The 144,179-nt window shown below is 35.6% G+C and overlaps 1 protein-coding gene and 1 pseudogene across 2 annotated transcripts; both read right to left on the reverse strand.

Moving 5' to 3' along the window:
- Positions 1-21,877: 21,877 nt before the first annotated feature.
- On the reverse strand, positions 21,878-79,337 carry SCN7A (sodium voltage-gated channel alpha subunit 7; the record flags this gene model as incomplete). Its single annotated transcript, XM_082629814.1, has 24 exons — positions 21,878-23,093; positions 25,769-26,039; positions 26,360-26,457; positions 27,995-28,136; positions 28,895-28,948; positions 30,649-30,927; positions 32,994-33,101; positions 36,349-36,522; positions 38,875-39,044; positions 40,577-40,682; positions 43,202-43,639; positions 46,969-47,325; positions 49,105-49,278; positions 50,310-50,548; positions 51,660-51,756; positions 57,720-57,926; positions 61,492-61,633; positions 64,500-64,569; positions 67,002-67,208; positions 73,378-73,469; positions 74,879-75,007; positions 75,392-75,481; positions 75,978-76,090; positions 79,113-79,337. The coding sequence occupies 24 exons, from the start codon at positions 79,335-79,337 to the stop codon at positions 22,039-22,041; spliced, it is 5,037 nt and encodes a 1,678-aa protein (XP_082485940.1). The 3' UTR covers positions 21,878-22,038.
- A 45,414-nt stretch (positions 79,338-124,751) lies between these two features.
- LOC309809371 (DNA primase small subunit-like) lies at positions 124,752-125,722 on the reverse strand (annotated as a pseudogene). The gene has a single exon. The product of its transcript is annotated as a DNA primase small subunit-like (transcript).
- Positions 125,723-144,179: the final 18,457 nt, after the last annotated feature.

A 144,179-nucleotide genomic window follows, 5' to 3' on the forward strand; every position in this document is an offset into this window, starting at 1 on the left:
TACTTTATTTTTTTAGGGAAGTTCTGGGTTTACAACAAATCTGAAAGGGAGGTACAGAGCTTTCTCATATACCCCCTGCCACCATGCATGCCCAGCCTCCCCCATTATTAACATCACTCACCCGAATGGTTTATTTTTTACCAAGGATGAACCTACATTAATGCATCATAATCGCTCAAAGTCCATAGTTTACCTTAGAGTTCACTCTTGGTGTTGTACATTCTATGGGATATTGGACAATTGTATAATTACATATGTCCATCATTAAACTATCTTACAGAGTATTTTCACTGCCCTAAAATTTTTCTATGCTCTGCTTTTCTTCTCTTCCCTCTCCCCCTCCGCCCTTGGCAACCATTGATCTTTTTATTGTCTCCATAGTTTTGCCTTTTCCAGAATGTCATATAGTTTGAATCATACAGTATTATGTACCTTTTCAGATTGATTCTTTCACTTAATGATATGAATTTAAATTTTCTCCATGTCTTTTCATGGCTTGATAGCTCATTTCTTTTCAGCACTGAGTAATATTCCATTGTGTGGATGTACCTTGGTTTATTTATTCATCTGCTGAAAGATATCTTGGTTGCTTCCAAGTTTTGGCAATTATTAGTAAAGCTGCTATAATATCTGTGTGCAGGTTTTTGTGTGAACATAAATTTTCAGCTCTTTTGGGTAATATCAAGGAGGGCAATTGCTCAATCATATGCTAAGAGTAAGTGTTGTTTTGTAAGAAACTGCCAAACTGTCTTCCAAAGTGGCTGTACCATTTTGCATTTCCACCAGCAATGAATGAGAGTTCCTGTTGTTCCACATCCTCATTAGCATTTGGTGTGGTCAGTATTACAGATTTTGGCCTTAATAAGTGTGTAGTGATATCTCATTGTTATTTTAATTTACATTTTCCTGGTGCCATATTATGTAGAGCATCTTTTCATATTCTTATTAGACATCTGTATATTTTCTTCAGTGAGGTAGCTGTTAAGGTCTTTGGCTCATTTTTAAATAGGGTTGTTTGTTTTCTAACTGTTGCATTTTAAAAGTTCTTTGTATATTTTGGATAACAGTCCTTTATCAGGTATGTCTTTTGCAAATATTTTCTCCCACTCTGTACTTATCTTCTAATTCTCTTGATATTATCTTTGGCAGAGTAGAAGTTTTTACTTTTAATGAAGTCCAGCTTATCAATTCTTCTTTTTCATGGGCTGTGTCTTTGATGTTGTATCCAAAAAGGCATCACCATACCCAAGGTCATCTGGGTTTTCTCCTATGTTATCTTCTAAAAGTTTTATAATTTTGCATTTTACATTTAAGTCTGTACACAACTTTGAGTTAATTTTTGTGAAGGGTGTAAGGTCTGTGTCTAGATTCATTTTTTTGCCTGTGAATGATCTGTTATTCCAGTATTGTTTGTTGAAGTGATTACCTTTTTTTTTTTAAACATCTTTATTGGAGTATAGTAGTTTTACAATGGTGTGTTAGTTTCTGCTTTATAACAAAGTGAATCAGCTATACATATACATATATCCCCATATCTCCTCCCTCTTGTGTCTCCTTCCCACCCTCCCTATCCCACCCCTCTAGGTGGTCACAAAGCACCGAGCTGATCTCCCTGTGCTATGTGGCTGCTTCCCACTAGCTATCCATTTTACATTTGGTAGTGTATATATGTCCATGTCACTCTCTCACTTCGTCCCTGCTTACCCTCACCCCTCCTTGCGTCCTCAACTCCATTCTCTATGTCTGCATTTTTATTCCTGTCCTGCCTTAGGTTTTTCAGAACCCTTTTTTTTTATTCCATGTATATGTGTTAGCATATGGTATTTGTTTTTCTCTTTCTGACTTACTTCACTCTGTATAACAGACTCTAGATCCATCCACCTCACTACAATTAACTCAATTTCGTTTCTTTTTATGGCTGAGTAATATTCTATTGTATATTTAAAACAAAACAGAGGGATAGTAGAAATAGGTATATAAATGAAGATATTTAAGAAAATTTTCTTTCTGAAAATGTAAATGTAATTAAAATTTTTATGAAGCAAAATTTAATTTAAAAATATACCTCAAATAAAAATTATTTGAATTTATGAACAACCTATTTTTACTTCTTTCATCATAATAAAATAGGTTGGAGGAAATTCAAGGTATGGTGGTTAGAGTTACCAGGTAAAATCACTGGCTGGACAGGAAACCAAGGAGTAGAGCAGGGAAAGGCCTCTTAGCACTGCTTGTGTAGTGGTGAGGGAAGAAGGAAAGGTTATAGTATCAGTGGGGGACACATACTCTTCAGAGGAGATGTGCCTACGTCTCTTCAGGAAAGTCTGTTTAATTCCAGGGCCTCGGTTGTCTTCTAAGCCCTGAAACTATCTTAAACTGGATTACTCCCAAGTGTGGCAAGGCTTTGAATAATCCCTAATAGACTTCTAAATAGATCTCAAACTTGGATATTACTCCTAATATCTCCTCTCATTTTTCCTACTTTCACTAGTATATGCTCTTGAAGGAAAGGAGAAAAGAAAGAGAAAGGTAATGCTAAGTAAAGGCAGATGGTGGGAGGCATCTGGCAATGATCTTTGCCTTTTTCGATGAAATGCAAAAACATTAATAACAAGAGTACTATTCCAGAATGTCGTATCTTTGCTTCTGGGTTGGCTTTAAATGCCTTTTGTTCACAAAGAAATAATCAAAGAAATTCTAATACATGCTGACAGAAGAAGCAGTCAATGGAAAATATTGGAGATTTGGTGGCCTCTTGTAAAGTAGGAGCTGTTTGTTCTATCTAAGCAAAGGAGAAAGGAAAGAAGCATAGAGCAAACATTTTTATCCTGATATTCCTTCCTTCTTTCCTTCCTTCTTTCCTTCTTTCCTTCCTTCCTTCTTTCCTTCCTTCATTCTTTCCTTCCTTCCTTCTTTCCTTCCTTCCTTCTTTCCTTCCTTCCTTCCTTCCTTTCCTTTCCTTTCCTTTCTTTTTCTTTCTCTTCCTTCCTTCCTTCATTTCTTTTATTGAGGAAAATTTATGCCAAATCCTCTAAAATTTATTTACTTCCATTACTATTCCCAGTCTCTTAACTTGAGTGGCATGAACTTTCATCTGGGTTATAAAAACAGTGTCCACATTGCTTTGTCAGCTTCAGCATCACCAATTCTAACCAATTCTCTACACTCCCTATTTAATGAGTGGCCTTCAGGATGGAGGTCAAATTCCTTAAATTAGGCTTTACCTCTAGCAGGAAGGCTTTTGCTCTTGTGCTTCCCTCTGATGGAGCACCCTGCCCCAGCACCTGTGCTTAACTCGCTCCTATCATTCTGCAGATCTTAGAAGTCACATTCTCTAAGCCCTGCTTGCCAGCTAAGTATGGGTTAAATTCCCCTCCTCCCTACTTCCATTACACATTGAACTTCCCTTATCAAAACATTTATCACATTTTATTGTAATTGTTTGTTTGGATGCCAGCAAATGCTTCCCAACAAAGTGATGCTTTAGCTGGACCTGGGAGACTGTTCATGAACTAGTCAGGTGGATGGGGTTGAGAATAAAGACCTTCCAGGAAGAGGGAATATCCCTGCGCAACTGTAGATGACTTCAGTCTCAGTTTGAATGAAGTTTAGGAAGCACTTGGGAAAATAAGAGAACATAAGCCAAGAGAGAAGGAGGCATGTGGTCACAAAAGGTCTTGAATATACAGAGATAAATTGTCTGGACTTAATCCAGAAGGGTGACATTTTAAATGTTTTGAAAATATGAATTACCACCATCATATTTGCTTTTCACCAGCATCATTTCTATTGAAAAATAAAAATACACATTACTCTGGCAACACGGGGAAGGGTGGCTTGAACAATAATAGAGGAGAGAAAAAATAAAGACCTAAAGAAATGAATGAAGTAAAAATGGAGCAGTATAGTCAGAACTGATAGGGTTTTGTTTTGTTTTTTTCTTTAAGTAGAGTTTTATTATTTTTTAATGTATTTATTGAATTCAGGTAGGAGAATGGATAGCGGTATTTAGGATAAATGAAAAGTTTTTGACTTGGGTGACCACAAATGACAATGACAATTTTATTAACAAACCTCCACTGCTTCCAAAAGAGTTAATATTATAAGAGAAATAGACTAATATGGGAAGCTTATGAGTAAGGATTTATACACATTGAGTTTGAGATGCTGGGGGACATCCAAGTGGAAGTGTTTTGGAAGAAATCTGGATGTGTGGACTCAGTGTCATTTTTTTAAATTCCAAATATGATATTTAAAACCTGTATTTTAACACCAAAGGAGTACACAGAACATAATCTCAGAATAAAGTTATGTTCTTGACAGGAAAAAATCTTTTGTGTTTACATATATACATATATATATTTGTGTGTGTGTATGTATATAAATTCCTAAATTGGAAAGTGACAATTTAATTTTATTTGGAAGTATCACATGGCTCGTAATTATTTTCTTGACTTAGGCTTGTCACTTTAGGGATCCACATTTGGTAGCAAATGCAGAGAAGAGAACAAATATCTGGTATACCCTGGCTCTAGTGTCTCACTGTTAGTAACATGTAGTGGATGCTTTGGCATGTTTCCCATCCCCTTCAGCAAAAATGAACTCATTCCCAAAATTAGAGGGTGTATGGCTCCTGATGGCTTATAGCTGTGATCCTATATGGGAGTTATCCTTGAATGAAGTGAGAAGCCTAACTCAAGGTGTGGCCCTCCCCAGAGGCAGCCCACATCCAATGACTGGCTAATGGAAGGGTACCAAGACCCTTTGCCTGGATATAGGTTAGTACTTCCCCTAAGTTGACTGAGGCTGCTGTAGCAACTGCACTGCAGTTCAATTTCTTTTGTCCAACCCTCTTCCTTTGTTTCTGCTCAGCTATAATTCCTGAGATGACTTCCCAACGAACTTCCATACAACTCTTTATGTCTGATTCCTCTGTCTCAAGAGTCGGTATTGCATAGAAATGTTGAGGAAAGTGGAGTCAATTGCCCTGTTATATTGTTCTGGGGAAACTGTGAGAGTCTGAAGAAAATATTTTCCAGTCTCTATTATCTGGCAATATTTCTGACTTTTCCTTGGAAGTCTGAGAATAAAAACGTTGGAGGCCAGGGACTGAATTGGCTAATTGTTAGAGTCATAAGAGCTATGGAGACAGTAGATCCCTCCAAGCCAGATAGACGTCTGTTTATGATGAGAATGTAGACTGGAAGTACTGATCCCCATTATAGAGAAGTCAGAAGTTGATGACAGGTGAAAACTCCTCATGAATTGGTACCAATCATGGGCCAACAGTGACAACCTCTTGTTTGGAGAGTCTATTGCTATTTATATTACTCCTTACCATAGCCTTTGTAGTGTGATTGAAAATATGGAGTGTACCCCAAATAAATGATGCACAAAAGATCTGGACTTAATAAGTACAGATAATTTTCACTTCAGGTTCTTATCAGAGAATGTATTACGTTCTGTGCTTCAATAGCATTGTTGAAAGAAAGGGGATACTGTCTGAAAATTCAGCCATCCATATGTGCTTGTGATTTATGAACACCCCCAAAATATATATCTGAAACAGACCATCAGAGAACTGTAAACTGAGACCCAGTTGACACTTTTCCAGATCTCTTAGCCCACTGGCCCACTCTGAGGGATGTTATCATAAGCCTCAGCCTCATGAGAATTGGGGAAGGAAGAAGATGGCGACAGAAGGCTGAAATGATGTCCACTGGCTAATTGTAGCTTTTAATGATCTACCCTATAGTTTTTTGGAAGCCTCCCATATTATACATATTTGGAAAATGATCTGTATCATTAAGCTGGGTTGGGAAGGGCATTATAGTTCTCAGGAATTAAAAACATAATGACTCCATTTTGATTGACTTATTTCCTTTTACATTCTTCTAACAATCTCTTTGCTTTCTATTCTTTTATTCCAGTGATTTAACTTTGCAGTAACTAGTTATGAGCTGAAGAATCATGCTATCTTATCTTGTTTCTATCCTACATTTGAGTTCAAAATTTCTATGTCTAAACAAAGCTAAACAGTGTCAGTATTAAAGAATATATTTTCTTTTTTTAAAAAAAGGGTGATACTGTTGTGTTTAAATCATGAAACTCATGAAAGGACAAAGCATACTGTAGTGTTTAAAAGCCTAGGCTTTAGGGGCAGGTGAAGCTTGTCAATTGTGTTATTATGAGAAAGTCATTTAAACACTCTATGCCCTAGTTCTCTCATTGTGTAAATAGTAACACCTGTCTTGTATGAGTGTGAGGATTTCATACAACCATGTCTATATAAAGACCTTAACACTAGGCTTGCCACATGAAACAAATAGTTAATGCTCAATGAAAAATAGATGAATAAATAGAATAATAGCTAAGTTTTTTGTGAGGCACTGGCACACAATCACACTAAATCCTCATTACAATCCAAGGGTTAAGGATTTTTATTATTCCTATTTAACAGATAAGGATACTGGAGGCATATCATAAGTAACTTTCTTCATAAATAATAAATGATGTTATACCACCTCTTTTGAGTGGAAACAAAATTCGACAACCAAAGGGGTAGAGAGGAGAAAAAGGGAGAAAAAGAGGGAGAGAGGAAGGGAGGGAGGGAGGAAGAAACAGGGGTGGGGAGGGACAGAGAAACAGAAACAGAGAAAGAAAGAGATAGAAAGGAGAAGCAGTTTCTTTCAGATTGTTGGAACGTGAAATACTCCTTTTCATTTCAAGGGCCTTTGACCATGCAGCTTTCTCTGATTGGAAAGTCACCCCCATTCTTTGTATAGATATTTTTTTTCATCCATTATTTCTCAGTTTGAAGCCAATTCTCAACTTCCAAGACTGGCTCAGTTTCTCCCTGCCTTATGCTTTGAACTTTCCTTTCAGTACATTGACAAAATTGTAATTAATTGTCTAATTATTTTTCAGCCTAGTCTGCTAAACCAAAGCTCTGTTAAAAAAAGGGAATATATATACTCTATTTATTATTACACCTTAATGTTAAAGGATGCCTGGTACAGAGAAGAAGCTCAATTATTAAATGAATGAATGGAATAACAAAGAAGAAGAAGAAGAAATTGACAAGTGAATATGGGGCTGATGGTGGTAAAATATTTCATCAAATAACATGTGCAAACATGGAAAACAAAAATAAAATGGTGCCTTGAAATTATTACAATCTCTTGGATGACTTTTATGTATGAGGCAGGGAGTGAATGAAAATGAAGTTGAAAAGATAAGCAGAAATAAATCATGGAGTGAGTTATATGACATGCCAAGGAACTTAGACTTTATCTTGTCTGTGATGGGCAACTAGATTGCTGTTATCTTATGAGCACTTTGACTCATGAGTTTCTCTCTGCACAGGACAATAGAAAATTTAGGGCAATATTCACCGTCCACTTCTAACAACTACAAGGGCATCCATGAAATGGATATTTGACTACTTAAATTTATTCCTGGTTTCATTATATCTTTCCTTCCCTTCTTTTCTTTTAGTTTCATTTCCTTCTTTCCTTACTTTAAAAACTAAACCATAACTTATTTCCCTAAATATTGGGGCCCCTGGGTCTCTTCCAATTCAACTTCCACACTCCCCGGCCCCCAACTCACCACATTGTAGCTCACGAGTCTTCTTTCAGGTCTTATAATCCACCAAAATTATTCTGAGCTATATTCCTTTCCTAGGGCTGCCATGATAAAGTATCGCAAACAGATAGCCTTAAAATAACAGAAATTTGTTCTTTTACAGTTCTGGAGACCAGAAGTCTAAAATCAAGGTGTGGGCAGGGTTTATTGCTTCTGGAGGCTCTTGAGGAAGAAACTAGTTGTTCCATGCCTTTCTCTTGGTTTCTGGTGGTTGTTGACAGTTCTTGGAGGTTTTTTTTTGGGGGGGGGGTCTCTAAATGCTTCAGTTGGTCTCTGTTTTTACATGGCATTTTCCTTGTGTGTCTATGTCTTTGTCCAAATTTCCAAATTTCCCTCTTCTTTATAAGGGCACCAGTCATTGGACTAGAGCCCACCCTAATCCATTATGATCTCATCTCAACTTTATGGCATCTGCAAAGACCCTTTTTCTATGTATGGTCACATTCACAGGTACTGGGTGTTAGGAGTCAGAACGTATCTTTCTGCAGGACAAAATTCAACTCACAACACCAGCCTGGAGTTTTACTTAGCACTGGTATTTCCTCTGCTTAGAATGATTGCCTTCAGATCTTAGCATGGCTAACTCCTTCTTGTTAGTCTAGTACCAGCCCAAATATCCCTTTCTGAAATCAGTGGTGATACCACATCAAAATGTTCCCTTCCCTGACCGCATACTTCATGTCTCACATCTTCTGTTTCCCAATCAGTCTCTATTAAACTATCTGGCTTGATTTTCTTCATGTAGTTTTCACTCTCTGAAAGTAGCTTGTACACATTAAAAAAAAAATCTGTGTCCGTCTATAGAATGTAATCTCTGAAAAGAGCAAGGACCTTGTCTGTTTTGATTACCACTGTAGCTCTAGCATCTAGAATAGAGTGAGCACTCAAAGTCTCAGCTCATTGAAACTTGTATTCTTTCAGTTATTTATGGCCATGACAATAATGCATAACCTGAAGTCACAAAAAATTCACTGGCATACAATAATTGGCATTTATTGCCACAGTCAATAGTTTACTGGGGATAGAATGGGTAGTCCTGAAGACCTGGGCTGGGCTTACTCGCACATCTGGAGGTTGGCTGGATGTAACTAAACTAGACTGATCTAGACGTCCTCAGCTGGGACGTTTTGGACAGCTCAGTTCAACAGGATAGATCTCTCATCAACCAGCAGGCTTGCTGAGCCATGTTTCCATGTTTTCAGGCACAAGACAGTAAGTGGAAACATGTAAGATCTCTTGAAGCCTATGCTCAGAACTAGTGTGCAGAGGACAAAGCAAGTCACCTGGCCAAGCTCAGATTCAAGGGTGGAAAAATGAACTTATCTCACTCTTTAGTGAGATAAACTGTTAACACCACATAGAAAATGGCACAGATATAGGGAAGAGTGAAAAATTGGGACCATAAATATAATCTACCACATAAGTAATCTTGAAAGTTACCTTACTTGCATTCTAGAACAAGATGGGCTACAAATCAATATCTATACAAATATAAGTTTTTCCTGATTTAAGAAAACCAAATAGACATTTCACTGTTTTTACTTAGAAGTGCTAAAGTGTAGTAGAGTCTGATACATAGATTTGAATCTTATCTCTACCATATATTTACTAGCCTAAGAGTCATCTGTAAAATGGGGACGATAATAATTCCCATCCAATGGATCTTTGTAAGAAGGTAATACATATAAAATGCTTAGCATGGTACTTGACTTATCGTCGGCATTCAATAAATGATTGCCACTATTATTAGCTATTGTTATTCATCACCTTTGAGGGAAGGAGTGGAACTTATAGCATAATGCATAAAATGGCTTTTACAAATGCTACATTACTGTAAGCACTAAGTGTTCAGTATGAATTAGTTGAAACATTTTTTCTTACAATTTGTCTGTGGCTAATTTGGTTGGTAAAAGTTACCCTCAAGAATCAGCTGTCTCTAGCATATCTCTCTTTTAAATATAGTATATATCTACAGACTGAATAAAAGAAAGTCATAATCAGAATTAAAAGTAAGACTAGTATTTGCTCTAATAAAGTGAGATATCCTGTGATTTATTAAAATTATATCAAAATTTTAATTAATTTATAATGTTAACTTCTCTCAGAAATAGGTCTTGCATATATTTTATTAAATTTATCCCTAAGTACTTCAGATTTTCATGCTTTTGCATATGGTATTGTTTACTTAAAAGCAATATATGAAAAATTAATTAATATTACAGAGAAACCCTATTTGACTTTGTTTATTGATGTTGTGCATCTTTCTAAATTCTACTGGTGTAATAGCTTCCTAAAAATTATTTTTTTAAAAATCCATGGGATTTTTTAATGTACACATGTTTTTGTCTCCAAATAGAGGCAGATTTACTTCATCCTCCTCTTTTGATTTTTTCTTTGATCCATGGATTATTTAGGTGTGGCTTTCAATTTTCAAAAATTTGGAGGATTTTCCATATATTCATTTATGATTTCCATTTAATTGTGATGGGGTCAGAGAACATATTTATATAATTTCAGTCCTTTTTCATTCGTTGAGGTGTGTTTTACGTCTCAGACTATATTGTCTGAGTGGATAATTCATTTGTACTTCAAAAGAATCTGTTTTCTGCTCTTGTTGGCAGAGGGTTCTAAAATGTCAATAAAGTCAAGTTGGTTGTTCACATCTTCTACATTATTTCTGATTATCTGTCTGCATGTTCTATCAAATACTGAAAAAGGAGTGTTACAATCTGAGTATACTTGTGGATTGCCGATTTTCTTTTTAGTTTCATTAGTTTTGCTTCATGTATTTTGAAGATTTGCTATTATGTGCATATACATTTAAGATTGATATTTACTTTTGATGTTCTTACTCTTCTACTGCAAGAAAAAATATGACTTTACCTCTAGTAATAGCTCTCTTAAATATATTGTACTTATGTTTTTATATCAATAACCAGTCCAGCTTTCTTTGGGTTAGCATTGCATGGTGTATTTTATCCCATCTTTGTACTTTAATCTATTTGTATCTCCATATTTAAATTGGGTTTGGTAATTTTTAAATTGTATTTGACATGTTTGTCTTTTAAGTGGAGTGTTTAGATCATTTACACTTTATGTAATTATTGATATGGTTGAATTTATATCAATGATATTGCTATCTTACTATACTTTCTATTTGTTCCATCTTTTGTTTGTGTTTGTTTTTCAAGTTTTCATTCTTTTAAAAAATTATTTTAGCACTTTGAAAGTTTCCATTTGTCCCCTCTTTTGGCTTATTAACCTTCTCTTTGTTTTATATTTTTAAATGGTTATTCTATAATTTAGAATGTGCTTCTTTAACTTATCGCAGTCTAACTTCAAATAATATACCACTTCATGTATACAGTATAACACCTATTCCAAAATACTTCTATTTCTTCAATCTTGTCCTTTTTGCCTTGTTGTTAGGCATTTTTTATACATGTTTACAAACAAATTATAAAAAACATACATTATCTTACTTTATACAGTCAACTTAAAAATATTAATGATGAGAAAATATGTCTTTCATATTTATTCATATGTTTACAATTTCTAGTGCTTTTCACTCTATTGTTTAAATCCACATTTCAATCTGATATCATTTGCTTTCTACCTGAAGAACTTCCTTTGACCTTGTAGTGCAGCAACACTGCTGATAAATTTTCTTATCTTTTGTTTGTGTTAAAAAGTATTTATCTTTGTTTTGGCAAGATTACACATATATAAGATTGTTAGATATTGGCCCATAGGTTACTGAGACTCTGTAATATTTTTTCTCTCTAAATTTACATAGTTTTTATTCCACATTTTCAAGTTCACTGATCTTTTCTACTGCAGTTTCTAATCTGCAGTTAAACCCATCTTGTTTATTTTTCATTCCAGATGATTTTTGTTCATCCCTAGGACTTCTATTAGGATAATTGTTTATAATTTTAATTTCTCTCCTTATTACTTCATGTGTTCCTTTATAACCTTGTCCATGGTTATAATATTCAGAATAGCTATTTTAATATCCTGTTCTGCTTATTTCATAATTAATATCATAACTGAATCTGTTTCTTTTTACTTCTGCTTAAGAGCCACATTTCCTGCTTATTCCATTTTCTGAAAGTTTTGATTGGTTACTGGACATTGTGAATTTTATAGTACTGAGTGCTGCATTTTACTGTATTCCTTAAGTATGGCATGCACTTAAATTCCTTTCAGATTTGTTTAGCCTTTTTGAGGCTTGTGTTAAAGTGTATTTAAGTCAGGTCTGGAGCAGCCTTTGATAAAGGGCAGAGATCCTGAAACTTAGTTGTCTCAGGACCCATTCTGTCAGATTTCATAATCTTGTGCTGACTATTGTTCAATGTCTAAAAATATTTGTTTCATACATTTTGTCAAGTTTTCTAGTTATTTACAGTGAGATGGCAATCCCCACATCAATCTTTTGTAAATGTAGGCAGAAGGTCCTGACTTTAATTTTAAGTAACCTTAAATAAAGCCCTCTTCCCCAGTGGTTGCACCTCATATTAATGACAGCTTAGAATTTGATTTTTTCTCTCCCATATTAGCATATTTAATTTTCATGCATTAAATCAACACAGATATCTTGAGGTAACTAAGATATGGAGAACATAACCATAACAGAGTAATGATATAAACAAAACTTACTACCACAGTCAGCAACATAGAATCTCCGGACCGCCTAGATGAATTACCCTACTTTACAATTTCAAAGAGAAAAAGTTAATCATATACAGTTAACCTTATATAGGACTCAACTGATAATATAAGAACCACTGAGATAAAACAATATAAAGCAAAACAAAACATACAGAAATTATTTGAGTGCTGTCTTACAAATACCTATAAATGCTTACTATAATAATAATAATTTATAGTATAGTTAGGATAGTATAACACATTTCCATCTTGTTAAAGAAGATTTGTGTAAAAGAGTAGAGAGGCTTATATTTGTAGTGTATGACTTGGTCATGGCGGCCATCCTCCCTCCCTCCACCAAGAGCAGCAATCAACTTCAGCCAATTGTGTTGATAATTCTGGCAAATTGAGGTGAATGCACAAAGGCTGTTATATTGTAGGTGTAACACATAGTCTCTGGGTAACAACAACAACAAAAAAGTGCCCACTATTTTTTGCATCTAAAATAATAAAAAAGTAATGTGATCATATTAGAGATTAATGATGGCTGTTCCAGGAAGGTGTTTAGAGCCTCCTGACATTTCTTGTCATTGGTGTTAAGAAAATGGACTAGAGTGGATTCATATCTTACAAGCTGTTCCATTGGTAGCACATCAGCACTTCATGCTGCCTCACAAGCACTTACCCAGTTATAATGTGACCTCATGACAAGCTGCTTTTGCTTCTTACATACTCTGCAGTGGATGAACTGTTCTGGATTTTCATACTTGTGGTTTTAAAATATTTTATATTTCTGTTTAGCACTACAATTCTGATTATTGCTACAATTTGCTTGGGTTTTCAGTAGAAAACAATGCAGGTCAGGGCAAGCTAATGCACATGCAATCGATGTCTTGAAAGCTTTTAATCATACTTTCTTCCTGTACAGATCAATCGTTAATGAAGGTATCCAATTACTTTCCTTGGAGTGTGTTTGGGAATAGAATTAAGTGAAGAGATTTTGATATGGCTACCTGTTTATAACTGTGCATTATTCATGAGACTTTTCCTGTGTGTATCAAATGCTGCAGCAGCAGAGATCCTCAGCAGACCTTGGCTGGTTTTTCTTGGGTTGCACTGCAGTAGAATCTTTGTGTGCACTGGAAGGATGCAGTGCTTTCTTCTGCAGAAAGCAAGGTGAGGACAGGGAAATACGTTTAATAATTTAACGTTCAGGAGAAAAACAGACATCTTAGAGATTATTCTTAGTCACTCTTTGGGATGTAAAAGAAAATAAATCAACACATCTCCTTTAATCAAACTGATGCTACTACTGCAGAGTCTTGCTTTTCCTAAATATGTCAGTGCTTCTCCTTGAGCTAAAAGCTTCTCTCAGTTGAGAGAACGAATACTTTCCTTCACCATAACTGTCAAGCATGGTTGATAGAACAATTTGAAAGAAATAATTATTCAGCAAAAAATAAAAGATAGCTCTTTCATGTACTGAAACAGTATGATGTACCCAATGATCGAAAAGCACTATTTTATGAGTTTATGATAGTTTCCTTCCAATTCACTTGTTTAGGATTATTGGAGAGAATCCTAAGCAAAAAAAGTGAAAGTCAGTGTAGGGTTGGAAAGTACTGCCCGTAATACCCATATGGTTTACAAAGAGACAATTATAATGGGATATTATATTAGAGTGCTATGCTCTCTACTGCACTGCTGTATAACAATTTTTCAGTTTTAAGCTCTAGAGAATATGATTCTGCTATAATGGGGTGATTTTTTTTTCAAAGATTTGGACCTTTGCCCAGAAATTTTGGAAAGCGGTTTGGGTCATCCCTCAGGGTTCATATTTTTCTTCATAGCTTAGGTAAAGGAGACACAATGTGATCTGACTGTTCCCTACTTTAATCATAAAATATGATTATACTTTAATCATAAAGTATGATTATCTGAACCAGACCTTTCTAACTTATTGCTTAGCATTCACTGATTGTTGGCCTCCCTTGTTTCATAACAGATGCCCTGCCTCTCCATCTATGTTCTGGTCAGTGGAAAGAAAGTTAAAAAGGCTAGAATTTAGTTACATGGACAGCCTTAATTGAAAAAAAAAGGTTATAAAGTATAGTATTTATTCCAGAAGGCCATGTTATCTAGCTACGAATCAGGAATGTTATTACCACGTAAGGATGGGAGAACAAATTTGGGGGAACAAAGAGTCTTTGTAACATACTAAGAGTCTGCTTAACGATGAGATCTAGTTAGAAAACTAGCCTTTATCTAAATCTTACACTTATTAAAAGGAACTTATTGAACAGTTTTCACTGTCGTGCCTTGAATTTTCTGTAGTTTTCTCATCAGGATGAGAGTATGGTGCCCATTTGGAAAGGAGGCTGCTTCTCAGATAGAAGCAAAACATCTTGAAAAATCACAGGGGAAAGGTGAATTTCCTTTCTTCAGACTAGAAAAAATGATTCTCCCAGACTGAAAACAGGAGTGCTTCTTTCAAAGCGGGGCCACCAGGGAGGTGAAAAGATCTAAACAATTCACTCTACAAGCTTCACCACACAGGTCACTTCTTCCCAAACGTTGCTTGCCCAGCTCTTCTATATCCAAGTTTCCTTTCCTACCTCCCATGTTCTCAGAGCCATATAGTTTCTCTATTGTTCTGAGCAATCAGTTCAGCTGTGGTTTCAAGCTTGTTAACACTCAGCAAAATACAAGTATCATAGGATGTACTCTTCCTTCCTTCCTTTTTTCCTTCCTCTCTCTCTCCCTCCCTCCCTCCTTTCCTTCTTTTCTTACTTCCATTTTTCCTTCCTTTACTTTTTCAAAAAAGTAAAGTTAAATTTAAAAAATTTTTAAAAAGAGAGAGAATAAGATTTAAGCTTACTTTGAGGTCAATTATTACAGGAGGTAGAATTTGAGTTCTTTCAGTTTTTCAAGAACTATAAAAGGCCAAAAGTTTAGCTGGTGTATGGATCAGGGATACTTTGTGGAGAGTTGAGTTTATAAAATGTATGGGCAGAGTTTAAAGGGAAGTCAAGGGATTTTGCTTCTAGGCCTGAAGGCGGGGTGGGGGCTGGGGATCAGGGTGCAGGAGGCATGGTTACAAAAAGTTCCCTAGAGACTAGATGTAGCTATAACAAAGTGTCAGTTACAGAAGTTGCAGCCATAAAGAGTGGAAATTAAACCCAGTAATCTGGGAGATGCAGAGACTTTCCTTCTCTGCCCAGAGACACCTGAATGGATGGGAGGAGCCAGCAAGGAGGATTCAGGCACGAGTAGCCTGGTCCAGAAAGTCTCCTTGTCCTCATGAGCTGTTAGTAGAGGTATCCTTCCTCATTCTCTGACCTCCCTCTGAGAAAAGCCAGGTTGCTTGGCCTGTGGAAACCTCTTTCAGTCCAGCAGGGACCAGTGGCAGCCCAAGCCACATCAGATAAACAAGGAAAACCAAAATAACACCTCCAAGGCTCTGAAGATTAAACTACTATGAGAACCACAGCCTGCAAAAATAGACCAAGACCTATATGCTAAACCTAAACAGTGTGATTAACTGTTAAAATAAAAGATTTAAGTAGGGTCCAGTATCTCCTAATATAGACAAAATATCCAGAGCATGATTTTAAAAGAACAGCCAACATACCAAGAACTAAGAAAAATCACAAGTTGAAGGACAAAAGACAATTAGTTGACACTAATCCTGAGATGAGTCAGATACTGGAATTATCTGAGAAATATTTTTAAAACATCCACTATAACAATGCTTCAACAATGAATTGCAAATTCTCTTGAAACAAATTAAAAACCAGAAAATCACTGCAAAGAAATAGTTTCTATAAGAAAAAAATCAGTGGAATTATAGAACTGAAAAATACAATAACAGAAATAAAAAATTCAATGGATGGGTTCAACAGTAGAGTGAAGATGATGAAGGAAAAAATCAGTGAACTTAAGCAGAGAACAATACAATTCACCCAATCTGAACAACAGACAGAAAAAAGATTGTTAACAACAACAACAACAAAAATGAACAGAGCCTCAGGTACCTGTGAGACAATAACAAAAGAGTCATCCATCATGTCATTACTATCTCAGAAGGAAAGGAGAAAAAAGTGAGGCTGAAAAATTGTTTGAAGAAGTATTGGCTGAAGATATCATAAATTTGGTTAAAGACACAAATCTACAGTTCCAAGAAGCTGAGTAGATACCAAACAGGATAAACACAAAGAAATCCATGCCAAAGCTGCACCCAATTAAAAAATTTGAAAACTAAAAATTAAAAATTATTGAGGGCTTCCCTGGTGGCGCAGTGGTTGAGAGTCCGCCTGCCGATGCAGGGGACACGGGTTCGTGCCCCGATCCCGGAAGATCCCACATGCCGCGGAGCGGCTGGGCCCGCGAGCCATGGCCGCGGAGCCTGTGTGTCCGGAGCCTGTGCTCCGCAACGGGAGAGGCCACAGCAGTGAGAGGCCCGCGTACAGCAAAAAAAAAAATAAATAAAAAAAAAATAAAAAAAAATAAAAAATAAAAATTATTGAAAGCAGCTGTAAGGAGATGACATTTTACCTACAGTGGAATGAATACCCATGCAAATGACAATGGATTTCTTATGTGAGGTTATGGAAGCCAGAAATGGCACAATATCCTTCAGGCAAAAAACTGTCAACCACAAATTCTATATCCTATGAATTTATCCTTCAGGAATGAAAGAAATAAAAACATTCTCAGAGGAAGAAAAGATAGAAGAATTTGTTACTAGCAGACAGTCTTTCTAAAAATTTAGTAATATATTCTGTTTAACCAAATATATCAAAACGCTATCATTTCAACTTGCAATAAATATATATTAAATATAAAAATATTAAAGAGAAATAAACTCTTACTTTTAAAGATTGGCTAAGCAAAATTCTTCAAACAGAAAATAATTGATAAAAGAAGGAATGATGGAGCATCAGGAAGAAAGAAGAAGTAATGTAAAGAGCAGAAATATGGACTCATACAAGGGACTGTTCTTTTCCTTATGTGTTTTTAAACCATATTTGATGACTGGAGCAAAAATTGTAGTGCCTTCTGATTCCCAAGACAATAATATTTTCAAATAGGGAAGAAAAAGAGACAAATGAGAGTGAGGTTTCCATACTTCACTAAAAGTGGTAAAATGCTTTATATTAGACTGTATACTGTGTAGACTGATAGATATATAGATAAGTAGATATAGTAATACTCAGAACAAGCACTGCCAAAAATATACAAAGAGATACACTTAAAAGCACTATGAATAAATCCAGATGGAATCCTAATATATGTTCAGAATTGTGCAGGAATATAAGAAAAGAGAACCAGAGAAATGATACTGGAGGAAACAAATAGAAAACAAATACTAAATGACAACCTTAAATGTTAACATATCAATAATTACCTTAAATGTAATTGATCTAAATATACCAGTAAAAACTAGATTAAAAAATGTGACCCAGCCATATAGTGATTATAAGAAACCCACTTCAAATTCAGTGACATATGTCTATTGGAAGTAAAAGAATGAAAACAAGGAAGATTTCCCTCACCAATGGGCAGGCATCATCCAGTTCATTTAAGGTCCAAATAGAACAAAAATGTGGAGGAAGGATGAATTCTCTCTCTCTGTTCTTGAGCTGGGACATCTATATTCTCCTGCTCTTGGACATTGGAGTTCCTGGTTCCAGGGCCTTTAGATTCAGATTTTGGGACTTACACCAGTGTCCCTCCCCAGTTCTTAGGCCTTTGGCCTTGGACTGGGAGCTACCCCATGGCTCTCCTCGTTCTCAGGCCTTTGGATGTGGACAGAACTGTACTGCCATCTTTCCTGGTTCTCAAGCTTGCACATGGCATATCTCAGATTCTATAATTGTGTGAGGCAATTCCCCTCATAATAAATCTCCTCTTATATATCTCTATGTATCCTACTAGTTCTGTTTCTCTGGAGAACCTTGACTAATACCTTTTTAAGGATAAAGACAACTTTATCTCTAAATTACTGTGCCTAGGAGATGCTCAACAGTTTTTTATGAAAGATAGTAAGAAGAAAAGAAGGGAAGAATGGTGATGAAATTTTATATGAATGGGGACCCTGAACTTATGGGTCATTTGAAGATGTTACCTTCATGTGGTTTAGACTAGAATCCAGGAGTAGGAGTGTTGTGCCACCTGGATGGTTTAATAGAGTAGATAGCTGGAGTTGAGAGAAAATCCTGTGAGCTAATTTGTAATTTTGGAGTCAGTGAAGATAAGAGGTTCACTTAAAGATGAGGAGAAGAGTAAGTGTCTGACCCTGACAGTTTTAGGTTACCTAACATAAAAAGGAATATCTCCACCGGTAGAGTGAAGCCTCAGTCATTCACTGGGGCATGTTATTGAGTGTTAGAGTTGAGTTGAGCATGTGGAACTGGAATTTATTGAAAGGAACAGTTAAAGTAGTAGAGGGTTCAAGAGCCAAAGGGCAAAATAAAGCATGTCTGGGAAGGGATTCAGAGTGCCCAGAGTAATTCTGCTCCAGTTTCTATTCCATCTCTGCTGTGAAAATTTTATCCTATTGTTGATTCCTCTCTCTCTATATTGTCTAGCTTGAAGAACTAGTAGCTGGAACCTTAGGTCTCATCTCCATGACGAACTCCTCTCCTTAAAATTGTCTCTGTGTTGAATACAGTTACTTTTTTCTCTAATTGATAAAATCTTTCTTTTTCTTCAGGGGCTCATTTTATTAACATCACCTATAATTTTTAATGTAGAATCCATCATTCCGTCCTGTATATATATATTACATGTTATATGAAATAGTATAAAAATTACCATATATTATATATCCAGCTGAATAGTTATGTTTCCTCTGGTAGCCAATAAACTCTTTAGTTTCATATTTATCTTTGTATGTATCTATGTGTATATGTATGTATATCTATCCAGGCTCTGGGATTATCTCTAGTATCTAGCATTCAATAAATGTTGAATGAAAAAAACTTCTATAGTTTTATCCCTTGTGCCTCTCCTTTTTCCAGAAGTGGTCATGACTTTTAAAATTCCTTCCACGGGGGTGGGTTGTGGGCAGTGGGGGGGGGTGCTGGATGTTGGGAAGAGAAGGAGAGAGGGAGAAAGGGAGAGAGAAAGGGAGAGAGAGGGGTGGGGGAGAGGGCGAGAGGAGAGGGAAGGAAGAAGATTCCTTATCTCTGCACAAAAATATAATTTATCTTAAACTTTCTTTGTCTTTACCCAGGTTATTTATTACTAGACAATTGTCAAACAGAGTGGTTAACTATTCAGGCTCTTAAACTAGCCCTGGTTTGCATTCCTGGCCGTGTTAATTACAAGTTCTGTGTCATATAAAAGCCCTTATAACCCGCCTAAGCCTGAGTTTTTTCATCTATAAAATGAGAATTATCATTGCTTCATGAGTTGTGAATGCTGAGTTCATGCATGATAAATACTTAGCACAAGGCTGGGCTTAACAGTCTGCTCAATAAATGGTAGCTATTTCCAACATTTTAAAAACCATTTTAAAGTGAATTATATTTATTAAAGAAGCAGGTATTGGTAAATATTAGCATAACAATAAATTTAATTTCAGCATTATCTTCCATATAGCAACTTCTAAAAATATGGAGATATATCTAGTAAACTTCGGATTTTGCTAAGAGGAGTGCTTTTTACATTTTTCAGTTTGTAAGGATCTCTGGTAAGCTTACTAATATTTATTTTACAAAATTAAGTTAATCCAAACGAAGCAAAATTATTTCCAGTTTTGAACTTTGAACCTGAATGAATATGCTTTAATGTAGGGCTCATTTTAAAAAGTTCTTATTACACAAAGTTGCCAACCTAATTTACGAAAGAAAAAGAACCAAAGCTTACCTTGGTTAACAAGTTGTATTTACTATTTTCTTTAGTATCTAAAAAGTAAAATATATTGTAAGATTTGTTAAAAATAATTCTTTACATAGTTTTTGGAAGGTTAGTGGCACATAGTTTTTGGAAGGTTAGTGGCAAACACGATTTACAATTAAAAGATATCATTTTCGAACTAAAATCAGTTCATAGTCTTTATGGAATTTACAGAAGCAAGCTTAGATTCAGTTTAAATATTTGAAGCTGTTTCCACATTAAAGCATTTCCGAGAAATAGAAAATTGAGAAGCTTAAATAAAGCACCAGCTGTCACCATGTCACCAAATTAACACTGATTCCTCACTGGTCCCCATCACATGATGGAGAACAGGAGGAGAGAGGGAAGCAACACTTATAGTAAGAAACAGAACCCTGAAATTACATTTGCTTAGGGGATCCCCCAAAGGCATCTTGGTCAGGTTAATACATTTCTGAGGAGCAGAAATAGATTATAATAGTTAAGGCTCAGTCAAGATCATGCATTCATAATAAAATACAATTACTGATATTTAAGTGATATTGAATGTCATACAACATATTTAAAGCTTTTCATTAAGTCATCAGTATACATATTTTCCTTCTGAATCCTTCAGGACTTTGTAGGCACACTGAAATCAATCATCTTACAAATAGAATAAATATCTGAATCTCAAACTACAGGGATGCAAGAGACTGCATTTTATGATTACATCAAAACAACTATTTGTGCCTATCTTACTAGTGAAAATTAATGCTTAGGATTTTAAAGTTTTTCAAACATAAAACATTTTACATAGTAATTATGTATGTGATGAAATAAACACAAAACAAAACAGAAAACTTGGAAAGATAAATGAGAAAGTGGAAACTAAGCTGCATACACTAATGTTATAAAACACCACGAACAACAAACTCACACTTTGATCTCCTAGTTCAGAGTCCACACAGTTTTAGTGACCATTTTCTTTCTCAAAGTTATAAAAATCCATGAAGTGCAGTGAAAAGTACTACAAAGTGGCCACTGTTTCCCAATGAGAAATGAGAAAAATTAGAAAATGTAGGCTATAACTGTAGTTCCCTTTATGCTGATTGTTCTAGGAACTCATTCTCTTAAAGAGAGAATGGTCCTTAGCTGGAACTAGCCAAAAAGATGAGAAACTAGGAATCCAAGAACAATGAAACAACATTAATTCACAAACCAAAAATAAATAAAACCAAAACAATCAAAAACAAAACCTAGGCTCTAATCAACTTTTTCAAAAGTGGTTTGAATCAGCCCGAGTCTCTTTGATTAATCTCAAAGACACTTTCTAAGAACTGCCTTTCCTCTTCCCCTGATTGGCATCAGTCTAGGCAAGTTTATGATTTAATGGCCTGTAGCATTGTACTATTTTTTAAAATACCATCCCACTTTAAGAAAGTACTTGTTTATTTGTAATTATGTCCCATTAGTAGTGACTTGAATCCCATCAAGTTAAAGTAGACATAAAATGTATAAGTAAGCTCCTTTGGCTACTAATTTCTGCTACTACCTCTCCTAACCCTCCAGAAGAAGCACACACCATATAAGCCATATAGAGAAAACAAGTATTGGATTATTAAACAACAGTTTTAACCCAATTTAACTCTGCAGTAATATCAAGGGGTTGTCTTGGTCAGACTGAATATACAGGGGTAAAAGTGAATTGGACGTGGGATCTTGTGAGCACAAGCTTATCTTCTATGGGTTGTAAACAATTGATTTTTAAGTGAAATCTTTCGTTTCTCTGATCTTTGCTTTTATTTCTGATCTAAACTTTTAACATTTGGGGAATATGTAAAGAAGGTAGAAAGGTAGTAAGTGGGATTAGATCTGGCTTTAAATAGTTGACTTTCCCTCAGTTTTGTCAAAATATGAATCTTCTTTGATAGCCTGAACTTCCACGTCCCCATCTATCATATGAATATCTGATGTTTTTTTGTCATTTTGCCTCAAACGGTAACTTTTATAAGCACGCTGAATGATGGTTGCTGAGACTACCTCTTGTTTTCGTTTCAGAGTAGTTGTAATTGGCTCATATGTGATCTTAAAAGGGTTGGCTAACATAAATCCAGATTCCATCTCTGAAAGAACTTTCTCCATGCTTACATCTTTACTCATAACTCGCTTTGTTAAAGCGAGTAAGATGTCAAGGCAATGAATTCTGTCCCCGACAGCCATGGGAAGATCCATGGCAACAATCTGGCCCTTGTTTGGTTTTGCCATGAAAAGAGGAGGATGAAGAGCAGCTGCAAAGTCGGAAAGCTTGCTAGAGTCTATATACTGGGTTCTATCAGGATCAAACCTCTTCCATACCTGAAAAAATTTCCTAAAATCATCTTCACTCAATGTCTTGGCTTTTTTTTTAGAAGCAATATTTAAAAACTCCATGACAACAACAATGTACATGTTTACAATGATCAGCCATGATATGAGGATGTAACTGACAAAATAAACAATCCCAACAAAGGGGTTACCACAGTCTCCTCTAACCTGAGTCCCAGGGTTAATTTTATCAGGATCACAGTCAGACCATTTACTATTGAAAATTGCATTGAGCATCCCGTCCCAACCAGCAAATATTGTAACTTGGAAAAGACAGAGCATACTGCTGCCAAACGTTTCAAAGTTGGACACATCATTAATTCCAGCTTCCTTTTTAACATAGGCAAAATTGTACATTCCAAATATGGCGTAGACGAACATGATCAGGAAGATGAAGAGACTGATGTTCAACAATGCGGGGAGGGACAGCATCAAAGGAAGCAGCAGATCATGGAACACCTTTGGTCCTTTCTCAGGACGCAGGATGTGGATGATCCGTGAGAGAAGTATCAGTTGCACAAGGGAAGGAGGTACAAGGTAATATCCCACCATCAGAGGCAGAAATAGTCCTTGGTGTAGGAAAAGATAAAGCAGGCAATACAATTATTTAGAGGAATATAAATTATTTTACATTTCTTTGGTTTTCTTCTATATGTTAAGGTAATTAATCCTTCCCATATAACATTTAGCACATATTGAAAGTCTGGGTTAGCCAAATACTAATTGTGGCAATGCTCAGAGTGTCTAACAAAATTGGAAGAGAATTATTTCTACCATCATTTTCAGAGTATTACAGATCAAGCACTTCTGGAGTCACAGATGGCATGAATTCATAATATAGGACAGTAGTTATATATTTGTTTTCCTGATTGCAGTTAGATCAAGAAATTTAATTCAACCCAACCTTTATTGGGTACCTAATAAAGATGTCAAGAAAATATGCAAAGATGAGTGACATGACTCCTATCCTCAAAGACCCTATAATCTAGGGAGCAGAGGTAGATATTTAAGCTAACTATAATGCAAGGCAGAAAGACCTAGTGGATAAACACAGTTTAAAAAATATTTTGTATTCAGTGATCACAGATTATAATTTGATTTATTGACTTCATAAATAGTATCTGGGACCTTAGGAGCTTTAAATGTGAATTGAATAAATGAATCTTCGCCAAGAACTTTTCTTTCTGGCAATGGTGGGAGGATGACGGCACCATGAGAGGGAGATATATAACTATAAAGCAAGGTGAAATTATAATTACCATAAAAAACATAAGGGATGCTCTCTGAAAGTACTGGAGAGGGTGTGGTTCATTCTGAGTTGAGAAGGTGGAGAAGGGGAAAATCCCATGAAACTTCTAAATGAGATGGTATGTTTGTTGAATCTGGAAGGATCATGTCTCACATTTCTGTTAATTTGGTCACTGTCAATGATGGCATTCTCACTGACGTTCTATCTTACATATACCCTCATTTCCACAGTGCTTTAATGAACTTTCTACTCTGACTCAAATTTTCATTTCTCCTCAATCTCTCAAACCCTTCCATTATGCAGGAGGTTTCCCTACTTAATTATAAACACATTTTTCTTCTTCATCACTAAATTTTCTTCACTTCCTTTCTTATCTAAAACCTGGCTCTATCTTGAGGACGCTATTTCCCTTGCAACACTCTCAAGCACAGATAACTCACTCTTTCCCATTCCACATTTCTCAGGGTAGAAAGATGGAACAAGCAAGCATCTTTCCCTCTTTCCAATGTGACTTTCAGATACATTTCCTTCACATTAATTTTATAAACAAAAAAGAAATTTTTGACTGTTTGTGGACCATGACATTCAACTATACCATCTCCTACCATTCCTTGGTTCTATGAACTATTCATTCTCCCTCATTCATATTCACTGGAGACTTTGGTACATGGCTCACTGTCACCCTTTCCACCCCAGCACCTACCATCAACAACCCATTGAAAGGCTAGCCCTCCAGTATTTTGCTTTCTTAAATTTTAATAATCTTCATCATTTTACTGTAGACACACCCATCTATGGCCACATTCTGCACCCAGGATACCTGACCTTCTGAGATCTCAAATTTGAACATCTTTATCTCGGACTGCAATTTTCTCTCCTTCTAGATGTCTGATTCAGTAACTCTCATTTCAATCTCATGGGGCTCTTTAATTCTGTTTTCCTCTGTTTTCTTCCTATCAGCCCTTTCCTGACTTTACAGACTTTTCTAGCAAGCTTCTTGTACTTGTCTATCAATATTAGCTGCACTGCCTCTACTACCAGCTGATGGATGACTTTTCTGGGAGCACAACTGAGCAGTTTATCTACATTTTTCACTACTGACTGCATAGAATAGTACTTGACAATAACATTAAATATTGTTTCTACTCTTATGGAGATAACATTCTAGTATGTGTCTTATGGGAGGCAGACAATAAACACACTTTTCTTTGCCTAAAACACTTTTTTCCTAGATTCTTGGCTACCTCCTTATCTAATGGGTCTCTATTTAGATTTTTGCTTCTTCCATGAAGTTTTCTCTGATCTCTACTTACTGATTAGGTGCTCCTCGCTCTGTTGTGCTGCTGTGGCACCCCATGCTTCTTCCCTTATCATAACCTTAATAGCACAACATTAACATGTACTGTTTAATTATCTGCATCCCTTGATAGATTATAAACTATGTATATACAGGAATTATGCCTACTTTGTTTGTAACTGAATTCTTTGCACACAGCATAATATATATTCACAAAGAGGGTAATCAAGTATATTTGTTAAATAAAGGACTGGGATCTCCAGAGTAAGAGAAAACTTGTAACAAATTCATTAAACCCTAAAACTCTAGTGTTGTGAAAGTAGCAAACAGTTTTAGAGATTAGAGGAAAGGGAACAATAATGAGTTTGAAGGGTTATATCATGCTAAGGCATAAAGGTCCTTCTAGTGTCAACTTAGAAAAATAATGTATGTGATATACTGAAGGAGTAATTAAGCGTTTATCTGGTGGTCTGTGAAGTAAAGTCTACGTATTAATTCAGAAAGTATTTTTAATATCTTATATCTGTCAGGCATGTGTACATGTATGAATGTAAAAATGTAAGGCATTCCTGCTGGAAATAAAAAGGATCCCTACCTGTTTTGCTTATTAAGAGACTATATCTCAGGAGATGTTTACTCTAAGAGCTTGCCTGAATTAATATTATTACAAATGAAAATTTGACTAAACAAAATCTTACCTGTAATAGAGAAAACAACCACCATAAAATCAAAAATGTTCCATCCATTGGTGAAATAGTTATAATGGAAAACGATGAGCTTTAGTACACATTCTCCAGTGTACAGTGTAACAAAAACGGAGTTAATCCAGTAGACAGCAATGTCAATTTTGGGGTTCTGTTCATCACTTTGTATCATAATGGTTATTGCTTGGAAAAATATAAGAACCATGATAATGACATTAAAAACTTGATTTGTTACCAAGTCAAAGACAAATCCTTGGAATTTGTTCTGTGTGTAAAGAAAAAAGGTGTAATATTTTTATTAATAAGATATTTATACAGACATATTGTCTTTAGATTTACAGCTTCCCTCCCAGCATAAATAGGAAAATAACTGAAGACTAAGTTTTTACCAAGCTATAACTATAGCACAGAGTAAAAGCAAACAAACAGAAAGACCATCAAAAGCTCTTTCAAAGACTATATTTAAAAATTTTTGTCAAAAGCATTTGTTGTTAAGAATTTTAAAAACACATCTTCATTTTTAAGAGAGAATATATAAAGGAAACTTTTTCAGAACTTAAAAAAAAATTCTAGGTATTTCCTTACTCCTGGGCGAGGTACTGGTTTTTGAGAGACTTCACACATCAGCTTCTTCAGTGCATGGTATTGTTTCTTCTGTTTTACTGTTATAAAGATATTTGAGCCTCCCAGGTAAAGAAATGAAAGAAAAAGATATTAAAATCATATTTAATCCAAATTTCATCTTACATTAATATGCATTTTTGAAAGCTTGGCAATTATTGATTTAATCCTTTAAAAAAGGCTTAACTGCAATGAACTAAATCATGTTTAAACATGTCTGACCTTCTGCACAAAAATTCATACAAAACACAGAGTATATACTGGAAATGATTGATAATTATCTTTTGATGAACTTTCCTGTGGGTAGTCAACCCTATTTTAACTTTTTAGTTACTGAGGCCTACCTTTTGTTAGAGACAAAGGAGAAACAGCAGAGGATATCTGGAAAGGTGACTAAGAAAAGTTGAACTAAAAAGCTAAAGGTAAAGCTGGTTTGTACCTTTTAATAATCAGGAAGAAATATAATTGGTCATATATGTGTTTTTATATGTTCATACATTACTTAATTTTCCAAATACTATTAGAAGATGCTTTTCACTATTATTCAAAAAGCACCAGTGCTTACCTCTTCATTGAACCTCCTAGGGATTATTCATCTTTGTGTTTCTAGTGCTAATTTCAGTATCTTATACAGAATATGCAAAGTGAATAAGAGGTGAACATTTAATGTGTTAATCTAGGAATTAGGAATTGTTACTGCCCATGGCAGGACTTGCTCACTTAAAATTGACAGGGGTCATCAGTTTGAAGTCCAGAAGCAAATCCTAGGATATCATCCCATTAGGTTGAAATCCCTAGGAAGATGAAGCATCCAATCCAATGAATATTTCATTTGGCCACTGATCTTTCTAATCCCATCTAATTAGTGCAGACTCAGAGTGGTTTGTTTACCAGATTCTACATGTGGTTAAACTTGATGACATGGCCAAAGATGGAATTTCAAGATTAAACTCTTCTTTTCTTTGATTTACCATAAGGCATTCCTACACCTAATAGAAAGTAGGGCCCTGAGGTTAAAATAAGTGAACTTATATGACTTTTGAGGCATTTGTATTAATAGAAGCCCTGAAGGGAGTCTTTGTGTGGAGATGGCACCAAACATGTGTTGTTCAATTCTGCCTCTGAATTCTCTCTTATTTGTTTCGAGGGATCCTATTTACGTCATGTAGTTAGGATTTATGACTCCCTCTACTTCTAGCAGAAAAAGCTATTTCAGCCGACAAAGATGTCTCTGCTGCTTATGACTCTGAAAGCTTTGAGTATATCAGAGAGTAAAAAAGTGTGGTTTATTTTTCTTGAACATCTTCAGATATTTGTGCAGATGCATAACTATGTTATTTTTCAGCATGTCATTATTTACAAACCTATATACAGAAACATTTGTAATTTTTAACTTTTAAACTTGTCTGTGCTTATTTGAATATAGAAAACAATGTAAAAGTGAACATTTCAGCAATATCCATCAATCTGCAGGAACATCAATCATTTTTTTAAAGATAAGTACCAAATAAAAACAATATTAAGCTGAATCCAAAACCAATTATTTGAAGCAGGACATTTTTTTTCCCTCGGGCATTGATGAACAAAGAATATTTATACTTATCTTTACTTTATGTTTGTTGAAATTAGCAATAATAGCACCAATCAACATACTCAGAGGAAGAAATAATCCAATGATAATAAAGTCAATAAAGTAACAATACATGTAGATGTTGTCTTCAAAATTAGGCTGCATATCTACCTAAAAGTTAAGTTAAAAAAATAAGCGAAATAAGGCAGAGCACAGAGGATTTTTAGGGCAGTGAAAATACTCTGTATGATATTATAATGAAGGGTACATGTTATTATACATTTGTCCAAACCCATAGAATGTACAACACTGAGTGAACCCTATGAACTATGAACATTGGGTGAATATGATATGTCAATGTAGGCTCGTCTTTGGTAAAAAATGTAGCACTGTGGTGAGGAATGTCAATAATGGGGAGGTGTGCATGTGTGAGGGCAGGGGTATATGGGAAATCTCTGTACCTCCCTCTCAATTTTGCTGTAGATCTAAAATTTCTCTGAAAAATTTGTTTTTAAAAATAAAATAAAAAGTGAGAAAATAAGCAAAATATTTATACTGACCTTTTAAGACTTAGAAAATAATTTATGACAAAAAAAATACAACAGTGATACTTGAGGCAATATTTCCTCCTTGTTCTTTGGTGAAGAGATATCATGGCTTTTATTTGAATTTTAAAGTTTATTGCATTGGTTTAATCATTGTTATGATCATCTTTCAAATGGGTCTATTTGACCTCCACCATTGTATATAATCCTGGAAGGAGTTCATTGTTCATGAAATATTCAATCTGAAATGTATTTAATTTCTATCTAGCATAAGCATTTGCTTTTACCATGTTAATTACTCAATTATTGCTTGTGTCCTGTCCTTGAGTTGCAAAAATGACTGTGTGAACCTTAACAGTGGCTCTAGGATTATATTGTACTTACACCAATAGAATCAACTGCTGAATTCATAATAGTGATCCATCCATTAAATGTGGCCTGTAAAAATGGCATGTATTTAATTTTTATGGAAATCTTATGCTTTGTGGCAAATAAAAATTAAAACTCAATCTGTTATTAATACAGTAAAGCATTTGATTAGTAAGGCTGACCACACTTCAATATACTGTGTAACTGAGATCTTTACCACTTTCATTTTTACATTTATATTGTCTATTAACAACTATTTTAAAACTACTTAGCTTAATTGTAGTTAATAACTTAAAATGTTTTAAGATAGTATTAATAAAAAGAGACAGAGAGGGCACTGGTTAGATAGATAGATAAATGGTAAATAAATACATGCTGCCCAAGTGTCATAGTTAGTTGTAACTGCTGTATATGTGTTTTACTATGACAGAGGTAAGACAGGAATTATTCACCACCTTATATCTGCTAGATATTGGGGGACCAAGTAGCCATTCCTCAAAGCACTAAGTAGAAACAAAATAGCAGTAATCTGAATTAGATCAAAAAATGTGAACCTATTATCTCATCAGTGGTGGAGGAAATAGCTTTGGCCAGTACCTGTCATTTCCTCCATTAGTCCTTCCTTTATTTCCACTTCCTTCTCCCAACAGAGCAAGGACTATATTTCACTTTTGTCTTTCTAAATGAGCTTAATATAGTATGTCCCATAACATGTATCTACTAACTAATAATTGCTAAAATAATTTTTTTTATTAGTTTCTGCTTTATAACAAAGTGAATCAGTCATACATATACATCTGTTCCCACATCCCTTCCCTCATGCATCTCCCTCCCTCCCACCCTCCCCATCCCACCCCTCCAGGCGGTCACAAAACACCGAGCTGATCTCCCTGTGATCTGCGGCTGCTTCCCACTATCTATCTACCTTACGTTTGGTAGTGTATATATGTCCATGCCTCTCTTTCCCTTTGTCACAGCTTACCCTTCCCCCTCCCCATATCCTCAAGTCCATTCTCAAGTAGGTCTGTGTCTTTATTCCCGTTTTACCCCTAGGTTCTTCATGACATTTTTTTTTAAATTCCATATATATGAGAAGATATACAGACTGCCAACAAACACATGAAAGAATGCTCAACATCATTAATCATTAGAGAAATGCAAATCAAAACTACAATGAGATATCATCTCACACCAGTCAGAATGGCCATCATCAAGAAATCTAGAAACAATAAATGCTGGAGAGGGTGTGGAGAAAAGGGAACACTCTTGCACTGCTGGTGGGAATGTGAATTGGTACAGCCACTATGGAGAACCGTATGGAGGTTCCTTAAAAAACTAAAAATAGAACTACCATATGACCCAGCAATCCCACTACTAGGCATATACCCTGAGAAAACCATAATTCAAAAAGAGACATGTACCAAAATGTTCATTGCAGCTCTATTCACAATAGCCCGGAGCTGGAAACAACCTAAGTGTCCATCATCAGATGAATGGATAAAGAAGATGTGGCACATATATACAATGGAATATTACTCAGCCATAAAAAGAAATGAAACTGAGCTATTTGTAATGAGGTGGATAGACCTAGAGTCTGTCATACAGAGTGAAGTAAGTCAGAAAGAGAAAGACAAATACCATATGCTAACACATATATACGGAATTTAAAATAATTTAAAACCAACTTTATTAAGCACCCACATTTTGTCCTTTATGTTCACATACAATATGAATGAACATGTAATTCACAAATCCAAACATGTACTTACTACTTGAAGCAGTGAAAGAAAACTGATTCCAACATTATCAAAGTTCAGTTTTGCATTCTCCCATGGCATGGATTCATTAAACACAAGGCTTTCACATTGACTTCTATTCATGACTTCAGATATAGGAAACCTTTCTCCACTTGTTGGGTCAATGCATTCATAGAATGTGCCAGCAAATAAGTGTACTCCTATGATGCTAAAAGCCAGCCAGATCATAAGGCAGACCAGTAACACATTCAATGTGGGTAAAGTTGTTTTTACCAAAGCTCTCACTACCACCTGGCATATAAAAAACAAACATGTAAACTTTAAGTAAGAACTGTGAAAGTGTTTTAATTAAATTGGAAATATTTATTAATGTAATGTCATATTGAAATAACAACAAAAAAAAGCCATCTTTAAAGATTAAATAGATCACATCTGGTATTTGAATAACCTAAAAAACAAATTTCAATTAAAAATATATATTAAAGGCCATGAGCCTGCGCTCTAGTGTCAACCTCAGCACACCCCAAGTTACCTCACCACCCAAACCTGCCCAGACGGTCCTGTTGCCTCCTGCCTGAGCAACTTCAGTACTGGCTAATCAGACGATACCAGCCTCGGATTGCTGATCTTTCTGGAAAGTTTTAACCGTGGAGGAGAAAGGAAATGTCTTAGCTTTAGAAGATGGGTCTGCCTTGAGGGAGTGGCAGACAGATTGAGTGGGCTGGATTTCTAAGAAGTAGAGAGAGACTGGTAGAATATAATAGGTCCTGAGGGCTTCTGAACCCCAACCAGGTCAGCCCAGCACAGCTTCACCCAACACAACCTTTGGAAGGGAAGAAGCGAGGCCCTGGTTTACTAAATGTGAGGAGTAAAATGCCTGCAGTAGAACTAAAACAATGAGAGTGGTTGACGAAAGAAAGAGAGAGAGAGAAGAGAAGAAACGAAACGAAAAGAAAAGAAAAGAAAAGAAAAGAAGGATTGAGATGTTCAAGTTTTAACAAGCTGCCACATGATAACCATGTGCTGGTCTTAAGATCACATTTTGAATACCGTGTGGCTGACAGGGTCGTGGTGCTCCGGCCGGGTGTCAGGCCTGAGCCTTGGAGGTGGGAGAGCCAAGTTCAGGACAATGGACTACCAGAGACCTCCTGGCCTCACATAATATCAGTTGGCAAGATGTCTCCCAGAGATCTCCATCTCAATGCTAAGACCCAGCTCCACTCAACGACCAGCAAGCTCCATTGCTTGACACCACATGCCAAACAACTAGCAAGACAGAAACACAACCCCACCCATTAGCAGAGAGGCTGCCTAAAATCATGATAAGTTCACAGACACCCCAAAACACAACAACAGACATGTTTCTGCCCACCAGAAAGACAAGATCCAGCCTCATCCACCAAAACACAGGCACCAGTCCCCTCCACCAGGAAGCCTACACAATCCACTGAACCAACCTCACCCACTTGGGGCAGACATCAGAAACAACAGGACCTACGAACCTGAAGCCTGTGAAAAGGAGACCCCAAACACAGTAAGTTAAGCAAAATGAGAAGACAGAGAAATACTCAGCAGATGAAGGAGCAAAGTAAAAACCCACCAGACAAAACAAATGAAGAGGAAATAGGCAGTCTACTGAAAAGAATTCAGAGTACTCAAGATAGTAAAGATAATCCAAAATCTTGGAAATAGAATGGAGAAAATACAAGAAACATTTACCAAGGACCTAGAAGAACTAAAGAGCAAAGAAACAATGATAAGCAACACAATAAATGAAATTAAAAATTTTCTAGAAGGAATCAATAGCAGAATCACTGAGGCAGAAGAATGGATAAGTAACTTGGAATATAAAATAGTGGAAATAACTACAGAGCAGAATAAAGAAAAAAGAATGAAAAGAATTGAGGACAGTCACAGAGACTTCTGGGGCAAAATTAAATGCACCAACATTTGAATTATAGGGGTCCTATATTGGAAAATTAATAAGTGTGTATGATGTCCTTATAATTTAAAAAAGTTAGCTAACTGATCAACATTTCATTTTCTATCAGTTATATTTTTAACATGGACATAATTTCATTAATACTTCTATGTATCAGTGGGTTATTACTTTTTTCTCTCTCAACTATTAATTTTTTGCTTATCTTTATTAGTTTTCATATCTTATGAGCAATAAAGGCCTAAAATGTTAATAAGCATAACTAATAAACCTTTCTTCTATATTTTTAATTAATAGTCTGTAAGACTTTTGTATTAATATTGTTAAAGATACAAATGTGAAGACAACAATGATTGTTAATTTATGGAGATTTATTAATCCTAAATAAAAACCTATAGATTAGAAACTTTTCTCTTACCTTCATTCTTTCAAATTGAGATAGAACTCTGAGTGCTCGAAGGAATTTAATGGAAATAAGTGGTTTTAATTCTTCCCGAGATTTGCCTATTAAGCTAAGACAAAACACCTGGGTATATCAAAAAAGTGAATAGAATTTAATTTTAACTTTAACCAAAACAATGTGTAAAAAAACTTTCATTATGGAAAAGATACAGTCAAAGCCTACTAAGAAATTTATGAAATATTTTAATATACATTTCAATATATCTTAATGATGACCTACAGAAAGATATAAGAAAATCATTCTGTGTTAAAATCACTTAAAGAAAGATAAAACTATTTTCTGGTAACAGGAATATATGCTATCAAGATAAACAAAAGTTTGGATATTTGAGATTCTTTATGGTCAAGGCTTAATATTTATATCCATTTTGTATTTTTAAATTAAATTAAGAATCAGTTACATGATTATTTGCAATATAGTAATAGTACAAATTGTACTCATTAAAACAAAATTTGGAATATATTTACCTATGAATCTAAATGTGAAGATGGTTAAGATGATATAAAAAATAGGATTTCAGAGAAGAGGCATAAAGAAGGAAATGAATACTGTTAAGTCCAAGTACTAATTACCAAAAAATATAGCAAGATTCTAAGGTGATTTTTTAAACTAAACATATATGTATAAATATGATTCAAATTTTAAAAAATTAATGGATATTGAACAAGGTGGTATAGTTATGATTAACTTTTGTTGTATCTTCATATTTTCTGTATTTTCAAGGCAATATAAATGAAAAAATTTACTCTCTTTTACCCCATGCTAAAGAGATTATCTTGAAGTGGACTTTGAAGTAAGGGTATCATTTATATAAGCATGGAGGGATGTGGACTCAAAAGAACAATAACCAGGAAACAGGAAGGTGGATTGCAGGTGTAGTATGGTTTGGTTGAAGTAGAAGGTTAATTGCAAGAATTAATTTAGAAGACAAAGGTCAGATATTGTAAGTCATTATTTAAAGACTGAGAAGCTTCAATCATTGTTTATAGAATAGGGAGACATTTGTGCATTCAACAAAAATTATTGAGCACCTAATATGTGACATGAATTGTCTAGGCATATAGGATAAGGAGAGAACCAAACTGAGAAACTATTTTGCCTTAATGGAGCTTATCATTCAGTAAGCAAAATCAGTGAGTAAATTATATTGGGCTGGCCAAAAGGTTTGTTTGGTTTTTTCTGTAAGATGGCTCTAGTAGCACTTAGGTGTCTTTAACTTCATTTGAAACAATTTTGTTAGATTGTATTGTGACAGCTGTCATATCTGTATGCATTTTAAAAAACATCAAAATTGGTGAATTTTTGTGTAACCATTTTAATATTGAAGATGGAAGGAAAAAAGCAACATTTTCAGCATATTATGCTTTCTTATTTCAAGAAAGATAAAAACGCAACTGAAATGCAAAAAAAAAAGATTTAGCAGGTTTTGAAGAAGGTGCTCTGACTGGTCAAATGTGTCAAAAGTGTTTTGCGTGCTGGAGATTTCTCGCTGGATGATGCTCCATGGTTGGGTAGACCAGATGAAGTTGATAGTGATCAAATTGAGACATTAATTGAGAACAATCACCGTTATACCATGTGGGAGATAGCTGGCATACTCAAAATATCCAAATCAAACGTTGAAAATCATTTGCACCAGCTTGGTTATGTGAATCACTTCGATGTTTGGGTTCCACATAAGTTAAGTGAAAAAACCTTCTTGACCGTATTTCTGCATGTGATTCTCTACTTAAATGTAATGAAGACATTTTGTTTTTTAAAAAAAATTGTGACCCGCGATGAAAAGTGGCTACTGTACAATAACGTGGAATGGAGGAGATCGTGGGGCAAGTGAAATGAACCACCACCAACCACACCAAAGGCCAGTCTTCATCCAAAGAAGGTGATGTTGTGTATATGGTGGGATTGGAAGGGAGTCCTCTATTATGAGCTCCTTCTGGGAAACGAAACGATTAATTCCAACAAGTACTCCTCCCAATTAGACCAACTGAAAGCAGCACTCAGCGAAAAGCATCCAGAATTAGTCAACAAAAAACGCATAATCTTCCATGAGTTTAATGCAAGACCACATGTTTCTTTGATGACCAGACAAAAACTATTATGGTTTGGCTGGGAAGTTTTGATTCATCCGCTATATTCACCAGACACTGAACCTTTGGATTTCCATTTATTTTGGTCTTTACAAAATTCTCTTAATGGAAAATATTTCAGTTCCCTGGAAGACTGTAAAAGGCACCTAGAACTGTTCTTTGCTCAAAAAGATAAAAAGTTTTGGGAAGATGGAATTATGAAGTTGCCTGAAAAATGGCAGAAAGTAGTGGAACAGAGGGTGAATATGTTGTTCAATAAAGTTCTTGGTGAAAATGAAAAATGTGTCTTTTATTTTTACTTAAAAACCGAAGGAACTTTTTGGCCAACCCCATATAATATTAATAGGAAATGAAAGCAGAGAAAGCACAAAGGAGTATTGTAGTGGTTGCAGTTTTAAATATGGTAGTGCAGAAAGACCTAACTTCAACAGTTTCTTTTCAGCAGACATAGATGAGGTGAGCCAGCAAAAGTTTCAGGTGGAAGGAAGAATAAGTGCAAAGGCACTAAGATAGAAGTAATTTTGGCATGGTTTTTGAACTGCAAGAATTCCAGTGCTGGTGGAGCAGTATATAGACCAGGATGGGGGAAAGGGAGAGTAGCAGGACATAAGACTGGATCATGTAGAGACTTGTAGGCCTTTGATTGCAAAGACTGTAGCTTTTACTATGAGTGAGGGGTGTTTATTGGAGGATTTCAAGAAAAGTGACTTGAGCTGAGTTTCATTTTACAACAGTACAACATATGTGGCTGCTATGTGGAGAGTAGAACAAAGGCGTGCAGTGGTGGAAGCAAGGATCTCAGCTTGGAATCTACTGCAGTGATACAAATGGGCAGTTCTGGTAGCTTGGATCAGTGTGGTACTGGTGAAGGTTATGATAAATAGTCTAATTTTAAATGTATGATTTAAAGGTAGAACCAATCTAAATATTTTAGAATGCTGATATTTTCAAGATATTCTGCAATAAGACAATTCTAATTAGCAGCAGGTTTATAGGCAATGATTAGAAGAATCAGGAGTTAAGTACTGAACTGTTAAAATTTTAGAATGAAAAGAAAAGGATGGATGTGAAGCATTACATATGAAGAAATATGGGATGTTGGTGACTGAAAATGTATAGAGAGAGGGAAAAGAAAGATATAAGTAAATGGAAGAGTAAGTCAGAGTAAAGAAGGAAGAGTAAATCAAATAGCCTTTAAATTTTTTCTTTAAAATACGTACAATAACGACCATGAAGTCTAGTTGGTACCAGCCATTAGTGAAATAGGCTTTAAAACCATATGCCATCCACTTTAGAAGCATTTCCAGAATAAAGATGTAAGTGAAGATCATGTCAGCATATTCTAATAAGATTTTAATAGTCTTCCTCTGATCAATATATATATCTTCAAAAGCCTGTGGGTAAAAAATTTAAGGATTAGTGTACATGTAATTTCTATAAGCTCTTTTGGCATAGAGGGGAATGAAATCCCATCTCTAGATGGTGAGCATTGTCATAGGTTGTAGTCTCAAGGGCTTGTTCACTTGGTTTGGATTTATTCACACAATCCACATCCGTGTTCTGATCCCATGCCTGTAGCAGACATCATTCATTGATTCCAGAACCTCCAAATTGTGTTCTAATTAGTGATCTGAAAATCCTCTCTCAAATCAGTTAATCAAACTTAAGAGATGGAATCTTTAGTCACATCTGACCTGGTTCTTGTCTCTAATTCCACATAGCCATCACATAGATATATGCTATTGAGATTAAAGGAGCAGAGATAAACAAACAAAGAAACAAAACCCCCAAACCTGTGTTTTCAGAAATCCATGCTGCTATTACATGAAAAAGTCACAAAGCTTGTCAGATAAACCATTGGAAACACATGAATATGAAATAAAACTATAATGTTTTTCTAAAGTTTCTTGGTTTTAATAGATCAACCTCAATTTTACTCTGAAGGAAGCAAATTCTGATAATGTCATTCAAAGCAATTTCATAGTATTTTTTTAGCACTGAAAAAAAGGCAATAAAGTATCAATAACCTCAGGCAGACTTGTTTCAAAGTGCATTTGAGGTCAAAGATTAAACAGGGATGAAAATAATCTTCAGTAAAGAATGGTGTGATTCTTAAAAACCTATTGTTGAATAGAAGTAAATATAAAATAAGAGAATTGCTGACTCGAACGAATTATGGAGTAAAAGTGTTTATAAAAGCAGATTATAAAAAAAAAACAGATTATAAATATCATCCAAAGTTATTTTAAAGGACTTTATTCATTACATGTATTTACTTACTGAATAGGTATATAATGTGAAATAATATAAAAAGATATACAGAAGTCTCTATTTCAATTAAAACATTAAAAAATAGGCAAAACCAATCTGTGGCAGTTGAAGTCCACATACTGGCTATCCACATGGAATGAAGAAGTAACTGTTACGGGTCAGAGTATGGTTCTGGAGCCCTGGTAGCATTCTATTTCTCAAGCCAAGTGATGGTTACATAGGAACATTCACTTGGTGAAAATCTTTTATGCTATATACTTATGATTTGCATGCTTTTCAGTAAGTGTGCTAAATGTCAGTATAAAATTTACTTTAAAAATATTTGCAGTACAAAGTCTGGTTCCCAACCATGACACCATCTTCTCTGCTTTGTGCATCTCATGATTAACTATTTCTTGTGTATCATTCTTTGATCTTCTTTAATCAAACACAAGCAAATATCAATATACATTCTATTTTTCTCCCTTTCTTACATAAAATGTAGCATGCTGTGCACTTTATTCTTTCTTTTTTTCACTTACTACTGTATCTTGGGGAATTGCAATATCAGCATGCAGACAGCTCTTGTATTTTCTAGGTAACTGCACAGTATGCCATTGGATGACTGTACCATAGCATATTTAAACAGTCACCTAATATAGTTTTTTTTTTGTTTTTCAATCTTGCTATTACAAAAAATTCTTCAGTGCATAGCCTTGTAAATGCATTTAATACGTGTGAAGATTTTAAGATAATTTCCCTGAATTAAGATTCTTGGGTCAATGGGTAAATATATTTGTAGTTCAAAGGTTCTTAAAAGTATGTGCAGGGACTTCCCTGTGGCACAGTGGTTAAGAATCCGCCTGCCAATGCAGGGGACACGGGTTTGGGCCCTGGTCCAGGAAGATCCCACATCCCGCGGAGCGACTAAGCCCATGCATCACAACTGCTGAGCCTGTGCTCTAGAGCCCTCGAGACACAACTCCTGAGCCCATGCGCCTAGAGCCTGCAACAAAGAGAAGTCACCGCAATGAGAAGCCCACGCTCCGCAATGAAGAGTAGCCCCCGCTCGCCGCAACTAGAGAGAAAGCCCGTGTGCAGCAATGAAGACCCAACGCAGCCAAAAATTAATTAATTAATTATACAAAAAAGTAAATGCAATATTTCGCTTTCCAATGGAACGGGTAACAAAGTACTAGCACAATATGTGCATTTTATTAAACTTTATTAAAATAAGAAAAATTGGGTATTTATTAACATTCTTTTTTCCTGCTATCATTCATATATTTTGAAGTTATATTATTTATTTAATATCGAATGAGGCATATACAGACTTTCTAAGAAACTGTAATGTATGTCTTCTAAAACTAAAATCCTAGAATATGAAATTTGGTGCTATAATAAGTATTCTGGGGAAAAATGATTTGGCATGGTGACTTCATGAATGTAGACTCATGGCGCATTTTTTTTCCATAAAAATATGAACTCTCACTTACCAGAGCACCTGTGCTGAGCAGAGTGACAAGGCCAACGAAACACTTAAAACAACTGTTTTCTACTATCTTGCAGCAAGTTTTCCTTATGTTCTGCCAAATTTTTCCTTTCTTGGAGTCTCTGCTGATTTGAGCAGATGAAAATCTCCGTCCATAACCTGTCAAGAATGAAACTATTAAGAACAGAAATCTAGAAAACTCATGAAAAAGTAAACATTCCAAATGTTTTGGCAAGTATTTATTTACAGAGTCTAATATAGGTGGTTTCTGACATAAATATTTGAGTTTTACCTCTATTGTAGTGACCAGTGCAATCACTGAGGAAAAAAAGAAAAAACTTAACTTGTGAGTTTGGTAACGGTAGGAGGAAAGAAATTGTGAAAGGAAGAGATGACTTAGAACATCCTCTTACCCTGCTGGGCAGAGTCTGAGAATAGAACTCACCCCTACTCCTACAAAACACACACACACATACACACAAGACACACACACACCATCTTCTGATCACTACATTTTTGTATAATGCCTGAAAAGTCATTCTCTGAAGATTCACATGGCATAACAAGCATTTCCATTTAAATATACAAATATTTATGACATAGTAAGAGGTATAATATCAGTTAAGTAAATTAAATTGATCCCAGCTCTTAGGTGGCATGGGAATGGAAATTTTGATTGAGACTATTTAAGGAGCTAAGCTTGGATTATGGAGTAATTTGTGGGTAGGGTACTGGTGTATGAGGTTGAATTCTACCTTCTCATCAAGAGAGTTAGCAAAAGGGAAACGTGAGGCTTGAGAAGGGTATGATTAACAGGTAAGAGAATGAAGAATGGAGGTGGGTGGAGTTTAAAGTCAACATTTTAGAATTTTATAGAATTTTACCTAGAGTCAATTTATACATCTTTGGTCAGAAAAATATAGAAAATGTTTCCTCCCTGGTCTTGTATGATACAAGTGCTATAACTCAAGCTACCAAGAGCGGATTCTTATTTTTGAATATAGGAATTTGAACATTTAGCAATTACCATTTTGATGATTTCCAGTGATTTCAAATGTTCAGAACCTACAGTTATTTGTTAATCTTGTTAGGAAACTAATTTGAATTATAAGTCATTGAAGGTTGAATGCTACATATCTAGTGAGTCAGTCAACTGACAGAAGACCCATACATTTCTTAATATTCATGTGGTATATAAAAATACATGACCATTACGTGATTTGTTTTCCTATGAGTATTTTAAATATTGACCCCATTCCATGAGTTATAAAAACACACACATGTACACTTATTTAATCTTTTTAATAATCCCATGATGTCTTATTATTATTCTCATTTTACATTTTAGGAAATGAGCCAGAGAGAGGGTAAGTAAAAGCTAGTAAATGATGGGCTGGCATACGAACTCAGGCTGTCTGATTTCAGAACCAACACTCTTAACTATTTTATTAGACTCCCTAGGAAGTACGCCCTTCCTCTCTTTTCCAAATACTGACTTTTTCTTAGATATTTATTATATGTTTCTATGAGGATTCATATGGGCATGTGTACATGTACATGCACACAGACATGTTCATGTGTGTGTATTCCTTAGTCAAATTAATAAACTCTTTAAAATTAAAAGTATATTCAATAGTATTATTTAGGTTAAGAGAAATTTAGTCTAATTTAAATACAATTTTCAAAGGAATTAATTTTTTTCTTACTGTTTTTAAGACGCTTTGGCTTTCCACGTTCATAGACCATTTCTTCTTCTTCAGAGATAGCAATATCAACCGTACTGCATTCAGATGAGCTAGATTGCTTTACCTTCTGAAAAGTAAAATCCCACCAAGAAAGTTGTGGTTAAAGTTTCATTTACTCACTGTAGTTAAAATTTATTTTATTTTCAGAAAAAAGAAAAATTATGTACAGAAAGACTACTGTCAGGCGTAAAAGACTTCAGGCCAATTTCATAATTGATATTAAAATGCATACATATCTCTGGGACTTGAAGTTTTTAAAAGATATTTAAAAAATTAATTTAAGATAAAATAATTTTTAGATTAAAATTAACATATAGTTAATAACACTGTTCTCCTAAAAGATGTGAAGGCTATCTCAAATTTCTGAAAGGAAAGATCTAGGTAGAGTCTATATAAAATATATATATAAATATTTTGTTCTACCTCTTTGTCTTTTGCACAGTAAGAGTCAAGGAAATAAAATTAGAAGTTTTGTTTGCTTTAAACCATATACGGTCAATTGTAAGACATCATGGTGCTCAATTAAAAAAATAAAATATCCAGCAGGATATTACTCTTTTATAAGCAAATCTTTTGAAAAATTATTTCATTTCCCATTGTATTCTCTTTATTATTGATAAAATAAGCATATAGCAACACACTGATTTGGGAGCAGACAATAAATAAATTAATACTATATCATGTTTGAGCATTCAATGATTGAAAATTATACATTTTATATTTAAATGCTTTATTAGAGTTTTTAAAACCCTTGCACATAAATTATTTGATGACATTTTCCCAAAACTGTGTGAGTACTTATTATTCTAAATTTATAAATAAATCAATTAAGATTCAAAATTATAAATCATTTTAGTAAAAGACTATTTAATGGCCAATATATATTGCTACATTATGAAAAAACAAGTTTCAGAATCTGATTTAAATTTTATGTTTTTATGAAATTTATATAGTTATATATTTGTAATAAAATATGAAAGCTTAAATACTAAAGAGAGTATGAATCTCTGAATTTTCAGATCACATGTAATTTTTATATTTCATCTTTGGCTTTTGGTAGATCAACATCCTAAGCACTCTTGGGCTACATAATCTGGAAAGTGTTATAAATATATAACGAAATATATAAATGAATAAATCTGCTTTGAGTAGTTAACCAATCAACAAGACCAAATAATTATGCAGCTTAAATAACAACTTCTGAAACTTCAACATTTACAGTTATATTAATTTCCATCTTTCCTATGTATTTCATATCTCCAACTTTCTAATGAGATTGGCAAGAAGTTTCCCATTTCCACATGATGTGCTGTGATAAATAGTAATTTTACTGAGAAATGGGTGGTAGTACATGCCTTATAGTGTTGTTATAATTTAAATAAAATCAGCTAGCACTCTATAAATATTCATAAATATTTAAGTGAAGATATAGAAGTGTGCTGGAGAAGAATACTTTTCATTTTCTAATAATGGTATTAATTAAAGGAAAATGAACCTGAGAACATGGGGTGTGATAAGGAGTGAAAATGATTCTCGGAAACAAAGATGCCTGCACTAGAAACTAGAAGGACTTTGAATATTTGAAACTTAATTCCTTTTAGAAGGCCAGTTTGATAAGTTATTGCAGAGAGCAGCTGCCAAGCCAGAAGAGGTCTGGGAGATAAGATGGTGTCAGAGACTATGGGGACCTGGAAAAAGATATTCTCTGCCTTTCCCCATGCCAGTGAATGAACTAAAACGATTCTCTAGTGAGGTCCAATGCAAGTGGCTCACAGTGCAGATGTGATCTCTATAGATGTAGCTTTGTATTTAATGATAGCTCCTACTAACACATTATGCTGCTTGCAAATGAAGACAGTAAGACCGTATCCCGTAGGGTATACATTTTAAAAGCTAAGTGAACAGTAGTATCTGCCCTTCTTTGAATATGACCCTTCTCCCCCACCACCCTGTGTTTATAAAGTTGCAAAATGTTCACAATTCAAAGTGGTGGTTTTTTCCTTTGTTCTTACAGTCCAACTCAATTATATATACTATAATACACTGCAGAAATGAACTGAGAAGAATCTTAAAATTTTAGCAAGCAAGAAAGTAACTTAGCACTCTTCTAGTCCCATCTTATATTTTAAACATGATAAAGCCCAGGAGAGTTTGGTGATCTCTCCAATAATACACATAGATTTAAAAAATGTAGTTTTCTTCAATATGCTTTTCATTACCTCATGCTGCTTGCTTATTAACGGACAGACTATTATAATTATATTACCTGATGTTTACTAAGTGCTTACTATATATGGGCAATATTCTATGCACTATTGAACTATTTTTCTTTATCTTTCTTTTCTATCTCCTCTAAGAAATAGATACCAGTTTATCCTCATTTACAGACGAGGAAACTGAAGCTTAGAAAGTTTAAGAAACTTGATCAGCAGCAGAAACTCAGGAGCAAGGAACGCTATAGCTAGGATTGAATGGGTAATCTAACTCTGGAACTTCAGCACTGCTTCATTTCCTTATCAACAATGCCATCAAACAAGAAATCATAATATTAAAGAAATAAGAAATCATGATATTAAAACAACTTACTTCTTTGCTGCTTCCATCACCTGACTTGCTCTTTATCTCCTTATTGTCCAGATTTTCTATATCAGATTCTTCTGATGCAATTGGTACAGTTTCTGAGACACTGGGACTGGGGATAAGTGACTGACTCCCATTTTCGGTCATTGTGTTTTTCTCTGTGCCACTGCTTTTTTCCTTATCCTTGAGGAAATATTGGGTGTTGCTCAATTCAGAGAGAGTATGGTCAGAAATATTCTCTTTAACATATATATCACTTACATTGTCCATTGTTTCCTCTGGAACATTTTGTTTTTTGCATAATATTTTAGAAAGCACATAATTTATTCCTTTTTTAATCCTTGCCATTGCACGCTGGAGATTTTTTGCTTCATCATTCTCTTCAGTTGTTGCAGCCTTGTATGAACTAAATGAGCTGACCAATGCCAGAAACAGGTAAAGTATCTGAATGAGGAAGTAAATGAGGTTAAATGCATCTCATTTTTTTGTTTCCTTTCAAACAACAACAACAACAAAATAATCTTTTAAAAAAGCTGACCTGAGATTTGAAAACAGCATACACACTACAATGCTATTTAGGCTATTCAGTTTTTGCTCATCTACAGTGGGCCAAGTGCTGTGTTAGTGGTTTGTATAACCAGAACTCATCTCAAGGTCACAATATTCTATAAAATATCATTTGTTTCTCTTTTACAGATGAAAACCACAAAGCTTACAGATGCTAAGTATCAAAGATCACACAGGTTGAACATAAGTCTGTCTTATTCCAAAGTTTGTTTTATTCACTAAGCCAGGCTAACTCTCCCAAAGTGAGAAAATGAATTGCTACTCCATGTGGCTGACTTCACTTTAGCCCTAACCCCTAACCCAAGATCTTCATGGGTCTGCAAACCCATGAGGAATCTCATGGGGAGAGAGCTATCCCTGGTTCTGAAGCCCACATCTAACTTTCTTTGTGACATGCAAGCACAAGGATTGGGTAGGTTAATTGATTCTCTGTGATAATAAATTTGGTCAAATAAGAAAGAGATGAGTGATGGAAGAATCATTCCTGATATTTGCAAGTTATTTTGAATTTGAAGATAGTGTGTATTTCGACCTTTACTATCACTGAGAAATAAGATCAAGGCATGTACATTTTCCAGAGAATCAGATTTTTATTTTGTTTGTTGTTGTAGGGTATAGATTATAATTTTAGATTCTAGTGTTGGAGATTTATATTGATTATTCTCTTAGACTTAAAGAAGTAATTTGAGCATTTTGTCTATTCTGGCAGTTTTCTCTCCTCTCTTCAGATACTTGAGTTTTTGAAGATTTAATTTACTTTATGCTTTACCTTTTATTTTTAAAGGGAAAGGTTTAAATGTTACACATTATGTGTAATAATATGTATATAACTTATATAACATTTTCCTGCTTGTATTTCTTCATATATTAAGATCTACTTTTAAAAATAATTATACTGACAATTTATGTGTACATAAAATAAAATAGCTAAGTATATGAAGATCTGCAGCATTCATTTGTTAAAATATCTTTCAGAATTTTGGATCTATGTGAAGAGGTGAATTCTCAAGCACTCTGATTATTACTGTTTCTCAGGCACATATACACCTAAAATATTATGAAATACCCACCAAATCGTGTTCATTTCTAATGAATTACTTTTACTTCTCAATACCCAGATATCTTTAACACTTAGGAATAGAGAAAGCTCAAATGAGAATCACTCATGGAAAAATCAAAATATTTTTGCAGATAATAAAGTCATCAAATAAATCATCTTAATCGTAACCATAGTTTTGGTGTAGCAATAAAACAGAGGGTATAAGATGGCTCAGCATTGGAAATTTCTTGCAGGTAAGATCATCTGAACAACTAATATATATTTTCTATAACCTACAATGACAGAATCTCAATGGAAAAAAAAAAGTGAAAAGACAGTAATTGAATGTCAATACCCCCAGAATAGTTTGATTTTCTCTCACTAGTGTCCCATTTTGATATTAAGGTTTATTGACAGATAATCTGGGCAGGGGCTCCATGGCCCTTGTAGGACCTAGACTATTAGCATCTCTATCATTCTCAAAGGACAAAGGGAAAGACCAAGTATAATTTAAGGTAGTTGGTTGTTTCTTTTTCCTTTGTTTGGTTAAGTATTGTCCACGGTGAGAAAAATGAAGAGTGTTTAGTAAGAATTTCATGACTACAAGCTTCAAATGAGTAGAAACCATGTTTTCTCTTAAATAGACAACCAGCACAATGCTAGGCACAAACTACATGATAAAAAATATTTGTTGAAAAATTAATTAATTATGGAATGAATGAAAGAATAGATTTTTGTGCCAGGATTTGGAGAAGGAAAAATTATGCTACAGCAACTGTATATTTAAGAGCTTACAATGTAAGATTTCTTATATTTTAGATACACACACACTTCCCCCATATATATATATATATATATATATATATATATATATATATATATATGCATATATACATATAAAATAAGAGCGTTAAAAGGCTGAAAATTAAGTTCAAAATGCTCTGGAACTGTGATCTAAAGAAAGAACACTGTAAAATGCTACTGCTTTGTTTAAGTGTGCTCTGAATTAAAAATAGCCTAATCTCCTAAAAGATTAATAGGAGGACTCATGATCCCTTCCTTCATGGAGCTTACAGTTTAATAAGGAAGATAAACAAGTACATGAACAATTAAACATAATGTCAATGTGTGCATATGACAGGAGTATGCCCAGTGTAAATAGAAGCAATGAGGAAATGTGCTGATACAATGGAGTCTAACCTGTGATTTTTTTCCCCACCTTTTGGGAGATGTGCTTGACCTCTATGACTTAGGAATAAAAAGTAAATATTGAGTCTCTTTTTTTTCCCATAAGAACAATTTTGTCTTATAAGCCATTTTTTTCTTGAAGAAGTAAAAGGTAATATCACTCCAATTACTGGAAATTTAAAAGTGAAAGCATTTCCTCTTAGTTAATGCATAACAGTTTTATAGATCAGTGGTTTTCCAATTTTGCTGCACAATTTAATCAAATGAGGATTTTTTTAAAAAATCGTGATGACCAGGCTATGTCCACATACCAATAAAATCAGAATCTCTGGGAATGAATCCAAGGCATTAGTTTATTTTTATTAGTTCCCCAGGTAATTCCAATGTGCAGTCAAATTTGACAACCAGTGTTACATTTAAGTGCTTCTTAAAATGTAATGTGCATAAAGATCACTTGGGGATATTGTTAAAATAGCGATTCTGATTCCACAGGTCTGGGATGGGATCTGAGAGTCTTCATTAATAACTATCTCCCATAAAGCCAAAGCTACTTTGAGTAGCAGGTTATAACTAGTGCTATCCAATGGAGATATGATGCATATCACATATGCAATTTTCCAGTAGGCACACTAAAAGTGTAAACAAAAACAGGTGAAATTAATTTTACTAATATATTTTATTCAACTAAATGTATCAAAATATTATAATTAAAATACATTCAATATAAAAATTATTAATGAAATCATTTACATTCTTTTTTGGGAGGTAAGACTTCAAATTCAGTGGGTATTTTACACTTATGACACATCTCAAAGTGGACCACTCATATTTTAACTGATCAATGGCCACATGGGGCTAGAGGCCACCATATCAGACAGCACAGTTATAGACCACTGGCTTCCATAAGTCCACATTGTGAAAATGCCAGACTACAATACATCAGTTTTTCAAGGAAAATTTTAAAGCATGGATTACTTACCAATAAGTTTCCAACTAAAATCACCATCATGTAAAAAGGAATACAACTGAAATGGCCTGCTACCTTAAAGCAATCCCATAAAGTTTCTATCCACTCTCCACAGAGAATCCGGAATACATTCAGGAAGGAGTGGAGGAAATCATGCATGTGCCAGCGTGGAAGTTGACAGTCTTCATCTATGTTGCAGACGTATATTTTGTAATTTGAACCAAACAGCTTCATGCCAAGCACAGCAGAAAAGAATATGAATGTGAACAACAGCAGGACCAAGTCTTTCAGGGCCATCATTGAGTTACCAAGAGTCAGCATCAAAATCTTGAAAGTTGGCCAATATCTCCCCAATTTGAAAATTCGCAACTGATAGAGCAATGTAAAAACCAGAATAAGAAAAAAACAACAAAAAATCTGGTCACTATTCATTACGATGTACATTAAAAATTTTTATCAGCATTATACACATATACATATGTAGCCTTTAATGTAATATTCAGTTTTGAGCATTATTAATACTAAGCATTGAAAATTCAGTTTATGTATAATTCTTAATACATCTTACATATTCTATAGTTTATTACTGTAAATCCATGTATATTTTCTTCTATTGATCTGTCAATTCCCATTCAATATTACACTATTATAATTATTCTAGTTTTATGTTTTAATATCTGGTAAAGCAAGTATCCATTCTTTGTTTTGTTTTTCACAGTGTATTGAATATTCTCCCACATTTTGACATAAAGATGATGCTGGAAAAGTCTTCAGTTTCCATTGAATTCCATTGACAGTTCTATTGTGTATTTACCTTTAAAAATAACATGGAAGACCAAACAAAACATGCTAGGTTTAGTCTGAATATTTCACTTCTTTTCACCAGATTAAAAAAATTTTATTTATATGGCACAAAATCACCTTAATATTTGGGTCATCTAAAATCCTTATATTATTTTTATATGTGCTATACCTTCCTCAACTTTTTCTGGTATATAGTTGGCTTTCTGGACTCAGGGGTAGGACTCAACATTTATCCATGTAAAACTTAATCATCTTAGGGCTTCCTTGGTGGTGCAGTGGTTGAGAATCTGCCTGCCAATGCAGGGGACACAGGTTCGAGCCCTGGTCTGGGAAGATCCCACATGCCGCGGAGCAATTAGACCCGTGAGCCACAACTACTGAGCCTTCGCGTCTGGAGCTTGTGCTCCGCAACTAGAGAGGCCGCGATAGAGAGAGGCTTACGCACCGCGATGAATAGTGGCCCCCGCTTGCCACAACTAGAGAAAGCCCTCACACAGAAACGAAGACCCAACACAGCCAAAAAAATAAAAAATAAATAAATAAACGTAATCATCTTAGATTCAGTCCATTACTAGTCTTTCACATATTTTGATACTACCTTTTATTACATTGTCTGTATTTCCCAGTCTTGTTTCATCCATAAATTTGATAAATACAGCTTTTATATTTTTCTCTTACTCATTAGACAAGCCTATGGATAAAGATTTAAGATAGGATTCTGAAGAATTATTTGGATAAGATCAAATCTACTTAATTGTTCTTGATATCTGCTACATTCCTTCAACTTGTTATAAAGAATGAGACAATCTATTATTTATCAAATGCCCAACATTTCTATAAATATCATTCTAATAACATTATTTCTTTGCCTAGTTTTCTGATGCTTTTACCACCACCTACATTGCAGGCATATATAGTGATACTGACTTGATAATTTTCTAATAACATTTTATTGGCCTGACTGTTCTTCTTTTACAAAGTTTTCTACCCTACATTTAGAAATACTCACCTGATTCTTTAGTTACACACTGGCATTCAGCTTCTGGGACTCTTTATTATCCTGCTTCTCAAAACTGACCCAGTATTCCTGACCCTGCTTTCTAAAATTTTATCTCAAATTTGCCGTATATATGGCGTATTTCCTTTAATGCCTGAGCCAAACAACAGCATTGGAGATGACTTACTCTTTTCTGGGTTACTTTCTAAGCTTGTTATATATGAATTAATTCATTTACTACCTCCAATATACCAAAAGGATAGGTATTACTATTCTTCCCACTTCATGTCTGAGGAAACTGAGATGAATTTTTATAAAATAAAATTTAGGTCTTGGATTATACTTACCACCCTGAATGATCGAAAAACAGCCAGTCCATGAAAATGTGTTACATAAAGTTCTACTAAGCCATGGAACACAATTAGGCTATCATAAATGTTCCAGCCTACTTGGAAATACCCATACGGATGCATGGCAATTATTTTAAAAATCATTTCTGCTGTGAAAATTCCAATAAACACCTAAATAAAACAAAACATAGAGACGAGAATATGATTCCAGTAGCTCTATCAGAACCCTCACATGCAGAAACTGTACATTTCACTGCCACCTTTTTCATATTTCCTCTGTCAAGATCTGATTAGTTTCAGAGTCTGTATTACAAGTACAGGCTCATAGGTTTTGTTTGATAATCTAATGTCAAACATCATGTAATCTTCAATTACTTTAATAAAAGCCATCCTGGAAGAAAACAAAAGAATATTTGAGAGTGAAAATCTTTTCATCTTGAATAGTTCCTTTTGGGATAAAGAGCACATATAAGACATATAATTTTAAAAATTGTAAAAGAAATTTTTCAAAAGTATATATGATCCAGGAAAAAAGCAAACCCATGGAAATTGTCCTTTGAAAACTACACTGGCAGAAATAACTAAATTACTGTTTTGGTATCAAGTAAATATATAGTTCAAAATTAGCAGCAGTTGGCTGTTTGTATTAGTATCAAGCAACTAAACAATAAAAGCAAACAAAATTAAACAATATATATTTGCTTGAATGTGACTTGTTTTTAAACTCATAGAAATCTTTGTCTTTTGTATTGTATGTGGAAAGAAAAGATGGGCGAATCTCAAAAATACGTTGCCAAAAGGATAAGCTCCAGTCTAAGATTAGGTGCAGTTGTAACAGAATTCAAAATTCAGGTGTCAGTGAAGGACTTGTGTCTGTTATTTCACCTCTGCCCTACCTTGATCTAGGGGCTACCATACCAAAAGAGGGGATATTTGAGAAGGGAGAGGAAATAAATAATTTCTGCTTAACCTGACTGTATTAAATTTAAAAGGACTCTAGCTATAAATCTATTCAATGATAAGAATATTTACAAAGCAGGGCTGGGGGAGGTGAGGTGAGAAAGCATGAACACAGTACTTCATCTAATACTTATATAATGCATTTGCAACATTTTGGAGTTATAAAACAAAATTGCAGGGATAATGATGACTAAAGAAAAGTTGAAATTGCAAAAGAAAATAATGTACAATGAGAGCCTTACCTGGTTTTCAATGTTGAGAATATTGTTGGTTTCTAAACTCATTGGGTAGTGTTCTAAGGCCAAAAAATGTACATTTAAAATTATGCATATGGTAAGGAAAAGATCGGTAAATGGGTCCATTATAATCATATGGACAAACTCTTTCAACTTTAACCAACACGGAGAACAATTCCAGATCAGGAAAGTTTTAGCAAATCTATACCAACAACATGGGCATTTCTTCCTGGATTTTCTAAGTCCTGAAATGAAAGAATAGAAAAGTTATGCATTAGCTAATTGTTTATTTAAGCTCTAACTAGTAGAAATTTTTGACTTTTGCATGCAAAGGGAGGTTTGAAACTAGACATCTCATTTTGTATTAGCAAATAGAAATATTTTGTATTAATAAAAATCAGAGCAAAGTAAATTTCTTCTATTTTGTTCATGCTTGCAAGTTAGACAAATGAAAATGAGACAAATTGCGTATTAGAATCAAAACATAGGAGTACCTCTCAAGAAAAACAAATATGGAATACAATTGAGAGTATATTTATAATTTTAGATTTACATGCTTTACAAAATAATGTCTTTCAATATTGTCTATAATAATGATTACTAGTTGTATATATTTAAAAAGCAGAGATAAGTATAAAAAGGACCTTAATAGGTTAATAGGTTATATACACCAAACTGTATTTTTAGTTACAAGGTAATACTTCATGTTGTTTTCAGTGTTAAACAAAGAAAATACCTTGGTACTCTTTGGTTCCTTTTCCAGTGTTTAAAACACTATGCTTATGAAATTTTAAAGTATTGTTTACCCTAATAGTCTCATGTTATTCCTTAAATTTAGTTATTATCATCTAAAATTCTGAAGAAATTGGAAGATTTCCTTAAAAGTGAATCAGATGGGGACTTCCCTGGTGGCGCAGTGGTTAAGAATCTGCCTGCCAATGCAGGGGACACGGGTTTGAGCCCTGGTCTGGGAAGATTCCACATGCCAAGGAGCAACTAAGCCCATGTGCCACAACTACTGAGCCTCCATGCCACAACTACTGAAGCCTGCACACGTAGAGCCCGCGAGCCACAACGACTGAGCCCGCGTGCCACAACTACTGAAGCCCACGCACCTAGAGCTCATGCTCCGCAACAAAGAGAAGCCACCACAATGAGAAGCTCGTGCACCACAACGAAGAGTAGCCCCCGCTCGCTGCAACTAGTGAAAGCCCGCGGGCAGCAACAAAGAAGCAACAAAGCCAATAAATAAATAAATAAATAAATAAATAAATAAATAAATAAATAAATAAAAATTTTCAAAAGTGAATCATATGAATGGTACCTTCCATAGTGTCTAAATATTTTTTACTTTACCTTCTTTATGTCTGATAGTAGCATCATCCAACATATCCAAAGAAGTAATCATAGAAGTTGATGATCTTTTCTTCATTTCTATTTCTGTAGTCTTGGTCTAAAAAGAAATTTGATTAGTCTAATACTGGCTTCTCCCCTTTGTATATCTAAGACTATAACTATAAGAAGGCTTATAACCTTCTTTAAAATGCTGATTCTTACTTCCAAAAGCCTTTCTGTGTTCCATAATTTGCCACTCTTTACACTATAGATATTATTAAACTGATTTAGGATTATTTGGAAAATGAATGTATATTACTTGCAACTCAACAAAATCATTTTATATTATGAGGTCAACTATAAAAGGAGAAAATCAGAGAATGATAGTGGTATTACCCATATTTGACAAAGAATTCAGTGTACAGTTTAGAATTATTGTGGAATATGCAGTTGGCAAACATGTTACTGAACAATAACACCTTACATTTCTCTAACACCTTACATTTTTTACTTGAGGATATGTTAACTATAACTTTGTAAACTCTCTTGATAAAATCAATTATTTGGTGTTGAGATGATGAAATATGTCTCATGTAATATCAGGTAATAGAATGAATTTTAAAGGATATTTTTGGTTAGAACATATTTGATACTTCCAAAAACGAATCACTTCTTTCTGTCCCTCATGACTCTTGAGTAATGGTTTTAAGACATCCTCTGTTTTGCTGATGTGATTACAGAGTTAAAAAGAACCCTTGCATTGGAAAGGCATTCAAAACTCCTCGGCTTCGATGCAGGTGTTACAAGTTCTACACATTCATAATTATCACAAGTATGGCCCCAGATGTTTCTAGTGACCATGTATAAATTTTGTATTTGAATTTAAACTGTAAGAAACTGGCAATGGGTAGATGATATTGCACCATAGAGCTCCCAACAGTTTTTACACTTGACACACACAAAGAATAATAATATTTGTATGCTTGTTAATTTGGTAAATAGGTGAGCCTAATAGGTGAAATAAATAGTAAATAACTTTAAATAGGTGAGGCAGCTTTTGAATAGAGATAACTGGCATAGGCCTGCTGCTGCCCTAACACTGAGGGGATTCATGGTTGAGGCTCACTGATAACCCGTACCCAGAACACCCTGGCTGGCAGATTCTGCTGTGGTCTATCTGAAATCCCAGAGTAGATATCAAGGGAATCATCATATTCATCTCACACAGTAGGAGTTAAGTCCTTCTAATTTAAATACTAGAGCTAGAGGAGGTAAAAACCAACTGTACTACATACTGAGTTCCATCAGGAAAATGACAGATTCTTTAGGTCTACAGATCTCTGTTGCCTCAGTTGTTTTTTTTTTAACTCTAAAAGTAAGCAAAAGCTTAGGATGTGAAGCTAATTTATTTATTTAAACCAATGCTTATTCCAGAAAGTATTTTCTTAGCTGACTTACAAGGCTACATAAAATATGTGATAATTTATATAATTCCAAATTTCCATGAGTTAAAAACCAATAGAACTGTAATTTTTATTAAAGTCTGATAGGAATTTCCCAGGTGTTTCTTCATAAAGATGATACTTTGTCATATCGTGAACAATATCCTCCACTATATTCTTAATACCGAGGAATTACTTCTCATAGAGCTGCTTCTGGTAGTGACGGTGACAGTGTTTGATGAATTTACAACAAAGAGCAATCCAGTAAAGATCATCATCTGTGATGGGGGGAGCAGTGGAGCGGGCAGAGTGACAACGTTATTGTTGAGACAGTCAATGCTCATTACTGATTTGGCTTGAACTATGGATATGTTTTAGGATACAAAATGAACAAACCACATATCAGTCTAGTAATATATTTATCTCAATTGAACTTCTCAATAAGTGCCCATACATTGGCCAACTCCTAAGGATACAGCTAGTTTACAATGTAAATTGAAAGGATTATGACTCAAAAATCTCTTTTTTTGGAAGTTTAAGAGCTAATAAGGACATATGCCTGAATTTTAGACAATCCAGCATTAAAATTAAACTGGAAGAAGGGGCTAGGATTCTTCTCACCGCTGGTTTCAATTTTCTCTGGAGGGGAGATATGAAAAAGGAAGAACCCAGTCATACTCCTGGCATTTAGCAATGAACACCTGAAATGTTCATCTTGGACCCAGACTTCCTCTCTCTACTGCAACCCCACTGGCCTTTTTAATCCTCTGACTCATCCTGTTCCATCCCGCCAGAGAGAACGGACTCATTCTTCAGATCTCAGTTCAAGTGCCAAGTCCTCAATAAAAACCTTTTCTGACTCAGAGAAATCCTTTATTACAAGCTTTCAAAGCACTAAGTTTCTCAATTTTATAGCACTTCCCATATTTTCATTTAATTTTTTTAGTGGAGAATAATACTTACCAGGTACCCAATAGGTTGCTTCAACCATTAATGACATTATACTTTCCATTTTTCATGTATTACTCACCCTACTTTTTTCCTGAAGTGTTTTAAATCAAATTTCAGATATCATAAAATTTCAGAATAAGCTTTTTAAAAAGATAATCACAACACCATTATCACAATCAGCAAAATTAGTAATTCCTTAATATTATCCAAGACCCAGACCATGCTCAATTTTCTTTCATTGCTCAGAAACATTCTATTATAGTTGATTTGTTCCAATCAAAATACAAAATGATATACTTTTTTTTTGGTTTGCAGTTCTACTGATTATCATGATTTTAAATTTATTTAGCCTATGTGATTTGTTAAAGACACTGAATCACTTATATTGTAGAATTTTCCACATTCTTAATTTGGCAGATTATGTCTTTTTAGTTTAATTTAATGCATTCTTCTCTCTCCTATACTCTCTGGAAAAAGATGGTTAGATCTAGAGGCATATTAGACTTAGTGTGGATTTTGGCAAGAAGATATTGTGGTGTTTTATGTTTCCTATTTCATAACATCAGGAAACATAATGTCTAGTGGTCCTAAAGTTACCATTTATTTTTATAGTTTATCTCCCCATTAGACCATTAGCTCCATGATGATAGACACTGTATTTATATTTATTAATTTTAAAATCTCCAATGCTTGATACAATGCCTAACATACAGAATATTGTCAATAATGTTTAATTATACAGGTGAACTGTAAGGATATCAGTTTAGATGGGCAAGTATTTTTTTTTATTATTTATATTCCTACAGTTGTATAAATCATTCTTTTCTAAGGTTTTGCCAATAACTGACAATTCATAGCAAAGTTTCACCTACAAACTGTGTAACTGATGAAATAATATTGTTTCAGTGTTGATTTTCCAGAACAATGATGGTAAAGTGATGAAAAATGGGTTCTCTTTCTCAGTGTTGAGAAATCAATTACCAATAAATATAGATCAAACTTTGTAACTGGAACTTCTCAATAAAGATTAAATTTGAGAATTTGTGAAGACACTAATTATGTGTCTGGCACATAGTTGACACTCAATAAACATTATATACTATTATTATCATTATTATTATTATTACTTTAATTATCCCTAAAAGGGGGACATAGTCAAAGACTTAAAGAATTTTATATTGACAAGTATTCTCCATATGTACGACAGTGCCTTCTTGCAGTTGTCTTCTTGTCTTTCCTATAATTACCATTACCATTTTTTCAGTTGCTTAGTGTATTCTAAGCAGTGTTAAGTGCTTTACAAACATTTATTTAATTTGAATCTCACAACAACCTATGACACAGATATTATAATACACACCTTACAGATGAAGAAGCTGAAGTTTAGAAAGGTTAACAGACTTGGCAAATATCTATTAAGTGGCTAAAATGAACTTAAATCTATATTTATCTGACTGCAAAACTCTGATTTTAGCCAATATGATCTACTGTTTTCTTATAATGTGAGAATATGAAACACATATGTAATTTCCCAGTAATTCCCACATTGGAATTAGAATCTGTCTAGGGTTAAATCAGGTTGGTCACCTAAAGGGTCCTTAGTATGTTCCATTTTAAATTCTTCACTGTCCAGTGTTTTCTTATGTATAAATAAAAAAGGAAAAGAAAATACATCTTGTGAAAATAACTTTTATTCTCATTTTCCCAGAAAACTTTTGCATGACAAAATGTTCTAGTACTCTTCCAGGAACAGAAATCTTTTATAATTGAAAGACATTAATTAAAACCAGAAAGGCTTTATGTGATCCAAATAACCAAATGAATGGAGATATTGGGAAATTAGGAAATAATCTAAGTTCTTCATAAGCAGAGCTAATAGGGCATCTCATCTGGAATAAGAGAAGTATTGTGCTCTTGAATGCATTTGTGTGTAGCCCTTGACATTTCAAAACTTCAAAACAAATTACACACTCAATATATCATTCAGACTACAATCATTCAATCTGAAGGACCTCGGACTCATTTCTAGAGACAGAAAGCTTTTGTAATTTGTTTTTCTGTGACTTCCTCATGGGTGATATGATGGCTATATTTGATAACTTCTTTTTATACATGTTTTCTTCATACGGTCTGCAATTGCTTCATTTTTCAATTGTATGCATTGAAACCTCATAGATACACATATCTATCAATAACTTGTCGTTTGGTATATCATATCATTCAGACCCTACTTTTTAATGGAATGACTTTTCTAGAGCTTCTTTACTGATGACAACTTAATGAAAGGGCTATATAACAGGGAAGTTAACATTTCCCCTTTTTGGTCCAGCAGGGGCCTTTGGTATTAATGAACTTCTTAGCCAGCCATACTACACATGCCAGAGTGAATCTTTTGCCCTTTACTTTTCCTCAGCTCTTTTTATCTTTTTTATGTGAGAGGATCCTGGATATAGCTCCTTTCTATCTTTTGTTTGCTCCCTCAATCTGTCCTTTTTACATCTACTAGAAAATATAGTTCGAGTATTTTTCCCGTGTAGACAATCTTTATTAGCAAGTGTTAAGAGTGCAAAAATAAATATTCCAGAAGGATGGAAAAGAAGGCAGGGCACAGCTCCCCTCCTACAAGTGAGGGTCCTGTAACTAGGCCAGTGGGGTGGGAGCACTGGACTTGCTTGTGATCACATTGGGCCAAACACCCTCCAAAGAACAAGCTTCTTGGCAGGGGGACTCCTCACAACACAGAGGAAGGGAGCAACACCTCAGAAGAGGCATGGGTTCTGTCCCCCTTAGGCTGCTTTGGCTTCTGCCCACTGCACACCTTGACAGCTTCTGGGTAGGGATATTAGGAGACTGAGCTAAACCTATCCCTCTCTAAACCTAAGAGGAAGTGTGAGATAGCTAGGTCCTGTGGAATATAAGAAAGCTACTTCTGGTTGCTTTCCTAGGTCCTGTTCTTTTCTGCACACTTATGGCACAATTTAGATTTTTAAAGATAATCTTTTACAACTTCTTTAATGTACTTCTGTCAATACTTTTAGATTCATGGGCCAAATCTTTTGCTATGAGGCTAAACATCTGAAAATATATTCAAACACAACACTAAGGTCATTGAAAATTAGAGTAAGACTGTATTAAATTTTACTGATCAAGGATTTAATTATTCCACAGGTAAAATAACTCCTTAGGTCAAGATGCACAGTGCATTTCCTCTTGAACGAGTTAGAAAGTCAATAAAGTAAAATTTTTTCTTCTCTTTACAACTTCAGTACTATACTTCGATCCATGCTTTTAGTACTTTCTGATTTCTAAATTATGGAAGGCACTGTCACTTTTGAGTTGAACACCGAAATTTTCCAAAGCTAATTCTGATGTGCTGTCTGAAGCAAGTTTAAATTAATCAATTATACCTGCATTAAGAGAAGTCAAGTTCAAAAATATATATAATATATCCATAGTTTATCAGCAGTAGTAATATGCATTTTGGAGCAAAAGCAAAATCTTAAACATGTTGGTCACTCTTACCACACCACACTCAGTAAAGAATGTTATGTAGCAAAAGTGAGCCCTCCTATTAAAATCACTTATGATCTTATTATGTACCACACACAGATATTGAGCATCTATTAGAAGACAATATGCTCCAAGAAGATAAACTCTGACTCCAAAAAAGCATTTAAAAAATCTATACCTCTGCAGCTTTATTTCCTTCTTGAAGTTCCGTTAAAGCCTGCTGAAGTTCCGGCTCTATCTTCTTAGCTTTTTCAGCAACTCTCTGCTTTTCTTCTTCACAAGAGATAGCAAGTATGCCTAAGAACAAACTTGCCATATAAAAGGCAAACCAAAAACTTATCACAACAAAAAATATAATGTAGACCTTCCCAGAAGCATAAAGGATCTAAGGAGAGGTGGAAAACAGGACAGAGGGGAAACGTTATTTGTCTTCCTGCAATCTGTTATTTTAAAATGAAAAATGAAATTTTGTTATGAAAATAATTTAGTTATAAGTGGAATGTAATCACAAGACAGTTTAAGTACTGGCTGTACCTGGAGAAATAAATGAAAGCTCTTCAATTTAGACATATATGTAAGGTACAAAATATATGGTACAAAACCAGGGAAGAATTTAGTAATTTAATTAATTCAGGCTGAACATCTGACTTTTATGTCTTCATTAACAGAATAAACATGTTGAAAGGAAAAAACTGTCATCTTTCAATAAAGAAAGCTGGATAGTCTGAATATGAAAGATTATTTACTTTGAAGTAGAATCTTTAACTATATGAAGTGTAATAAAGTCAAAGAATGACTGTTTGGAGATTACTTTCCTCTGAATTTTACTTTATGGAAACATCACAACGAGGTACAAAATCAGGTCTATTCAAAGGGGTGAGGAACAGGAATATTTCTATATCTGTCAGAATACCTGCTTTGTTGATGAACCTCTAGACAAATCACAAAGAAAAGTCATATCATTCACTTATATGAAGTCATTTGTGGATAGAAAAATACAAAACTGTACATTTCCAAACTGCGCATTGACTAGCTTTTATTTCATAATAATTACCTAGGATATATCAGAAAATTTTTAAATTTATAAGTAGATATGACAAATCCAAAATATAGTCCACTGATTTATCTTCATTGATTAAAAGTATATGAACAAATTTCAAGAAAACAAATGGGAATAGTTTTAATTTTTAAGTATTCATTTGAATCAATAGACAGGTATTTACAGAAAATACTGTGTTGATATAACAGAGTTAAGAATGTTTACAAATTAATACGACCTTCTAACATTTAGTCAGAAATAATTTCTTATTAATCTATAGTATGTTTTTCTTTAAAGGTATTTTTAATAAACTCGATTATCTCAATGAGTCAGCTATTTAGGATGTGGTTAAATATTTTTCCTACTAAATGGCTGTCATTTACAGTATATTCAGGAGTTCATAATAGATATCATGGAGTACACTGTAGGACATGTACATTAATAAATACTTTATGGTTATTATTTTATTAATTCTGGGCAAAACATTCGTGTGGTATTTACCACATAGAAAAGAGATGAAAATTAGATAGGCAAAGATCTCACAACTGTGGGGGAATGCCTGAATTCAAAACTTTTCCTCTTTCCCCTATATGAAGCTGATGGAGAATAAAAGTATACAATCTTATTAGAATGGAAAAGTATACAAATTCTAGTTCTATTATATTTTAGCAGGAAATAGGGGTTAATTATACCCCTTTGTCATAGATTTGTTATGAAAATCAAATGAAACAATGTATGAGAAGATCTTAGCTCATGGCAAGTATGCAGTAAATGTTAACTATTGCTAAACATAACTCCATTCCATGAGGATTGACAATCTGCTTTGTTCATTTCCGTACTGATGCTGTATCAAAGAGTACTTGGGTCAAATAAATAGTTGTTGAATGAACGGAGAATGATATTCTCTAAAACATGAGCTGTACTCTTTGGGAATAATTACCAAATTTCCCTAGCCATAGTCAGTTTAGTTCAGTAGGGCAATGCTCAGAGTAAAAATCCAGTCCAAATCAAAGCAAACCTTATCTACACTAGTCAATAAAAATTTAGAGTACAATAATGATGAAGGTCCTGTAAGACTCCAGCACCAGGGCACTCTCAGACTGATTTCTCACTTCACTAGTTGTATGAGAGGATTTCCTTTAGACCAATGTTACCAAGAAAATTAGCTAATCACACTTTGAAAGCTGTAAAAAAAGGCAAGACATTCACTATTATATAAAGTAACATAGCCCATGAATATTCACTTATATTTTTGTTTATTAAAATTTCATCAAGCATTTCTATGTGTTAGATGCTGAGAATACAAAAATTAAAATAAAACAAAATACTTCTTCTTAGGTAGTGTATCTCCTAGTGGGAGGAAATGCTGAACAAGCAATTAAAATAACCATTACCTGAGGCAATTACAGGGTACCATGGAATTCTGATGTAGAATATGTCCAGCTCTAAAAGAAGAGGTTGGGGAAAGGCTCAAAAAAGAAATATAGCTTGGAGGCATAAATCTGAGGCATGAGACTGAAGACGGAAGAAACTTGAATTTGTACACATTGAAACAAGAAATTATGGGAAAAGGTCATTTAGGAAACAGCAAGTCTTTTTGACTCAAATAAAGCAGAGAGTATATATTGGGATATTGTTAGGAAATGATTCTGGCAACAAATGCAGAGACTAGATTTTAAAGGGCACTATGGACAATGCATATGGACTTTGAACTTCATCCCACAGAAATTTGGAAATCACTGAAGGATTGTTAGAAGAATAACATGATGAGATTATTTTAGAAATAAGAAGTTTATAGTGTTGTGGAGGAGGCATTGATGCTTTTCAAAATTTTGGGAAATAACAATATAACTACTCTTACAAAATTAGAAAAATATAGTTTGCATAAAGAAAAAATCACTTGTAATATTTTTATGTACTTCTACTAGAAATATAATTATACTACAAGCATGTTTGGTTTACTTGATTTTCATTTAATAATATATTATGAATCTTTGTGCCAAAAGTATATTATATTATCCTTATCATTATTAATGGCCTGTAAACACACATACACACACACACCATAATTTACTCAATCATAAAAAGTATGGTGTGTGTGTTTAAAAAGAGTGTTCTTCTTCAACTGTAAATACTTTTGGAATTTAAAGTAACTTATTTATTTTATCTAATATCCTTTGATATTAACTATGCTGCTGAAATGACACTGCATATTCCACTGTGCTGGAACTTTTCTTAAAAGAAAAATTGAATCTCTATTTTAATGAGCACGTATTATATACTTCTGAGACACTATGGCACACAAATCATCAGTTATAAAGGAGAACTCTCAGCATTTTGATTTCAAGTCTCATAACAGCAGGCTTTCTGCTATTACAACTGGAGCCTTACTGAATATTAAAGGAGAATGAGAAGAAATAGAGAATTAAAGAGAAAGAGTACATTGTGGGCATTCAACAAATAATTTCTTAATACATGGTTATCTCATAGGCTCAATTTTTTTTGTCTAAAGAATTAGTACTTAGAAATGCTCTTTACTTAGTTAATGCCAAATGTCTGAGACCACAGAGCAGTATAGTGATCTCTGGCAGATACATGTGCTTTATCTTTGGGGAGATTACCTAAATGCTCTCATCTTAGGGTCTTCATAGAAAAGCGCATATACATATTTATATCCTTGTAGGATTGTTTCAAAGATTAAATACGATATCAATACCATACATAAGAACACAGATTTGGGCTCAGTTTTAACATACAGTTTGACATTAGGTAATTCTCGTCCTCTTTTCTTCTGTCCTCAAATTCTTCTTCACATAAAAATTTAATACAGTGTATTATATTTGATCATTATTTCAGAAAGGAGGAACATGGCACCATTTTTCCGAGCAGTGCAGATTCTCTGTGTTCTTACCTGGTGATAAAGTGCTTCAGGGTAATCCTGCATCATTAACCGAAATAGGGCTAATAAGGTCCAGCCAAAACTGTCAAAATTTGTGTAGCCATAATCAGGATTTACACCAGCTTTTACACACACATATCCTTCAGGACACTGACTAATTAAGACACAGAAAAGAAAAACTGCTTACTCTTAGGTGACTTTCAGATTATGGTCAAATCGTAAATATAGAACATCTGCCCATGAATAATAAAGGGCTCCCTCTTCCACAGGGAGTAGTCTTCTCCCAAACAATTCCCGGTAGAAAAAGCTGCATATGAGTTAGATTTTAAGTTGATATAAGTGAACATATAATTAAACTAAAAGACAACAGGGCCTCACAATTTTTTTTTTTTCTTTATTGCGGTACACGGGCCTCTCACTGTTGTGGCCTCTTCCGTTGCGGAGCACAGGCTCCGGACGCGCAGGCTCAGCGGCCATGGCTCACGGGCCCAGCTGCTCCACGGCATGTGGGATATTCCTGGACCGGGGCACGAACCCGTGTTCCCTGCATCGGCAAGCGGACTCTCAACCACTGCGCCACCAGGGAAGCCCCTCACAAATGCTTTTTACCAAGCCTTTTGTTAAAGATTTCTTTACTACCCAGTATCAAAGTGAAAGTATAACTGATGGAAAATAACACTGATAAAAATAAAACTGTAGTAGTTTAGGGTTTAATTTTTAAATGATCTCACCTCAAACCCTTACATCCCATTATTTAAGAGTGAGAAAAAATTTATTATCAATAATTTATAAGCAGAACTGGCAGTTTGGTAGAAAGATGATTAAATATTTATTTCATTTCCTTTCATGGAGTCTTCATACTTTTACCTACTGGGGCTTGGGTGTTGTGGTCCATTATGACAGTAGTGGCCCAATAAATCATGCTTCCTCCATCCACACCTTTCTGTAGTTCCTCCTACATTATTGGAACTTTGGCCATGTGACTTGTTTTGCATACTTGTTAATGGTTAACAATTGTGATGCAAACAGAGGTTTAAAAAGTACTTGTGGGCTTCCCTGGTGGCGCAGTGGTTGAGAGTCCGCCTGCCGATGCAGGGGACACGGGTTCGTGCCCCGATCCCGGAAGATCCCACATGCCGCGGAGCGGCTGGGCCCGCGAGCCATGGCCGCGGAGCCTGTGTGTCCGGAGCCTGTGCTCCGCAACGGGAGAGGCCACAGCAGTGAGAGGCCCGCGTACAGCAAAAAAAAAAAAAAAAAAAAAAAAAAAAAGTACTTGTGTGTTGAGGCTTGTTAAATTGCTGACCTACAGAATCTGAACAAATGAATTTTTGTTCTTGTCTTAAAGCACCAACTTTTGGGATAGTTTACCATGCAGCAAAGTATGATGGCTGCAGGTGAAACTCTGTATGACTTTCTCTTCTGGCCTTGACATACTATATCATTGCGATTCTGTCTATCCATGACCAGATATCTCCAACATGCATTTCAGGTAAAATTTAATTTGGAATGTCCACTGAAAGGGTTAGCTTGAGTGGGATGGGGCAGACACGATGAGATGAAATCATAATCTGGACTTGAAAACAGAAAGGAAGCCCAGCAGTAGGGTGGCAAAAAGAGTTGAGTAAGCAACAATATGTCTAAATCACCTTAATACAACTAAACTACATAACTCATGTTCCCCTCTCCCGTGTGCTTTTTTGTCAATCTGTGCCCAGAGCCTCTAAGAAAGAGCTGAGTTTACAAATGGGTGCCAAGTCATCCCGGCTTAGGGAAGTAACAGAAGGAATTGAGTCATAGTACTGCTGAGAAGCACTTTATTTCTACCTTCTTATCTCTTCATCTGAAATTATAGGACAATAAAACTTGAGAGTTTTGTCATCTCACTGAAGAATTATTTATAAGTACTGTTTTTAAGAGCAATCAGCTTGTTATTAACGTAAATTATATTCATTAAAGACATACAAGCCATAATATAAGTGAAATAACATCACATCTTTAATTATTTTTTCTTCAAAGTCTTTGGGCTGAAGAACAGATTATACTGTCTTTCTTGATAATTCCTATTAGCTCTGGGGAACACTGAAAACAGAAAATCAGATTCTTACTTAAGTCCCAGCTCTTCCATTTACAAACTTCTTGAGCTTGAATAAATCATTTAGCTAGTCTATCCATTATACTTTTTTCTGTAAAATCAGATTAATAGTATTCCATATTGTACACTTCTCAGCATGGTTTTGATGGTAAAATGAGATTATGTAATCAAATGGGAACCATTAATAAAAGCAATAATCATTAAATAAATACTATTGATCAGAAACAGAGCAGGACCCTATGGTCCTTGCTCTCCCATGTCCTCAGCCTGCCTTTTGTCTGTGGAAAAATTTTAACCAAAGAATAAGTTTAATCAGAGAGGTGAGAAAAAGTAGAAACAAAGAAAAACAGTCAAAGGAGACCAAATAATAATAGTTTTGTCACTAAACATAGTCAAGGACCTTTAGTTCCTTCTTAAGGGCTACAGATAATATTCTGAGCCATATCCTGTGAGCTGTCTGTAGATGCTGAAATCCCCACCAGGTGGAAGAAGTTAACTACATGAAGACCAGACTGTAGCCATGACATAAGTTGTCATAATTCTGAGAATTGGCCTCAAGGAAATGGGAACAAACAGACCCTGGAACTGAAGATTAACTGTACTTAAAACAATCAAGATGATGCTGGTCAGACCACCGATGACCAATATCAAGATGTCTGTCAGAGCTGACTGCGCTGTTCTTGCCTGTAACGCCCTCCCTCCGTCTATAAAAGCTCTTGCCCTCTGATTGTCAGGGCGGTGGGGTCAGAGTCGGCCTTTGGATATAGGCTTCCACCCTCTCCCCACTCCACCCCCTGCTCCCGGTTGCCAGCACCCAAAATAAAACAAACTTTCCTTTCCATCAACCTGGCCTCTTTACCGGCTTTTGAGCGTTGAACAGCCAGCTTCACTTTTGGTTACAATAGAAGAAAACATTAATACCACTTACCCAGCATCTGTTCTATTGCCACAAAGAAGAGCATATCTTTCTCCTTCCAAATAATAAAAGTTTTCTGTTTCTGAAAAATAGGAAAGAAATGATATTCCATATCTAATCTTGAGTGAACAGCATATCTGAAACCCAATTAAATCTGTACAGATGAACATCCTTCTGTACAGTAAGAAGGAAGGAGCATACAGCCTGCCTCCCCCTCCTTTTTTTAAAATCTAGGAGGCTGTCCTAGCATCCAGTGTACAGGCCAAAAGACCTCTGGCAATCCACCTACTCCAGCCAGGTATGACCAGACCCTGAAAGAAAAAATCCCAAGACTAATTTACTTGAAAACTGAGGATTATTCCTTCCAGGGTTTATTCCTGATAATCTTCCTGAACAGAAGACCAGAGTTTTCTGTCTCTGGGTTTAATTTCCATTCTCTTCCCACTTTGCAGCTTATTTTTCTACAATGAGTGTCCAGTGCCGCCTAATTACTTGTCCTGATATCACCTAGTTTCAATCATAATCTGAGATAATCTGAGTCATAGCCCATAGAATTCATCCAGGTATTTTTATCTGCTATCAATCAAAATTTAAATTGTGTATTTATAGATATCAGTTACCAGGGTTGGGAACATACACGGTTAGTAGCATTGATTTTTAGGTTCTGAATTCAAATCACAAAAATCAAACCCATGAGATCAGTCCTGGTGAGTGTGTGTGTGTGTGTGTGTATACAAAATTGAATTACACCAATCTCAGAAAATGTCACTTTAATTTGTCACCTAAAATAATTTTAGAAGAATTTAAAAATCATAGTTAGGAACCATTAATCAAAACTTTTGAGTGACAGTCAAAAACCAAATGAAATTTGACATTAGAACTAGGCAGTTCCAAGTGTTCTTCTAAATACAAGGACTGGGCTTCCCTGGTGGCGCAGTGGTTGAGAGTCCGCCTGCCGATGCAGGGAACACAGGTTCGTGCCCCGGTGCGGGAAGATCCCACATGCCGCGGAGCAGTTAGGCCCGTGAGCCATGGCCGCTGAGCCTGCGTGTACGGAGCCTGTGCTCCGCAACGGGAGAGGCCACAACAGTGAGAGGCCCGCGTACCGCAAAAAAAAAAAAAAAAAAAAAAAAACTCTAAATACAAGGACTATGACATGGAAATTAGGTTAAATAGTGTTTTGCAAATATATTTCTAGCAATTCCTAACATGCTATTTGAGAAAATGGAATGACTAGAATTGGACAAATATTAAAGTGATAATCTTTAAAATGATTTCATTATAATATACATACTTTAACAAAGAAAAGAACTTGGACTCTATTTTCTTAGCAATAACCAGTGAAGTAGCAAAATTTGTTTATTTTTTAGTAATTAGCATATTTTTATTACAACATCAAAGAAGCTAAAAGGGGATTTCAATTGGAATCTAAGATTTAACATCCATCTCCTATTGTTCTTATCACTAGAATTAAGACAATGAAATAGACCTACATAATAAGGAAACATTTCACATATGTACTAATAATTTTGCATTACTTGCATCATAATCATATTATGAGGTAACCCAAAGAGTAAAATTTATTAAGATTTGTTTTAGAACTTATTAAATCCAAAGTATAAATAAAATTAAGGTAGAAGGACTACTTGAGGTTTATCAATATTTTATTTTTATAAGTTGAACAATATGCTTTTGGTTTTTTCTAAATACTGTCAGAAAGGAGCTGATGATTTTAATATGAGGGAAAAATCTAATAAGAGAGTATGGCCTGGTGAAAAGGGAATGGGTTTTAAAGCCAGATGGAGCTTGGCTAGAATCCTAGTTTTGCCACCATGTGGTTATAGTATGCTAGAACATTCACAGAATTTCCCTTTACTTCTGTTTCTCTGTTGGTAACAGGGGTTATTCATGTCTTCTCTGCAGGATTATAGTGAAGATATGTGATCAGGCATGTGATTTACTTATGTATAAGGGCTAAGCAATACTTGTTTGACATTATTTCTGTTAGCCTAAAATATTTTCATTATTCATCAGAGTATAACTCAAAGCATTTAAAGTGAGCAGCAGCAATTGAAATACAACAATAGTAAGAATTTCTATATTGTAGGTCATTTTTTGATTTATATGATCACGCCAAAGTTTCTAATGTGTACACTTACATTTAAATTTTAAACAACTTTATCGAAGAAAGGTAGTATCATGAGGATTGTACTCTGATAAAATTGCAGTTAAGACTTTGGTCATATTTATTTATTTATGAAAGGATAAAATTTGCAAGTTTTAGCAATTCCAAACGTAGGTTTCTCTGATTTAACTGTCTGAAGACTTGGAACTTTATTATCCTGATAAAAGAAACTGATCCAGATTAGTACTTGAGCATAGTTATGGCATTTATATGAAGGTTGTTCTGAAGTTAAATTTGTTCTGAAATTGAATGTTCAATATTTCTGTGAAGAATATTTTGCCAGTAAGAAAAGTTTTAATTTTTTTGATATAGATGCAAGGGATTCTTACCTCGAATATAATATGGGTTTCCAGTTCTGTTGTGCAGTGTTTCAGTTTCATTTTCTTGGGGCCATCGCAAACATTTATGCTTCAGGTTGCCCATGAAGAGCCCCATCCCAATTAGAGAAAATATGCTCAGAAAGAAGAGAGTTAGGATAATGACCCCAGTGAGTTTCTTCAAACAATGGATCAGGATCCCTACAAAAGACTTCAGACCTGAAAAGAGAAAGGTTTGTTTTCGATAAAATAAAATATCTTAGTAAAGCAGGATTAGCAAACTTCTCCCATGGCAAATGCAGATGCCATCAAAATCAATAGCTTTGTGTTTTATAATTTAATTCACCATTATCTAGGTCCAATGACTAAAATGAATAAAACCCTTAACTTTGAGGTTTCTGTATTATTGCTAATTTATTACACCTGTCAATAATTTATTTATTTATTTATTTATATATTTAAATTTTTTGCGGTATGCGGGCCTCTCACTGTTGTGGCCTCTCCCGTTGAGGAGCACAGGCTCTGGACACGCAGGCTCAGTGGCCATGGCTCACGGGCCTAGCTGTTCCGTGGCATGTGGGATCTTCCCGGACCGGGGCACGAACCCGTGTCCCCTGCATCGGCAGGCGGACTCTCAACCACTGCGCCACCAGGGAAGCCCTCCTGTCAATAATTTAGACATAACTTAGTATTTTTAAATTAGTTATTTGTTTGTTTCTCTTTACTACATAAAGAACAGGCCTTCTCTCTTGGCTATTGCTTTTCATACTAATCACCATTATTTATAAGCATAGGTAAAGGCGTAGAGTTAAAAATTAACATGGGTTGCAAATGTTGAAACAAGAAATAGTTTGAAATAGCAGTATTCTATACATTCTTTCATTAACTTTTTTTAAACATCTTTATTAGAGTATAATTGCTTTACAATGGTGTGTTAGTTTCTGCTTTATAAAGGAGTGATCAGTTATACATATACATATATCCCCATACCTCTTCCCTCTTGCATCTCCCTCCCTCCCACCGTCCCTATCCCACCCCTCTAGGTGGTCAAAAACCAGCGAGCTGATCTCCCTGTGCTATGCGGCTGCTTCCCACTAGCTATCTATTTTACGTTTGGTAGTGTATATATGTCCATGCCACTCTCTCACTTTGTCACACCTTACCCTTCCCCCTCCCCATATTCTCAAGTTCATTCTCTAGTTGGTCTGTGTCTTTATTCCCATCTTGCCCCTAGGTTCTTCATGACGATTTTTTTTTCTTAGATTCCATATATACGGTTAGCATACGGTATTTGTTTTTCTCTTTCTGACTTACTTCACTCTGTATGACAGACTCTAGGTCCATCCACCTCACGACAAATAACTCAATTTCGTTTCTTTTTATGGCTGAGTAATATTCCATTGTATATATGTGCCACATCTTCTTTATCCATTCATCTGTTGATGGACACTTAGGTTGCTTCCCTGTCCTGGCTATTGTAAATTGAGCTGCAATGAATATTTTGGTACATGATTCTTTTTGAATTATGGTTTTCTCAGGGTATATGCCCAGTAGTGGGATTGCTGGGTCCTATGGTAGTTCTATTTGTGGTTTTATAAGGAACCTCCATACTGTTCTCCATAGTGGCTGTCTCATTAACTTTTTAAGAACTCAATTTTTGGAGCTGATTAAGTAAAACATGAAAAACTTTTAATGATTAGAAATGAGAATAACACATAACTGTAATTATATGTGGCTGAATTTATATCAGAATACTTACTAATCAAGAATTCAACTTTAAAGCTAGATTTATTTAAGAACATTCATTTTTCTAATTATTAAATAATACATGCTCAATTTTGAAAACATAGAAAACAAGAAGATACAACAAAAACCTCATAATTAAATTTCATAGATGAAACTACTATAAGCCTTCCTTCCTCCCTTGCTTCCTTCTTCTTTCCATCCTTCCTTTGTTAGTTCCCTCCTTCCTTCCTTCTCTTTTTCCCTTGCTCCTTTTTTATTTGTTGGTCTGTTTAAATTTATGATCCTAATAACTGCTCAGCTCAACAATGGATGAGAATATACTAGCTCTGTGACGTTGAGCAAGTTACCAACATTTCCATGCTTGTTTTATTATTTTTTAAATGGGTATAATGATACCTATTTCACATATCATTGTGAGAATTGAAAATCTGTTTTTTTTTTTTTTTTTTTTTTGCTGTACGCGGGCCTCTCACTGTTGTGGCCTCTCCCGTTGCGGAGCACAGGCTCCGGACGCACAGGCTCAGCGGCCATGGCTCACGGGCCCAGCCGCTCCGCGGCATATGGGATCCTCCCAGACCGGGGCACGAACCCGTATCCCCTGCATCGGCAGGCAGACTCTCAACCACTGCGCCACCAGGGAGGCCCGAAAATCTGTTTTTTAAATGACCTCCTCAGATGATTAGATTTCTTGAGTGTAATAGAATAGGGTTGAAATAAAGTTATTCTTGTGGTTACAGAAATGTGATAAATGTGATATCTGGAGTAGATACACAATTTTAATTGCTATCATACCGAAATACATATTTATAGCTACTTTTGCTACCCGGAATAATACTATTAATTTTTTTTTGCCATATGCAAGTCTTTTTAAAGTATTACATTAGAAATGGAATTTCTGTATCAAAATATATGACCATATTTAAGTATCGATTCATACGTTCAAATTGTTGAGGTGTTGAACCAATGCATAAACCAGAGACTATAAATATATAGTCAGGCCTTCACTAAAGCTAGGACATTTTTAAAAATATCGTTGCCAATGTATTAGAAGAAAAATAGGATCATTTTACTTTGATGTAATTTCCATGATCACCATAATAAACTTTTAAAATACGTATAGTTGCACTGTGTATTTTTGTTTGATAACTGTCATGCGTCCTCTGTATATTTTTTACTGAAAAAATTTTTTCATGTTGTTTTGTTGAAATTATCTTTAAGAATATATATGTATGTATAAATTCATGCAAATATATTTTATTAATGATAGTAATATTATATAAAATATTTTTACAAATATATAAATTAAAATATACTTATAAATATATGAATATAAAATATTAATACTAACATAATTTATAAATATATTATATATAATATACATAAAGCCAAGCCTCTTGTGGAGCTTTAATTTTAGTGGTGACATTTTGATTAAAGGTAAAAAAAGTCAGCATCAAATTTTACAGAATCAAATTTATTAGTAATTTTCATTGTTATCTGCAATTCATTGTTATCTACCATTCAAAGTTCTGAGCCATATGCCAATTTTGATATTGATTTCCTGGTATAACTTTTTCCTTTTTTTTACTTTTAAACTTTCATTTTGTTTTAGTTTAGGTGTATCTTTTGTGGAGTTTAACTCATTTTTAATTTAATTTTAAAGTCTCTACATCTTGACAGACAATTTTTACCCAATTATATTCATTTCTATAAATTGGCTTTATTGTTGGATTGGCCTTTATCATTATTTTTTTTTTGATTTTTATATTCCCCTTATGATTTACTATGTGTCCTATTCTTTCTAAATAAACTTTAATTTCTTTTTTCCCTCTAGTATTTTAGATAAAGTATATCTACTTTGAGAACCTGATCAAACTTAAGTTCTTATTTTGGAAAAGCATGTACTCTCTACATCAAAAATAAAACTGTATCTACTATAGTCTCACCATATAAGATAAGGAAATAACCATATTTACTTTCTCACATTTCTCTATTCCTACTTCTCAGTTTTTGTTTATTTATATAATTTAGGACTTTTAACCTAGTTATAATTGTTGAATTTTATGTATTTTGCAGTATAACTTATCTTTCATGATTTATAGGAAAGGTAACATTCAAATCATTACAAAGACTTGTCAGGAAACATAAATTCATGCAAATAGGGAGTGGAGGATACTTGAATGAATATGCCTGACTTAAAGAGGCAGCTGCTCCAAAACTACAGTTGGTAGTTGCCACGCAAGAATGCTGATGATTCATCCAAGTTAATTTAGAATTTAATGTTAAAATCATCAGATTTTTATAATCTATTTCAAATTTTTCTTAAAAAAGTAAAATACGTCTCTAGTTGAAGAATAAACCACAGACGTCCATGTTATAACTTCTGATTTATAATATTTGCGTTCTGTTTTGCAACCCACTAACAACAGTAATTTGGAATTCATTCTCTGTTGAAACGATTGCAGAGTTCATTCCATTCCTTTGGTACTAAATCTTCCCATTGTTGAATATTTTATTTTCATAGTTTCAATTTTCAGCAGATACTCAGGAACGATCCGTGTAAAATTTCAGAATTCTTGGATGGCTGAGGATATTATTCTGTAGATTTCCCATATGAATGGCAGACAGGTATAGAATTCTGGTGTCACAACCTCCCCATCTACATTTCCCTTCAGCTCTGAAACTCCACTGCCTACTCATGTTTAATATTATCAAGAGGTGTGCATAACCTTTCCATAGGCTCGTTTTCTTTGCTCTTTTGCTTGTAGGTTTTATAATGCTTTTTCTCTTTAATACTTTAAATTTACAAAATTTTATAATATGTGTAAGTGTATCTGTTACTTTTTTTAAAATCTAGTATAAGATGAGTCCTTTCCATTTGTGACTAAGGTCTTTCTCAGGTTAAGGGACTTGAAAATTTCTAATGTATTTTTGAATAATTTGTCTTTCATATTTAATCTGGTCTCTCTTTTTTAGGGTCACCAATTATCCATATAATGGAACTTGGTTTTGTCTTCCTTCATTAATCCGTCCCATTTTTGGTTCTACTGGGTCTCTAGTTTTTCTTCACACGAGTGGTTTATTTACTACACCATAATATTATACAGATAATGCTATATATTTTACTACTTCTATTACCATCAAAAGGTCACCAAGGATATTATAATTTTTACTTTTTTTTGTCTTAAATGTATTTTTATTTGTCTATTTTATGATTTCATTTTCATCTTCTACTTGAGAGTCTAAGTTTTTTTCTATTGGGACTACAAAACTACAAAACAGATGATTTCTTATGCTTGCATCTATTCCTTAGAGCATATTTTTAAAAGAAAAAAAAAGGATTATTTTCATTCTCTGGAATAGTATGTTTTTCCTTCTGTATTGCAAAATATTTTCATATACTCTATATTGCTGGTATGTGCCTTATTTTCTCCTTTGAAACAAACAGCAGGTCCTATCAGCCTGTGTGCTCCCAATTCTAGTTACTGTATTCTTCTTGTATTAACTTGGATTTACCTGAGTTATGCTACAATCTTTACCTCTGATTCTAAGATGAAGATGAAGGTGATACAATTTTATGTTCTAGTAATTTACGGAGAGTAGAAGAGAGCTAGGACTGTGAAAATTCCTGCCAGGGCAGTTCTCACTGCTGGTTTCTTCACTGTGTTTGGTGAAGCTGCCATGCCACATACCATTTTTATCAAACAGCTTTATTGAGATATAATTTATAAACCATACAATTCACCTGTTTAATGTGTACTATTTAATGTTTCAGTATATCCACAAGGTTAGGCATCCATTACCATATTTCTCCAATCTTTTTTTGCTGTTTTGCCCAGCCTGTTCTCCAAGTACAGAGTATGCAATATATCTGGCCTTTTTCATGATGTTCCAGTGGATGAAAGTTACCTGTAGATCTTACTTTTGGTATTATCACACTTGTCTGTGGGTTTATTCGTTCAACTATTTCATAATACCTCTGACTCATAGCAGCCAAAAAAACTCTGGGTCAAGTTTTCCTAGATGATTGTTTTTATTCATTCAGAACAACAAATCAGAAGGTATTGGTAGACTTCTCTAAGATTCTTTCAGGAATGGGAGGTGTAAATTAGTTGTCAGCTTCTTCCATCAATGTGGTCACAGCTCTACTTTATTTAGCAGAACCTTCTTAAACTTTGTGACATGTGGAATGCATCCTATCCAAGCACTGACAGCAAAAGGGAATTTATTTTATTTTATATTGCTTTGTTCATTTCAACTGGTTTTTAGACAGTGAGGAAAAGAAGAGGCCAGATTAGATATCTGTCTAAACTGCTATCTCTCTCAGAAGTCTAAGGACAATTTTATAAGTTCATATTTAAGACAAAAGAATAAGTAAGAAAGAAAAAAATAGAAAAATAATATATTTTGATTGAGCTCTATATTTTATTATCAAAAGAATTGACCCTTCAAATATGTAAAAAATGTGATATTTCTTTCTTGCCGTTCCAGAAGTGACTGAAATAAATTTGAAAATCAGGTAATTCATTTATTCCAAAGCTGAAACACTGTTCAATTTAACATTTCTTCAAGCAATAATAGGGGTGTTCAGATGAACACACGGAAGTACATAAAACAAAATGAAGAACTCAATGCTTTTTCTTACCTTGGTTTAAAGGAATAATTTTCAAAATTCTCAAATTTCTTGTAATTCGAAATATTGGAATGAAGTTTGGAGGTGAATATCTTGATATATGCCTGTGGGATTAAATTGGAGTCATTTAGAAGTCATATTGAGTTTATATTACTTATCTTTGGCTCTTTATACTGTTTGAAACTTATTTTTAAAACCATATATCCAAATGTTTCACTTGCTTTCATTATTGCATTTTGCAAACAGTTTTATTATTGATTGGAAGGGAAAGACTGCTATAGTGCAAGGTATCCAAGTAAATATTAATCTACAAACAAATTATGAGAGTTTATAAAAGCTTGACACTCTGAGTAGTCATAATTCCATATCAAATACTCTATATTATGTTCATAAATATTTTGAATCTAATTGGTGAAGAGATAGTTAAAAATAAGGAAATCCATAGTTTTTTAAAGGAATAAAATTTAAGTATTTAAACTTCTGGTGATGATAATGATGGTGATGAGGTGATGATGATGACAATGGTGATGGTGATGACAGCAGAAGTAAATGTGTATAGTGGTTAAGGACAGAGACACTGTAGCCAGACTGACCATGTAGAAATACAGGCTCCACTATTTAAATTACTTAATCTTTCTTGCGTTAGTTTCCTCAAACGTAAAGTAAGGATAATAATACTTCCTAATTCTGAGGATTTGGGGGGATTAAATAAGTTAATATATGTAAAGTTCATAGCAAAGCACCTGGCACATACTAAGGGCTAAATGTTAGCTGTGTTACCTAAGTGTTAGCTAATAGCAATGGCAAGAGCAGAAATAATAATAGTAATAGTAGAAGTAGCAGTGATAATAATTTCAATGATATAGCTACTATTTTTTGACTGCTTACAACATGGCAGAAACTAATTAAGTTCTTTATAAAGGTTATTTCTTTTTTTAAAAAATTGACCCCAAGTCCACAAATAGAGTATTATTTTAAATTATTTTTAACAGAAGTTTGATGCCAGTGACAATTTCTTTAGCCATAAAATAAGAGTATACTAAGTAGAAGGATTAAATAAATCAATACACATGTAAATTATTAGAACATAATGTATCATTTTAGAAAAATGTGTGTATATAAAATATCTTATTCTGATAACTAGAATATTTACTGTTTTTAAGCAATGTAGATTAGAGAAGAATCAAATACGCCAGGATCCTCTCTTAAGCTCCCAGGAGATTTTCTGTTCACTGAAAATAATCACTTCAAATGGAAAAATTCAATCTCTATTGTTTTTGCTTCGGGTAGATTACAGAGATAATATCCCACTCCTTTAATTTTGAATGCATATTCTGAGGACTAGTTCAGTTGGAGCTGCCTAAGAGAGCTCATTATGGCTATGACTTATGAAATTATTCTTTACTCATAGAATTTTTGCAGGCAGAAAACTTTATCATCCTCAATGTTTCTTTATGAAAAGCATTTTCTTAGCAAGGTATTAAGATGTTTGCAACTTAAAAGAAATACTCACTCAAACAAAGTTACACTGAAATCGAGCCAGTTCCATGGATCACCAAAGAAATAAAAAGATCCTGCCCAGATGCCTCTTGCAATGAGTTTTACAAGTATTTCAAATGTATAAATTCCAAGCAAAGTATTCCTGCAGAAAAGTTTGCATATAATAACTTTTCATATTAAAAGTGAGACTAATACATCATCATCTCTGAATTAATATGTCGAGGATAATTATCTGGCAACCAAGCAACCAACCAACAACTCAACCAGACAACCATAGGACAGGGCTTTAGTTAGGGCTTCTAGAGTGGGCTATGTCTTACAGCATTAACCATGAAATTTGACTATCAATTAATTGTGGAATGTGTATAAATATTATATTACGTACAATGTATATTATATATTAAAAATATTAATATTATATATTAAAATATTATAATATGTAATATATAATGTACTGTAACACAATATGTTAAATATAAAATATAATCATATATGCAATTATACATAATAAAATTATATAACTTACTGTAATGCTGGCCCCCATTTTGGCAAATCAGTCATGGACATAAATATGCAGTCAATCAGGATGCTAATTAAAATTAACAGTCGGAAAAAGGTAAGTTATCGTCAAGGAATAATGTTAATAAAAACAATATTGGAAATACATGTTTCTATAATCTGTTTATATGTATTTACACATATGAGATCACATAGTTTCTTAAATGTCAAAAAAATATACTCCTCATATTGAAAACAATGAGGATTACTAAGATTTGTTAACATTTACTACTGCTGTGTGTACTAGAAAAGAAAAAAAAATGTATATATATATTTTTGGCCATGAGGCATGTGTGATCTTAGTTCCTCGACCAGGGATCGAACTCGAGACCCTGCAGTGGAAGTGCAGAGTCTTAACAGCTGGACCACCAGGGAAATCCCTAGAAAATATATTTTAAATGTACTTTCAAATATGGAACACAGTGCAGTTATAATCAAGATTTCAGTATGACCTAAAATGAATATTAATTAAAAAGAGAAAAAGACTGCAGCAATATCTGAATAGAATAGTTGCATTTAATTTAGTACAGTCTAAAACCAACAGAAAAGGATATGGATGTACCAAAATCTTAATGGTTGTTCTTCTAACTGAATTGAAAGGAGACAATGTACACCAGGTGGCACTGAATCTGAATATTGTTCTCTTTTTATTTAATACTATGAAAGTCTGTAAGAGGAAAAAAAAGAACATCATGTGAAATGAAAAAAAAGAACATCAACTGAAATTAGAACTGAGAATTATGATCTCATCAATTATGAAGCACATTGCCAATGATCATTTCAGTCATGAAGTCTAACAGTTACACTCCTTACATTTTGATGTCCTTTTACAGACTAAATCAAATGGAAAGTTTTTTTAAAACTATTTTTACTTATATTTAGCCTTATCTACCACTTTTTTTTACCAGTGTTCTACCTAAGAAAACTGTTTGCCATATACCAATCCTCAAGTCTTCCTGCAGAACTAATGTAATAGAAAGAAATCTATATCCAGATGGCTCATGGGTATGCATTTAAGCATACTAAAATTCAGTGAATGTAAAATAATTTTATTTTGAAGCAAATAAGGTGTGGGATTATAGTAGTAAAGGTGACCGAATGCACTCAAACATTACATTAATCATTAGTAATTACCTACGGTATAAAACCCCACTTGTAAGTTATCAATGACATAAACATATTTAAAACAGAAGTTTATATCATGTAAAACATATGTTGGCATATAGAAGCATTAAACCAAAAAAGGGAAAAATCAGAAACATTTAAAAAAGGACTTATGTATATGTGTGTATATGTATACGTGTGTAAAATACGGATACACAGTGAAAGTGTATATGTATATGTGTATGTCTGTATATATATATATATATACACACACATAAGTATATACACACATACATATGTGCACTTTTATTATATATACATACCCATTTGGAAAATTCATTTGTTGTGGTGTGTGCATAACTATATTATACATAGTAAACATTATATAGAGTATAATGTAACAGTAATGTAACAGTAATGTATAGTGTATAATGCAATGTGATAAAATATATTATAATATACTAAAATATATATTATATTTAATATATAATTATACAGAGGTGTATATGTGACTATACATTGGTATTTATATTTGTCTATATATACAAATATATATTCATTGATATTTTATGAATACCTATTCTAAATGGAAAACAAACCGTGCTCTGATTCTCCTCAATGGAACACTTTTCCAACATATAATTTGTGTGTATTTTGGCCTGATTGTAGTTATTGTCCCTCTTTCCATTTTAAAAGCAAAAAGAAAATAAAAAGGGCCAAATAAAATAAATCTGATTGTTTAAAATGAGCTTTCCATGTATTTTCCAAAACAATTTCAAACTTCACACAGGATGTAGCCAACCAGCTTATGTCTTTGTGAAGGAATGAGTAGTTCCAGATAGAAAAATTTTCTAGTTAATGTTTAAGTGCTGAAATTGTTCATTTCATTTGAGAATTATTTATTTGTATGCCATCTTTAACAGAGTAAACTAAATATAATTTAAATTTTTAATATCTCTGTGTTATCACTAATAACAATACTTTTTATACTAAGGTATCCTTACTGTTTTTGGTTGTTTTTCAAAATCTTTGATTTTGTCTTCAGTAACACACCTAGATTTGTCTGCCATGTCTGTAAACACTACAAAGAACTCAGAACTCTGCTATAATAGAGTTACCTTTAAGGTTACTGTTATATCAACTGTTAATGACTTAAGCATAGCAAAAGTGAAAGTGGAGATAATTGAGATGAGGACTTACATTTTCACTAAAATGTTCTTAAGGTTTTACAGGTGTTTTATAGCTAATGATGCATAATGCCCATGGAGGCTACCAGAGATACTGGAGTCTTTTGTTAATATATACATTTATACTGTAAATTGTCAACACGCTTCCACCATGCAAAGTATTCAAAAGAGTTGTGATTATACAAAATGCTCACTTTGCCTTCTGTCCAGAAAGTGATTCATTTCCATTTCACCCATTTGGTAAAATCACTGAACACTCTACAAGAATATCAAATTACATTTGTCTACAATGGGACTAATCCTCATCTCTCCCAAATTTGATCTTTCTTTATAGTTACTTTATTTTTGTCAGAAGCACTTCTATTCTTTCAAGCTGGAAACCTTGGCATTATTAATCAGTCTTCAAATCCTGCTATTTCTTCTCAGGTGTGTTACCTCTCTCTCCAAGACACTCCTATAATCCAGACCTCTTGACTTCAGGCCTCAGTTGTTTTCTCTCTAATTTCATCTTTCTGACCCTATCTCTTACATGCAATAGTAATTTAGGAATCTCTAGATTAATCTTACTTAAACACTGCATTCATTACACCAGTACTTTGGCCACCACGTTAAAGCCATGTTGCCATCTCTGTTATCTCATCTTATTTCCCACAATTTGCAACACAGCTACAGGGTTCTAGTTCTATCATCAGCCTGTCTCTTCCCTATTCAAGAATTAGTATCTGCTATTGACTGACTGTTCATTGAAGAGCTTCCCCTTGCCTTGTAAAAATGTGAAGTGTTCTCCAAGCTATAACTTAAATTCTATTTTCTTAGTAGAGACTCGTCCAGCTTTGTCAGTCTACACAGATCTCTGTCTTTTCTAAGCATAATTATTTTTATTTTATCATTTTGTGCTTCTTTTTGGATTGTTCAAATATTTAGTAAGTTCCTCAAATCATTCTCTGGATAGATAGGTTGTGACTGTATGAATGAATAAAATTTATGAATGAAATATAGATTGGCTTTATTTTCCTAACTACCAAGTAAGCTCATCAAGTTGAACAGTTGAAATTGCTGTACGTAGTATGGAAATTTTATATGATAGTTATTTTAAAGTCAGTAATCTTAAGGAGCTAATCATTATGCTCACATAAAATAAATCATTTACATCAAGGCATAACAGTATAGCCTGTTACATACAAAGTAAAGTAACCCTAAACAAACTAACCTACCAGGCAAATATTCAGTTTTGATAAAAACCTCAAATATGTGTGAAATTTCTTATACAGTTTTCTATAACTTAAAATTACCTCTTCACTTATTCTTCCATCTTCTTTCATCCTATCTCAATTACATTTTTCACATGTCTGGAAAATGAATAAAAATATAGTCATAATAAGTTTAATTAATCCTTACCATTTTATTCTTGTAGTATGGGTCCACATCTTCCAATGGCTCTGACACCATTGCTCTAGGAAGATTTCCATAAACAAATGGCAGCTGTTTTCCAACTTCCAAGTCGGTGTTTGGCTTTAAATCTTCTTTGTGTTCCTCACTGTGTTTTTTAGCACTATGCTGTTCCATAACTTCAAGAGACTCTCTGGTGAAGGGGACAAGGCCCTTAGGTCCTGGGGAAGCCATTTCCAATTTTGCACCTGAAAAGTATTTTCTTCAGTTCTAGATAAGATTTGTGTATATAAAGATAATTTAAAAATTTTAGAAATCTAGGATAGGAATAAAAGAGAAGAGTAAACTGAATAAAAGCATTCAAAGAAAATTCCTGAGTTTTAGAGAAATCTGAGTCATTAAACTTGGTTTTGTTTCACTTAATATTAGACTTAATTTGTAATTTCATGAATAACTCATTCTATTTCATTTATTCATCCACTGAATCCTCTTTCTTTTCCTGAAATCTGCCTTTCAGTTTCTCCCTTGTAATGAAAGAGTTCTAAAGTGGCTAGAGATTGTTGGAAGGCCAAATCCAATTATTTCACTCTCAGGTGTATTTAACTACTGACTAGACTTTCCTTCTCTAAACTCAGTTTTCATTGGCTCTGGGGCCCCCCTCTTCTTTATCTCTTCCTATACCTCTGATTAATTCCTTTGACTTATTTTTTCCTCCGAAATTTTAACTTTGATATCCTTTAAAGTTCTGCTTTTCCCCTAGTTATATCCACCTTTTTGGTAAATACATAAGCAAACACAGAGTTTTAACCACTGTACATGGGTATTTACCAAGTACATTTCCCAAAATACTCCCTTCCCTTAGTCATCTATGTGGCAATCCACCAATAATAGCAATTTAACAAGTAAAAACAAAGTTTGTTGTTTTTCCCCAAGACTAGAATCACTCTTACCTTCTAGCCATTGTAAAAACAAAAACACACATATAAACTTATTACCTTGAAAATTACTCATGAAATGTTTTTCTTTGTCATTAATTCCTCTGAAAAAAATAAGTTTCTTACAATTATTTTCCATTAGGTATTTAAATATTATCGACTGTTCATATACCTACAATCAAGATAGTCATCTTTGTAATTCTATCTCTGGATTGTTCTAGTAGTCTTTACAGGTCTCTCTCAATTCTAGTTTTTATCTACTTCAAGTCGTCCTATGGGTCACTCAATTAGTCTTCATTAAATACAATTTCATGCATCAATTCTCCATTTATGAACCTGGTTCTTTCCTCTCATATAAAATTATGTTCTTTTGCTGATTTTTCCCAGCCAAATTTCTGTCAAAACCTACCCTTCAAATGATCCTGCTCAGTGACAACTGACTGATTAGTCTTTATACATTCTCCTTAACCCCCTTTGTAATTTTATTATTGCAACTAAGGATAAGAAATTTTGTACTTGCTATATTTTGGAAGTGTTTGAGAAGGATAGGTGTCAGCTCTTCTCTAAATGTTTGATAGAATTCTCCTGTGAATCCATCTGGTCCTGGACTTTGGTTTGTTGGAAGATTTTTAATCACTGTCTCAATTTCAGTGCTTATGATTTGTCTGCTTATATTTTCTATTTCTTCCTGGTTCAGTCTCAGAAGGTTGTGCTTTTCTCAGTGTTTGTCCATTTCTTCCAGGTTGCCCATTTTATTAGCATATAGTTGCTTATAGTAATCTCTCATGATCCTTTGTATTTCTGCAGTGTCATTTGTTACTTCTCCTTTTTCATTTCTAATTCTGTTGATTTGAGAGTTTTCACTTTTTTTCTTAGAGTCTGGCTAATGGTTTATCAATTTTGTTTATCTTCTCAAAGAACCAGCTTTAAGTTGTATTGATATTTGCTATTGTTTTCTTCATTTCTTTTTCATTTATTTCTGCTCTCAATTTATGTTTTCTTTCCTTCTGCTAACTGTGGGGTATTTTTTGGTCTTCTTTCTTCAATTGCTTTAGGTGTAAGGTTAGGTTATTTGAGATTTTTCTTGTTTCTTGAGGTAGGATTGTTTTGCTATAAACTTCCCTCTTAGAGCTGCTTTTGCTGCATCCCATAGGTTTGGGGCTGTCGTGTTTTCATTGTAATTTCTTCTAGGTATTTTTTGATTTCCTCTTTGATTTCTTCAGTGATCTCTCGGTTATTTAGTAGCATATTGTTTAGCCTCCATGTGTATTTTTTGCAGTTTTTTTCCTGTAATTGATATCTAGTCTCATAGCATTCTGGTCAGAAAAGATACTTGATACGATTTCAATTTTATTAAATTTACCAAGGCTTGATTTGTGACCCAAGATATGATCTATCCTGGAGAATGTTCCATGAGCACTTGAGAAGAAAGTGTATTCTGTTGTTTTTGGATGGAATGTCCTATAAATATCAATTAAGTCCATGTTGTTTAATGTGGCATTTAAAGCTTGTGTTTCCTTATTTATTTTCATTTTGGTTGATCTGTTCATTGATGAAAGTGGGATGTTAAAGCCCCTACTATGTTTGTGTTACTGTTGATTTCCCCTTTTATGGCTGTTAGCATTTGCCTTGTGTATTGAGGTGCTCCTATGTTGGGTGCATAAATATTTACAATTGTTACATCTTCTTCTTGGAATGATCCCTTGATCATTATGTAGTGTTCTTCTTGGTCTCTCATAATAGTCTTTATTTTAAATCTATTCTGTCTGATATGAGAATTGCTACTCCAGCTTTCTTTTGATTTCTATTTGCATGGAATATCTTTTTCCGTCCCTTCACTTTCAGTCTGTATGTGTCCCTAGGTCTGCAGTGGGTCTTTTGTAGATAGCATATATACGGGTCTTGTTTCTGTAACCATTCAGTCAGTCTATGTCTTTTGGTTGGAGCATTTAATCCATTTACATTTACATTTAAGGTAGTTATAGATATGTGTGTTCCTATTACCATTTTCTTAATTATGGGGGGTTTGTTATTGTAGGTCTTTTCCTTCTCTTGTGTTTCCTGCCTAGAGAAGTTCCTTAGCATTTGTTGTAAAACTGGTTTCGTGGTGCTGAATTCTTTTAGCTTTTGCTTGTCTGTAAAGGTTTCAATTTCTCCATGAAATCTGAATGAGATCCTTGCTGGGAGAGTAATCTTGGTTGTAGGTCTTTCCCTTTAATCATGTCCTTTTAATCACTTTAAACATGTCCTGCCACTCCCTTCTGGCTTGCAGAGTTTCTGCTGAAAGATCTGCTGTTAACTTATTTAACTTATTTTGATTAATTTACTGTGTTTGGGGTCTCCTTTTTTCAGGCTGCAGGTTTGTAGTTCCTGCTGTTTTTGGTGTCTTCCCCCAGTCAGTAAGGTTGGTTCAGTGGCTTGTGTAGGCTTCCTGGTGGAGGGGACTGGTGCATGCATTCCGGTGGATGAGGCTGGATCTTTTTTTCTGGTGGGCAGGACTGAGCCCAGTGGTGTGTTTGGGGGTGTTTGTGAACTTATTATGATTTTAGGCAGACTCTCTAATTGGTGGGGTTATGCCCCTGTCTTGCTAGTTGTTTGGCATGGGGTGTCCAGTAGTGGAGCTTGCTGGTCATTGAGTGGAGCTGGGTCTTAACGTTGAGACAGAGATCTCTGGAAGAGCTCTCACTGATTGATATTACATGGGTTGGGAGGTCTCTGGTGGTCCAATGTCCTGAACTCGGCTCTCCCACCTCTGAGGCTCAGGCCTGACACCTGGCCAGAGCACCAAGACCTTGTCAGCCACATGGCTCTCACCAGACAGAATTCTGCAGTCTTCCTCTCTGAAGCATTCAGAAGTGCTATTAAGAGGTGCATTCTCAGAAAAATATTCTCCCTAAAACAGACTTTAAGCATTTGAGTATCAGACAATATTTACTGTAATGAATATGGCAATTATAATTATAGTTACACTTGCTGAGTGAGTACAATTTCAAGGCACTCGACTAGATGTTTCTAACTCTATTACCTCATATTTTCATGTATTACCCTTGTGATCACCATTTTACAAATGAGGAGAGAGAGATTGATGAGTTTCATGACTTTATCATTGTACAACTAGATAGGTAGTGAAGATAGATGCTAGTGCAGTTGTGTCTAAATCTAAACTTGGGTACCTCTAAACTATACCACAAAAGTGCTTACAAGCTGTAAAATTTTTTTTTTTTTTTTTTTTTTTTGCGGTACGCGGGCCTCTCACTGTTGTGGCCTCTCCCGTTGCGGAGCACAGGCTCTGGACGCGCAGGCTCAGCGGCCATGGCTCACGGGCCCAGTCGCTCTGCAGCATGTGGGATCTTCCCAGACCAGGGCACGAACCCGTGTCCCCTGCATCGGCAGGCGGACTCTCAACCACTGCGCCACCAGGGAAGCCCCCAAGCTGTAAAATTTTAAGACAAATGTAAGCAATTGATACCTATGTATGGCTACTTTAGAGATATCCAAAAACCAATGGGCTTACTAGGATAACTTGCTTCACTGAGTAGCTAACAGGTTGATGTCAGATAGGACTGTCTAGAAATTTTCTTTGTGTAAGTGTTGTCAAAATCAAACATTTTGTAAAATTTTGTAAAATAGAAGGTGAGTAAGCATAGTGGACATTAATTTGGAAGGAGGAGGTGCTGCCTAGCATGGTGACCCTGTACGTAGATTTAGGGAATTTATTACTGTATGAATCATGGTGGGAGACCTCCTGCAATACAAGTGAAAAAGACCAGATAATGACTTTTCCAGGATCTTATGGATCTAGGAAGTGACCACATGACCTTGGCTGAGCCAATCAAATATATTAGCTCAAGATTTCTAATTTGAATTTAATGACACAAAATAAGAGAGGCAGTGGAGAATCCCTATTTGCAAGAGAGTCAGAAGCTTCAACTTTTCAGCAGTTTAGGGAGCAATAGTAGCAATGGAGTCAGTAGCAGTGCCTAGAGCTATATTTTTGGTGGTTTTAGCTGAGGTATTATTAATGTCAAGTGAACTGATTCTGCCATATGATATTGGCTTTGACCTTGGCTGTGACTTAGTTCTCCCCCCCCATTACCCCTCCCCCATTTTTTCTGTGGATGCCCAGATTTAAGATTATTGAGAGTTGAGTTTTAATCTATCACGTGATTTCATTCCCCTGAGACTGATTTTGTTACTGTCATTAAGTATAATTTGAAGCATTAGTATAATATAGAATCTACATAAAAACTGTAGTTTCAAATCAGAATGGGAAAATAGAGGTTATTAAATAGCTTATGTAAGGAAGTATGTGGAAATGCTTTTTTCCCAGCATTTTCACAATTAGGGGGAGCATTCTCTTTCTGTCAGTCATTTAAAATCAAATTGATACTCAATTTTCTATAAAGACTTGAAGTATGACAGAGAGGATGCAAATGAATTTGGTTTTACTTTTCCTTTACAGGCATTTTGAAGTTTGGGCATTCTCTGCCTTCTAGTTATGCTGATGGTGTGGGTTTTGTGTGGTTTTATTTGTTTTTCTTTTTTTGGACTGTATTCCTTGTGTAGTATATATATGAAGGATCAGAATTAGGCAGTTCCCATTATCCTTGGCTCCATCCACTTATATCCAAATAAAAGTTAGATGGCTCAATGATTCAAATCAAAATAAAATTTATAAAAACACCAAACAATGAAACTTATAAAAGAAATCATAAGTAAACATGTTTATAATAATTTAAAATGGAAGCCCTAGTTTAATAAAGCAAAGTCCTGCCTAGGATGTGAGGAAATAAAGCACTCTAATAAACTTTTTTGGTAGAGTTAAATTCGTACAAATTTCTTAGAAGGTAATCTGATACTAGTTCTCTAAATTAAAATGTATATACCTTACCCTTGCAATTTGAGCAACAGGAACTTACCTCACGGGTACATTTCAAACCAATTTATATGCACAACACTGTTCAGAGTAGTATTTTGATAGCTAAGAATAGAAGCAATTAACATGTATTTCAGGTACAGCTGCTAAAAAATATATATTTTAAAGTATATGCACATAGAATTATTTTTAAAATAGAAACAAGTGTTAACTAGAAAATGATGTGATTCTTAATATCTTTATAAATTAAAAAAAACTAATAGTTGATTTCTAACTATGTACATAGATCACAGGTTCTGACAGTGAGGTCTATAACATCTGGATTTTAGGACTGACTACCATATCATATAGAGAATATGGAATATGGAGAAGTACCAGTTTAGAGATTATAGGAGGGAGCGATAATGTTTTGTATTTTGGGGATTTGAGGTCCATCTGAAATATCCAAAAGTAAAAATTCAGAGATTAATTGGAAATTTGGACCTGGAGCTTAATAAAGAAAATTAAACTGTATATGTGTGTATATGTTTTATATATACACTTAAATATATGTGTATATATGAGTGTGTGTATATATACATACTATATATGGTTATATAGTTATATGATATATAAATAGCTGAAAAGAAGAAAAACGATTATGTGCATTTGCAAAATGTGTGGAACTCTTTATAGACTGATTTCAATGACAGCCTATTGAAAAGGATCTACCTAAAACAACCTTTTTGATGGAAAAAAAAATAGTTTAGAAAGCAAATTATTTTATATATCACTACTAATTAATGTTTTAAATCATATCAGTTAAATATTAACAAGGGATATCATAGTCAAAATAGTAAAAGCACTTTAAAAAATAATATATTATATATATATTATATTATATATTTTATATTAGGAAACAATGGTAACAATAATCACTGTTCTTCTAGTCTTAAAAGAACAGAAACCAGAAGACAATGTAACGATCTTTAAAGTGTTGAAAGTAAAAAAAAATGTAAGGCTGGGATTACACATACACCAAAATTACCCTTCAAGAATGAAGGCAAAATATATTTTCAAATGTTTCAGATGGAAATTTAGATCTCTAGGAAGGAATGAAGAGAAAGAGAAATGATAAACATGTAGGAGAGTATAAAAAATATAAAGCATAATTACCAAAAATTGGAAGCAGCCCAGTTGTCCATCCATAGACTAGATAGAAAAATTAAAACTGTGGTATATTTATACAACAGAACACAATCCTGTGATAAAAATGAATGAACTACAGATGCACATAAAAATGAGAGTCCAAAAACATTATGCCAAGTGAAAGAAGCCTTACACTAAAGATTACAAACTACATGATCTATTTAATATAAAATGCTAGAACGGACAAAATTAATTTCTAGGAGTGAAGTAGGAACTGACTGGGAGATTGGAGGAATGATGGAACTTTCTCAGGTGACAGTAATGTTCAACATCCTGAGGGTTTGGAGTACACAGGTATATATGTTTGTCAAAACTGATAAAATGATACCCTTAAGGTTTGTGGATTTTACTTGGCTTTACCTTTTAAAAGCCCACAAACAAATACTGAATTCTAGTTAACTATATGAACTATTAAGTGTTTATGGGTGAGGCCTAATGGTATTTGCAACTTATTTTGAAAGGCATCAAAAAATAAGAATTAATTGATGGTTTGAGTAATGCACAGACATGTGATAAAATAAATATTATAAAATTACAATTGAAGATTCTAGGTGTTGAGTGTATGGGTGTCCATTGTACAGTTCTGTCAATTTTTCTACATGTTTGAAATACTTTATAATAAATATTTGAAAAAAAAGTTTGGTTTTGGAGCTCTTGTCTGGATTCAAATCTGGGCTTTAGAACTTTCTAATTGTGACCTTGAGCAAGGCACTTAACCCTCCATGCCTCATTTTCCTCAACTGTAAAATGGGAATAATAAGAGTACTTACTTCATAGGGTAATATGAGCACTGAATGAGTTAATAAATATAAAGCACCTAGAACAGGGCCTGCCAGGTATTACATACTCAGTAAGTACTAGTTGTTATTTTTAATCCTTTAAAGCATAATATTTTTTTTGTTTAACAATCTTTTTAATTAAAATTATTTCTGAGAATTTATAACAGGAATATGCAAAATATAATTTAATTTCTTACTGATAAATCAAAGTAATAGTAGTATTTGATTATAATAATCAGCTGCAATACTGTGATATACTTAAATAATTTTTAAAACTCAAAGAGTTCTGCTTTTTACCTTTTCTTCTGCTTTATTTATTTGCATCTCATTTATCATCAGACTTTTATTTATTTATTTTTCCACTATCTAAAACAGGATAGTTTATTGAAATTGAATAATATTAAAATCATTACTGCAATAATTACAGTGAAACCCACCTTTGCATTGCCTCAATTTTTGTCCCACACATCTACCTTGATTCCCGAGAAAAAAAAATTTTACATGTACCCAGTATATTGATTTCTTATAATTTACAATGTCATATCAGAGATACTTGGTAAGGACTGCAGTGATTGCCATGAAACTTGCTGAGAAGAGCATGCAGAGGCCTGATGCTTTGAGAAAATGCCTGGCACAGTTTTCTCATGGGCACAGGAGTCCTGGACAGGCATTGCAGGACCCAGAGACCTTCTGAGCCAAAGTGCAAGTTCATTCCACAAAGGGATCTATACCCTCCTTGAGAAGCTTTTAATGATTGTCACATTTGTAAAATGTCCATGATATCATCAGACTTTTAGATTTTATTTTTACTGCTTTCAAGTTTCTTGCTTCTATCTGCTTCTTCTTCTAACAACTGCCTCTACCTTGCTAAGTGTAAACACCATAATAATAGGCCATGAGTGGCAGTCCAAGACCTCCAATGAAAAAATAAATCAATCATTATTTTCTTGTCCTGAGATATATCTTAAAGGGTTGAGATTGATGAATGATGACTCTCGGGTTAATAGGCAGAATGTACTTTTATTCCAACTCTTTTTCTTGCCCCTGAGATTGTTTTACTCTTTCCTGACTTAAATGACTTTTGATTTTTGGCTCTTGTCTTTACATTCTCTGCAATTGTATTCTGCCCAGGGTTTAGCCAGTTTTGGCTAACACTCCTCACTATGTGTGCCTAACTTAGGATTGACCTACTTTGGGTCCCAGTTCTGGACTTTCTGGTGGCTTCAGATTTCCTGATTGCTCAACTCTATCCTTCCTGAGATGTCCTAACCCATCTGAGACCCCTTGGAACACATTACTGGAATATGCTATCTTGCAGAAAGTGGCTATAAAATAAGTGAGTCTCTCAGAAATATATTTATAATCATATACTCTTATTTTTATTTATAATTCTATATTTTAGCATTTTAATTTCAGATATATTTTTAAATATATATAAATATTGCAGTTTGATATATAATATAGGGCAATAAGTTTAACCATGGTTTTTGCTTTTGACATTCATTTATTTAGCAATCACTTGTGGAGCATATATTAAGTGTCAAGCACTGTGCTAGGTATCAGTGCTGGAAATATTAATAAAATATAGTCATGGATTTAAGGACAATGGGAGACAGACTTGTAAACAAATAAGAACCAAGTTGTCTTGGTCATCTCTGAAGATTATTAAGTTTCAAGAGCAACAGAGACTGAAATTAAAATCATTTCCAACACTGGTGGGCCTGGATTCTACAGTGTTAGTCAAATTTTCCCTCCTCTTCTTGAGGGAGGGAGCAGTCAGGACATTAAGATTCAGAATGACACAGTCAACATACACAATAGGATTAGAAGATCATAACCAGTGTCAGATAACAAAGTCTATCTGCATCTGATTGCAAATTTTCTAAGAACAGTGAACGGGAAGCTTAGTGGCAGTTGAAATATTAGGAAGGGATGCAGATCACTGGGGATAGGATCCCAATGAGGGTCTCCCACCTGACTAACAAATGCTGCTATGACAGTGATAAAGGCAGTAGAAAGCCAGGTTGCCAGGAACACAAAAGGTAAAGCTGATTCTGCCTTAAATAGTCCTACTTGAATCTTCTAAGACAACAAATGTGTTGATTCCCTACTGGTGAGTCTGGGAAAGTGGTCTAACTCAACATTCCAAACATCTCAAAGTTCCCAGTTTCTCTAGATGTTCTCAAAACTTCTACTGCTTTGTGAAACTGGCCTCTAGGATTTCTGAATTATCCCTGTTACTCCGAAAAAAATGAACAAGTTTTAAAGGAGCCAGGATCTTCCTAGAATTTTATTTCTCGTGAACCCAAGAATCTGTCAGATCTTTGGCCAAAAATATCTGGCCAGTGGCCTCATTCGGGGTTAACAAGTGAAAGAAAAGTACTCTTTGCCACTTCCCAGAGGAATGCAAAGGGGCTCTGTCACGCAACGAGATTCTACAAGTTATCTTCAGTCCTAATGTCCTTGATGCAACTGGTTTCCCTGAGATGTAAGACCTGATCTCAACATCTGTTTAAAAAATCCAGAACTGGAACTATATCTTGGAGCTCTCGGGGACCATTCACAAAGAGGTGACCTCCTTAAGCATCCTCTTAATCTGCAGAGAGACTGTGAATTTTCTCAGACCTTCACTGTTGCCCAGCTTCTGAGCAGTGGAGCTAAGCTCATAGAACCACAAACCATTTCCTAAATCTTCAGTCAGATGGAAGAGCTCTGAACCAGTTGTCATAAAAGGCCAACCATTGGCACCTACTCTGGCTCTGGGTTAGCTTGAGATGGGCACAAAACCTTCAACATTGTACTAGACCTTGGGCGGCTGACTAGATGTGATAGTGTCAAATCTGCAGTTTATGAATCCTGGGGCCTCTGAGAGGAGGGAGAAGGGAAGAGGATGTGGCCCCTGATCAATATTCTGGTACTGAGAGTTGTAGGGAAAGAAAGCCCTCTCAGTACACCTGATTTGAATTATACCAGCTCTTGACTGCATATTAGAAATCTCCTGGCGCTAATGTTGAATATCTAGGAGTCAGCAGCCCAACCCAGACAGACAATTTCAGAGTATCTTGGGCTGGGGTCCCTTGGGATAAATCTAATGCAGCCTGCTAGACAGAAAGATTCCTTTGGCTGATAGCCATGTTTCATTCAACCACCTTCAAAAAGCAAGCAGAGACATCATTACATTTTCTTTGGTTGTTTTTCTTATCTGATATCCTAAGTATGAGAGACGAAGCTTATACCAGAATTGCTGAGGCAAATACTCGCTTTAGAATATCACTTCTCCAAAAGATCACATGCTTTTCACCTCTCTGAGCACCTTATCTCCCTCAGCTCTAGAATTTTCCTTATTCCGTGGGTGCCTTGACCTTACCAGATGTTGCCATTCTGCCACAGAGATTCTGGTGCAAAACAGGTCTAAAGTTTGAAGTGAAAAATGCAGCTGGGCTATCCACCTTATCCTATTGCTCCCAGTTCCATCAAGATAATGAATCTAGCTTTTTCCTTCCACTCTTTCCTTTTGTTTCCAACCCACTCAATCTCATAGTTAAGTAGCATGACCATAAGTCACAGCATTCTGGGGACAGTTTGGGTTTATGCCTGTTGCTGAGAATTAATTATTAACGGCATTCTCTTTCCTTTTCAAAAGCCTCTGAGTTAGATGATGAATGACACAGCCACTCAATCAGTGGGCCAGTGCTGAGCCTCTCTGTAGTTTAGTTCCCGGGAAGAGGCTGTGTGTATAGATAGCATTCTCTATCAGCAACTGCAGCTGTATTTCTTAGAGATAACGAAGGTCAGGGAAGAAAGGGGATGCCGGAAGTCGATGTTTTTCCTCTCCTTCCTTCTCCCACGCCTTATTCCTTCCCTTGTCCCTCAGTTTGATTCCCAGAGCACAGCCTGCCAGTAATGCAGTCAAGCTGTGCAGATAGATTCTGCACATGTAGGAGGTGACTGCCCAGAGCAGTCACAGCCTTCTCACTTTCATTTTTCCCACCTTAGGGAATTAAAACTACAGCATCTAAATAATCAACCTATATGCTTTCTGAAAAGCTGGAGTTGATCTTAGGTGTGAGAAACAGATGCTAGAGTAGCTTTGCCAAAGAGAATTATGAAATGTTCACTTATTATAACAGATAATAAATATTTAGTTATTCTCTTAATACATTTACCAAAAGATTTGGGATAGTATACAAAGGTGTAGGCCATAGAGCAAGATAATATAAATTAAGAAAAATGAAGCAAAAATTAGGACAGTAGATGCATAGAGTAAGGATAACTTAGCAAATGTCAATGTCACTCTGACAGGAAATGGGAAATAAAGGGTAAAATGACTTCTCCCTTAGTTTCCAAGCTATTTTGAAACAATTATGCTCTCTATCGGACATGGACAATGCAACAAGCCTCTTGTACCAATTACATTCAGATAATTGCAAAAAAAAAAAAGTAATGATAGTAATAATAAGGCTGATAAACATTTGGAGACTAGAAGGTACTGCATGCATAACTGACAGAGACAGAGTTAATGTGATGATTAACTGGAATCTATATTGTTGAGAATGTAGGAACCATACCTGCTTTAGTGAAGTAACCAACTTAGATTATATTTTTGTTCATTGGAGCCTCTTGACTGCACTACATAGATATATTATGGCTTATATTTCATCTTTCCCAATTCTGTAATGACTCACAGCTAAATTCTCTGATGCAAAGCCTTTTCACCAAGAGTTCTCTATAATTTTTTCTTCTCCAGGGTTTAGAACTCAAATGATAGTAGATGTATTGCTTTTCTCTTATGAAGGATACAAAAATATTATCATTTTCTTTTAGGAAGCATAAGGAAAGATGTCTCAGGAAATTTTGAAAGATATAAATAAGATTAAAACAATCAATAATCTTAACAGTAAATCTCTAGAGACATACTTCAGACTCTTCTCAATGGATGCAGTCTTTGGCAGGCTAGGATATGGAAGTAATGCGCCCTCTCTCATAGTTCAGGAAAGAGTGTAAATAAGTGCATTTTTTCTGAAGGACTGCTTGGCAATACTTCCTAAAATAAAGTTGCATGAACTCTTTCACCCTGCAATTAAACTGCCCTATGAATATTTTGCTAAAGTTTGAGTTCTGTGTTCATATGGAATGATTCTCCAAATAAATTGTTTAGTGAAAAACAAAATGTTGAGAACAGCTTGCACTGCATTCAAAGAGCGGCTTTGAATAAAATGTTTTATGAGGATTATACACACAGTGGCTATATGCTAGCACATGCATGGTGTTTTCCCTCTGAAAGGAAGTAAACTGCTATTTCTAGACAGAGGGACTGAAAAGGTGTCAGAGGACTCTGTTGCTTTCTGGTTAGTATTTCTATACTACTTGAACATAATTTACCATGTATCTGTATTACTAAAATCCAAAAATGGAAAATTTACATACTGAAGCCTTGGGAATAAAGGACAGATTGACCAGAATAATGCCAATCCACCTGGAATTTTGCAGTGTCTGTTCCCCTCGACTTCAACCTAACTGGTTTTCTGCTTCTGGATTATTTTTTCACTTCAACTGCTTATTTCCTGTTTAGCTTTGATTATCTGACTCCTACACTTTTACTTCTCTCTGGTATACAGTTTATCTCACCTGGCTTAATTGACTTTTTCTCCTTTGTCCCTGGACCTGGATTCTGCCTGCAGTTGTGTTCTGCAACCAGGTCAGCCAATTTTGGCTTCCATATATCCACTTAATTCTGGACTCAACTCCCTCACTATGACAATTTCAGCCAACACGTTCCTAGAATATGTCATTCTGCAGAAGAAAACTGTAAATAAATAATTTTCTCAAAAACATAAGTATGCATTGCCATTTTACTTTGATTTTATTCTTTAATAATTTTTTTATTCCAGGCATTCTTCTATATTCAAAACCTCAGAATGCAGCCTTTGAAATAAACAAGTACCAGCAAAAATCCAAAGGGACAGGTGCTATCTTTCCCCAAGTAAAAAGTTATCCTTTGAGAACTGAATTCCCCCCAAATCTGGTAAACTCAAATTCTAGTGATGGTTCATTAACATAATCAGGATCTGAGGTCTTTGTGTCATATTTCTAGGGAGGAGGAGTTCAGGTCACACATTCAGAGTAGGACGACTTATACTGAGGAGAAGAAATCTGGACAAGAGTGTCATGTGACAAAGTCTTAGCACCTCATTTCTTTTCACATTCATTTCGAAGAATGAGCCCAAGGAAAGGTCAGTGCGTGTTTGAATGCCTTGACAGGATGCAGGATGGTAAGTGTCTATGGGAGACGGAGTCTCACTAGGGTGAACCATTATGACTGGCAATGTAGGCAGAGGAGGGTTCTAGAACATGAAGGAAAGTTGCCTGGGTTTTAAGTATGCCCACTTGAGCTTCTCTATGGCAACCTCATGGTTCACAAGCAGGGTCCCTTGTTTCTATGGATATGATAATAACTTCCAAGCTGTGCCTGTCCAGCCCACCAAAATAAGCATGTTGGGGAAAGGCCAGAATCTTTCCAGAACTAACTATTCTTGTGACCCTAGTCAATCAGACCCTTGACCAGAGGAATCTGGCCAGAAGCCATTTAAGAGCTCAAGAGGGAGGAATGTATTCTTGCCTCTGCTAGAATAATACAAAAGGGAGCTTGTTATGCATGTAACTTCTATACTCATCAGCAATCCTGAGACCTTCTGGCCTATGGCTTTAGACGACACTGAATCTGTGGAATGCTAAATTTAAAAAAATTCCAGGACTGGCATATTCACTGGAACCCTAGACGCCTCTTAGAATTGGCTATTTACCTCTGCTCCTGATCATCTGAAACAGCTGGTCTGTTTTTCCAGGATCTACTTGTACCACCCCCAAAACTACTCTAGCTTTTCAAATGTGGAACTAAATATATAGACACCAAGTTTTTCTCAAATTGGAGAGTAAGAGCAACTAGAGAGGAGCCTTTAAACATATTAGGGTGAGGCAGGATATGGACCAGTGCCAAAATTATAGCCTATAATTAGGTTCTTAGACCATGCAGCCACTGGGAGAACTCAGAGAATGAGAAGCTGGTGGATGGGGAGCCTCACTCTGGCATTTAAAGCAGAAGGGAAGGAATATTCCATTCAACACTATATATTCAACCAGGGACTATGGCCCTCAAATCAGTATCCTCTTACGTTCCAGTTTAAAACCAAGTGCCCTGGACTAACCTCTGACTTTTAAAATCAGAATTTCCTTGGGTGGGGCTTCAACATTTTCATCAAGCTCCTGTTTGATGCCGATACAGTCAGTCTGGCACCTGGCTGTCACCACAATCAAAACTGTCAACAAAGTTGGCTATCCTCAGTCAGCAAAAGCTGAGTCAATCCAGTCAGAAAGGCTGTGTATACAACAGGGATATCTGTTAGCCAGACACGGGGGTTCCCCTATCAGCATAGAGCATAACCAGAATAAGCCTGGTTTATAAATAACAATAATGAACAAACACATGGAAATCATGATCCCAGCAGGGCAAAGAGATACAGACCAGCTAAAGAAACATCCCTAGAAGCTCTCCAATGAAAACTTTCTCTTCAGCCTTAAAGTTTCCCTTTTTCAGTGTTGCAGAGGTGAGACCTTGCTTGCATGGCCTTGGTTAGCCCACGTTAATAGAGAGAAGGGGACCAACTCAGGGAAAAATGAGATCTGTCCGTACAAGTTAGTGTCATATGATGGTGGGTGACTGTTGCTGATAGCTAGTCAGGGTGGGCAGAGTTCACAGATGTCCTCTCACAATGGACCAGTCGCGATATGGGTTAGTGGAAATAATGGGACCAGACTTCCAGGTATCAAGACTGTCTCTCTTACGCTAATGCCTCTACCATAAACTTTCAAGAAACAGTCTATGGTGGTAGGTTTAGGGTTGTGGGTCAGTCTCTGAATACCCCAGTTGTGTTACAGATACTGTCATAATGAGATCTAGGCCTGGGGCATATTGGGATACTTCTTCCCTAAGTGAGGGATTGAGCAAAATACTGTTGTTTCCATTTTCAGTGTGCTTTAGACCTATATTCATCCTACCTGTGCAAAATTAGTGGGAGTGTAAATCAACTACCCTCCCAGAGCCTTTCCCACAGGAGGCTGTGAGACAGAATGCCCAGTTCCTAGGTGCTTAGCTCTTCGGCCCTCTCTTCAGTAGAGACTGACACACAGCAACATGTGTATCCATGTCCTTTGGAATCTGTTTGTTCCTTTTCCTGAGGCTACATCCAATTTTAGGTTCTTCTCCTATTATTTTATATACGTTGATGGTAAAAAGGGAGCTCACAGTACCTCTCCTCTCAGTGCAGAATTTTAATAGATCCCAGCAGTCAAGAGTAGCATATTTATGCCTAAACTTTGATTTCTCCTATGTTAATTAGTGGATCAAATAAATTCAGCAATATCCAATATTCTGATAGTTTCATCTCAAGGAAGTAAGAGCATATACCTAAACAAAAATTTTAAACTAAAAAGAGAAAGAGAGTAAAGTATATTTTGAGAATATTCAAAAGGTTTAAATATGAATTGTTAGCCAAAGTACACAATTTTGTGAGGATGGAGGCTCACAGGTTAGAAAATACTTTAAACTGTACTGGTGGCAGTAGATCATGACATGGATTTGAATTTCACTTCCTCTAGTGCATTCTAGTGAGGTCTGTCAAAACCTCTTTTATTCTTATAATGAACTGGACTTTAAATGAGAGCTAGAGAGTGAAGTGGATAAAAATACAGAACAATTCCTTATATAAGCAATAGTTACACATGGTATTACCTTTACAAAACCCTTCATGTAATCTCTGTCATTTGGTCCTTGTCAGGATCTGTAAGTTTTTTATGTCATTTACAGATAAGAAAAATAAAGCTTAATCAAAAGTTAAATAACTTCAATTTCACAAAAACAGAAATCATTTTATCATATAAAATTCAAAATTTTCTTCATTGGAATTCCAGCTCATCATTGATTAGCCAGGTACCATCATCAAATTATCCCTCGTGGGCCTTATCTTCTTTACTTGTAAAACTAGAGACTGGATTATAGAAACTTTAATTAGGGCTGGTTATAGCAGGTATGGTGCTCAGGACTCTGTTTATTATAGGACCCAGCTTCCTTATATTTTGCTATAGAGTACCCAATAGCCAGGAAGAAAAATATCCACAGAAAGCACCACCCAAACTCCTCCTCATTTCAAGAGATTTTTCTGGCCAATATCCAAACTTGACTCCATCATTTCCATTAATGAAAGGAACCCATCAGTGTGTCATTCCACATGTGTTCATCATTTGTCCTTCTTAGACCGATATCCTAAGTATTGGAAGCAACATATAACCATAGTCACAATGAACACATCATCATCACTTTTACAAGAAAACCTTCAGAAGTTATGCATATTACAGAACTAAACAATGGAAAAACAAAAACAAAAACCTGTTGATCCAAGCAATACCAAAATGCCCAACTGTTTAACTGGCAAACCATTTCCCATCACATCTGTGCCGCTAATTTTATCTGTGGATTCTTACATGAAAGGCATCAATCTTGAAATCACTAAGTTACTTGGCGTAGAAGATAAGATTCCTTAGAAGAAGTATACTCCATCTTGCATAAGCTTTTATTCCTTCTGTTCTATCATTGTGTCATGTAACCTAAAAGTCACTGCCATATAGAGTTTTTAGAAATTTTACACTAACAGAGCATCTTGGTTTCAGAAGCTTACCTGGTGGGATGAGAAAACCGACCACACATACATACAGTGCAGAGCAAACATTCACAGACAGTTGCTGCTCTTGAAGTAGCTCTCTTAATTCAAGTCCAGAATCTCCTACTGGGGACCCTAAGGGTGTGTATGGGGTGAGGCAGGAAGGGTGGGTGGGAAAGGCTGGCAGCAGATGGCAACTATCACCATCCCGGGACTGGGAACTCAGCAAGAAAAAGGCACTTACTTGCTACCGTGTGACGGGGTCTCCACCAGCACCTAAAGGGAAGCTGGGCTTCCTTGGAGCCCCTTTCTCCTCCTGGGCTTCTCTTTCCTCCAGGATCTCTGGTCTCCTGAGCTCTGGTTGCTCAGCAGGTGTTGCTAGGCTGGCGTCGGCCCTCACCAGCGGATGCCACCCAGGCCACGACAGCTCAGCAGTAAACGGACCCCACCGAAATGTCGGCTGGAAAGAGTTTCTGGGGCGGCTGCCCAGCCGCTGACCCAAAGACCCCTCCCGCCCAGGTGCGCAGTGCAGCTCCGCCCGCCGCCTGGAAGCTGTTTTTGAGTTCTCACTCCTCCCTCCCCTCTCCCAGCCACGCCACCCTGTCCCCCGCCCTCCTCCCCAGGATGATGCTCGACTTCGGCCTCCAGACCGGGCGGGGTGATGTGGACAGAGACAGCGGCGGCTGCGGTGTCCCCTCTACTAGCTGCCTGGGAAGGGAGGGGGCGAGAGGAGCGGGATGGGTGAGGAGGGGAGCGGGGAGAGGACTGCAGGAGCGGGAAGGAATGGAGAATAGAGGAAGAGCGGGGATGCAGCTGGGATGCAGCTGGGGGTGGGGGAAGAGTCGTAAACAGGAGGGACAGGAGCGGGAGAGGAAGAGGAGGCAGCAAACAGGTCTTTAGGTCTAGGAGCTTGCTCTCCCTCCTTGCCTAGTTGCCCCCATGGAGGCCGTGAGAGGCAATTATTAGCCTGCAGCATTCAAATCTGGACAGTGCTGTAGGTGTGTGTGTGTGTGTGTGTGTGTGTGTGCGTGTGTGTGCAGATGTTTAGGAAAGAATGGATTGGAGCCACTATACCTTCTCACTCGAGATTTCTGTCCCACTCTGGCAATTTGAGACACAAAGACAGAGGAACAGTTATGCATATCTTGGAAAACTAGTGCACGGCAGGGTGGTTTGGGGGTGAAAGAAGGAAGTGTTTGACCTTCTTTCCCAAAGGGAGTTTGGAAAATTTTGTTACATCAGAGAACATTCATTTTATAACCCGATCTTGTTCAAAAATAGTGACTTTTCCTTTAAAAAAAAAAGGATCCCTACAACACATGTCAGAAAGACAATAAAAATGAGGAAAAGGGAAAAGAAATCATGTATATTTATAAGAGGCTCAAATTTTACATTCCAAGGCATCGGACAGAAGAATAAAGTAGAACTAAGCTAACATTAGTTCTGTGCAAACCATGTCAGAAACAGCATGTTTCATCCATGATTCACAGAAAAGGTCTTGTTACATGTATTTTGTTTGTTTGTTTAAATCATAACATTTGTTATGAAAATTTTAAAATATATACAAAAATACAAAGAAACTTTAATAAACTCCTATGTACTCATCACTCAGCCTAGTAGCCAATTTTATTTTGTCTATACCCACCCTCTCACCTTGGGTTAATTTAAAACTAGTCCAGATATCATATCATTTTATCCAAAAAAAATCGGCATATGTGTCTCTGAATGATAAGAACTTCTAAAAAATACAACCCAATACAATTATCATACCTAAAAATTAATAATTAATAATTTAATAATAAAATTAAAATTAATAATTTTGTAGTCAAACATCCACTTGATCTATTTTTTAATAAATTTATTTTATTTATTTTTATTTTTGGCTGTGTTGTGTCTTCATTGCTGTGCGCAGGCTTTGTCTAGTTGCGGTGAGCGGGGGCTACTCTTTGTTGTGGTGTGTGGGCTTCTCATTGCGGTGGCTTCTCTTTGTTGCAGAGCATGGGCTCTAGGCGCACGGCCTTCAGTAGCTGTGGCATGCAGGCTCAGTAGTTGTGGCTCACAGGCTCTAGAGCACAGGCTCAGTAGCTGTGGAGCACGGGCTTAGTTACTCCGCAGCATGTGGGATCTTCCCAGAGAAGGGCTCGAACCTGTGTCCCCTGCATTGGCAAGCAGACTCTTAACTACTGTGCTACCAGAGAAGCCCCCTATGATCTGCTTCTATGGTGAATCACCACATTCTTCCAAGAAGCACACAGTAGACTGGGGGCATGCTTGGTGTTCATTCCTTTAACAAATTTACTGGGTAGCTACTATATTACAACCTCTGTTCTAAGCACCTTATAACAGGGGATAAACAAGTCTCCCTTGTCATGTAGCATGCATTCTGGTGGTACAAGACAGAAAAAAAAAAAAAAAAAAAACAACTGACGTTTAGCAGGTCAGATAAACGTTACAGAGAAAAACAAACAGTTGCTAGCTATGACAAGATACAAAATGTGAGTGTGGGAATTAGTAGCTGAGGTAGAGTGGAAAAAAATCATCTATTGGGGAGGAAAGTAGAAACTACTGAGCCTGTGCTCTGCAACAAGAGAGGCCGGGATAGTGAGGCCCGCGCACCGCGATGAAGAGTGGACCCCGCTTACCACAACTAGAGAAAGACCTCGCACAGAAACGAAGACCCAACACAGCAAAAATAAATTAATTAATTAATAAACTCCTAGAGCCCATGTTCTGCGACGAGAAGCCACTGCAGTGAGAAGCCCGCGCACCGCAGCAAAGAGTAGCCCCTGCTCACTGCAACTAGAGAAAGCCCACGCACAGCAACGAGGACCGAACACAGCCGAAACTAAATAAATAAATAAATTTAAAAAAGAGTAAATCCTAAGAGTTCTCATCACAAGGAAAAAAAAAAATTTTTAAAAAGACCATATTTTCTTTAGCAAATGCTAGTTAACTTTCCACATGTCATGTATAATATCACAAGCAAATGCCTATGATCCTTTTTGTCTTAGTCAGTTAGGGCTGCTAACTGGTGGCTTATAAATAACAGAAACTTGGTGGCTTATAAATAACAGAAAATTATTTCTCACAATTTTGGTGGCTGGAAGGTGACAGCATAGTCAGGTTGTGGTGAGAGCCCTCTTCTGGATTGCAGATTGCAGGTTTATCATTGTATCTTCCCATGGTGAAGAACTGAGAGAAGAAGAAAACTCTCTTATGATTCTTATAAAGTCACTAAACCCATTCATGAGGGCTCCACCCTTATGACCTCATCTAATCCTAATCACTTCCCAAAGGTCCTATCTCCTAATGCCATCACATTGGGGAGTAGGGTTTCAACATATAATTTTTTTTGGCGGGGAGGAGGACATGAACATTCCATCAACAATACTTTCTTTTCAGTTTTTATCATCCTCACCTACCTACATCAAAACAGTACTGCAGGGACTTCCCTGGTGGCGCAGTGGTTAAGAACCCACCTGCCAATGCAGGGGACATGGGTTTGCTCCCTGGTCCGGGAAGATCCCACATACCGTGGAGCAACTAAGCCTGTGCTCCACAGCTACTGAGCCTGTGCTCTAGAGCCCGTGAGCCACAACTACTGAGCCTGCACACCAAAACTACTGAAGCCCACACGCCCTAGAGCCCACGTGCTGTAACTACTGAGCCCGTGTGCTGCAACTACTGAAGCCTGTGAGCCTAGAGCCCGTGCTCTGCAACAAGAGAAGCCACCGTAATGAGAAGCCTGTGCACCACAAAGAAGAGAAGCCCCCGCTCACCGCAACTAGAGAAAGCCCATGAGCAGCAACGAAGACCAATGCAGCCAGAAAAAAAAAGACAGTGCTGCAAAGCCAAAATCAGTTTCTTATCATTATTTTTATTTGTATAGTATTCTACTTATGGTTCTGACTATATGTTTGAATTACCTAGAACTGTTCCAAGAAAACCTTGCCACAGTCTTCAATTCTGTCCCAAGTTCCAGAACTATAAGAATTTGGACAGTGAATAAAACTGTAAAAAGTTGTTTAAACAGTTGCAGAGGAACCAAATAAATGTCTTGATTCTTAAGGATTCTCAGAATTGAAGGAACAGGCCATAGATGGTAAGAGTCAATTGGGGTCCTCTATAAAAAAGTGGACAAAAATTCATTTAGAGCTTTAATTATCAGTTGATAAATTACTAAACCAGTTCCAATTTCTCAGATTCCTTGGAATATATGCATATGTACACAGTGTCCCAGTTTGACTCTTCCCCAAAATGTTGCAAAGGTAGGCATAGTCAACAAAGACTATCAGAAAAGCCAAATTAAATATAGGAAATCAGCAAGGAAACATATGTCAAACTTCTCATTTGGAAAACACATTCATATAGTATAAGGTGGACTCTTTTGTGCCTATATTTATTTAATAGTTTTCTGTGGTACCAAGAATCATATTAGACAAATCATAGACACATCTGGAGTTTGTGTTCAAAATGTTCCTGATCACAGTGCATTCCATTTTGCAATTTTGAATCCAACATTCACCTATCAAGTAATTTCTAACCAGTCTTGGCAGAAATCCAGAATATTTTCAAGTGAAATAATAAAACACAAAACAGAGAAAAATACAAAATCACAATTTGTTGTCACTTATCTGAATGTTCCATTATAATTTGTGTGCCCATATGTGAAACAGTTGAATATATGCAGGCCATATGTAAAAGTAGGATTTGACTGCTGTAACAAAAAGCTAAAAAAATTGTAGCTTAAGCATGGTAGAAATTTATTTCTCTCAAACCTAATAACCTAGGCATAAGGAGTTCAGGGCTACAAAATATCACCAAATCAGGCTCTTTCAATTTTGTTGATCTGCCATCTCTACTGTATTATACAATTGTTTGCATGATTCAAGATGGCTCACCAACACATTTGTATTCCAGATAGCAGTAAAAGGGAATAGAGAAAATGGAGTTCATGACCATTCCACTAAAGGTTACAATCCAAAAGTTTTACTTTACACATTCTTGAGTTCATATCATGTTGGCCAAAACTTAACCCCATAGACACAACTGGCTGCAAGGAAGGCTGAGTAATGTAGAGTTTATTCTGATGTCTATTCCGTGAGCCAAAAGTTGAGGTTTCTACTAATGTAGAAAAGTAAGAATAAATATTGGGGGATGATCAGCAACTTCTGCCATGCCATGTCCGCATCTGCAGTTGACATTTTAATTAGACTGGATGCCCTCACTACACAGCAAATTAGAAGAAAAATGTGTAACCTCTAAAGATTTAAGAACTTACAAAAGCAAAACTAAATTTATCAATAAACATTTCTCCCCATCTGAGTTAGAATTATCAGGCAAGAAATTCAGATTGAAGAACAACCATTTGAACAGTTACAGTATTAAATTCTAATTTGTTTCCTCAAATGCATTAGATTTCTTGTCTATCAAGAGTAATACTGGTGAAAGTCAAGATAATCATCTCTGCAGGCATCTAGGAAAATCTCAGGAATTAGGGAGACCTGGTTATCTTGCAACTGGGCTAGGTTGTGTGCTGAAAACAGGAAGTTGTTTGAAAATCTGTAGGCCACCAGAGGTCTAAATCTAGCCCACCCTGCTAACTGCCCCTTCCTCAACTCATGGTAGGAAGTACATTCTCTAGAAAATTTGGATTGTAAAGTCTTGAAATCTGGAATATTAAACACAGAGAAGAATACAGAGAGGTGCTAGACTGAAAAGAAGACCTTTAATAAAAGTTTGTATTCTAAACGATGAGACTCTCTCCCCTTTGCTCCAGGTAATTTCCTTTAATCAACACCCAGTATTCTGGTAGTCAGATTTTATATTTCAGAAGGGAGATTCTAGGATCTTCTCCTGGAAAATCTGACCTATCCCAGGACAGACCCATTGATACTGGTATATTCATGTCTTCAACAAAATAGTTAACTGATTACTGGATCATCCTAGAATAAAGTCTTCTAGGCCACAAGATTTATTTCCCCAACCCTCAAACACATGTATAAATGTATAGTGTATCTGGTTATTTACTTAGTGATCACTAAACAAGAATCACTGGACATTTGAGGAATGATTTCATCATGGCAGAGAGGAACTGAAACAAGTCTATTGAACAGAGTAACTTTGTGAAGGTAGAGACAGAGTAAGGCACAGAAGAAAATTCAAAGAAAATATAATTAACGTGGGAAACAAGAGTGAGTGATATATCCAGGGAACAAAGATAGGATGTACTCTTTTAAAGGAACAATATATGAAAGAGCTCTTGGAATCTTAATCTATGATAGATGATGATGATGATAATGGAAGAGTCTCTATAATAAAATTGTGGAAATGACCAAGTATACACAAAGAAAGAGACAACAGCATATTAAAGATAAAATAAGGGCTTCCCTGGTGGCGCAGTGGTTGAGAGTCCGCCTGCCGATGCAGGGGACACGGGTTCGTGCCCCAGTCCGGGAGGATCCCACATGCCGCGGAGCGGCTGGGCGCATGCACCATGGCCGCTGGGCCTGCGCGTCCGGAGCCTGTGCTCCACAACGGGAGAGGCCGCGACAGTGAGAAGCCCACGTACTGCAAAAAAAAAAAAAAAAAAAAAAAAAAAAAAAAAAAAGATAAAATAAGAGACTAAATTCCAAAGGTCTAAACTTCAGTTTCCAGAAAGAGAGAATAGAGAGCAAGTGAGAGTAAATCATCAAATAAATAATACAAGAAAATTTCTCAGAATTGAAGGACCCAAGTCTCCCAAGTGAATGGGCCCAGAAAGGGCCAATCAGTTTAAGTGGAAATAGTTCCTCAACAAAGAAAATCACCATGAAATACTAGAATTTTTAGATAAAGATAAAATTTTAAAGCTCCCAGACAGAAAAAAATTGAGTTACATACCTTTTGCCCAAATCTTGGGTGTAATATCATTCTCCAATAAAATCAACCAGGGTTCCTTTGAGAGATGGTTGATTGTAGGTCTGGGGCAGGAAAAATATAAGATGAGTCTGGAGCATCTTGCAGTGCCAGAAAGTAATAAAGCTCAAAAAAACTTCACAGTAATGGGGGTATGTCAAAACAAAGGGACACGAGAGCCAACTGAAAGCTAATAATGACTGAAGCTGGAACAATCTGAGCAACAAAATAAGTAAAGTAGTGTTGAATTATAACCCAAAGTATAAAATATCCATGAGTCCATAGTGATATAAATAAATGATTGAATAAATTAATAAATGTGGGAGAAGAGAAAAATCTCCCATGCAGAAGAATTTTAAATAATTTATATAGATTCTCCATACTGAAAGAGAGGGAGCATAATTCCTTACCCCTTAAGTATGGGTTACACATAGATACTTCCTTCCAAAGTGTACAGTATGGGGCTTCCCTGGTGGCGCAGAGGTTGAGAGTCCGCCTGCCAATGCAGGGGACGCGGATTTGTGCCCCGGTCCGGGAAGATCCCACATGCCGTGGAGTGGCTGGGCCCGTGAGCCATGGCGGCCAGCCTGTGCGGAGCCTGTGCTCCGCAACAGTAGAGGCCACAGCAGTGAGAGGCCTGCATACAGCAAAAAAAAAAAAAAAAAAAAAAAAATTTAACAAAGTGTACAGTATGGAAAAGGGGGAAAAGAGTAACTTTACAGTGTAGAAACCTGACAATCCTACCTCAGCCAGGTGATCAAGGTCAACATCAACAGTCATAAATCATGCTGATAGTAGGCACTCTTGAAATGACTTGATGGAAATAGCACTTTATCTCTGTGATCTTCCTCCCAAATCTCATACCTGCAGACTAACAGATAAACATCAGACAAATTCCAATAGAGGAACAACCTACAATTTACCTGACCACTACTCCTCAAAACTGTTTAGGACATCAAAACAAGGAAAAGTCTAAGAAACTGTCACATCCAAAAGAAGCCTAAAGATATGACAACTAAACGTAAATATGGTAAGTTGGATGAGATCCTGGAACAGAAAAAAAGGACATTAAGTTGAAAACTAAAGACATTTGAATTAACTATGGACTTTAGTTAATAATTATATCAACATTGGTTCATTAATGATAACAAATGTGCCATACTAATGTAAGATGTAAATAGTAGGGGCAACTGTGTGTGTGTGTGTGTTTGTGGGGCTGAGGGAAGGTATATAGGACTCTCTGTATTATCTTTTCAAAAAATTGTTTATAAATCCCAAAGTGCTGTATAAGAAATAAAGTATTATTATAATGAGAAACAGGATATTCCCATATTCTCAAAGAATCTAGTCACAAAATAGGCATTAATTACAAAAGAAAAACTAGTAACTTTACAGTGGAGTATCCTGACAGAGGCCAACATAATGAAATGATCAAAATTAACATCACCAATAATAAGACATGCAATATTTTGCCCCCAAATTCATAAATTCAATTTAGTCAGGAGAACACACAAAACTCAAATAGAGGGATAATCTACAAGATAACTGGTCCGTACTCATTAAAGTTGTCAAAGTCACTAAAGGCAAAGAAAGACCAAGGGATTGTCATAGAATATAGAGACCAAGGAGGCTTGACAAGTATGTATAATGTGGAATTCTGGATGTATCCTGAATCAGAAATGTGACATTGGTGGAAAAACTAGTGAAATTCTAATAAAATCTGTAGATTAAAACCACAACACAACAAAGAATTGGGCTATAAATTATATGGGATTTATCAGTTGCTGCATTGGAATCCAGAAGGCAATGGGTGGTAAGTTTCAAATGTCTAGAGAAGAATGAACTCCAATCTAGTATTTTAGACACAGCTAAGCCATCAGTAAATATAAGAGAAGGATATAAATAATTTTCAGACATGGAAGTTCTCAAAACTTTATTTTCCATGTACTTTTCCATCTATGTATTCTTACTTAAGAAATTATTGAAAAATGTGATTTTTCCAAGGAGAGGACATACAAAAATGTTCCTGGGATCTAATAAACAGGGTTTCAAAATAGAACAAAGTGCCAGAATGAGAGATACACTGCAGGCCCCAAGAGAACCAGTTCAGACTGGAGGTGGAGGTACATGTGGTAGTTTACAGAAATTTTGAAGAGTACTAGAACACTTAGTCAACAGTTAAAAAAATAAGAAAATTTAAAAGTTATTTAAATATTAACCTGAGAAAAAACAAAATCACATATATATAAGGAAATATGATTATGGTATTCTCCTTGACTTAGCAGAATCTTATTATCAAAGCAAACAATGTGGGTTTAATCAGTGTCATATAGCAACATTGGCAGGATGTTTGCATGGGCAGGGGGTGAAAGAGGGGGAAAATGCTAATTTCCCATAGTAGAAATGTGATACATAGTATCTAAAATTGATGAATCAAAAAAAGCAGTATCCAGATACTATTTGTAAATTTGGAAGAAGATTATAGATGAAACAGCTAAAACGATTTAAAGGGTTGCCTGCCTAAAGTCAAGAAAATGAGAGAGTTTTGATACATGCCTTTTAGGAATATTTAACTTTTTAATCCATGTTTGTTTTACTTTAATAAAACATAAAATTAATTGAAAATAAATTTAATACATAATTTCCCAGGAAGTCATCACACCAATATGAAGATATAAATAATGTCCCACCTCTCCCCGTGACTGCTGCTTTATCCCTTTATCCCATCTGAAGAAAAGACAGACTTGGAGCCAGAGATTTCACAAAACAACTATTCAAGAGATGACTCTGCAAAGAGATGGCTGGCATCCCTATCTTTTCACATCACCTGAAATGAGAGAAATTTCCACATAGTCACCCAATATTCAATTGGCTCTTCTCTTAAGTGAATACTGCATTTATAGCCATAGCCTGAGAAATTCACCTACACATCCTTCCAAACTCCATTCTCACATTCAAGGAAGTCTACCTGCAGGCTCCATCTTGTAAACCCCTGTAAACCAAGAAAAACAAAATGTGTTGTTCACCACCAGGTTCTACAAGGATTAAGTTGTTAGCCACTGCAGTCTCTGATCAACAACATATCCTGAGAGGAATTCAGGGTGAAAAACAGGATGAGGCACTCTGTGCTTTGGGTAAACAGGTCCCACAGATAGTTAGATGTATATCTCAGGAAGAATTTTAATGAACCCAGATTCTTGCATCTTCCCATACATTGAAAAGCACTAAAATCATTAACTTGAGATATCTGTTCTTTGTGACTAGCAGTAGTCTTTTACCAAAATGTGTGCTTGACTGCATGTATTCCCTAGCCAAAAATCATATGTAAACTGGCTTCTCCTCTACCTCTTGGGAGCAATTTCCTCAGAGCTACTGAGTAGTTGTCTCCTGGGCTATCGTCCTCCCTAAGATCCCTGAATAAAACTTAAACTCACAACTCTTAAGTTGTGTGTTTCACTTTGAGTCAACATCCCCTCTGCCGACAACTCTCTTCCAGAAGTAGCTGTATCCCTTCCAGAAACAGAATGTAATTGTCCTTCAGGACCCCTACCTCCCCATGCCCCAGTATTACAGGTGATGGAGGGAGCAAATCTTGAATGAACCAACAGTACAGGAGGGTTCATATCTTGCCAACACCATCTCTTCTAATGCATAACAAACATCAGCTAAGGTAAATAGCTAATCAACTAAATCAAATGTTCATGAATGGCAAATAAATCAGGTTTTTTTCTTTCAACCATGTTATAGAAAACTGAAAGAATTAATTATTGTTTCATTCTTCTTTCTGAGTCAGATTCTTCTCCAATGTTTGTCAAGCCATTTTGCCTCTTGCTTTATTTTCCCTTCAATGGTTTATCCCTCATTTTAAAAATCCTTAGGAAACTCTCTGCTGCCTTCTACCAGATCAAGTTAATCACCCAAGCTATGGGGTTTCATATTACTTATTCTAATTTAGTTATTAATTATGTCACTACTTGTTTAATTTACATCTTCTTCTCAGAATGTAACACCCAAGGGGTCAGTGAATGTATTGTTCTTACCACGGTGTCTCAGTATGAGCTCTGGAGATTCAAGAACTGTTGTATATGTTATCTGTAAAACAAAATAATAATGTACCAACGTCTAAAGTCATTGGGGTGATTAAATGATACAATGTATATAAAGCTCATTGACTTATAGTTACTACTTAATAAATGTTATGTTTTATTGTTATTAGATTTTTTATTACAGATTATTAAGGAACAATCAGAACAATAAGAACAAGAACGCAATTTCCAGACACCTACTTTAGAACAGAATAAATATAGAGAGGTTAAAGGGAATAGTATCACAGGCTTCCTAGGAACTGTGGCTATTTAATGTAAAGTATAATGAGGATTTTGGGCACTGTAGAGAAAGGCAGAAAATAAATTATGCAAGATGAGTAGGAAAGAAAGGTAAGATTCCCAAGTGTACTAAATGTATAAATTATTAAAGTCATACTGCATGTGGTCTTTCTTTGCATAGTTCTGGCCTTGGTACAAGTAAACATGTGTAAGAAATTAAAACATAGTACTGAGTGTAATCGGCTTATATTAAGGGCTTAATTAGTATTTGTTGATAAATTAGTTTACAATTAGTGTTTTTAGACATTTGCCATGAAATGTAATATATTGTTTAACAGAAACATTTCTCTATGTAGAGGCAAAAATATTTGGAGAACCCCTAGGTGAAACCAAGAAGAAATTTAAAGCTCTGTAAACAGTTTTGCAGGACTTCTCAATATGATTATTTAAGACTGTCTCTGCATATACAGCCTTTCTTCCCTAAGATGACCAAATTGAGGCTTTTTTACTCTTCCTTAAGATCTACTTTTCCCCCTCTCTTCCTGATTCCTTTTGTTACCTCTTTCCTCAGGGACTTTGCTCAGTTTTCTGCTTTTTCTTTATCCTCAAATTCTCTCATTAGACTAAACTGTAGATATGCTACACACTCCATTTACAGAAAAAAGTACATATGCACAAACCTAGAAAGTTTTGCATTTAGTTTCTTAAGATTTGTGAACCAGTCTGAAGGTCATTTGTTAATCTTAAAGTAGACAGTGCAGGGCAACAAACTCCTGGTCTTCCGTAGGCTACCGTTCTTTCTTTCTTTTCTCTACCACCTTAAAAGAACAGCTCCTACGTGATGTCTCACTTCCTCCCCATTCGTTTTTTCATTCTACTCTGGAATTTCCCACTGAAATACTCTTGTCAGAGTCACTATTAGAGTATCTTATAGGAATAAAGTATTGTGCAAAGGACACACAGGCTGTGGTGGCTGTCTCCATAAGTTGCTCTATTAGTTTACCTTTCTTTCAGTGTATATTTTCACAACCATTTTGCAAAGTTTACACTACAAAAATTAAAATTGTACGTTTCAATGCTGATTAACTGAAATTATGTATTATCATGTCTTATAATTCAGTAAGTTCATTTTGTTACAATTGCCTTCCCTCTCTGGAAAATCATGTTATGTTAGGATTCTGGGAAGTGAGCAGGCACTGTATAAAACTGTGAAAAATGATTTGCTAAATGTCAGAATTAATGGACCCTTTTCAGTTTCCATTTGTCTAACACCTCTGTTGTATTATTTCCTTCTTGAAACTATAGTTTTCTTTGTGTTTGCTCACCCCACACTTTTCTAATTCAATTTCTCTGGCCCATCATCTCAAGAGACCTGGTTTTATTCCAGCTCTTTCTGTAATCCAGGGCTCTCCAAAAGAATTCTCTGCAGTGATAGAAATGTTCCATATCTGCCTAATACAATAGTCATCAGCTATATGGAGCTACTGAGCATTTGAAATATGGCTAGTGGAATTGAGGAATGGTTTTACAAATTTTTATTCTCTTAAAATTGATTTAAATTAAAAAAATGATGTGTGGCTAGTGGCTACCACACCGGGCAGTGCAGCACTAGAAAATAGTGTGATCTTGGAGAAGACATTTTTCTTCTCAGTTGCTTCATTTGAAAAAAATGGGGTCAGAACAGCTGGTTTCAATGATTCTTTATACTTCCAGGTCTAAATTTTGATTGTGCTCCTCCACATGGAAAAAATCATGATTTCCTGTAAACATAAACCCCAAAGATTTTCCTTTTTATGATCTGAAGCAGAAGTAGTTTGAATACTGGAGAAGAGAATTAGCCCTCGGTTAGTTATTGGCATTTATTCAGAGAGCATTTGCACAAAGAAAGTAGAATGTCGCTTAAGGAATTATAGTTTAGTTGCTAAGAGAGTAGATCCTGAAAGTTGTCATGAAGAAAAAAAAATTGTGACTGTGTGTGGTGATGGATGTTAACTAGATTTATTGTGCTGAGCATTTCACAATATATACATATATTGAATCATTGTTGTATACCTGGAACTAACATAATGTTATATGTCAATGATATCTCAATTTTAAAAAAAGAAATTATAGATTGCTGTTATAAGAGGCATTCATATTGGTTTAAACTGAATTAGGAGTCACTGACTTAAATGAGGTATCATAGAACTGATGACGGATTTAATAATTGTTCCAATTTAAATGCCTATGAACTGTGTACATTATTTCTTAAGGAATTTCCTCAACATATTTTTCAAGGGTCTGCACACAGTGGGCATTGAATAAAAGCGACTTATTGAAAAACAATTTTAAATTAAGTTTTTCCTTTAGATACATTATATTTTAAATAAGAAAATACCCTATTGCCCCCTGGTGGTCAAATTAAGCCTTATATGCTACAGTCTACCTCCTGCCCAACTTTCCCATTGTTTTATTCAAGCTTTTTCTTATCAGAGGTAGGGTATTGGTTCAGATCTATTTTCATTTCAGCTGTGATTTTTGTGAGATTAACAATTATACCTGGCATGTCTGAGCTGATTCAATTGCTATATATGAAATAATTCCTTCCCCAAATCAAAATTTCAGAGTCTGTGTCTGCTCTCTCTTCTCCTTGCTTCCCCTGCTCCTTTCCTCCTCCCTTCCTCTCATTAATAATACATCCATGCACATTTGCAAGGCTGCACATTCATTTAGCTTGCCTTTGCCCCTCCTGTTCAAATTAACTGTAAGGAACAGAAAAATTATTATTAGACATTCAGAGCTGACAATGATCTCTAGTTCAAATCTCTCATTGTAGAAGTTAAGATGTATTTCACAAGGTACATTTAAGATAACAGTGTAAATAATGATGTTAACTGTCCTGCCCACCACTCAGGACTTTCCCTTCTGTTTCCTTCTTAGTTTCCTTCTTAATTTCCTTCTCAATTGACTTAAAGTCAAGCAGACAGGGATTTTTCATTATTAATTTTATACACAAATATTGGTAAATTTTGTGCCAGATTTTGTGCTAAGTGCAAGGCAGACCCTTCTTTCCCTTATGAAAATTGTAGCCTAATAGAGACTACAGATAAATAGTTAGGATTTACAGTACAATGTGATACAACTGCATTAAAAGAAAAAATACAAGGTACTATGGAGGATCAAGAAAAATTATTCCAAATCTAGATGGCAAGTATCAAAAACACTTCCCATCAGAAGTGGTGGCTAAGCTTTGACCAATGTTGCAATTCCAATAACCCCATAGTAGTCAATTTGTCAATTTCTATAAGAAATTTGGCCATGAGGTATAAGAGCAAGGAGCTTATCTTTCTACAGGCTAAGTTTGTTTAGAAATAGGAATTGATTTATAAAGAGAAAACAAAAACAAACTCAGAACCCATTCTCTTCCTGATTAAATACCTGAGTCTCCCATAACCCAGGCCAAGGGAAAGGTAAGGAAAGCAGAGAGAGAAACAAGTAAGCTGGCAGGAAGGCCATTAGAAGATTTTACAATCAATTCAGTAAAACATAATAGCACCAAAGTGCTTCAGAAGAGAACCACATTTTAAATTCTAGGTAGACCATAGGGAGTTTATATGAAATCAGTGCTCAAACTTTATTTTAATAAGATAATTTGTTTCAAGGACTCAGAATGCAAGGAAATTTTTGCTACATTTTGGGGGAGGGTAGTTGCTAAAAGGTGACCATTTACATTGGGATCTAGGAAAAAAGAACAACATTTTGAGGGCCAGAATTAGTTGCAAGTTCCAGATCTTGTTTTAGAAAAACATTTGTTTTAGGAAATTATTTGTATTTTAATGATAATTGAGAATTTGTCTTTTGAGACATCCACAATTACGGATTTTAAAATTTACACAAATACCATAATTGTGACTAAAAGAACTTTCTGTGTATAATTTATTGCAATTGCTTTTTGGCTTCCACCCTTGTAGTCATTAAGAATAAATGTCAGTATTTGTAATGGCACAAAAATTAGTTTTGCTGCAATGGTAATGATTTTCAATAGTCCAAGAGCAGGGAAGGAAAACAAAATGCATTTAGAGTGTGAAGATAAGTAAGAAATATATTACTGCTTAGGCAATTCTTGGAGTTTTGGGGACCTTGAGACTAAGAATCTTGTGATTATCTGAGAACTCACAATTGCATCTAAAACACCACGGTGTCATTTTACTTTAAATCAGTTAAAATCATTTAGAGTTGAAAATTTGATTGAGAACATTATATACAATACATTCTTCAGCTCAGACTGAAACTTATGGTAGGTATTCATTTTATGGAGGGTCAATTATTTATTGAAGTCAGAGGCATAATGGAGTATGTGAATAATGTAGTATATTGTACTCTCCAATAATTTGTTTGCTTGAAAATAGCTCAGATTCTCTTTTTAGTGGGGCTCCTCATTCCTCACCCGGTTTCCTTCCACCTAAGTTATTCTTCACTTGTTTTGAAGCTTCAAAGAATCCTGAATTGCTTACTGAGTCCCAGTTATTTGGGAGCAACTCAGTCTATGTTCCTCTGACATTTAACAGAGCTGAACAATGATGTTACTATTTAAGTAATTCTATGCTTTCCCATGTGTAGAGATGTAACTAGACCGTAATAAATAGGCCCTTGACTCCAGAAAAATGCAGAATACTAATTTTTTTTTTCAGTTAAAAACACTCCCAATTCTGCAGGTTTGAAAGCCATTTAAAATGGTCATTCAGGGTATTAGTAAAGTGGAAACAAATTTATTAAAAGGTAGCACACGGGCTTCCCTGGTGGCGCAGTGGTTGAGAGTCCGCCTGCTGATGCAGGGGACACGGGTTCGTGCCCCGGTCCGGGAAGATCCCACATGCCGCGGAGCGGCTGGGCCCGTGAGCCATGGCCGCTGAGCCTGCGCGTCCGGAGCCTGTGCTCTGCAACGGGAGAGGCCACAACAGTGAGACGCCCGCCTACCACAAAAAAAAAAAAAAAAAAAAGGTAGCACACAAGGAGCAAAGGCATTGACAGTATGAAGCTATGCTTTGACAATTGTCGTTACAGCCAGCATCATTCAGCACACATTATATGCTGAGCTAAAGGCTCATAAAGGAAGTAAGATTATCATCTCAACATACATAATGAGTCCAGGTAGACTTAATCCAGGGTCCATGTTCTTAACCCCTAGGGGATAACCTCTTAACCTCTATATTCTAAGCCAATTCATAGTCTCCAAACTTTGGTTTACATGAAAAAAAAATAGCTTAAAGAAATTATTGCAAATTTAATAGATATGGAGTGAGGTCTAGGGATCAACATTTTAACTGCAGCCCAGATTACAAGTGTAGATATACTAAAGTACTGGGATATACTAGTTTGGCAGGGATCATGAATGTAGCAATGGAGTTATTTTGTATATGTGAGCATCAGGTATTTGGTGTGTACAAGTTGGAGGAGCCAGCTTCTTTACTCAGTACCCTTCACTCACCATCAGCTGCCCGCACACATCACTGCCCAGCACCAGGCAAGCTCCCTTCTAGGGATGCTCTGTTTACCCAAGAAAAGTGGCACTGGCTTCTTTCAAACATTCAATTTTTCTAATGTAACTGTTTTGGCTAAGCATTGGCATCTTCTTAGAATATTATGCCAAGAGTTGGAAAAACATAATACTCTTCACAGGCCCACTGGGACTGCTGCATGGAAAGCGTAAAGCAACTCTTTCCCAGCTTTACTAAGAGCCATCAGTGACAAGTTAAATTCTAATCCATTTTCTAAACACAGTTAATAGAGATGCTAAAAGGAACAGAAGTAGCATGTCTTATGTAATAACATAATTTCCAGTTCCATTGTAACTTGTCTGTAAAAGAGAAGTGTTAAACAACATGAAAACCAACTAGCATATTGGTCATTTTTATTCCTTACTTCTAACTACCGATTCTCTGCTTCCACTCTTTTTTAAAGGTATTTCATTTTACAGAGACTATTATTTATAATCATATAAACTTTATCCAGTTTTAGTCACCACACCAAGTTTTACAGTGTCTGAGAAGTGCATAGGGCACTCAAGATAGGTTAACACAACTAGCCAGTGTACTCTAAGAAGTGCTATAAAATATGAAACAAAATGTGTTGGGGTAGAATTTCTGGTTTTGATAAATCTTGCTATTAGCATTGGTCTTATTAATATATTCTGAATTTCAATATGTGATTTATTTTTTGAATGATAAATTACTTAGGGATATTAACTTGAAGGTGCTCTGCTAGGAGGTATGTTCCAGATTTTAAAAATGTAGTAGTATGGAATAGGCAAAAAAACAGAGAGTCTATCTAACAGTGTTCTTGAGCATCAAATTATACACCAGCAAATAATTTTGTTCATTAGAAAGGCAACACTGGAAGCATGGAATGTACTTCTGGAGTTTAACAGGCAGAGTCAGGCTATATGCATATATGGGGCACCGCTTACTGTCACCACAGATCTCAAGCTCACCTACAGTTCCTAGACCAATTCTTTGGTCCCAGCTACTGTAAATCCACTGACTTTAGGTGGATCTTGTCCCAACTATAGAAGAACAATCTAATGCTAAATTTTGTGAAGCTTAATCATCCCACTACCTCCGACTCAAAAAAAGTTCCATGCAACAGGTGGAGGAATTTGGTTTCCTGATGGGAGCTGAGACAGTCAGGTGAGACACCTAGAAGTGAAGGCAAATTAATCCCCCATGGGGAAAACTTTGACCAGTGAGAGATAAGGGGTCAGAGGGAACCAGAATAAATTCTCTCTCAATGTCCTCCTGGTTTGGACTGTTTGAGATGCAGCAGCTCCATACTGCTTCTATGAAAACATCCAGCAAGCCAAAGCAAAAACTTATCCTTGTTACAAAGCTGTGGCTGCCTCACTCCTGTATATCTGTTCTCCCCCTTTAAAAACTCAGAACCTGAAGCAAAAGCTATTTGCTTATGCTTTTAAAAAATATTTTTATTGGAGTATAGTTGCTTTAGGGTGACTGTGGTCCCTCAGACCTCAGCTCCTGTGGTGTTGCAATCACCAATAAAAAAGCAGGCACATAAGCTTTTACTTCAGATTCTGTTTTCTGTGTAACCCTATTGAAGACAATGTAGCTGGCTGGGCAGTGTTTATAACAATTTCAATCCTAATGCAAGTTTCAAAAGGTTTATGAGTTTGTTCAGCTCCGGTTGGAGGGAACATAGGAAGCCATACAGAAATATACTTCACTAGAACAGGCTGAGTTAGGGAACTCAGAAATTGCTCCAACAGGGAGAGTTGCATGCCCGAAACTGTTTACTCAAGGCTGCCTGAGTATTGTTAAAGGAGATTTGGAATTGTGGTTGGTAGGCACAGTTACAGACTTTAAGATTAAGAAGACTTCTGAAAGGCAAGGGAAAGGAAATATGATAATATAAAAAAAGGAAATTGGAAAAATCAAGAAGCAAAAGAGGCAAATCATTCAGAATTCAGCTGAGAAGGAGCCCTGGCTTGGAAAAGGGAGTCTAGAATAAAATGTTTTACTAATGTCCCACCAGTTTTCCATTCTTGAAGATATATCAATGTGATAATGGTATATTATCATTTTTACTTATTATTGGATTTGATAAGCTAATATTTTGTTTAGGGTTTTTGCATCTATGATCATGAGAGACATTAGTATACAATTTGTCCTTCTTATAATATCCTTGTCAGATATTGGATCCATGGTTATGCTGACCTCATACCAGCAATCACTTTTCTATTTTCTGAAAGAGTTTATGTATACGTCTAGAAAAGTTCACATGTGAAACCATGGCTTTAATGCCTTATTCAAATTTGTAAATAAGTATAGAATTATTCACATTTTCCATTTCTTCCCAAGACAAATTTGGAAAATTACATTTTTAAGAAATTTGTTTACTTCATCTAAATGTTTAACTTACTGGAATAGAGTTGTCCATTATACTCTCTCTTATCTTTGTATACTAGAATATGTAATGATGTTCCATTTTTAAAATTCTTGATTTGGTAATTTCATTTTTTCTTGATCAGTTTTGTTATTTAAAAAAATTTTTTTCTTAGTGTTTTTAAAGAACTAAATTTAGTTCTGTTGAGTCCTCTATCGTTAATTTTTCTATTTCATTGCTTGTGCATCTTATCTTTATTATTTATTTTCTTCTCTTGTATTTTGGTTTGATTTGCTGTTATTTCCTAGCTTCTTTAGATGGATTCTCCAATTCTTTTTTTTTTTTTTTTTTTTTTGCCATACACGGGCCTCTCACCGCTGTGGCCTCTCCCTTGCGGAGCACAGGCTCTGGACACGCAGGCTCAGCGGCCATGACTCACGGGCCCAGCCTCTCCACGGCATGTGGGGTCCTCCCGGACCGGGGCACGAACCCGCGTCCCCTGCATTGGCAGGCGGACTCTCAACCACTGCACCACCAGGGAAGCCCACATCTTCATCTTTTAATGGTATCACTGGTATATTTGGATCTAGATCTATCAGCTTACTCTTTTCCATTTTTCCCTTTTATTTCCTTTTTCTTCTTTCTTGACTTATTATGAATTAATCAAATGCATTTTTAATATTTCTATTTTCCCTTTTATTTATTTATTTTTAAATTTTATTTATTTATTTATTTATTTGTGGTACGCGGGCCTCTCACTGTTGTGGCCTCTCCTGTTGTGGAGCACAGGCTCTGTACACGCAGGCCCATCGGCCATGGCTCACGGGTCTAGCCGCTCCATGGCATGTGGGATCTTCCCAGACTGGGGCATGAACCCGTGTCCCCTGCATTGGCAGGTGGACTCTCAACAACTGCACCACCAGGGAAACCCTAGGGTGATGTAGGGTGATGATTTTAATTCTAGATAAACTCTGCTTTCATTTTGAGGAGAGAGTTTTCAATGAGTCAAAAATAAATCTTACACAGTTTCTAGTCCCCTCCAGTCTTCCCAGGAAACAGCTGCTGTCTGTCCAGCTAGTTTCTCAAGCCAGAAATTAGGAGTCATCTGTGGTGCTTTCTTACTGATCCTCCACCCACTCCATCATTATTAGTGAAATCTGTTGATACACTTTTAAACAGCTTTTAAATCCATATACTCTCCACATTTATGACATCACTACGCTGTTCTTAGCCACTATCAGCTCTCACCAGTACTAATGCAATAGCCACCTACTGGTCCATTCACATATCCTCTTCTATTCCAAGCAGTCTCTGAAGAAAAACCCTCTCACAATGTAAAAGTGATTATATCAATCCATTTCTCCTAAAGACAAGATCAAAATCATTATTAAGATCCTCAGAACCCCACATGGTCTGACATCTTTCTACCCATTCAGTCTCCTTTCACTCCAAGCACCACCTAACTGAATGTACCTCAGCTGCACTTCTTCCTTTAGTTCCTAGAAAAGGCTATACTACTTCACTTACTCATCCTTCAGATTCCAGGGAAAGCTTCATTGACAATCCTGAGTATATTAAACTCCTCTACTTTTACAATTGTAGCAATTACAACATTAATAATTTAACATCTGCATGTCTGATTATTCAATGTTTGTCATCCTGCTTCTACAAAAACTAAATGCAGACAGAAACCTAGTTTGGTTTTTCTCTTCATGACTATCATGACCATCTAGCACAGGATATGACACATAGTGTTGGCTCATTAATAATTTGCTGAATGAAAATGAATGAAAAAATGATCTGGCAACCTTAAATAAAAGCAATTTTAGTCTCTACTATATTATCTTAGAAATTCTCAAGTCTCAGTATCTTACTAAGGCATGTTCTTAAAAATCATTTCCCCATTTTTTTTCACTTTCAATATTTCTTATACCTCCTAGTCATCTCTGTTTCTTTTCTCTTTCCTGTTTTCTCTCCCAAGAGAAATCCTGTGGTTTAGCCAAAGCAAATCCCACTAGCCTCTCTTCTTCTCCAGCTTTTCCTTTTACTCACTATTAGGATAAGTATGGGGATCTCTGGTTAGTAGGAAATCCTTAAAGAAATAAGTGAGGACTGGGAAATATTAATGGTTAACATCTACTAAGGGCTTCTTTATGTGTCAGGTGCTGATTTCAGTACTTTACATGGATTGGTTCAAAAACCCCATTATGTAAACGCTAAAACAATTCTCATTTTATTGAGGAAAGATATGAGGCACAAAGGAGTTAGTAATCTATCAAGATCAGAAGAATGATAAATGGTTGAGCCCTGTCTGAACTTAGAAAATCTGAGACCACTGTCTATCAGTAAGCAGTAGGCTACTGTCTCCCTCAAGTAACAAAATAATTCTCAGTGGTGGTGAGCTTGGAAAAGGCTGTAAAAACTCACGCATTTACATTGTTTTGTGCTTGTCACACACACACACCCCCATCCAGTGTCTAGCATAAACTCTAGAAAATGGCCAATAAAATATCAGTAGAATGAACTAATGAACGAAAGAATGATTAACCAATGAATCAGTCTGTCAAGTGGTATGACTTAAGGTGTTGAAGCAACAAAATGATGTACAAGCAGCTTGTGTTAAGAAGAATAATCTGTAGGATAGATTGTAGGAAACAGCCTTGAAGAAACACCAGTAACTAGACACTTATAATAATTTACATAGGAAATGGTAGGACTTGGACTAGAATATAATCATGAAGCTGGTCAGATAGATACTTTTTATAAAATTTCTTGAATGTGAAGTTCTTTTTCTATTTTTTCTCTGACTTCCATTTACATATCTGCAGAAGGACAGATAAGGCAGATAATGGGGGGAGGGAAGGCAATTCACATCTATAAATTGTTTAAATACATTATGGTCCAAATTTTAAAAATTACTCTCCAAAAAAAGACCAGCTTCTGCCTTAACAGAACTTATTTCCTATTTAATATCCCATAGGGATTATATTAACCTCTTTCATTGTATTATAGTTTTAGTGATAAGGAAGGAACTTAAACTGTTTCCAAAGAGGTCTTTTTCTTTTTTCATCTGTATTACTTTCTTTCTCTTCCCTAGACCACATTAAATTTAGACTCAGGTTTGTAAATGCTACTGAAGTAGATAGAACACTACCTTCCTCCTCTCCTGCCAAAGATGTCCATATCCCAATACTCAGAATATCAATGTTAACTTACCTGGCAAAAGAGACTTTGAAAATGTGATTAAGTTAAGGATCCTCTGATTAGGGAGACTATCCTGGATTACCTGAGTGGGTCCAGTGTAATCACAAGGGTCCTAATAAGAGGGCGGCAGGGATATCAGAGTCAGAGAGAGTTTTGAAGATGGAATGAGGGGCCATGAGCCAAAGAGTGCAGGAGGGCTCTAGAGGCTGGAAAAGGCAAGGAAACAGATTCCTCTCTATAGCCTCCAGAAAACATGTAGCCCCTATGACACCTGGATTTTAAGGTTTCTGACCTTCCATACTATAAGGTAATGAACTTGTGTTGTTTTAAGCCACTATGTTTGTGATAATTTGCTACAACAGCAATAGGAATGTAATACCCCTACAGTATACCCATAACTTATTATTATTATTTTTATTTCAAGGTTGGCAAAGGAGCAAAAGGACTAGTATTGATTCACCTCAAAGGGTCAATTATTTTGCTATTGCTGAGGACAGAGACAATTAAAGTTAATTCTTGGAACATTATAAAGTTAACGTCATTCAGTTTTGTTTTGTTTTCAGAGATGCTTTAAGTGGCTTCAATATAATATCTTAGTTTTTCAAAACTGGATTACCCCTGGAGGAGTAAAAGATTGATAGTGAGAGAAGGGAGAGAGGCAATGTAGATGTAAAAACATGTTATGTGCTTAATCTATAAAGTACCAATTTTTTTATTCCATTGTTTAAGATTATCAGAGGAAAAAAAAACAATAGCTCCTGAGAACTAATGATATAAATCCAAGCATATATCATTTTTATATATAAACCTTTTTACATAAAAGGCATTCTGGAATTATATTGTTTGAAACAAACTTTTCTAGAAGCAATGTTTACATTTTCCTCTGTGTTAATTACTCCCTTCATCTATATCCTAAAGTATAATTTACATTTCAAATAGTATATTTTCCACTATAGTACAGTCTTTCATTAATTTACCCATAATCTAAAACTCAATTTCTTCATTGTTTCCAATTAATACATGATTATCTTTTCCCATTTGTTGTACATCTATGCTATCTATCTGCTGGTCAGAAGCTTTCCAAGGCTGATTGAATTTATATTTAAATAACAGTGGAAAGAATTCATATCTTAGTATAATCTTATACTCAAACACATCAGACTGGGGAAAGAAACCTATTTTCTTTATATATTATTACTGATGCTATGTAGATAAACCAGGAATAATTCCAAAGTATCTTCTGACTGTGCTTCTTAAATGATGTGTGATTAACAAGTTTTAGTCCTCAAAGTAATTTAAGAAAAAACTTTCTACCTGCCAGACATCCCTCTCACCTCAGTTACACTTACTCGGGGAGAATTCTCACAACCCAAACAAAGTTTTGCTTTCTCAGTAGTTTCAGAGTGCAAACTGACAGGCTGTGATCTCACTAAATGATGCCAAGAGAATCTGTTATTTCTGTTTGATTGCATGAAAGCATAGCTCTGATGAGTGTCCTGAGTCATAGGCTTAGGTAATATCTCTAGAATCTAGAATCTAAAAGAAGAAGCCATTTAAAATGTCATAGACAAATGAGTTTTTTCCTCAGCTCAGTAACTTATTGGCCTTGCCACCATTTTTTCAGTTAAAGACTTTATCTTTGGGCCTGAATTAAATTCTTCTTACATTAAGGATGAACATTAAAACTCCATGAAAACAGAGACTGGTGACTATCCTTCCTTTTACATACTTGTTCTTGCATCAATCATCACTTCACAGTTGAACTTCATCATGTCAAACGGTTCATCTAAGTAATGATGACCACTGACCCTTGTAATTCATTCCACAGTCTTTTGCAATTTCATATTGTCTCATTAGGTTCAGTTCTAGCCCATTTCATGATCAGGCTGTAATTTGTTCATTTTCCATTAACTTCATTATAGGCAATTATTTAAGAAACTTTCTTAAAGAGTTGTCAAATGGAGAGAAAATCAGCAGATTTTAGAGTTACTCTGCCTTTGGGTACACTCTAGGTAGATGACAACATTCCAGAAACAATCCGGATTTGTTCTTAAGTAGTCTCAGACATGTATTGTAATCTCTATGGCTCCTACTGTCAAGAGGTTTGAGGGAGCCTAATTAATCACTCTTCCCATCTTTGGGAACTTAACCGATTTAAGTCAGACAGAAAGCCAGTAAGTATTAAAATAGGCTCAGAATTTTTACCAGTAAAGCTGGAGTGAAGAGTATAGCAGGGTCTTTCTACCTTTATTTTGATCCTAGGACTTGAGACCCTCAGGTCTCTGACCTGTCTGTCTCATTGCAGGTGGATGAGCTGGGCCTAAAAGAAGCCCTGATTCTTCTGCATACTACATGGAATTTGCAAGAGCAAGCATTAGCTTTTCCTAGACACAGTTCTCTCCCAAAAGACAAGAGATAATTGGGTTCATGCTGCCTAAATCATAATGCCTGGGTCCTAACCTCATGATTATGTGATTCAGGGAAGGGCAGACTCAATCAGAATGCTCACTTCTTCTACCATGGGGAGAGCTCAATACTGGAATAAGGTGGGAAAGGAGGATGTGATGAAGTGTTCCTTCCTGAGAAATGGAGTGAAAGTTCCTTCATAGAAAAATGAACATGGAGAAATAGCTCCCTGCACCCAGGAAAAATACCCTGACTTGTCAGGTATATGACACCCTGACTTCCAAGTATTTCTGTGGAGCTGTTTAGAACTTGGACTCAGCAGAGATGACTTTAAATCCCAAACTACTACCTTTCAACTAGAACATTGGATAAATATATTAAGTGTCTAGACCCCTATTTCTTCATCTGCCATAGGGCAATGATATCAGTACCTACTTCACAGGTTGATGTGGATATTAAGCGAGAAATTACATGTAAAACGCTATATAAAGTGCCTGACCTATAGAAAGGCCCCACCAGAATGATAACTATAACAGTAATTGTAATTATTATTATCACTATTATTATTCTCAACTGAATATCTTCTTCTTTGTGAATTGAACTTGCTTATATATTCACATGCATATGAATGGTTCCTGTTCACTTATTGAAATCAGTAACTCTAACCCAGAGTCAGCAAACACAGCCCATAGGCCAAATTCATCCCCAAATCCCTCTTTTTTTTCTTATAAACAAATCTGTATTGGAAAACAGCCATATTTTTTTCATTTGTATATTGATTATGGCTGCTTTTGAACAACAATGGCAGGTTGAGTGGTTGAGACAGATGCCAGACAGCACCAGCTCACAAAGCCGAAGATATTAACTTTTGGGCCCTCTACAAAAAATGTTTGGCAATCACTCCTAACCTCTGTGCAGGAATACGTGAAACATCAAAATGGACCCAACCTGGGTGGTAAGAAACACTTATGGCAATTCAAAATTAGAGCATCGATCCACTTTGATAAAGGTAATGGTTAAAAATGTGAAAGTGCCTCTGATTTGGGTTTATGAGGCAGTCAGACTTTGAAAACTTTGCTGCGATGACTTTGAAAACTTTGCTGCGATGACTTTGAAATAATACTGTATTTGGCTGCTCCAACCAGACACAAATAGGCATGTTTTTGTTTTATATTATTGTTTCTTAATAAAATGTTTTTAAGCAAATTAGTCCTTTTCACCTTTACTAATTCTCTTCCTTATTTGAGATTGTCATTCTTTTTCTAATAGTTTAAGGTAAATACCAACTCCTCTATTTTTCATCTTTTTTTTATTAATAACAAAGTATTGTGAGGGTACAATTTTTCCTCAATCCTGCTTTTTCTGTAACCCCTAGGTTCAGTTATAAAGTATTGTCCTTTTCATTGATTTTTAGTTTATAATTTTATTTTTCTGTTTCCTTTGATTCAAGAGATGGGTGTGCTGCTTAACTCCCCAATAACTATGATATTAAAATTCTTTCTAGTTTTATTATGAGAATATGATATATAAACATTTTACTTTTTGGATTTAACATATTCATTTTAGCTAAATGCATGATTTTTTTTTTAATTTCCAAAAGATTATTCTCGATTTGGTGAATTTATAGCACATATATAGCCATAGTTATGTACTCAGATATACCAATTGCACTATTTATAGCCTGTATGTCTTTACCTGTTTTTTGTGTAATATCTCAATCCAACTCCAATATGGATGTATTGAAATCTTCCACTTGCACTAAAAGAAAGAAAGAAAAAAACCACACAATATGACCTCATTCATGTATATGTAAAATTACCCTTAGATGTGTGTGAACTTTCTTATTCCCAGGTGTTACTGCCATCCTGACTGCCATCACCATCCATTCTTATTTCTACCAAATCAGGGTTTCTATCATCTCATACCTTCCTATTTTTTAAAGTTGATATATCTGTGAGTACTTCTATAGATTGGCCCTGTAAATATTTGGCAAATTCCTTAGATCTAAGAATAGCTTCTTTAGCATGGTTGTTTTTCAGGATAGTAATGAAGAAACACCAAGAAACATCCCTTTGACTGTACCTGCTTTGAGTCAGTGCCCAGCCTCATGCTAGCTGCCTAGTCTTTGAGTCTTGCCCATGACATATAAGATTTTATTTACAAGATGTGATTCCATGTTTAGGACAGTAGGTGGGACTAAAACCTCAATGCTTCTCATAAGGAACACTGATCTGGGTTTTCTCCCAGATAAACTCTAATTTAGATTGTTTCTTACTGAGCCACTTTCTTGATCCTCATATACAGACCACAATCCAGAGTATTTGGTTTTTGTACACAGTCTTTAATATTTCTTTAAAAAATTAAAAAAGAAAGAAATGCAAGGCATTTAAATGTGTTGACTACATTATAGCATCTGTTATATATAAACCAAAAGATTAAAAAAAAAAAAGACTGTGTGCTTATAGAGAAAACAATGTTAAAGGAAAGAAAAATTTCATTGTCATGGAAAGCACTAGCCCAAAAGCCGGTTTCTCAATGTTTCTCAGAAGATAGAATGTAAACCAGAACAACTGTTTTGTTCAGATTGGTTGTAAAACCAAGCAAAATAAATCTGACACTTCAAAATCTATCACACAAAATCAAACATGGAAGAAACAAAATCTTTAAAATTCAATTTAAGTATCTAGATATATGGAAAGTCCAAGTGTTTTGACAAATACAACAGGTTTTATGTTGGTGAAATGAAGTTGGTTATTTTTTCTAAGCTGCTTCTTTAAGGTAGACTAATCCAATTGTTCTCTGAGGGAAGAAGTTAGGAGTTACAATTGCAATAGCTGTAAAAAATACTCTACTGGACCCTAATATTGTAATCTAGTAACTCATATCTTTTGAAGTTTTGGTAGGTTTAGATGTCTAGTTCAAAATAATTTTTAAAAGATGGTCAGTGGGCTATGCTCTGACCAATAAAAATATTAGTGAGCAAAATTAGGAAGTGACACATTCCACATACAATTAACTTAAGTATCTAAGACTTAAGGACAAAGCCCTCATTCACCTAGAACATCCACTCCAGAAATATGGAGGGTGTATCCAGTGAACTGAGATTAAAGTTTTAGACATATTACTGCTCACTTACCTCTGTATATGGCAACCAGGAGAACTGTGTATTCATATCAGAAATCTTAGAATTATCTTTGTACAATATTAAATTTTACAAATTTATCTGCAATCCACTTATTCTTCCCGTTATGGCTCCTTCCAGGAAACTTGACACTCTCCTTTGGTGGCCTCAGGAATCGTTTCAACATAATTATTTCTTAAGAAAAAAAGATTGCTTTGAGCATAAAATGCATATGTGGTTCTGCCATATTTATTAAATGGATCTTGAAGTATCTGATTGTTGGTTGAAGGTAGAAGATATCCACACTGGTTTGAAGGGAGTTGTTATCTTCAGAAGTGTTTTTGTAAATCACTCTTCTCAATAACTTCTCCTTTTGTTGATTTACTTAAACTTTCAAGAAACTGTTCAGAAACTTTTACATAAGGAGCCAGGCTGGTCTTCTTATAATCTCTGATTCTATGCTTAATATCAGATTCAGCTTCCTTCTCTTTTTCCTATTCACTAGTGGAAATAGTATCCAATTCATGGCACATGGTGCTTATGGTTGGTACAATAAATGGATCAAACTGATCTACTTTCCGTAAATCAATAAGCACACTGCAATCTGTTTTAGGTTGACCTCTAAAAGGGCTCTTCAGTCAATGGTTGATTCCTTTGCTAACACTGATATCCAGCTGTGGAAAACAGTACTGCAGCGCGATCTCTCACTATAGCCAGGGTCCACATTTGTCATTTTCGATGTTATTCTGACACCTGCTGGCTACCTGCTTCAAATGCTCCCAACCCTGAATCGAACGGTGATGACTTTGGAAGCATTGTTGATGTTCATCATGAATTGTTTCAGAAACAAGGCCTACAATCTTATTCCAGATTTATTTTCAAGAATATCTTGATCAAGACATATTCGTTAATGTATTTTTTATTATGTTTATAGATTTTCTAACAAAAGGGTTAATTTTTTCACTTAGGTGAACTTTCTTTGTAAAGTCTTGGCCACCCTTAACAAGCCTCAAATACTCACCTACCCCACAAAGTACTTCAAAGGGCAATTTTCTGATTCATCCCAGACCCAGCAATGAACACCTCTCCTTCCAGAATATACCCAGAGACGATGCTTAAATCCCAGATCCTCGGGCTTTCCTGGTGGCACAGTGGTTGAGAGTTCGCCTGCCGATGCAGGGGACACGGGTTCGTGGCCACAACAGTGAGAGGCCCGCGTACCGCAAAAAAAAAAAAAAAAAAAAAAAAATCCCAAATCCTCCTTCAGGGCTCTGTCGATGGTGCATATGACCGATGTCATGAGAGCCCAGCACTTAGAACATTTGGCTACATCCTCTTTTCCAGATCACTCTGGTTGTTGAAGGATTAGTAGTGAATGTAAATATCCTTCCAACGTAAATGAATATTCACGGTGCCGAAAGTAATTTAGTAATTCTTTATCACTCCACCATAGTTGAGCCAGCAACAGTACTGGGCATATGGAAAGAGCCTCTGGTAATAAAGCTTAAGCAGCTTGGGCAGCTGGGCGGCGTCCAACGCCTCCACAGAGCGCGGAACTCGTCCCAGGCCGGATGGCCCAGAGAATTGGCGGGAACCTCAAACCGCAGCCTCGGCCACTGCGCAGGCGCGTCGCGGCCTCACCGGCCGTCTGCAGCCGCCCGCGGGAGTTGTAGCTCCCGCTTGGGAGATGGCCTGGCGCCCGGAGGCTCTGCAGCATCTCTGCGCATCCGCTCTGACAGTGGGTCCAATGCTCAGATGGAGAGAAGGAGGCCATGCCTATTCCAGAAAGAAGTTCTTCTGCGGGAAGGTGAGCCCTTGAGCATATTGAGAAGCAGCAGCCCGGTGAAGAGATACGTGAGGCAGGGCGAGGGGTGTGTGGGAAGGGGCGGGATGTCCCAGGTACTCCCCAGGCACGCCCCTCCTCCCGAATTTCCTCTCTGTTCACCAACCGGAAGCTCCCAGAGTGATTTTTTTTTTTTTTTTTTTTTTTTTTTTTTTGCGGTACGCGGGCCTCTCAGTGTTGTGGCCTCTCCCGTTGTGGAGCACAGGCTCCGGACGCGCAGGCTCAGCGGCCATGTCTCACGGGCCCAGCCGCTCCGCGGCATGTGGGATCTTCCCGGACCGTGTCACGAACCCGTGTCCCCTTCATCGGCAGGTGGACTCTCAACCACTGTGCCACCAGGGAAGCCCCCAGAGTGATTTTTAGTACACTACAACTTGCCTGCTGCAAACCCCCAAAAATCCATGTATGCCTGAGGACGAGGAGGTTGAGATAGAGGGGGAAGGATAAGCTTATTTGCCCTCTCTGCTCAGGTGCAACTGCTGCCAGGAGTCTGAGCTCCACAGAGTATGAATTAACTTGAGATGGAGTTCAGAATTTGCTTATTAGTCTCCAAAACTTCATGGCCAAAATGGTTTAGAAATTGGCCAAAATAAGACATGGTTTCTGTCTGAGTAAAGCTTCAGTTGATTCTTTCAGACCTGGTTATCTAAATTTCAGAACAGTGAGAAAAAGAAACCACTCAATTGGTACTTGACTCTGGTTCATTGATTATGTAAAATAATGCAAAAAATTAGCATTACTCACATTTTGGGGAGAGGATCTGGCTTAAGAGTATTTTTCCCTATCCTAAGACCATAAATATATGCTCCTATGTTTTCTTTAAGAGTAGTTCTTTATTAGTCTGTTATGCTTTTTTTTTTAAAGTCTGGTGAAAAAAAGAACTTGCTGGGGGAGAAGGCCATGGAATATAGAATATATTTAGTATCTGTTCTGTATTTCAGGAAGATAGAGATATTGTTAAATTTTTAAAAAATGAAAGGAGAGGCAGCAACCAGAAAAAAATTAAAGGATGTATGAATTTAAACCCATCAAAGGAAATCTGATCTCTCAAGTGCAGGGCAGGAAAGGAAAAATGGAAAAAATATAAATAAAAGAAATACAAAGAAACTTGGACAAGATAAAGAAAGAAATACAAACAAATAAAGAAGGAAATGCAAAGAAACTTGGACAAAACTTGTATTAATGAGCACTGGCTGTCATTACAAAATACCATAGACTGAGTGGCTTAAACAACAGGCTTTTATTTCTCACATTTCTGGAGGTTGGGAAGTCCACTATGAAGATTCAGTTCCCTGGTAAGGGCTCTCTTCCTGGGTTGCAGAAGGCTACCTTCTCACTGTTCTCACATGGGGGAGAGAGAGGAAGCAAGCTCTCTGATGTCTCTTCTTATAAGGGCCCTAATCATAAGGGTCACACCTTCATGACCTCATTGAAATCTAACTGTCTCCACCTCCAACTGCCATCACATTTGTGGTTAGGACTTCAACATGTGAATTTTGGAAAGACACGATTCAGTCCATACTGTTCCACTCCTGGCTCCACAAAACTCATGCCATTCTCACATGCAAAATATAGTCACACAACTCCAGTAGCCCCAAGCCTTAAATCTTTTGAGAATTAATTCTAAATTCAAAGTCCAAAGTCTCATCTAAATAGAAAATCAGATATGAGTGTTAATCGAGGTATAATTTATCTGAGGCAAATTCCTCTCCAGCTGTAAAGTTGTGAAACCAGACAAGCTCTGTGCTTCCAAAATACAATTGTGGGACGAGCATAGTATAGACACCCCCATTCCAAAAGGGAGAAGTAGGAAAGAAGGAAGCGGTGATGAGTCACAAGCAGGTCAAAAACTAGCATGGTGAATTCCATCAGATTATAAGTCTCAGAATAATCCTCTTTTGTTTGATGCTTTGCCTTCTGGAACCATTGAGGCAACAGTTCTGCTCCTGCAGCTGTGCAGGGCAGGGGTCATGCCCTCAAAACTCTGTCAGGTGGAGGTCATTTCCCCAAGGCTCTTCCAGGTGAGAATCTAGCCTTGAAGTTTCTGGGTGACCCCAGCCCCACAGCTTCAGTCGGGAGCCATATGGCCTGTTGAAACTGAACTGGTGGCCTTAATGATCTCTGAATTGTATGCAGGGCCATTCTTTCCGTTTTTTAAAATTGAGGTATAACTGATATACAAGATAATATTAGTTTCAGGTGTACAACATGATTTGATATTTGTGTATATAGTGAAATGATCACCACAATAAGTCTAGTTAAGATCCCTCAGCATCTGCAATTACAAAATTTTTTTTATTGTGATGAAAAATTTTAAGATCTACTCTCTTAGCAATTTTCGAGTATGCAATACAGTGTTGTTAACTATAGTTACTATGCTGTACATTACACACTCATGACTTATTTTATTTTTAAAATTTATTTATTTATTTATTTATGGCTGCATTGGGTCCTCGTTGCTGTGCGCGGGCTTTCTCTAGTTGCGGCGAGCGGGAGCTACTCTTCGTTGAGGTGCGCTGGCCCCTCATGACGGTGGCCCCTCCCACTGTGGAGCATGGGCTCCAGGCACACGGGCCTCAGTAGCTGTGGTCCATGGGCCCAGTAGCTGTGGCTCAGGGGCTCCAGAGCACAGGCTCAGCAGCCATGGCATGGGCCCAGCTGCTCTGCAGCACACGGGATCCTCCTGGACCAGGGCCTGAACCTGCGCCACCAGCATTGGCAGGCGGACTCTCAACCACTGTGCCACCAGGGAAGCCCATACTGGAAGTTTGTACATTTTGACCCCATTCACCCATTCTGTCCACCATCACCCACCCCCACCCCCAGCCTCTGGCAACCACCAAAATGTTCTTCTCTGTATCTATAAGCTTGTTTTCTTTCACTGTCATTCTTTTCTTTTCTTGAAGAATAGTGCATGTTTGCAGCCGAAAATCTTTATTGTCCTGTCCTGTAGAATCTAAGAAGTCCAGTAACCTTTCTTTATTTCATCCTGTCTTGATCCCCTTCAATTCAAACTGGCAGTGTTTCTGCTTATATAATCTCATAATCTCTTTATCAAGTGATGGTCCAGCCATATCCTTGGTGTTATCTTCCGAATACACTTTCTCATTTTTTGAAATATGGACAGGCTGAGAATTTTCCAAATCTTTAAAGTGTGTTTGCTTTTTGCTTAACAATTCCTTCTTCAATTCATCTCTTCTTGAATTTTACTATAAGGAGGCAAGAGGAAACAAGCTGCTCCTTCAGTGTTTTGCTTAGCAATGTCCTCAGCTAAATATCCAGCTTCATCACTTGCAAGTTTTACCTTCTACAAAACACTAGCACACAAAAACATTCAGCCAAATTCTTTGCTGCTTTATAACAAGGATTACCTTTCCTCTGGTTTCTAATAAAATGTTCCTCATTTCCATCTGAGACCTCAAAATGGCCTTTAACATCCATATTTTTGCCAGTATTCTGCTTATGATTATCTATGTATTTTCTAACAAGATAGAAGTTTTCTCTCCAGCTTTCTTCTTTTTTTTTTCCTGAGTTCCTCAGAATCACTCTTAATGTCCATATTTCTAGCATATAGCTCAGAACTCATCAGGCAGGTCTTTACCCATTACCCAGTTCCAAAGCTGCTTCCACATTTATAGATATTTGTTGTAGCAGCACCTTACTTCTTGGTATCAAATTTATATTAATCAGCTCAGGCTACTGTAACCATAGACTTAAACAGCAGGAATTTATTTCTCACAGTTCTGGACACTGGGAAGTCCAAGATCAAGGTGCTGGCCCATTTGGTTCTCCATTGAGGGCTCTCTTCTGGCTTGCAGATAACTGCCTTCTTGCTGGGGCCGCGTATGGCAGAGTGAGAGCAAACAAGCTCCCTGGTGTCTCTTCCTAGAAGAACACAAATTCCATCGTGAAGCCTTCCACCTCATATATGGTATATATGTTACATATAATATATGTATATAAGTGTATGACATATTTATATAGTATATAAATATGTTATATTTAATATATGTTTAAATCCAGCCATAGTTACTAAATCAACTTAAAGTCAACAAAAGCTATAAAACAGGAGCTAACTTGGCAAGAATATGTAATTTTATTAAGAAAATAGTTGTATTAAATTTATTAAACAAATTTGCATAAATAAAACTCACGACTTGTTGGGACAAGATAAGCAGATCGGAGTGAACAGAGTTTAGAGCACATGGCTGTGTAGACAAATGGATGCAAAACTATACAGATATACTGGAGCCAAACTGTAAGTATTATTACTTTAAATTTTAGCCTACTATTGTTGGGGCGTATGGAAGGCTTTCACAAAAGTTAAATGGCATGACCAGAATTATATTTTAAAAATATAATTACGGCAATGGAATCAAAGCTGAATTGAAACAGAGAGCAAGAGGACACTAGAGAAAATGTAATTAACCAGGAGGTTTCCTCAGCTAAAGAAAATAAGGTCCTATACCAATGGTAAACTAATTTCCTTTCAGTCAGTTAAAGTTACTCCCGTGTTCAGGAATCTATCATGGCTCATTTTCCACTGGTGAAAGCCTCAAATCTATCTGGCATTAATGACACCCACATTTTTTTTTTTTCCCAGCCGCTCTGCGGCACATGGGATCTTCCCAGACCGGGGCACGAACACGTGTCCCCTGCATCGGCAGGCGGACTCTCAATCACTGCACCACCAGGGAAGCCCAACGACACCCACATTTTAACCTCACTCTTCGAATATAATCATTTCCTAAACTGTTTGTTTAAAGTGCTCCTGAAACTTGTAGTAAAGTGATTTAAAGAAGACATGAAATCTAGCATGACTCCTGTCACTCTGCTTGTGTGACCTCAGATAAGTATTTTAATCCCTCAGTGGGACTTTTTTCCTTACCTGTAAGTTCCATGAGGGCCTGGACCATGTCCATCTTGTCCATTATTATGTTTCAGCCCAGAGTGTAAAACATAATAAGTGCTTAATAAACACCCATTTATTAAGTGATGAGATAATAATTTTTGCCTTATGTACCAGATAGGGGTCCTGTGAGGATCAACCCAAAGAATGCAGGGAATAAGCATTTTACAGTTTAGCCATGTTAAAAATCTTTGTTCGATTATGACTTGGTTATAAACAAACAAACAAATAAATAAATGTGTGTGTGTGTGTGTGTGTGTGTGTGTCTGGCCTACTTACAGAAATAATGCATGTTTACTGTAGAAAAATTTTAAATTTAGTAAATCACGCACAAAAATAACAACAGATATTATTATGCTATGCAGAGATAATCAGCAAGATGAACTTACACTTAGGCTTTTTCTAATGAAATATATATCTTTGAAAAAGACCATATGTCATAGGATATTTTATACTCTATTCTTCTTTCAGTAATTGTTGGAGGAAGTTATTGAGAGGACATGAATGCCTCTTGACCCACAAGCTCCTTACCATCTCCCCCCACCCCCTGCCTTGGAATAAATGTTCCATCTTCTGTTCTCATACTTGAAGCCAGTTCAAGGATGCAGCTTTGACAGAGTAATGTGTTATTGAGGCCATCTGGACTGTATATGTGACTGAGCCTTGTTAAGGCTTCTATTTAAATTCTTAAGATTCTGGCAAGCGGGGGCAGAAATGTACTTGCCTTGTGGTTGCCCAAGAGAAGCCTCATGTGTAGGCTCCCTTGCTTATTAAAACTGCTGCCACCCACAGAAAAACTTAAAAGAAAAAGTAAAACGTTGTTGTATTAAGTTTATTAAACAACTTTTAATGAATAAAAAGGTATATCATATTCATGGAATGACATAGCATACTAAATATGTCAAATATTACCAATTTTCTCCAAATTACTTTACAAATCCAATGTAATCTCAAAAATAATTAAGCTGGATCTGTGGTATAACTGAACAGATTCATTCAAAAATTTATGTTGGAGACTAAATAAACACCTAGAGATTGCTAGGTTCACTTTAAGAATGTAAATGAGAATACTGACCAGATTTAAGACATTCTGCAAAGCTATAGTTATAAAACCAATATTATCCTGATACCAGAAGAGAGAAATAGATAAGTCAAACAGAATAGAAACTTTAGAGATAGATACGTGCATCTATGGAAACATGATATATTATAAAATGGCACCAAAATCAATGGTTAAAAGATATGAGGGAAAGCAGCTTCTCTAATTGGAGAAAAATAAAGCATGGGTACTCCTTATCTCTGATACAAAGGCATATTTCAAATATGTTATAGATAAATGATGTGGAATTTGCACCATAAGTATCATAGACCACATGTTATTCTTCTACTGTTCTTCTATGTAGAAGAAAATTATTTCTTATATTTAGAAGAAAATTAGTAGAATAATTTGTGGACCATAGGTAGGAAAAGATTTTTGCAAGATCTTCAAAGCACAAACTATGAGATGAAAAAGCCAGTTGTTATGATATTATCAGCAGTAAGATTTTCTGTCAATGAAAGATACCATTGATAAATGGGTAAGCTATTGGCTAAATTTAAAAAGAACAAGGGGGACTTCCCTGGCGGTCCAGTGGTTAAGGCTCCATGCTTCCAATGCAGGGGATGTGGGTTTGATCCCTGGTCAGGGAACTAAGATCCCATGTGCCACATGGAGTTGCCAAAAAACAAAAAAAATGAAAAACAAACAAAAAGAAAACAACAAAAAAAAAACTAACAAGGGATTGTTATCTGTTATGTAGAAATAACTTCTGTTAATCAAGGAAAAGACTAAAAATCCATTGAAAAAAATGGACTAATGAAAGGGACAGACTACCATAGATCAGACTTCTGCACAACTAAACAGTACACAAGGAAACTCTCATAATTATAATCATATAAATACAAATTAAAGCAGCGACAAATCACTTTGCTCATGTCAGAAAGATTATATTTCAAAAGGATGGAAATATAAAGTGTTGGTGAATGTGTATGGAGTGCTAACTTTCACTCACAGTGGAAAGTAATCTGGAAAGTAATTTTTTCTAAATTAAATATTAATAATATCCTATGATCACATGATCTATATGATATATATCATACAGAAATTCTCAGAAGCATCCATACCTAGATAAAGACAAGGATATTGATTGTGGTATTGTTTGTGGTGATGGAGTTGGTGGCAACCTCAGTGTCCATCAGTAAGAGATATGATGGATGTTTAAATGCGGTGGATGTCTACTAAAATTCACTATGAAATATTAAGAATAAATGAGCATGTTCCAGCAACACAAAAAGACCTCTAATCAGAGATTTGGATAAGAGAAGTAGAAAATAGAGATTTATACCGTATAAGTAAATTGGAAATATCCACAAAACATACTACATATTTTATAAAGTTATATTTAAGGGCATAGGTCAATCACATTAGCTATGGGATAAGGGGAATAAGAATAGTGATCTTGAAAGAATGGAAAAAATAAAATAAGAAAGATTACTGGCAGGATCAATGGTGGTAATGTACTTTTTAATTTAAAAGTATGATCAATTCTTTCAAACTGAGCTCCATTAGAAAGACAAAAAAGGAGTGGGGGGGAGAAAGGAAGGAAAAACCCCCCTAATATTTGGTGTTTGCTACTTGGAGTTCTGACTGTTTTATTTAATAAAACATTTTAAAAAGGAACACATTGGACATTTTAATTTATTGGGCCTGGTAGAAGAGAGTCTGCCCTGATACATTTCTAAATGTGAAGTTCTTTTTTCATTACTTATTCTTTCACTAATTTTTTTATTGTTACTATTGCTTATTACTGCACTACAAGTGTTACATCACTACAATGCATTGGTATGGTGATTAATTCTTGTTTATCCTGCTTGTCCTTCTTTGTGTACTTTCCAATTGAAGATTCATGTTTTGTAACTGTACTAGAATAGTCTCAGCCTTACATCTTTGGGTATTGTTTCTCCAGTACTTCCTCAGTGTCTTTCTTGTGCATTCCTATGATAGGTATATTAGAACCTGTCACTAAGTCTGTCATTTGACATCTGTCTCGGAACTTCTTTTTTGTATTTTTACTCTCTATTTTACTGGCTCTTCTATGTTCTAAGTACATTCTTTACAATAATAAGGAAATACTCTAGTCCTTTTTTTGACTATGTCCTTTTCAACCTAAACAATCCCTAATTTTTTAAATTTCAATCACTACATTTTTAATACCTGATATTTGGAACTAATTGTTTTCATATTGTCCTGCTCCTATGTTTCATGGTTTCCTTTCTCGTATGCCTTTGAGAATCTGCAACATACTTATTTTAAGGTCATCTTAGATATATTATTTTGTGCTGTATCTGAAGTGACAGATCTCTTGAATTTTGATGTTTTAAAGCTGTTGCTATTAGCATTTTTTCCTCATTTGTTTTAGAATTTGGTTTGCAGGCCTGTCTATGATGGCATTTGCTTCCTCCCATCCCCTTTCTATGCAGTTTTCCTTGTCTGTAGATTTGTGTTTCTTAATTTGGCCATTATAGTCCTGTGTATATAACCAGATCTTATGTTATCGATTTAGCACTTTAATCTTCTGGGGATATTGGGAAACCTCAGATTGAGTCATGGCCTAGCAAGGAGCTGGGTTCCTCTTCTCAGTGGGAAGATTTTTCAATTTCTTCCCCATGTCTTTAAGTATGCTTCTTTATATGTCATTTCCTTGGGAAGAGGTACCACTTTTCTTTGCCCTGCTTTGTAGGCTTGGGTTCAAATAGTGAATGTGGATTTAGTGTCTACTTCTATGAGACATTTTTAATCTCTTCTTCTCCCCATCTACTCTGCCTGCTGCTGGAGGTGAAGCCCAGGAGATCTGAAGCTTCAACTCTGCTTCCTGCTTTTCACATCTGATTCCACTTTTGGTTCCATAGATGTTTATCTTATTTTTGAAGATTGCTGCACTTAGAAAACCTTTTTTTCCCCAGATTTTCTCTGTAATTGACATTTGTTTAATATACAGAGGTTGTCTTGAAGAGTGAACTGGTCTTTTAGTCTCCTTTTTCATTAAAAACAAAACAAAAAATAACTGCAAGAAAAAGGATTCTTTTAAAGTCATTTAAAAGAGATTATTTTCTCAAAGGCTTAAAGTGTATAGTTATATTCTAGTCTCTATTCTAAAATCTTTCAGAAGTGATGTGTTAAGAATTACTTTTCTCAATTTGTGCAAATTATTTTTAATTTTCTAGTTGCTAGTCAAGACTTTTAAAGTTTTAAATGACATAATTGCAAGTAATATTGTGTAGTAGACTTATTTTAGTAGATTAGTCTACCTTATTTTCATATATTTATTTTGTAAAAGTCAAATTTAGGGGTCGAATGTACTTTATCTGAGTCATTAATTTGGGCCAGTCTCTTCATTGAAAGTGAAATTTCACACCAACCCTTGTTAAAAAATAAAATTTTGAAAGTGCATTAAAAATAATGAAGTACTTGTAATTTTGCATGAATATTTTGGTGACAGAGAGATAAACCTATTTTAATATTGGTAAGAAACATCTACTCAAATGTGTAGTAGCGACTTGAGTGTGGATTTTTTCAATAATGCTGTAAAAATATTCATTTCTATGAATCATCTTTTTCAGATATTTATTTGTCATAAAGGTATTTATCCATTCATTTGTGCCTGATATGTTTAGAAAATACTAAGTACATATTTTTTTCAACAAGTAAGTTGCTAACTTTATCTTCATAAAAGGTAATAATGTTGAAATTAAAGATATTGAAAATATGTCATTTTACTCCCTATGAGGCACAATCAAAATAGATTCCTGTATTAAATTATGGCACTTGAATGATTTTAGTTCTCTTACTCTTGAGCAGTTAGCTAGTTTTGACTTCATATGTCCTTTAATCCCAACTTCATTCACTTTATTAATTTAACAGGTTTAGAATTACAAATATTCTAAGCCATCTTCAGTAGTTTTTAGCTTAGTGTTTTAATCTACCATTACACTGGAAGAACAGCCTAGTCAGAAACTGGGTACATATAAACAAAGTTGACCAACTTTACATAAATAAAATATGAGTTCTGTAGTTGGAGACCTGAATTTGTATTCCGGCTTCACCACTTAGTGCCTCTATGACGTTAGGAAATTTATTTAAGCCTAAGTTTCATCATCTGTAAAATGCTGGAAATAGCACATAACTCTCAGGTTTGTTGGAGGATAAAATAAGGTAATGTAAAACCATTGGCCTAACACATACCCCGTATCAGGTACTCTGTCAGTGATGATTCTCTGAGCTATGAGAATCCTAAATTATCTATTTGATTCCTCGGAACCAAAACATCTAAACAAACTAATGTCTTTAAAACTATATATATTATATATAGTTTTTAAAATCAATAACCATTTTTTGAGTACTCACTATGAGGCCTGTATAGTCCTAGTTGTTGGCAATGCAAACATGAGCTTGAATTCTACTCTGGTGAGGAAGAACAATTATAATTATCCTAACTTTCCTAATTCCTAATGGCATTTAGTCAGGGGAACAAGAACCAAGAAGTATAAAATAGACACTAAGAAAGCTATTACCCTTATTTCTTGCTCTCTGTCTCTCTTTCCGTGTTCATATTTCACCACATCCCTGCTTCTCTTTGTGAGTCAGCTTCTTTCATCTTTCTTCTGGCACATCAGATTTCTTTGTTCAAGTTCTTCCTCATAGCTCAGTGATAGTCACATAAGAGTCTCTCAGAGCAGAGACTGCATCTTCTAATCTCTCTGTGTAATGACTCCACATTCCTTGGAGACACATTCCAACTGGACCAGTTTTGGTTGACTGTCCACCTAGTCCAACTGGCTGTGGCAGGTGGCAAGGTCATGGAGTAGGCTGCTTACTCAAAAGAAGCTGAGAAATTCCAGGATTTAAGGTTGTGGTCTGTACAGACTGGAATAGGTTCGTTTCTAGCTATTGGTAAATATTCTTAAGAGAAAATACATTACTCAGAGAAAAGGAGCTTTAAAAAAGAAAGCTAGCATAGGCTGATTGAAATAAGATCACCATGTCATATCTGATTTCATCTAAATTTTTCCACATCAAAATATCTTACTACAATGCAGTGACCAAAAGAGAAATATTTATGAGAGTTGAAGAAACTGTTACATGGAACCAAGCATTCCCTGGTGAGGACTTTTGGTATCTTGATAAAATGTTATAATTGTATGATAAAATGTTATAATTGTACAAAACCTTCTTAGACACCTTTATAAACCACATTTATTCGTGAACTCATTTTCTTCAGTCACCTTGCTGATATGACCAGGGACACAAAACATTTGGCTTCATTCTACTCCACTGATACAAATTGTCCACCAGATCCCATCCAAATAGAATCTATTGATCTGAATGATGAACAGGTGAAACTCTGTATGTATGTATATTTAAATATATATGTTTACACAATAATATCTGAGAAAGGATTATGGTAGCTCATTCAATATTGCATCAAAAAATATTACTTTACTAGAAAAGTATTTCAAATGGCATGCCCTACTAAAAATGGATAAAGGGTGCCTCTCTACATTATACACACAAAAAAATCAATAGTATTATCTGGAATTTAGATCTAGAGAAAAGGAAGTTGTGATATACAAGGACAAAGTGTAAGTCAGACAGAAGTAGAGACATAATTTGGATTCTTAACACAAATTCTTAACACCAATTCTGTAGTGAGGACAGTGAAATTTAAAACATGGCAACCAACTTAGAGAGGAGAGCTTATTTAAATTAAAAAAATTTTCTCAGTGTGTTGATAAGGAAAATTAATAATATATGATTTACATGGCTGAAAATCACTTTTTTTCTTGAACAAAATTACCTTTAGTAAAGTTCAGGTCAACCATTACTGAATGCCCACCATACATAAGATTCCATACAAGATTTTGAGGATCAAGAATTAATAAAAGTTATGATGCTTTCCTTTAGGGATTTTAAATGAGGGTATCAGATGAGGAAGACATGAATACACACAATTATTAATTCACTGTTACTTTCAAAATGATGGAAACATGTATACAGTACAAAAATAATATGAAGAAAGGTATGTTGAAACTACCAGTGTATAAACCAGAGAGTGATTCACTCATAGGTTCCAGATGTATGAAGACTGGAGGTTCACCATAAATCCTAACATCACCTTGATGAGATGAAAAGAATTGACAACAGATTTCTTTTCTATAGAGGGTCAAAACTTTAAGCCAAATGATTGAGGTGTTAAATATTATTTCAACAATCAATGAATAAGAGTCCTTTTTTTTCTTTTTGTTTTATATAGTATAGGACCTTCCTATGTATCTGAAATTAAGCTTGGTAGATAATTACCTAATTTATACCTTGTACATGGAATGGGTTCCCTTTCAACATGCTCCCACTTGATACCCCTTTTTTTGTGACAGATCTCAATGTTTCTGGCTTCCATGTCTCTATATTTCATTCCATAACCCCAATTTATTCTTGCCTATGACACTATATGGTCTTCTTGTGACCTTCTACTCTAGAAGGCTGTCCTTCATTTGCCTACTCAGACTTGGCATCCATGATATTCCCTTTGTTTTGTCCTAATGACCTTAGTTCTGCTTAAAATTTTTCCAGTGATTCTTGTTATGTATCAACTGCGACATATAATTTCTCATGCCTTGATTACCTGACCAAGATTCTGTTCTTTTCTCCTTGCATCTTGCTATAAAAACTTTGGGATTTCTCTTTCTGACTTACTTCACTCTGTATGACAGACTCTAGGTCCATCTACCTCACTACAAATAACTCAATCTCCTTTTTATGGCTGAGTAATATTCCATTGTATATATGTGCCACATCTTCTTTATCCATTCATCTATATATGGAATCTAAAACTAGGGGCAAGATGGGAATAAAGATGCAGACCTACTAGAAAATGGACTTGAGGACATGGGGAGGGGGAAGGGTAAGCTGGGACAAAGTGAGAGAGTGGTAGTGTATATATGGATATATATACACTACCAAATGTAAAATAGATAGCTAGTGGGAAGCAGCCGCATAGCACAGGGAGATCAGCTCAGTGCTTTGTGACTACCTAGAGGGGTGGGATAGGGAGGGTGGGAGGGAGGGAGACACAAGAGGGAAGAGATATGGGGATATATGTATCTGTATAACTGATTCACTCCTTTATAAAGCAGAAACTAACACACCATTGTAAAGCAATTATACTCCAATAAAAATGTGAAAAAAAAACCTTTGGGATTGTATTAGAGATATATAATAGTTCTCCTGTATTGCTCAAAATCTGATATGTATTTGGTTATTACATCAAAGTTTGCAAATTTTCAGCAAAGACTTTATTTATTTTTATTCTCACTGTATCTGTAGAGCCCATCAAATCTACTCCCCTCCTTCACCCAGTGCCAGTGTGAAGCATCTTGACTAAGTCTGTAATTAGATGATTAACATGGAACATGCTCAGAAAATACTTCCAACAGTAGTGCAAGTGAATGGTTTGATAGAGGATGGAAGACATAGGGTGGGTTTCTTAGTACCAGGCTTTCCTCTCATTGCTGTGTGGTCTTCTGTGCTTAGATATTTGACTTTAATAAACTCCATTAAAAATACATGTATTATTTAGGAGAATAATTCTTTAAGAATTATTGACATAACCTCAATTGTTATTATATACATTAATAATATTTTATTGCCATTGAGGGCACACTTGGAATACAGGACAAAGACATGGAAAGATGGGAGGCCCTGTTAGAGGGACGTGAATGAAAGGATTTTACTGATACCACATATACGAATACTGGGACTGGCAATTAGGAGATCTCTGTCCTAATCTTAGGTTCACCTCTGATTATAATTGGCAAACCATTGAATCTCCATGTTTTCAACATTTTCTTTTGAAAATAAGAAAAATTAGGTTTGACACATGAAGGTGCCTTTGCTGACCTTATGCAAATTTTGGCATGGGTGTTAGAGCTTCGTTCTTTGCTTTAGATTATTTTTATTGAAAGTATGAATATATTTATTGCTTAAAAGATTCCTCTGAAATGATAGCAATTTATAAATTGTAAAGTGGAAAAAGGAAGATACAGAACATCAAAAACATTGTAAACACTTTTGAAGTGTGGGGGTTACTTGTATTTAAATACCTTTTTAAAATATGGGATATTAGTAAGAAACATTCAGTGCAAAAATACAGAATTGGCAAATGTATACTTTAGTGGTATTGAATACTTTCAGTTCTTGCATTTCATAATCTTTCCATTCTCAGAGATATTCTCTCTTCAAATTTTCAGTCAACAGTACTCTCAAATTCTGAACTTCCCTTCTAGTCAAGTAGCTGGAGGAGAGAGTTCATAACATCCACCTGTTTCTTATCCTTTTTAGCCTAGATGTGGCACATGTCATTTCTTCATACATTTTGGGGAAGAATATAGTCCCAGGAGAAATGGAGGCTTGAAAATGTAGTTCCTGAAGGGGCAACCTTTTTCCAGAAACCAGTCTATTCTATGAAAGGGGAACACAAATTGTTAGAGGACTGGTAGCTACTGGCCGAAAACAGTATTATTAACTAGAGAGATTGTCTTAATAGTCATTCTAGAAAAACACAAACAAATGCTCATCTTGGAAAATAATTCATAACCTGGCAGAAGTAAGATTTGGAGCACTTGGACACTTCAGCTTCTATTTCTTTTATTTATTTAGCAAATATCTTGTACTGTTCTAAAGAATAGTGTCTTATATCCTAAGAGGTTTTATAATAAGGTAAGTTTTATTTCAGAAGGGAAAGAATATGCATACTGAGGTTGAACAAATTAGTACATGTAAGGTGGATGGTGATAGCCAAATTTCTCACTCTTGGAAAGGGAAAGCCACAGGCTACAATGAATTATATGGAACTAGATTGAAGTTAGAGGCATCAGTATGAACTCATGTTTAACTTAATATAGAGGTACAGATATAGAAGTTGTCCCTTAGTATCCGTGAGGGATTTGTTCCTGGAGCCCCCATAGATACCAGAATTTATGAATACTCAAGTGCCTTATATAAAATGGCTGTAGTACAATGAATACAGTCGGCCATCTGTTTGAATCCCTGGATGTGAAACCCGTGTATATGGAGGGCGGACTGTAATTACAGATATGTATGTATATATTTTCTAGCTCAGAGGGCCTAGAAGCAGTGTTAGCACAGTAGTAGTGAGCACACCAAGTACTCAGATTGTGGTTTCCTCTGAAAAAGGGAATCAGGGCTCCTTGGAGAAATGATTGATTCATCAAATACAAGATAAAGCTAGAGCATCTTGTCCTACCAGAAATTAGGGAAGTGCTCAAAAAAAAGTTGTGGGGGGTGGGTTAGGGGCATGTCAAAGGGACACAGGAGTCAACCCGAAAGAGTTCTTAATGACTAGGGCTGGAACAACTTAAGCAATAAAATAAATAATATAGTGTCAGATTGTAAGTCAAAGTATAAAATAAATATCCATGAATAATATTGATATAACTAAATGATCAGTTTATAAATAAATGGTTGAGAAGAGAGAAACCTTCCTTATAGAAGAATTTCAAAGAATTTATATGGCTACTTCTAGGACATAGAGCTCAATCTCCTCATTTCTGCTCCTTCCTGAGTATTGGCTGTACTTAGTGACTTGCTTCCAGAGAGTAAAATGTGAAAAGGGGGGAAAGTAACTTTACTTTGAAGAAACATGACAAACTGTAGCTTGGCCAGGTGCAAGGTTATCATCATGAGTGATAAGACATATTGATGGTATGTACCCTTGATGTGATATGAGAATGGCATTTTACCTCTGTGGTTTTCCTTCCCAAAATCAGTATTTCCAAATGAATCATGAGAAAGGCATTAGACAAACTCACTTGAAGAACATTCTACAAAATACCTTAACTCAAGGCTGTAAAGGGCTTATAAAATAAGGAAAGAATGAAAAATGGTCACAGACAAGATAAGACTAAGGATATATGATGACTAAACTTAGTCTGGCATTATGGACTGGTTCCTGGAATAGAAAAAGGACATTAGTGGAAAAACTATTGAAATCTGAATGAAGTGTAGAGCTTAGTTAATAGAAATGAACCAATGTTGGCTTCTTAGTTGTGATAAATGTACCATGGTAATGTAAGATCTTAACAATAGGAGAAACTGGATGAGGGATATATGGAAACTCTGTACAGTTATTACAACTTTTCTATAAATCTAAAACTACTTTAAAACAAAATTTACTTATCCATATACTTAAAAAATTAAATCTGTATGAATTGACAGACCCCAGTCTGTCATTTTACCTCACAGTGCAATGATCTAGATCAGGGGTCCCCAACCCCTCGGCCACAGACCACTACTGGTCCCTGGCCTGTTAGAAACTGGGCCGCACAACAGGAGGTGAGCAGCAGTTGAGCTAGCGAAGTTTCATCTGTATTTACAGCCGCTCCCCATTGCTCACATTACCACCTGAGCTCTGCCTCCTGTCAAATCAGCAGAGGCATTAGATTCTCATAGGAGGGCAAGCCCTACTTTGAACTGCACATGTTAGGGACCTAGGTTGTGTGCTCCTTACGAGAATCTAATGCCTGATGATCTGAGGTGGAGCTGAGGCGGTGATGCGAGTGCTGGGGAGTGGCTGCAAATACAGATTATGATAGCAGAGAGGTTTGACTGCACAGAGACAATAATAAATCAATTGCTTTCAGACTCATATCAAAACCCTATCAGTGAGTGGCAAGTGAAAACAAGCTCAGGGCTCCCACTGATTCTACATTATGTTGAATTGTATAATTATTTCATTATATATTACAATGTAATAATAATAGAAATAAAGTGTACAATAAATGTAATGCGCTTGAATCATCCCGAAACCATCCTCACCCCCCACCCCCTGGTCTGTGGAAAAATTGTCTTCCATGAAACTGGTCCCTGGTGCCAAAAAGGTTGGGGACCGCTGATCTAGATGAAATAAAAATTATATCATGTGCAAGTAAATTCCAGAAACTTAATCCATGATGTCTCAAACAGGCATTCAGTTGAAATGAACAACAGTTATAGATGCCATGAAGAAAACGAGCGGTGAAAAGAGTAGTATACAACAATTATATCATTCTTTTATAAACTAGAAAAAGAGAGGAAAATCCTAACATAAAATTTATTGCATGGAGCCATACGTTTAGGGTCTTTCAGATACTCTGATCAGCAAATGTGAAGGATACAAAGGATATAGTAATTCATTATGAAGTAAAGTTTTAGAATTTCAAGGGCATTCAACCCCACACAAATTATCTATCTATCTATCTATCTATCTCTCAAACAGTGCTTTTAGTATCCCAACATAAGTTGCACTATTAAATCTGCTGTTAAAGAGACTGGATTATTTCCTGGATCCTCAATATCTTCATTCATTGTGCTCTTTTTATATCCCATATAACTGCCCTGATTTATCTAGGATATCTTCCTAGAAGAGCCCTTGAGCAATTTTTGCGATGTAAGTATTTTTTGTAAAAGGACTCAAAATAAGTTTAATAAGATTTATTATGTTTCTTCTAAAAGTTCTGGATAAGAATATTTTAGAGTCAAAAGAATTTAAAACAGAGCATTCTAAGCCTTAGGAAGCTGGCTGATCCAATTTAAGATCAGACTCATATTTCAAAAAGACACAGGAAGGACTTTTTCGAGGTGAAAGTCATAGGGAGGGTTTTTTGTAAGAACCTCAGTTTCTGCCATTACAGGACTTGGGAGGCAATTGCTTAGCACACAGATTTTAGAGTCAGGGCTAGAATTGAATCCATTTTCTTCATGTACCATCTATGTGATCTTTGGGCAAATAGGCTTTTTTAATCCCTGATTTTTGCATTTTAAATGGGGAAATGATAGTAATTACTATAACAGGCTAATGGATGAATCAAATGAAATAATTTGGGGGTCAGTACAGTGCTTAGTACATAATAAAC

Source organism: Mesoplodon mirus (assembly GCF_964341445.2).
Source record: "Mesoplodon mirus genome assembly, chromosome: 8".
NCBI classification, from domain to species: Eukaryota; Metazoa; Chordata; class Mammalia; order Artiodactyla; family Ziphiidae; genus Mesoplodon; species Mesoplodon mirus.